General features: G+C 52.9%; 1 protein-coding gene across 10 annotated transcripts; it reads right to left on the bottom strand.

Annotated features, from left to right (window-relative positions):
• Positions 1–39,646: 39,646 nt before the first annotated feature.
• Positions 39,647–87,809, bottom strand: ZBTB40 (zinc finger and BTB domain containing 40). 10 transcript variants are annotated; one of them, XM_063353685.1, is made up of 19 exons: positions 87,689–87,744; positions 80,557–80,639; positions 79,584–80,374; positions 78,819–78,952; positions 71,665–71,860; positions 70,992–71,134; positions 65,320–65,512; positions 62,344–62,480; positions 61,351–61,540; positions 60,159–60,292; positions 59,011–59,179; positions 52,137–52,544; positions 51,438–51,644; positions 50,536–50,700; positions 49,867–50,081; positions 49,109–49,271; positions 48,269–48,355; positions 47,075–47,295; positions 39,647–46,337 (listed from the first exon to the last, which is right to left on the bottom strand). In XM_063353685.1, the coding sequence occupies exons 3-19, from the start codon at positions 80,311–80,313 to the stop codon at positions 46,140–46,142; spliced, it is 3,690 nt and encodes a 1,229-aa protein (XP_063209755.1). In that variant the 5' UTR covers positions 80,314–80,374; positions 80,557–80,639; positions 87,689–87,744; the 3' UTR covers positions 39,647–46,139. The 10 variants fall into 10 exon arrangements, 7 of the variants coding, with proteins under 7 accessions (XP_063209755.1, XP_063209754.1, XP_063209752.1 ...); XR_010073482.1 differs by lacking the exon at positions 87,689–87,744 and having other exon boundaries at positions 39,647–43,743; positions 44,087–46,337; positions 79,584–87,641; XR_010073481.1 differs by lacking the exon at positions 87,689–87,744 and having other exon boundaries at positions 39,647–44,560; positions 45,778–46,337; positions 79,584–87,641.
• Between the last annotated feature and the right edge of the window lie 26,076 nt (positions 87,810–113,885).

Genomic DNA, 113,885 nt, shown 5'->3' with positions numbered 1-113,885 from the left:
GGGGGGCTCCGTGCTCGGTCAGGGTCAGGTGTGAAGGGGATGGGGGTTGCCCTTCAGTCCCTGCGTGCACAGAGAGGAAAACCCCTTGCATGTGCTCCCCTTGCATGTGTGGGGCCGGGGAAAAGAGGCAGAATCCCCCCCACTCCCTGCCCCCCAATGCTTTCCCACATCGTCCTGGGACAGACACCCTCCGCTCGCCCTTGAGCTGGGGCAGCAGGAGCAAGGGACAGCACGGCCAGGGCTCACAACCCCCAGCCTGCTTACAGCCACGCTGGCTGAGGCAAGGCCAGCTCCTTCAAAAGCAGAGTTTGGGAAGACGCAGCCGTCGTCCCAGGGTGGGCAAGGCCAGGCGCTGGGCAAGGGAGCCCAGCGACAGGGGGCCCGGGCTGCCTCAGGAACACAGAGCATCCTCCCCACAGCACTGCTGAGGAAGCCTCTGCATCACTCTTGCTTGGCGCCGCCAGAATTGCCGAGCCGGGTGAGTACCTTGCTCAGCATTAAACACTCGGCATCTGTCAACAGGCCCCCTACAGCGGCCATGACTGTTTCCCCATCTAAATGCTGAACGATCACTAATACCCGCCCACGGTAACCACAGATGCTGACTCCCACCTCTGCCACACGCGGTGGGGTTATTCACTCTTCCATGCGCTCAGGGCCAGGGGACCAATGTGTGATTGCAGCCCTCCCCTGTCCCCAGCAACTCACCCCAGGAAAAGGCACGTGGAGAGAACGGACATTGATCTCCATCGGATAAAGCTCACCCCAGACTTGCTCGGTGGGCCCGGGGCAGGGGAGCAGAGTGTCGCATCCCACCCTGGGTCCCACTCTGTTCCCTGGAGATGCTGAACCACCCCACGGCACTGCTAGTAGCTTCCTACGTGCTGGGGTGAGGGGGGGCTCCCTGCCCGTCGCACAGCGCGTGGTGGCAACAATTCCCCATTCAGAGCGGATGAGGATTGTGCCTGCGGGGCCGTGTCTGCACCACTCATCACCAGGACCTGGGAACGGCCCAGAGCCTCGGGTCTCTCCGGGATTTTTGCTCTGCCTGCCTGGGAAGCCATCCATTCCGAGACAGCGCTGGAGAGATCCTGTCATCAGCAGTATCACGGGATGGGTTTGCAGAGGGGCTCAGGCAGGGACAGGGCTGTGGCTCCGGGAGGACTCCAGCTGGCAGCTGGCAGAGGCTGGGGGGAGCTGTCGGGCCATGGGTGCAGCCGAGCAGAGGTCTTCGCAATGGGCCTTGGAGCAAAGGGGTAAGGGCTGATGGGTTCCTGAATACCCCCAAGTGGGTGGGAGAGCTGCTCTTCTGCCAGCTATTGCATCGCTACTCCAACCCAGCAATCTCCTCGTGCCAAAAGGGCTTGTCACAGCCCAGTGCTGGACGCCTCAACTCCCTGTCACCCGGTGACCAAGCAGAGCCCGGCATGCCAGACAGACGCCATCCGCACCACCTCAGTCCCAAGCTCTGGAAATGAGCCTCTGGCCTTGCAGTGCTGAGTGGTGTGATGCTCCAGGTGTGACGCTCTAACGCAGGGGGTTCACCCTGCAGACTTCCAGCACAAACCAGACACCCACCTGGGCTCTCAAGTTCCCTGGTGCCATCCCAGCCCCAGATGTCCCAGGAACGTGGGTCCTCCAGGTCTTGCAGAGGTGCTCAGAGTTACCAGATATTGCGCCTCCCTGCAGGTTTTGGCTTTGCCATGGCCCAGGATCCTAGACAAGCTGCAGCGGTTGGGTACACAGAGTGTAAAGGGGCTCTGCAGGAGCCAAGACACAGTGACCCCAGAACAGTGTGCCCCAACTCCCCCCGAAGGAATGGGAAGCTTCTCAGACAGACTGCCAGCTTTGGGGAGGAGAGAGGGCGAACTGTACTTGGGTGCCTGTGTGCAGGGCTGGGGGAAGCGGGGTGCTGTGTCCTGGTGGAGGGCTGGGCTCAGTGTGAACTGCGTACCATAACGCAGCGCACGCACACAGAGCACTGGAGGGGTGTGGGAGTAGGGGCAGGCATCCTGGTTTCACTGGACACTCGGTTTTAGGTTCGGGATGTGCCGTGTGTGCGTCATTAGCATGTGTGCCTGGAGGCTGGGCACTGCCGGGAGTGTTCGGGGTGGTACAGAATGCAAATGCATGCTCCTGTCGGGAAACACCAGGACATGGTCCTGCAGCCCAGGAACGCCAAACAGCCCAGGAACCGGATGCATGGAAGGCATCACGCCAGGCTCCCCGTCCCTTCTCCCCACCCACATCCCTCCCCCAGGCCCCCAGTCACCCCTCCTGGATGGGGCACGACACGCGCCCGCCGGCTGCCTCCCCCGTCTCACTGCGTGCCGCTGCCTCCGCTCCTCGGCGAGTCTCCTGCCGTCGCCACGTCCCTCAGAAGTGGTCCCGCACCTGGCTGTCACGGAGATGGGGAGGATATTTATAGATGCTGGAGAGAGAGGGAAGCGCAGCTCAGACAGGGAGGATCAGTGAAGGAGGGGACCCAAGCCTGGCTATACCCTCTCTTAGCACCACCCAGGTTAATGAGCATTTACCAGGGAGCCCACAGTCTCCTCGCTAACTCAGCAGCTCAGGCCGGAGTGGCTGTTGCCCTTTTCGCCCAGCTTTGCACCCAGGGATTGTCCGTCGCAGCCCTGCAAGACTGAACCTGTGCCTGGGCTAGCGGAGGGGGCAGCGCTGCCTGTCCCCGGTGCCCCCTCTCCTCCTGGGTCAGGAAAGCAACATCCAGGCACTTCTGCTCTCCCGTAGCATTTGCAGGGCCGGGTGCCTGCAGGTCAGGGCTGGTGTAGGCAGCATGGGTGACAGTCATTAAGGGGGGTGGCAGTCATTAAGGGAACAGTACCGACTCCAGGACCCATGCCACTCCGTGTCAGGCCACCAGCAGACCCAGGAGCCCTCCTCTAACGCCCACAGAGAAGGGGCTGCTCAGGGCAGAGATCAGAGCCGTGCTGCAGGTCTCCGTAACCCCCTGACACCTGCCCATCCATCTGTCCCCTGCTGTACGTCCCTTTCCCAGGAGGAGGAGGAGGGCCAAGAGAGGACAGGGCGTGGGTGTCCTCTCCCAAGCCCAATGCGTATCCCTGTCCCACTCACAAGGTGTCTGTGGGAGGAGGAAGAGGACGAGCTGAGTGTTTTCCAAGCACAGGCAACGCTGCGCAGAGATGTGCCACCATGGGTGGTGGGGATAGGAGTCCTGGGCGGCTCTGCCCACACGAATGGCCATGCACAATGCCCTCTCCATCCCTTGCCCAGGCAACAGCCCCGAATCTGAAGACCTTTTAAAACTGGGATTGAGTAAACAAGTCAGGACCCTCCCTTTTTCCCCCCTGATTCCTCTGCCCTGGCCTCCCCAGCAAAGCCCTGGGGGTAGCAGGACAGGAGGGGGGTGCTGGACCCACGCGGGTGGTACATCCCCACTCTGCATTTTCACGTGGCTGTGGCGTCCACCAGCAAAACTTGTATTTGGTGCCCCAGCCTGAGCTGTTAGCAGTAATTCCCACTGAACTTCAGTGTACCACATCTAACCATGCACGTGGAAAGAGCTTTAAACTGGCACCTGCTATATAAACATGCTGACAAGTTATCTACATCGATATAACAATTCATCTGGAGCAATACCCACGCCACATCGGTGCCACTGTAAGTCCTCGTGCTGTGCCAGGGCTGGGACAGATCGCTTGGCAGCAAGGTCGAGCATCACAGGGACGGCGTCTCACCTCCTCCCTGCCTGCTGGGGCAGCCTGCACGGGGCTCTTTTCCCTCTCCAGTGCCCCGGGGTTTTCCCTTTCCTAATATGTTGGGCTTCTCTTTTGGCAAGGAGCCTGCCCTGTGGAGCAGGCAGAGCGCTGCCTTCCCTGCTTGCCCCAACACTGCCTGAGGCTCGCCAGTATCCCCATCACCACCTGGCTTTCGAGCCAGCACCTTTCACGAGGTGCCATGGCCGAGCATCCCACCCAGCCCCTCACCACCGCCAGGCAGAGGGTGCCGCTTCCCTCCCCGTCACCGCAGGCGGGCGACCGGTTTCTTCCATTAATGCCAGCAGAGAGGGTCAGCCCTTGGCATCAGTCACGATGAGGCACAACTGTGGGAGGCCCTTGGCCAGCTGAGCAGTCGGCACCCGATTAATTCAGGTCAAGGCTGGGGAGGCCTGGCATGCCTTTCTTCCTTGTCGTTATCAGAAATGCGGTGTATTAATATCCTTTATATTAAAAAAAATAATCTTATCATAATTTTTCCTCGTTGAAGGAGGTGGTTTGGAATTGGAATTGAGACAAACACAAGCCAGGAGCAACGGCTGCAGAAGGGGAGAGTTTAAAAAAGGCCTTTTGGTAATATCCATCGTTCCCTTATCAGTGAGGATATTAAACGTATTGAAATGCTAAGCAGCTCTTTAATGGCTGTCTCTGATTTTCATTAAACAAGCAGGGGATGAGCAGAAGGGAAGGGGATGCAGCACTGTTCTCTCTCTAAGAAATTCTGATTGCTGGATATTAACGGCATTAATGTTCTTTTATCCAAGAGCGCCAGGGTTGTGCTTGCCTTCTTGCCTATTTTCTGTCTTGCTGAAGTGGAACTAAGTCCCTGCTCCCTCAGGTGGGTGCACAGTTGCCATGAAGCTGTTAGGGACCAGGGTTGCACAGAGATGCAAAGCAGGGGCCTCCCAGGGAACATTTTTTTGGTACCCTCATCTCCAAGCCCCACCACATCTATGCTGCCCAAAAGGAGACATATACTCATGCCTTGACAGGACAGCCTGGTCCTGGAAAGAAGAGGAGATGGGCAGTCAGAAGTTTAGCCAAAGTGAAATCACCACAACACCCTCAGGCCCATATCGGAAGCATCGCCCGTAAGCCCGGCAATAGCACAGCCCTTATCCTGAGGGGTGGGGAGGGGTGTGCTGCCCCTTTGACATGGGCATGGCAGTGAGTTCTGGCGATCCACAGGCACCTCCAAGCGTGGAGAAAAGGGCATATGTGTCTGGAGGGAGGTCTGGGGAACATCTCTGCCTCCCTCTGCACCCAGTGCTGTAATGACCTCAGGGACCATTCCTCAGCTTCCCAAAGTGGACATTGCTGTGGGGAGCGTTGGAGGAAAGCCATCACAGCAGGTCATGCTGGAGCATGAGCACACAGCAAGGCTGGGCCCACACGGGGTCCACGGCAGGGGCTTTGGGGTGCTCTGCAGAGGGTCTCAAGCCTGGCCGCAGCGCAGTTGTGGCCAGATGAACACTTGCAGGAGTTCCAACCCACACTCAGCACTCTGACACCCAGACAAGGCTGTGGTACCCTCTGGATCTCTCTGCAGACAGCCCAAGCAATGATGTTTCACTGGCTGAAGAAGCAGAGATGCAACGCAGCCAAGCCCAAGCACTTCAAAGACACATCAGGAAACAAAACCCGTCAATCAGGCACTAAAATGGCACGAGAGCCACAAATACACCCCTCCACTCTTAATATCTCTCCTTTGCCTTCCAGTTTCTAACCTTGGCACGCACGCGGCTCTGTTCTGCACGGTCACAGAGGCCAAAGGCTTTGCTGTTACAATCATATGCCCCCAGGAGCCGGGGCTTGAAAGCATCCAAAAATAACACAAGGCGGCCCACGGTATTGTGAGAGCCAGCAGCCGTGGAGGAAAGCAGTGGACCAGCCGGCTGAAGTCCCCCTCGTCATCCAGAGCACATGCATTCTGTAAAGAAAGGGACACACGGGCAGCCCCGGCTCTCTTGGGAAAGTCTGGTACAAACAAACAAAAATTAGCCGGAGCTAATAAAACAGTGGCCACTAGCATAGGCAGCACTGCGTATATTTAATCCCAGTCCCCAAAGAGCAGCGGCTCTGATATCGCCGGGGGGAATAGCTTTGTGGGCTAAGCAGGTGGTTTGAAACACTTAGACTTCGGGACAACAGAGGGTCCCTGCAGGGCAGCTGAGAATGCGACCCAGTTCACTACCCCTCTGCCCCACGGGACCCCGGCATCACCCAGCTCTGGGGCATCCCTTGCATTTCTTGAGCCCACCTTGCGCTTCTTTCCTCCCAATTTATTCCACACCTTTTTCTTCTCTCCCCTCTGTCCTTGCTCTTTCCTTTCATGTGCATGGCTTGTTCCCTTCTGTCTCCGAGGCTTTATCCCGCACGGACAGATGAACCGCTTTGTGTCTGCCAGATGGCGGTGGCACCTCAGTCCCCATCCCCTGCCACCCACCGCCGCCTCCTCTGTTTGCACAGCCGGTCACCGCTTTGCTCCCTGATACTGGCTTTCTCTTTATCCCGTCCGCACCATCAGGCTTCTCCAGCAGCAATGAGCCAAGGCACCCAAAACCCCTGTTAGTTGTGTTATGGGACACAAAACCTCCGTAGGATGAAAGGGGGCACTTCCATGGTTGTTTCTTCTTGGGGTTCCTGGACCAAAACTCAAGCTTGTGTCTGGACACTGGTGGTGAGATGGAAAGTAAAGCAAAACAACCCACACCAGCCATCTCCAGAATCCTGCAGCCTGCCTTGGAATTAAATTACAGCCAGTGTTAACACCCTCCAGCATCCCTAGTCTCTCCCATCCCAAGCGAAAGATCCCTGCTTGGCGCCAACCCCCCGGTGCCAATGGCATAGCCACAAGACCGGCAGAAAAGACCTCCAGCCCCACTTCAGGCACCCTTTGCACTGCTGACAAAACGCACCGATAGCTGCCTAAACTGCCGGCTTTTTTTCAAGAGCTTTGTTTCTGCTGGAAGTGGAAATCTCAAAGAGACTTAATTATAGAGCTGGGCAGACACAGGCGTAATCCTTTTGAAAGCTTACAATGAGACGCTCTCCAAAATTAATTTTGACGCTGCAAAAATAACCAAACAAAGCTCTATTTTAAACGGGGTGAGCGATCGGGGGACAATAGTGAAGCGAATGGGAACACCCGCAGCCACTTCAGAACTCAGCCAGGGTCAGCCCTTTGCAGAGAGGGGCACCCCTCGGGCACGAGGCACCAGACCGGCAGCTCCCTGCCAGCGCGACCTGGGTCCCGCTTGCCTGGGCTGTGCTTTCACAGAGCTGGGCTCTACCTTTGTCTTTTATTTCCTCAAGAATTTGGGAACAGGCCACCAGCGTGCAAAGGTGGGGCTGGCAACAGCAAAGCACAGCCCCAAGCCAAGATCTTCTCCTCCCGTTTGCATATCCCAGGATCCCCATCTGCAGTTTCATGTTTAATATTTATTCTTTCTGGTGATGAAGTCCAGCTGTATCAGTGACCATGCCACCAGCTGGGACAATTTATTACCCAGCATAAGTCTCTGCATACATAGTTTGGAGCTCGTCTCCTGCCCAGGAGCTGTGTTCCTTCGTGTGGGATGTTGGATGTAGGACTATTTAGGAAGAAGTGGATCTACCCACCCAGCCCTGGCTATTATACAAAGTTATTTATAACTTGGTTACCTTGGATAACCTTGTAGAATTGCAGCCTAATTTCCTCAAACATCCACCTCTTCACTGAGATTTAACTCCCTGTGGGGTGTGAGGGGTCAGTGAAAAACCCTTCATCGGTTCAAGGGTCAGCAGAAGATGAGCAAACAAATTGAAATTTTGTAAAGGGGGTGTATTTAATTAACGCTGTCTCAGGAACTAATTAACAGATTCACTTGGAAATTGTCAGGGATATAATCTATGTTTCAAGGGTAGGTGGCGAAGGGTCAGGGAGGACAAGTATGTGTTTCACACGAAGCGAAGGACTCAGATCTGGGAATCAGACGTAGACAAAATCCAGTCTTTGGCTGGGAGCTGGGGCATCGCTGCAGGAAGGACCATGTGTGACCAGCCAAAGCCAAAGCCTCGCTGGCTCAGGGTCAGCAGGAGGCTGTTTGCTGCTCCCAAAGGTCAGTGCAAGCAAGACCCAGTTGCACAGAAGAGCAAAGAACCTTTTAGCACGGTCACTGTGCTTCAGAGAAGCCAAGGCTGGCAGCATACAGCATCACTGGGTGGGTCTGGCTGCCAACCCACAGCCTCCTCACAGCTAAACCAGCCACGATGCTGCTGTGTCATCTCACAGCGCTGGGTTTAGATCTCAGCTTCGCCCCTGGATAGTCTTCGAGGGCTTGCCCAAGATGTCTTAGGCTGCTGCCTGCTCACCTGAAGACCAGCAGGCAGGTCAGGAGCAAGAGGTCACGTTGTCAGATTCTGGCGTCACTCTTCCCCATGTCACATTTTCAAACATCATGAGATTTACCTAGCCCCCAGCATGGGTGACATTTTTTTGTCCTCTGGTTTGGAGAATTTGGGATAAATTGAAGTCAAGCAGCTTCAGAAGGGAGCTTCATCAAACCCCAGATATTACATGGACTGAGACAAGTGCACAGGAATTGGCAGGACAGCCACTCAATGGTGATCTTTCTCTTGCTTTGACTGATAGCAAGCTGTCTCTAATTTTTAAATATATACAGGTCTTTGGAAACAGTCTCTCCATAAGGCAAAGTAAAATGAGCCCCAGGAGGAGCTGTTTTAATGACCCCAGCATTCCCATGGATTGTTCTCCTTTCCAGTTCACCATCCTGAGGACATTAGCCACTGCTGGCAGCCCCTGCATGGGCTCTGCTGTGTTGTCTGAGGTCCCATGGGACACCTGGCATTCACAAGAGACCATCCAAGGCTTCGGTATGCCTGCAAGGCAGGACACTGCCTCCTACTTGGGCATCACAGCCCACCAAAGCACCACCCCTAGGATCACACCTTCTTTCCAACCTATCTTTAGAAATACTTCTCAACGTTAGTCATTCACCTTCTTAGCAGTGTGGCCGGGGTCTCAATGTGACGAGTGGTGTTCCCCAGGGGTCAGTGCTGGGTCCAGTCCTCGTCAATATATTCATCAATGACCTGGATGAAGGGACAGCAAGTTGCACCCTCAGCAAGTTTGGTGGTGGCACAAAGCCGGGGGGGGGGGGTGGCTGACACAGTAGAAGGCTGTGCCACCATCTAGAGAGACCTGGACAGGCTGGAGAGTTGGGCGGTGAGGAACCTCATGAAGTTCAACAAGGGCAAGTGCAGGGTGCTGCACCTGGGGAGGAATAACCCCCCGCGCCAGGACAGGTTGGGGGTGACCTGCTGGAGAGCAGCTCTGTGGGAAGAGACCTGGGAGTCCTGGGGGACAACGGGATGCCCATGAGCCAGCAATGGGCCCTTGTGGCCAAGAAGGCCAATGGCATCCTGGGGGGCATCAAGAGGAGCGTGGCCAGCAGGTGGAGGGAGGTCATCCTCCCCCTCTGCTCTGCCCTGGGGAGGCCACAGCTGGAGCGCTGGGTCCAGTTCTGGGCTCCCCAGTTCCAGAAGGACAGGGAACTGCTGGAGAGGGGACAGCAAAGGGCTACCAAGGTGCTGAGGGGACTGGAACCCCTCTCTGATGAAGAAAGGCTGAGGGATTTGGGTCTCTTCAGTCTGGAAAAAAGACGGCTGAGGGGGGACCTTATCAACGCTGATAAATACTGAAAGGGGGGGTGTCAGGAGGATGGGGCCAGGCTCTTCTCAGTGGTGCCCGGCGACAGGACAAGGGGTAACGGGCACAAACGTGACCATGGGAAGTTCCATCTCAACACGAGGAGGAACTTCTTTGCTGTGAGGGTGGCAGAGCCCTGGCACAGGCTGCCCAGAGAGGTGGGGGAGTCTCCGTCTCTGGAGACATTCCAACCCCGCCTGGAGGCGTTCCTGTGCCACCTGCTGTGGGTGACCCTGCTCTGGCAGGGGGTGGGACTGGGTGATCTCCAGAGGTCCCTGCCAACCCTGGCCAGTCTGGGATTCTGTGCCCTAAGAGAGGATTTAGGCCCTAGACTCCCTTTGAAGGCAGCTCCGCTGCCAGTTGCACTTGTGCTGACTGAGCCATGTACAATCTAGCCACTGAAGCTCTGCAGTAGGCTCCATGCCCCTTGTTCCTCTCATCTGGCCATGCAGGAGAACATGCCCTAACATCTTCCAGTCCTTTGGTCCTCCAGTCTGGGACACTTGACTGGGTGACGATGTTCGCAGAAATAAGTTCTTATCTGGTCAGCGGCACACTCAGGTGATGTCCACATGTAGCAGAGAGAAGTCTCTTCATCACTGTTAGAGGCAGCTCCTTTTGTAGAGATACTTTCAAAGTAAAGCAAGTTGCCTTGGTCTGGAGATTTAGAGTCCGTTTGCCTTCTGCTGCAGCACGGTCCTTCGCGCCTTTGAAGAAATCATCTCAGCTAATAGCATGGTCACCACCTTCTTTATCCTTCCTGTGCATCTGCTGGTGCTTGCAAACTCCTGCATTTGCTGCCTCTCCCCACAAGGCAGGGCGCTCTGCTTTCCCCGCTTATCACAGTACACGCAGCATCCAGGTGCTGTGCTGGCTTCATTCCTGCGTTCAGATCCACTCTCATCTCTGCCGCGGGTCGCTCTGGTGGTGTCAAGTGTTTTCAACCGTGTCTATGAAGGTTACGCGCTACTCACCCTTCAAAGTTGTCACCCTGGACAGGGTGACTTCTGCTGCCCGGCAAATTCTAATTGCACTGCCTGGAGTTAGCTCTGCGACCAGACTTCTCTCACGGCCGCTGTCTCTCTCTCAGTTGCCTGTTCTCCAGCCGCAGATCAGTCGCTAGCTCTTCTGAGATTTTGCTTCCTTTCAATCCTCTCTGATTAAACCATGTCTTTTATATGTTCCATTTTTTTCCATGGTGTTCCCGCGAGCCTCAGATTTCTGTGCCACACTTCCGTAATTATCTTCCTCGGCCTCAGTCAAATGAAAGAGAAATCAAATGCTTCAAAACCGGCCAGTGTCAAAAATAAGGCTACTGCCTTGACACGTTACTTTTTGCTGCAACATATGGCTTACAGTGGCTGTGAGAAAAGCTGCTTGAAGCTCCTTCACCGTGTGGGGGAAGTCCAGCTCCGGAGGAGCTCTAGCATCCTCCCATGGACCAGTCTGCACCTAAGCAGATGGAGGAGCGGGGCAAGAGGAGAAACACTCCTGGTGTACAGGAGCTGCACAAGCGACCAGCAAACTCACCCGTGGTATGGGACAGGAGCACCACACCTTCCTCTGCCCAAGGGGATTAAAAGCCCACCTTTTGCCTCTCCAGATTGTGCCCCAACCTTTGGCAGGAGATGTTTCTCCCAGGGTGCGTGGCTGGGCACCCCTTGGTCAGTGCTTGCACATACAGATGTGGCTCCTGAATACAGACCCTCTTGCAGCAGACCAGCCTCCTGCAGGGCTTGGAGACACAGATGTTGTCCCAGCGAGGTCCCTGAGAGGTCAGGCATGGAGACCAAACTGAGAAGATGGCTCTGCAGTTGGTATCATACCTGAGAAGTGTGCCCCAACCTTAGAGAGAGTGGAAATTTTGTCTCCTCAGTTTTTCCCAGCCTCCAGAAGACACGTTATATCAGGTGCCTTGAACTGTGAAAGTGGATTGCACCAACCAGGCTGGTTTTGTGGCGCCAAAATCCCACTAAAGATGTTGCCTACATGGCTGAGGCGCTTCAAAGTGAAGTGTAATAGGCTCTAACCAGCCAAGTAAAACTTATATCTCCCTGCTTATTTGGGAAGCTCAGTCTTTCACAGCAGAGCGTTCGTAACGTGACCGAGGCTGAGGATTTCCAGACCATTTTTCTCCTGTACCCAGAAGAAAATGCTGCTGCTCCAGAGGCTATTAAATAAAGTGATTGAAGATCTAAGTGCACCGAAAAGGAGGGAACAGGACAGAGGTCAGGGCTGCCTTTGCACAGCAGGCGGACACCTGGGTCCTGTTCTCTCCTTTGCTTGCAGGTTTACACCCCAAGTCTACCCTTGCCTCAAAGCCCAGGCAGGCAGATGTCTGGCCAGGCTACCTTGTCTCAAGTTCTTCCACATGCACATTCAATGAAATGCCCTTGTCCTGCCCTTTGGGCAAGGCCTGAACCACAGGGTGGGAAAATCATCTCATACGCTCCCAAAGACTTCGCAAGTACGCGCAGCAGGAGAGAGGAGCTAAGGACAACCCACACCCAGGGGTTGCAGATGTCCTAAAGCCTGAGCTCCAGCCTGGCGCAGGGGAACTACACCACAGTCTCCCATGCAGGGGACATCCTCCTGAATGGCCATGCTTGAGGAGACAGGTCCTAAACCTAAGCAGGAACGTTTCTCCTGTCTAACTCATTTAGGGAATGTGGATAAGATGTACGCATCGTCAAGGAAAAGACTCAGAAATCAATGGGTGAAGTCAAGGACTGGGCCAGGAATGAGCTGCATGGGCCTGATGGATCCGCTGGTCACATCTCCTTCCCTTCAGCAGAGTTGACGCCAGCATCCCTCCCCCATCATCATCCCGGGGCAGCAGGAAGGCACTGCAGTGGGTGTTAGCGTGCGTAGAAACAGCAACAGAAAGCAAACAGCTTTGGACTGAAGTCAGAATTGCGATTTGGAATCAGTATGAATATCCCTGTAGCTCTGGGATTATCTTCAGTCTGTCCCACTTTGGCACAAATCCGTTGACCTTCCCACAAAGGCATTCCCCGCTCCAACAGGCAGACGGGAACAAGGACAGGGGCTGCTGGGGCTCCTTGGAGACACCCCCACAGCATTTCTGAGCCCCCAGGAAAGCAGAGCAGCACCCCCACAGCTCAGAGCAAAGTGTTTCCAGAAACCTGATGTCCCTGGTGAGCAGAGGAGGTCACGTTGGGAGGAGAAAGCAGCACATCAGGTGGGCTGGCGTCACTGAGGGTTGGCTCAGGGTCCACCGAGTCGTGCCGTGGGTGCTGAGCTCAGCTCACAGCATCCCCACGGGTTCAGCGAGGTGGGGGGTCGGGGGTACAAGTGGGATGCGGACAAGTGCTTCAAGCACCGCGGTGAGATGCCGTGCCTCCCCCCCATGCCCCCTTCCCCTGAAACGGGCTGTCAGACCTCCACTGGAGAGACTTGTCAAAGGCAGCAGGCTCCGGTGGCAGGTCGGGGCAGCGAAGCCCCCCAGGGACAGCCTGACGGACAGGCGCTGGTGTGGATGCGGGGGACAGACCTCCCGGGGTGTGCGCCAGCATCGTGCCGGGGCTGCAAGCCTGCCCTTGCCGGCCCCATGGCCGGCGACTGCCCGCCCGGGGCTGTCAGCAGCACATCAAGCCATAGCACGGGCTGGGGGTGATGCTGGCTCTGGACGTGCCTACACTCACTGAAAGACTCACCAAGCTCCTCCTGGTCCCACAGAGGGGATGAGGTACCTCGCACAGGGGTGCCCAGGCACTGGGGATGCTCCCAACCCCATCTGTGGTGTGGTACCAGCTGCACCCACTTGCCCTCTCACTGTCCTTCGCCTCTTCACACACAGATGCTGAAGGTCCGGCTCGACATCGACCCACCGATGGGTTTGCCCCGGGGCGCTGCTGGTTGCCCACCCTGGGGCAGCCCAGGAGCTGGGAGGTCTTCGTGGGATGCTGCCTCGGAGATGACAGGCCTCCAGCTCAGGTTAGGGAATTATCCCTTCTGCTCTTTGTGGCTCCAGCCAGCAATGAAGAAGATAATTACAAGCGATAATTTATTCATTATTGGTTATCCCGTTTAGTCTGCCTAATTAGAAAACAAGGACCAGGCCGCCTCTCCTAGGTGGTCTCTTTCCCTAAAGAGGCTTTTCCACTAGCAATGCCCACTGCCGAGCGGAAGGGGAGCCGGCGGGACCCCTGCCCTCCCACAGCCCGGCGACGCGGCAGTGAGGAGCTGGGGAGGCGGGATCGAAGCCTGCCCGATTCAGGGAAGCCACCGGCAGGACCATGCCCTGCATCGGAGGGAGTCCCTGGAGGTACCGAACGTCATCGCAGAGGGATGTGCAGCTACTCTGGGATTTGCCAACAGGAGAGGCTGAGACAAGGCCTGTCCCCATCACCGACACGGTATGCCAGGGCGGTGCTGAGCCCCCGGGCCAGAGCGGCAAAGCTGGCATGGTGGCAGCTGGCTGCTGCAACCAGAGCAGAGCCTGGCATCCCATCCAAAACAGCGCCTACCTACCTCTCCAGGAAGAAGGAGCCGTCCCGGAGCAGTGATGCCCAGGGCAATGCCGAGACTCCCTTCCCTCGTCTGTCCACCCGCCCGCAGGACGGCGCTGCAGGGATGGCTGCGGCAGAGCGGCGAGGGGCAGGGGACGAGGGGTGAGGGCAAGCTTCGCGTGAGGCCACCGCAGTGCAGCCTGGCCAGGAGCGAGCTGCACGCAGCTGCTGCAGGACTGCCGGGCCTCCCACTGGGCACCAATCTTCATCTCTTTGAAATACACATTAAAATACATGAGCCACACTCTCTGGCCAGGGCTCCCAGCACTGGATAATTGCTTCTTAAGTGCTTTCTAAATGCAAACTGCATGTCATTCTTACCACCGCTGCCACCTCCCCTGCACCCAGCCTTTGATCTTCTACATGTCATGACAATATTGCAATTACCCCGTCAGTGTCGGGAAGTGGAGGCGCTCCCGGCTGGAAAGCACGGGGATGCGCTGGACCACAGAGTCCTGCCCTCCTGATCGATACGTATGAGGGGCCGGCAAGTGTCCTTCGAGCCGTGTGCTGGCCAAGCCCCAGCCTGTTGGTGGCTCCAGAAGAGCACTTGGGAGTCACCGGAGAGGTGCACCGGTGCAGATCTTGGTTAAAGAGGTGATGTGCAGCAGGCTGTGGCTGGCAAGCCAATGCAACGCACCCCCTTGCATCGCCTGCGGTGTGAAACATTCTGGGTGTGCGGTCCCCTTCCCTCTGGCAGGGCGTCTGCAAAGCCCACAGCCTTTAAAACTCAACCCCAGCTCCCTGCTCGTGTATCCTTTTTTTTTTCTTGTGGGCCTGAGCCTTAAATGATGCTGAAGCCCAAAAATCACTCACAATAGATCACCCCAAACCCAATTTCTTTCTGACTTTTTGATTGTGGGAAATGCAGGAGTGAAGAAAGAGAAAGAAAAAAGAAGAAGAAGAAAAAAAAGGCAAATATTATTCTGGATGGGTCCCAGGTGTTAATTTAAAAGCACTGTTTTCAGACTTGGCAGAAAAGCTGAACTCTGATCCGCCTGCCTCATGGTGGGGAGGTGCAGCTTTGAAGGCGGCAGCAGCCGGCGAGGCTTCCCCACAGCTCGCCCCGAGCTCTCCACGAGCATCGCTCCTCCGTGCTGCTGGCGGGGACCTGCCCCTGCCGCCGTCCACAGCCCAATGCCCGTGCGCTGGCCGGGCCACAGGGCAGGGAAGATGCGTCGCCGCGAGGTGAGAGAGCAAGGCAGTGTTGTTTAGCAGAGCGTGGCGAGGAAAACCTTAGGGAATGCTGTGGGGATGCAGTGAGGAGGAGCAGCCCTCAGGTCTTTCCCATCTCCACCTGCTCTGTCTGGCCCAAATGGGGATGACAAGGCTGGGATGCAAGCAGTCCCCAGCAGGGGACAGGAATTGGGATGGAAATGCTGTGAAAAGCACCTCCCTGTGGCGGCAGAGCCTTTTGGAGTGTCACGCCAGCAGCTCCAGGGAAAAAAAAACAACAAAACAACAAAAAAACAAATGCGAAATTATCTTAACGAAGCTCTGCGGGAGCAGCGCGCATCGCACACGCACCACGGCACTGTCCACAGCGTCACCATCACTGTCACCGAGCGGGTCCAGGGACACAGGGCTGTGGATTGGCTCCTCCAGCAGCCCGGGACCGGCTTCCAGTGTGCCCCGTGTGCCCCGTGTGCCCGGCAGAGCAGACCCCAGGGAGAAGGCGCAGAGACCTGACGGCTCCCATCCCCGCAGGGACAGGACAGAGCGACTCCCCCATCCCACCGTGAAGCCTCAGGAGCCACATTGCTTCCTGACACTGGGGAAAGGTGACAGAAGGGACATGCAAAAAGATTGTATTAGCACTGCTTTCCTTCCCCGTTCGCCCTGGGTGGGTAACTCCCTCCGACCACTCCGGAACCCTACAGGGATTCTCTGGGTATCAATGCCCACATCACGCCCTCCACTGAGCCTCCACACATGCAGCTCCCCATCACCCACCACCTTTAATCTGGAGTACCCATCAGCATCTCAGGCAGTATTTTCCAGTTTCCATAGCCCCCTGCCCAGTCACACATGCGCTGAGTGGCCAGGACTCAGCAGGGGACGGCCCTTGAACTCACCCGCATTCACTGCCTTGGGGTGGGAATGTGCAGCTGGGGTGGGGGACTCCAATGCCTGCGTCTGTGTCCACTGTTTCTCAGGCACTCAGTCATTTCTGAAGGCATTTGATGCTCCCCCCCGCGCTGCCCAAGAGCTGTTGTCAGAGGGAATCCGGGCATTTCATACCTGGCCAACTCATCTGCAAAGCCTCAGAGCCCTGCAGCCATCACCACGGCCTTTGTGCCCACGAGCAGCCGCAGCCACAACCTGCTTGGCGTGACACCAGAGGGAAACACCACGCTGACGAGCTGCTGGGGATCACTGCCGTTTCTGGGAGCAAACAGAGCGTATCAGAGAGATCCTGCCTTGCTGGATGCTGGTGGGAAGGTGGGGGAGATGGAGGCAGATGCAGGCAGCTCCAGCAGAAATGAGCTGCTGCTTTGCCCTCTGCTTCCTGCTGTCCTGGATCCCATGGACAGATCACTCGAACTCTGCCAGAAAGCATTTTCTTGCATCCATTTGCAAGAAGGGCCCTTTCAGTTCCCCAGACGCCTCTTGCTTTGTCGAGGGTGACTGGTGGATGTGTCTTCCCCGTCCCATTCATTATTATCTCCATCTCACCGTGTTCTCTCTCGTTCATCCCCTCTCAAACTAAATAGCTCCTTTCTTCTCTCTTCTCATGTGGAAATCGTTCTCCACCCATTATCGTTTTCATGATTTCACTTTCTGCTGTATCCTCTGTGATGAGACACCAGGACGCAGCAGTTCCCCATGCATTTCTGGGCACGTGGAACATCTTCCTTCACGCTGGCGTGTCTTGTCTTAATGCATGCGGAAAAACTCATTTCCTCCCTTTTAGTGGCAATACCATCCCCTGGTGAGAGCTCATTGCTGTGGTTCCCAGGCCCCATGTCGATGCAGGGGCACCAGAAACACATTGTAAGGGTCTTGTTCCCACCTTCAAATGATCCTCTCTTAGCTGTTGCATTGCCCTCTTTAATTTCCTTCTTTTCATCCTCTCATGTCAGTATGAGAAGATGCACCATGTGTCTCTCCATGGTTCCCCACCAATTTATTCCTGGAGTATCAGCAGGCCTCGTCAGCATGGGTTTATGAAAGGCAGGTCCTGCCTGACGAACCTGATCTCCTTCTATGACAAGATGACCCGACTATTGGACAAGGGAAAGGCTGTGGATATTGTCTACCTAGACTTTCGAAAAGCCTTTGACACTGTTCCCCATAGAATTCTCATGGAAAAACTGTCTGCTTGTGGCCTGTATGAGCAAACGATCTGCTGGATCAAGCACCGGCTGAATGGACGGTCCCAAAGAGTGGTGGTCAATGGAGTTAAATCCAGCTGGCGGGCGGTCACAAGTGGTGTTCCTCAGGGCTCAGTGTTTTCTCATTTCTGTTTAACATCTTTATTGATGACCTTGATAAGGACATAGAGTGTATCATCAGTAAGTTCACAGATGACACCAAGTTAAGTGGGAGTGTGGATCTGCACGAGGATAGGGAGGCTCTACAGAGAGACTTGGATGGATTGGATGGATGGGCCAACGCTAACGGTACAAGCTTCAACAGGGCCAAGTGCCAGGTCCTGCACTTGGGCCACAACAACCCCACGCATCACTACAGGCTTGGGGAAGTGTGGCTGGAAAGCTGCCTGGCAGAAAAGGACCTGGGGGTTCTAATTGAAAAGTGGCTGAACATGAGCCAGCAGTGTGCCCAGGTGGCCAAGAAAGCCAATGGCATCCTGGCTTGTATCAGAAATAGTGTGACCAGCAGAAGCAGGGAGGTGGTTGTCCCCCTGTACTCAGCACTGGTGAGGCCACACCTTGACTGTTGTGTCCAGTTTTGGGCACCTCAATACGAGAGAGATCTTGAGGTGCTGGAGCGAGCACAGAGGAGGGCAACGAAGCTGGTGAAGGGCCTGGAGAATAAATCTGATGAGGAGCGATTGAAGGAGCTGGGACTGTTTAGTTTGAGGAAGAGGAGGCTGAGGGGAGACCTCATCACTCTCTACAACTACTTGAAAGGACATTGTAGAGAGGTTGGTGCTGGTCTCTTCTCACAGGTAATTAGTGATAGAACAAGAGGGAATGGCTTCAAGCTGCAACAGGGGAGGTTTAGACTGGACATTAGGAAAAAAACCTTCCCAGAAAGAGTGGCCAGACACTGGAATAGGCTGCCCAGGGACGTGGTGGAGTCACCATCCCTGGATGTGTTTACGAGTCGTTTAGATGTGGTGTTGGGGGATGTGGTGTAGGGGAGAACTTTGTAGAGCGGGGTTGGTGGTTGGACTCGATGATCCCAAGGGTCTTTTCCAACCTGAATGATTCTATGATTGATTCTATGGATATCAAGGCTCAGCGCAGCAGCTCAGAGGCATTTCCACCTGTGGGTCATGCACAGTGTGGTCCTGCCTCACCCACCACAAAACTGCCAGCATTGTGCTAATGGCACTTCCTTCAGGCCAGGCTCACGCTGTGTGGATCCGCCTCTCCGTGACACTCAGCGGAGCAGTGCTGGGACTCGTCTCCACTGCAGGGCAGCATCTCTCCTGTCCGCGATGCAGCGGGCGGCCTTCCCCCGCCACCGCCAACCTGACCACTTGCACAGCCAGCTGCTCGCAGAGCTGAGCAAACACTCAGGCTGGCGCGTTCCTGATAAGGCTTTGTTTTATTCTACAAAACAGTGTCACGCTTCTTATCTGACACGAATCCTCAGTGTTAATCCAGTAGTTCTCCAAAGCGGTAATTTAACCCCGGACACGTTGGTGTGAACTTGGGTAATTATATCCAGAGCTGCCTCCAGCTCTGTGAGGTCTAGGTGTTACAGGTGCTCTGTCTCAGCGAGGTTAGTGGGATTAGGTACATCATCCTCCCATGAGATGGTAGCTCAGTCCTGGAATATAAATCAGCCTCTTCCCTCGGCTGGTATGTCACCTTTTTCACGTGACCCCCGGGGCACGGTGCAATACTTTGCACCACATTTCCCCTGTGACTAAGCAAAGCATTAGCAATTGTGGCCCGTCGGTGGGGTCTTCCAGTTCATGGCCAAACGATTATTGAGTGTAGTCTCCAGATCGTGGCCATGTGTCACAAGAAGCCTGAGCAGCACCACCAGCAGAGCCTGGAAATGGTGGGGCTTGCAGTGACTCCCCCCACTACCCTCCTACCTCTCAGCAAAACTGAAGAAGGAAAGCACAGGATCCACGCTTCCCCACAGAGCCAGGACAGGTAATGAAAGGGCCACCACTAGCTGACCAAGCAGAAGGAAAGTGTCGGCTTTGAGGACAGTCCAGGGAGATGCTGCTCTCCCCGAAGGCTTGCTGGGCTCAAGAAGCCTTTCTGAAGCACAGACCTTACAGTGGGGACCGTTATGGCACTTCACAGGTGACTAACGAGCCTAATGCTTGCCCCACTTCTCCACATGGTGGGAACAACCTAGATGGCCAGTGCTGTTTGTTCCCACCAGTCCCCCCACGCCTAAGCCTACACACACCATGGGCAAGTACCTAAGCTGGGCACAGAGAAGGTGACCAGCCTCACACCGCGGTCCTTGGGGTAAGCGTAAGGGGCAGTGACATCTGCAGTAGCGTTGCCCCACTTGGCCACCCAGCTCAGGGCCACGGGCAAGGGGAGCAGCGTGGGGTCACGCTGGCTCTGCCTGCAGACCCACAGTCACGCAGGCACTGGCTCCTGGCAGGGGCAGAGGGGGACGTGCCCAGGCTGGAGGAAAGGAAGAGATGACCACGGTGCCACAGTCAATGTTTGCAGACCAATCCCAGGACCCTTCTCAAATCCTGACGCATCCCGTAGCCACCATCTGGTGGCAGACCTTGCTGCTGGAGAGAAAACCCACTCATCCCCCAGGCTACAGTAGAGAAACGGGAATTTCCCAGGGCCGAGGACAAAAGGACGGATGAGGACCCCAAACATCAGCATTGTGCAGAGGGCTGGGGCAAATTTCAGGTTTGATCTCTGCATGTCTAATGGAAAGAGATGCCTCCCCGCACAGGCTGTTCCACTGCAGCGGGGACAAACTCAAATGCACACGGAGGGAGGCACACAGATGCCAGCATAATTAGCCACAAAATAGACTTTTCAGTATCACACAATGACAAAGAAAAATAAAAAAGGCCTGCGTGCTGATAATTCCTCAGCGCGCCTTAGTGACAAGGAACTGGGACAGACCTGAGCTTCCACTGAGCCAGAGGAAAATGTATTTTTAAAAAGCAGATTATCTGGTTAAACAGAGGGCAGGGGGCTGAGCCGAGAGATAATGGGGGTGTCTGTGACAGCTTTATTAGGAAGTGCCTAATGTCGGAGCGATTTCACGGCGGATCTCAGAGCGGCGGGCTGCGGTCCCAGCCGCAGAGCCTCAGTGGCACTGTCAGACGGGCTTAGACACCAACTGACCCCAGCTTTTTGCTGCAGGAGACAATAAAAGCGGCAGGGATGCTTTGCAGGGGGTCGCCAGCCCGCGCAAACTCCTGGGGTACCACCTGAGGGGTGGGATGGGCGAGCGCCGTATTCATTAGCCGTCATTAGTAGTGGGATTTGCCCTCCTAACCTGAGAAGAGGGACATGCTCGGAAGCATGGGGCAGCTCTACCTGTACCGGCCTTGGCCCCGATAGCTCCTGGGCTCAGCAGGCACAGGGTATCACCCTGCCTTTGCCTTGCAGCTGCCTTCCAGGACGCTCTCACCTGCCCAGTTCCCCTTGTCTTTTTTCCAGGGTTTCCTCACCTCTCCTGTCTCGTTCCTTGCTGTGTCATCTTCCCATACAGTACAAAGACTCCTGCAAAGCTGGCAGGGCATCTGTGCAGCCAAGGATGGTCCTCATCACTCCCCAGCACCGTCTGCATCCAGGTCGCACGGAGAGATGCCACCTCCATCCCTCGGCGTCCTGTTGCCTGCTCTGGCAGCACGCCACATCCCACACGAGCACCCGCTGGCACTGACCCCTGCGAGTGCTCCAGGATGGGTGCGTGTGCGTGGGGCACGTACTTTTCTTCTCTGGGCTCTTCTGCCAGAGCAGGAGCACAGCCTGGCATCAGCATGGGGTGAAGCACTAGCAGGATGCTCACCACTAAGAAACCCAAACTGGCAGCATCCCATTCCCAGGGACCAGCTAGCAATATAGGCTACCAGAGAGCACGCGTGAACCGAGGCTTTGCCAGCGTGACTCCTGGCCTAGGTCTCTGGGAGCAGCTGTAGTCGGGAACAGGGGGCACTTGAACCAGTCTCTAATCCCAGATTTTACATGAGCTGAACAGGTCCCGATCAGCTTGCCTGGGGCTTACGGTGGGATTGACAGCCTCTCCCATGCCCCGGCCAGCCAGAGCAGCCCCGAGTGGCTCCCGTCATCCGGGCCAGGGCTTCCCTGTGAGAGGAGGGCAAGCTCGGATGCTGGGACCAGAGCTTAAACGCTCTCGGCCGTGGCTCTGTCCATGGGCATCAGACGGAGGATGCAAATCCGGGTCTCCAGGAACAAAAGGCTGCGGCGCCTCTGCCCCCAGAGCTGCCAGCTCGGCGTGAGAGGACTCCCCAAGGCGCGGGGGAGCCAGCGATGAAGCTGTCTCTGACAAGGGAAACTAAAGATGTAAGAGGGAGCATGAAATCACGGGTGACAACCATAACAGGGGCAGCTCCAGACATGAGAGGGGGAGCAGGAGCTGTGCTGCATCCCCCCGGGAGGCTCTGCTGCCTTTGTAGAGAGCGGTGCCGCCGGTGGAGGACCAACGGGTGAGATGGAGACAGTCCCCACATCAGCCCCACTGCCTGCTGGTGCCCTGTCCCCTGTCTCTCACCAGCACCGGGACTGGGTGGCACGTCCCAGTCCTGGCCACGCTGCAGTTTGCAAACTCCAGCCGCTGGAGCCACCCGCCTGTTGCTGCGACCCCCACCGAAATGCGTTGAACCACGAAGGGCGTCGCAGCGCCCGGGTGCAGGTTTGCAGGGGGGCAGTTGTTGACAGACAAGCCCAAAACCTGCCTACCATTTTCCCCTGCTGCAAGAGCTCATCTCCCCCCGGCTGCTGGCCTGGGCAGCCGACTCGGACAGAAAAACCCTTCCTAATTTCCCCGTGAAAGCATTTTCTGTGTCATTATCAGTTTAACCCGGATTGCCTGAGCCACTACACCGTTTTGTCAGCACCCTTGGCGCTGCCTGTGCCGGCGGGGACGCTGCCCGGCCGCCCCCCATCATCTCCTCCCACCCCCCAGCGCCACATTTCCCCTTTGTCCGCCTCTGCACAAGGGCGCCAGAATTTACCCACCCTCTCTTTCAACTTTTCCCCTCTCTCCTTTCCCCCCCTCTGTAACAAATCAGTGAAAAGAGGGAAGAGAAGAGGCTCCAATGACAGATGGAGCTGGCGCTATCATCGCTCTTAACTGTCACCGAGAAAATCACACGGCAGCCACTGAAATTCAAATTAGAGTTTTGCTGAAGCTGCTAAAACTCATCAAAAGATATCTTTGAAGTCCACTGGCAGGCTGGTCATTTCTTTTAAATTAGTCCCTGTTGAAAATGAAATTGCAGGGAGTTGGTGTATTAGCATATTGGAGTGCGAGAGACAGCACAATACTGCCTTTCCAGGGAGCAGAGACAGTTTGCTCCTGCACAAAGACCGCGCTCAAACCGGGCTCTTATTGCATTAGGATAAATGAACAAGTCATTTCAAAGCTCCCCATTAAGGGGGACGGGCTGGCACTCGGAGAGAAGGCGGCAAAGACAGGTAGTGCTGTCCCCGCGTTCGTGCCCTCGGAGCCAACCTCCCGGCCGCGGCATCACCAGCCCGTGCAAATGAGGAGCTGCCTCGTTAGCAGAGCCAGCTTGGTGATGAGGGGAGAGGGGCCCTCTCCCATCCCGATCCAGGGACCGGTGTTCCCAGCGTTGATGTGATGTGCGGGACGTGCGGCTCATCACAGCCCTCTGGGGATGAGAGCCCTTCTCGGATCGAGCCAGGGATCGAGCCAGGATCGATCCCACGAAAGCATGTTCTGTCCCCTGAACGCCGTTTTTTTCCACCCTTTGCTTTCTTACAGCACATTCTAGACAGACCGGAGTCAGCATCCCGCTGCCCAAGAAGTAGCTGAGCCCCAAGGAAGGGCCCTGGAGACCCCCAGACCATCCCTGGGTAGCTGCAGTGGGAGCCCAGGACAGACCACCTCTGATCCGAACTGGTCTGAAAATGAGCGTCACTCCCAGTGCCGGCTCCTCTTAATCCGAACCCCACAGGCCTTGCATCTCAAAGGTGCCTGTCGGAGCTGAGCGCAGGCATTCATGGCCTCCAAGTTCCTCATGAGCCAAAGAGCGTGGTGGGACCAAGAGAAATGCACCGAGACACTGGAAACCAGTGACTGGCCACAGTGGGGTGGTGGCCAGTGGCCCCGAGAACAGCTGTAGCGTCTCCCATTAGTGAATATTTCTTAACATGGACAAAATCGGGTTGACATACAGCTCCAGTTCAGTCCAACCCAGGCATCTGCCCAGAAATAAGTCTTTAGGATGAATACCAACCCTCTTCTCCCAGGCTTTGCACCACACCGTCCTCCCCTCTCCCAAGGGGCCGGGCAGAGCGTTGCTGCCTACACGGGAGGCAGAGGGCTCTTCACCCAGCCCTGCCAGCCCAGGGCATCCAGTTCCCTCTGCCTGCCTTGAATCTCCACGCAGAGGTTTCCCCATCACCCTGAAACCTCGAGCTGTCAGCTGCTTTTGGATAGAGCTGTTTCCTTCGTTACGGAGCTGATGTGATGGGATTTTGAGTGGCACTAGTTACACTCCTGTGTCTTTACACATAATGTCTTCGAGCCAAGAGCTATCGGCTGCAGATTTCACATGGCTCTGAGAGGGGTTGGGAGCGGGTCAGAGGTGGGAAGCGTGGCCAGTTCCCCCCTGAACAGCCGGAGAAGATGGAGCAGAACTTGCCCCAGAGCACGTAACCTGTGACATTTTCCTGGGCTAATGCAAATCTCACCAACACAGACGGGGAGATGAGCTCCTGCCATCACAAGCACTTGCTGAGCAGAGGTTTTCGCTGCAGGTTTTCTTAGAAAGGTCACTACAGTCCAGGGTTGAATGTCTCTTCCAAATTTTTAGCTGTTTACCGTGGGTTTGCCCTGGATTTCTGACAAAGGGGCACAAGGAAGCTCACACCCAGTCGAACAACTGCATCGTCAAGGTTCAGAGTGAGGGTTTTTTTTCTCCACCGTCTTGGTTAATTCTTGGTGTTTGGCTGCATTTCCCAGCCTTGGTCGGGTCCAACGCCAGAGTGTCTGGATGGGATGGGTGACACTGGGGGTCATGCAGACTGTGCTGCATATAGCCCACCACCTCAATTTCCCAGGCCAGAGCAGCACGCAGGGAAGCTGGTGCCAGGGTTATGGGCATGTGTTTCTGCCATGCAACTTAAAATCCACTGGGCGGGAGGAAGGCTTGAAGCAGCGACGGCAGTCTGCCAAAGGTCATTAACCTCCCACTCGGAAGGAGAGGCAATGCCCAGGGATCACTGGGCACATCTCACCACTGTTTCTGTTGGCAAGAGGGCGGCCAGCTGGTCTGCAACTGGTGGTATCACACCCTGGTCACCTTGGGCAAGGCTTCTGATCCTAATTTTCAGTGTCTCACCTCATGCCCTTGCATCCCCCCCAGAACCCTGTCACTTTGACTGCCAGCAGCCTGGATGGGAAAGTAGTAGGACGGCCAGAAAGCCGTGCCAGAAACAAATTTCTTGCAGCTCTGGGCTGTTAATCACCCTCTCCCTAAGACGATGCCAGAGGCTGGGATGCCGTAGGTTCCAATTCCTTTGCTTTTCCCATGTCAGCTCAGCATCCCTCTGCAGGCACCAGCAGTGCCAGCGGGTGTGCACCTGGGGCAAGGGCAGCGCCATGCTATCCCCAATGGGACATTCCACTGCTCACCCTGAGTGCATCAAAACCACCGGGCATCAATACCAAGAGCTGCCATGCTCCTTATTACTGCCGTTGAAACGCTGGGCTCCTGAGACACCAGCTGCAACAGGAGAGGAGGAGGCAGCGCAGGGGCCTCTGTTCCCATATCAAACATTCGGAGGATTGCCCCTTTCATCTGCTTCATGCAAGAAGAGGAGCAGCTGGTGCCTCCTCTGATCCATCCCTACCCTGCTGCCTCCTGTCTTGACAAATGTGCCCTGGCCCGGCCATCTACCCGGGGCATTAATTGGGGAACGGAGAGGATGGCAGGGAAGGGGAGAGCCCAGACTCGGCAAGACACAGTCACCGTCATTAAGTTAGGGAGAAAAGTTTTAAACGTCATCATTTTCTGCCTCAATGACCGAAGAGGCACCTAGTCCTTGCATTGCAAGCCCAAGTCTCCCCAGGTTTCCAGCTCAGCCCTTGCCAGTGGAGACGGCAAGAACAGACAGGCTCCCACCAGCTGGGGTGTCAGCTCGCCACATATCCCCTTTCACAGAGCCCAGAGAGCCTCCCATGTCGCGGGAGTCTCTTTTCAGGACATTTGGCAAGCTCGTGAGAAAGATGGGATCATTCCCCTGTGGGTCACATGGGGTCAAGAAGTGGCTTGTAGGAGGGAGCAGGGACTGCGCGTCCCAGGCATGGACACATGTCAGTCCAGGGACCGGTACGATGGCAACAACATCCCACTCATCAGGAAGTGATCTTGAGACTTCTCCATTTAAACGTGCTTGTTCTTACCAGAGAAGACCCCCTTGACAAGCTCAAAATGCAGGAAATGGATTTAAAAACCTCAGTGGGAGACTGCATGGATGGGAAGGGGATTTTATTTAATGTCATTTCCAAGATGACCTCACCCACTCATCCCCAGCACGACACGAGTGTCCAAGTGGGCTGGCCAGGATGACTTGTTCATGGCAGCAGGGACATGGGACGTCAGTCAATGATCTTATCTCCAGCACTACTGATAACAAACTTGCTTTAACACCCTCTGGGAGGCAACGGTAATTACAGGGTGATGTCTCCCCTCAGGACCTAGCTTACTTCAGCCCTTGGAGATCATGCTCCAGGTTGCTGCCCATTTCTTCATTAGTGTTTCTTTGTGTCCTCATTCTGTGTGTCTATGGCCTTCCTTCTTGGGGTCTTTCCCAGAACTAGCTCAACTAACCTTGTCTGCTGCGGGCTCTTCCCCAGGGCAGGGCAGAAAGGCTGGTTTTGCAGGACGTGTATGGAGGGAGAAGCCCAGGTCATGAGGTGTTTGCGGGTCTGTGCCCTGTGGGGAAGGGAGAACTGCTCCGAATTTCTGCAGGCTGGTGAGGATTTACTATCTGCTGCTCCAAGGGGGCCTTCAAACCAACACATACTATCTGTAGAGAGCATGCCTTCAATATCATGCTCAAAAGCTTTATCATCCATTTAGGTTTGGCATCAGCCTTGGTGTCTGGTGGTGAATAACCCAGGGTGCACCGGGGCAGCTTGAGAGGCAGAAACTGGGTGACTGCACCATGAATGCAGATATGTAACTAGGAAACAAATATCTCTTTAGTGCTACCCAAGAAAGGAGGCACATTCTCCAGAAGGATTAATGGCACGAGTAGCTCAGTCTGTGCCGGGCAGAGGGAATCACGTGCTCGCCTCTCTCTGCTGGGGGTCTGGCATTTTCTCTGCGTAGGGACAGTTGGGTCTGGTCTGATGGATGGCCTTGCAGCAAGCTCCCAGGGCTACGTGTCTCTTTGGGCTGGATCCCTGTAATGAAGTCTGACAGCACTGCTCAGACCTGCTCTCCTGCTCGGCATTATGTTAATGAGGGGGCAGACGAAAAAGAAAACTACACATATCTTATTTGCCCATTCAAGAGATAAATAAACAAGCCACCAACTCGAGCAACCAGAGTTTGGGAAGGCTGGTGCAGAGCCTGATGCCATATAGATAGGCTGATGCAGCACATCATAGCTCTTCTCGCATCTACTGGGTCATTGTGTTCCTTCCAGAAGCAGAAATAACATCTGCAAACAGCACGGCCCCAGCAAACACGCCCCAGACCCCACAAGTGCATGAAAGACTGTGAATGAGTTTTTCATCTCCAACCAGAAGAAGAGGAATCACCATTTACCTGTCGAAGCACAGACCATCTCTGAACAAAGAGGTCCTGAGCTTCTCCAATCTGACAGCATCCAAAGGGGTCACTGTAGAAATTCAGAGACTCCTGAATCCCATTTTTTCCAAAGAGATATTTTTGCCCAAGCCAGCCATTTCATACTAATGGCTTTGTGATTAGCAAATCAACACTTTCTATGGAAAAAAAATAATCACTGTCCAGCCCCAGTGATCCTCCTGCATCCTTGATCTCAGTGAAGACGCTGAAGTCTATCAAATCCAGCAGGCACAAAGCATGAGCTGGAAGGGTCCACACTTCTACCATGTGCCCATGGTGAGCTCACCAGACGGGCTCACCAAACGCTTCCTCATGTCCTGAATCCGTGGACACAACACCATCTTGGTCTTCTCCTTCCCCCTTCTGCGCTGCTGAGGGTTACCTCAGCCATCCTCATGGTCTGGCTCTCTGGAGCGGGAGTTGCCAAGTGCGACCAGGAGCCCTGGCCCTGGCCCTGCTGCACCTGGGAGATGGAGACCTTCGTGGCCCTTGATGCAGCCAACATGCGAGCAGACTGCTAATGCCAGAGGCTGTTCACAAGAATACATCCCTCAAGCGGTGACAGGGACAATCAATACGGTGGCTGCTCTTTAGCAGTCCCTGGCAGGGAGCGGCAGCCCTCCCGGCGCTATCGGCCAGGCAGGCAGGCAGCCGCTCGTCTGCGGGATGGATTAGGGGACAGACTGACAACGGGTGGCTCTTCCCCTGCCGCTGCCACCCACCCACCCGCATTGCAGCCGCGCTGCACGGCTGCAGCCTGGAAACAGGTGGGGATGAGGCGCGGGGACCAGGTCACACATCCCGGGCACGCAGCTTCACACCCACACACATGACGCGTGGGGACGTGCTGGGCTTTCACAGGGCTCCCCTGATCCTGCAGCGGCCCCACATGCTCCCTGGATGCTGCACAGCGCCACGGGAGCCGTGCTGGGCCAGCAGAGCAGCCCTGGACACGTGGCAGAGGGCTCACGGCACGGTCCCACCAGCATCCATCCACGCACATCGTGCGCAATCCCACTGCCAGCGGAAGGGAGATGAACACCAGGAAGCAGGCATCATGGCCAGGAGCGAGAAAAGGTTTTAGCTCAGCACCCTGCGTTTAAATTGGCACAACCTGTCTTGCTGCAGGGCCCGAAACAATGAACTCCTTAGAACAAACTAAAGCTGCAGAGATGCAGACAGCTGGGCCAGGCGTTGTTCCCAGGAAGTCCCATGCCCGCCCTGCTGCGCAATGGATCTGGGAAACCCAGCACTCTGGCTGCACCCACGTTCCTCAAAAGGCCCTTTGGGCTGGTGCCACCTCTCCACAGCACTTACTCCTTGTCTGCATGGACCACTCCTGCCCCTGGCTGCACCAGTGCTTGGGACCCAGCTCTTCTCCACCCAAAACCCCTGCAGGCCACCGAGCTGTGCTGGTCCAGGGATGCGGCTCTTCCCTGGGGTGCGTGACCGGGGCCAGCAGCAGTGTCCTGAGAAACCACACATGGCCAAGGGAAGCCCAAGCAGCCCAGCAATCCTGCTGCTGCCCTGTCCCTGGGTCTCCTGTAGGAAAGATCCTTAGAGGGACCAGGGAAGAAAGGAGAGGAAAGATCTCCCACTGCCACCACAGGTCCCGCTGGACCAAAGGGCTTGACATGGTGTCTGCGGGGCTGACAGCGTACCCAGACAACTGCTCGTGAAGCGGAGACGAGCCAGGGAAGGCAGCCAAGCCTGTCCCAGGAGAGCCCATCCCTGCTCAAGAGCAGAAGCACGTCGGAGCCTCTTTGTTGTCTGCTGATGAGAGGGAGCGTGACAGCCCCTTGGAGGTGCCACTGCCACTGCAGAGCTTGCCGGGACACAGCAGGAACTCATCGCCACAGCGGCGCAGGGCCGAGACGACTGGCATGGTCAGGACAGTGGTGGGAGCTTGCGAGGATGCTGTTTTTCAGCCGTGCAGTGCTCCCAGGACAAAGATGGCAGCGCTGAGACAGAGCACCGCCAAGGTGCAGGCTCCGTCCAAGTGAAAGGCTCTTCCTCGGTGGGAGAGATGGGGACGAGATGGGAGAGAGGGTGAACCAAAGCAAAGGGACGGGCTCTGGAGACTGGGAGAAACAGCTGCAGATGCTAAAAATGTTGGAACACATCTCCCCATCCAAGCTGAATCCCAAACCAGCGCCGATTTGCAGCACTCCTGCCGTCCCTGCCGCTGGGAGCAGGCTGGGAGCAGCACGAGGAGGTGCCCAGAGCTGGCCCTGCCGAGGAGCAGCCTTCGAACTGATAAGAGGCTGCAAACAGTGTCTGAGAGCTCTTCAGGATATCAGCAATGATAAAATTGTTACTATTTAGGAAAGATCCCCAGCTTTTCCATGGGCTGCAGGATGGCACAGGCCATGCCGGCGTTCGTATGAGGGATCTGCTGCTGCAGACCTGCTTTGGTGGAGAGGTATCAGGTGAAAATACCGTGAGCTGGAACAGCTGAACTGCACCTACATGGGAAAGTCTGAAACAGGCTCCCCCCGGCACCCTTGAGAAGGCAGATGAAAAAATACGTTGATTCTGGTGAAACCGCTGAAAATAGTTTAAATGCAACAGAGGTCTCTTGCACAACCTGAGTCAGGAGACACAGTTTCAGACACCAGGCTTCCAGGGCACCATCCGCTAGAGAAGCAGAGGCATCTTCCAGATCCGGAGCAGCGCTTGGCTCCAGGGAAAGAGCCCCCGGGAGCCATGTCCCGTGGTGCTGGATCTCAGCCCCTCCGGGAAGAGGGAGAGCAACGTGTATTAAGCTTTGTGCCAGAGTAGGAAGGCCACTGGAGCGGCTGCTGGGCCACGGCTGGAGCAGAGAGCCTGCCCCCAGCAAGGCAGACCTTGCTACCAGGCAGCAGGTATCATTTGACCCTCACTAGCCGGGTACCGTGTCTGCCCCCGTCATTTCAGAGGGACAAAGAGAGGAGACTGTCTCTTCCTCCTGAAAGATAAATGCCTCCAGATTGTAGCCACTCGACAGGTCCACTGAAATTCATCAGTTCTGACTTGAAATGAAAGCTGTAATAAATCTCCCCGTTGAATAGGAGATCAAAGGCAGATCATTAGAGCTCTCGGATTACCCAGTGAGAGTGCACTTCCATCAGCTGCTGTGCTGCTGGTTCCCCCGTGTCCAGAACGACCCCTTCGACGGTGGAGTTTTGACTTTAAAGAAAAGGACAGTTTCCCTCAGAAAAGGTCTGGGCTGCGCCCCTCTCCTCTGCCCACCTCTTCCTTCACTGCTCTCAGACCGCTCCGCGTGGCTCGTGGCCACGTCCGTGGCAGCCACGCTGGTACGAGCTGCTACACAGCACAGAGGGGGACATTGCTCCCCTGCAGATGACTGAGCAGAAGAGCTCAGTGTTGGCCCAGCCCTCAGGGGAAGCTCTTCCCCACATTACAAACCTCCCGCATCTTCTTCCCAGGGGAGGAAAATCCTCCCCAAGCTCTGAGAACTATCCCAACTCAGATGCCCTCCTCAAGCCGCAAGCCCTGCAACACTTCAGTGGGACCAAGTGTCCGTATCACCCCTGGCTCTAGAAAGACGTGCAAGGACATTGTGATGATTTTCCGCTCCGCTCTGTGGTGAGTCTCAGTGAAGAGCTCATTGACCTGTGCCCACCAGGGATCAGGAGCAAGCCCTATCGGAGCCTCTTCAAACCCATTTGTTGGTAGCAGCCTACGATATGGCCATGGTCTTAGAATCATAGAATCATAGGATGTGTTGGGTTGGAAGGACCTTTAAAGGCCATCTGGTCCAACCCCCCTGCAGTCAGCAGGGACATCTTCAACTAGATCAGGTTGCTCAGAGCCTCATCCAGCCTGGCCTTGAGTGTCTCCAGGGATGGGGCCTCCATCACCTCTCTGGGCAACCTGGGCCAGTGTCTCACCACCCTCATTGTCTTCATGGGCTGCACAGGAAAAGTTGTCCCCCTTCCCTAAATCTGTGTGGACTAATATCTTCTCTCTGCTTTGACCATGAGATTCCAAACTCAGCCAGTCCCCTGGGCTTCCTCCTTCCCTCATTTCACCCTCAGTAGCCATCTTCTCAGTGACCCATCCAATTTGGTATCTGCTTGTGGGTGCAAGGTAAGGTTATGTAGGAGGAGCAGAAGGTAAAGGAGGCTTCAGACTGGAAGTGGTGACATCCTATCAGCCATACAGCTGCTTGTCCACCATTCCTGGTGCCTCAGGCCTGCCAGGGATGATCTTCTCCCAGCCTAAGGCTGATCTGCTGAGATAGTTGCACCTGAGCCAGCTGGAGGGATGCTGGAAAGCAGATACGTCGGGGTCAACCCTGATTCTCTAAATGGTTTTATTTCTCTAACAGTGTAAGGCACGTTGGTCATTCCCAATTGCCCTGGCCTGTGGACCGACCGATTTTCACCAGAACAAGCTGGCAAACATCATCTGACGTCCCTCGCTCCACAGAGGTGGGACCCACCACTTTGCTCCAAATCCGGGCGCAGCAGAGCCGGTACTTGGCTCATGGGCTGCCTGGAGGAGGAGGCACGAGGAGGACAGCTGGGGGACATGCGGAAGCCACACAGAGGAGTGAGGTTTATCTCTGCGCAAAAGGTGGCACTTGACAGAGTGAATTTCATTCCTGGAGAGATATTTTTCTTTTTCCACTGAGACCAGGTTTGCTGAGCTTAGCTCTGAAACGAGGGACCATAATAAGTCCATTAGCTTCAGAGGAGTTATCCTGAGCACACTGTCCGACCTGTGATCCCTCATTTTACAAAGGGCTAAACGCGGAGAGGACGTAGTGGTGGAAGTGAGAGATCCTCTCCCATTTTACGCACAGGAGGACTTGGCTGTGATGTGAAAATCGGTACCGGGGGTGAAAGCCGGGTTACGTGGGACTTGTTTCACTGTCTGAAACGTGCGTATGGTGCTGGCAATCGAGTTTCTCACGTTACAGCTGCCCTTCTGTACTGCAGGATGGGGTATGGGGTGTCTTACACTAAAGGATGTCTGGAGACACATGGTACGTGTGCTGGGGGTGTCCCCTGATGAGGGGAGTCCTGCAGTTGGGTGCCCCGTGATGTACCCGACAACACAAGGTGTCCTCAGATACAGGGTGCCCCCAGTGTGGGATGTCCTGAGGGTGTGCGTGTTGATACAGGACACTCAGTGCCCTGAAAAGAGACACTTTGGGCTTGATTTTTCCTAGGTACCGGCCTGGCCGGTTGCTTCCCAGTCTGCAGCTGGGAAGAAGGCAACAAAAAGAGTCCCGGCGTTGGGGTTCCGACAATGAAGAAGCAACCCTGCAATTTGCAGCTGAGCTCACAGTTTTGGAAACCCTTCTCATGGCTTTTGAAGCGCAAACCGGCACAACACCCCCCACCACCACCACCCCCCCTCCCCGCCATCGACCAGCTCACCGCCGAGAAAAGCCCACAGCTCTTTGTGTCACCTCCATCGCAGGAGGTTTCCCGGCCCCCTGAGCAAAGCCCCCGCCGGACACTCGTGCAGACGAAACTGCTGAGCAAGATCAAACGGGAACCATTCTCCAGGCTCCCCCCCCTGCCTCCTCCAGCTGCCCGGATAATCCCCCAGTCTGAAAGGGAACCTGAACCCTGAGTGGTTTCGGGCAATGGGAAATGGAGCTGAGCCCCCAAACCCTCTTTGTGCCGGGATAATGGTCACGGTGCCTTACATCCCTGTGCTGTCCCGCTCCCCGCCGGCACCGGCCGGGAAGATGAGCTCTTGGAGCTGTCACCGCTCGGAGCTTCAATCCGGCATAAACCAAACTTTTTGTTTAAGGTAGTAGTTTAAAAAAAAATAAGAAGAAAAAAAAAAAGCAGCGTATGTCTTTGATCTTGAATAAAGCTTTTATCACAGAGCCTTCAGTCCCGGTGAGCAAAGGGGATTATCTTTCTCTCGCACAAAAGTTCACCTCCTGGTGCAGGTCACGGGAGGAAGATTTCACCGGAGTGGGAGGCGTTTTCTCCGGGGCATTTGCCCCAAGTCCGGCAGGCAGCCGCTCGCAGGGAAAGCTTTTTATGAGCTAACCTACTGCCTCCAATCCTTTCAGATGCAAAGGGAAGGAAAAAACCCCCACCCGCGCAAGAAAGAAGCGGGTGCAAACTCCCTGACGATCACTGCCAGCCTCACTTAGGCAGGAGAGACCTCAGCCCGGCGTCCCGCCGGCTATCCTAACCCCTAGCAAACAGCCAGGGCTCAAAGAAGTCACCCCGGGCTGTGTCCTGACCCCGAGCCCAGCCTGCATGCCGCCAGAGCATGGGCTGGATTTAGTCTTGTGCAGGGTACGGTCTGGATCTGGCCACTGGCTTGTCCCCATGAAGCCACCCCCGTGCCGGGGAGGCTGGAGCCACGAGGGTCAGCTCTTTCCCCACGGACAGGTTAATGCAAAAGGTGCTGGCTGCCCACGCCACGGATAAGTGCTTTCATTACCGAGGTCCTGGGCAGCCTCCCTGCCTTCACCTCCCTGCCCGTACCTCAGGCCGGCAGCGCCGTGGAACGGGATTTACCACCAGTGCCTGGAAGCTGCTGCCTGCTCCCGGCGTCCGGCAAGAGGCAGCAGCACCGGGTCCTGCAGCCCAGCCGGGAGGGCACGCAGGCACGGCAGGGCTGCCCGAGGCGCAGCACCCACCTCCCCAGTCCTACCACAGGCGGGGAGGGAGGGTGCAAGGGGGGGAGTGCCAAGTTCCCCGCTCCCGGGACATTAATTGAAGTGACAAATACGCCTTGACATCAATTATGTTGCTTTCTTGTTCAGCCAAGAAGTAATTAACTTAAGTGAAGCAATTAGGTAAACTTATCAAGTGAGGTTTGCAGCACCCTCAGCAAACAGCTAATTGGGCTGTGAAGGGAGTGGGGATAAACGGGGATGGGGACCACACCCCCAAAGGGGACCTGGGGGTCCCCAGGGGCAGGGGGTGCCGCAGCCATCAGTTCAAGGGGCAGATCCTGCAAGACAGGAACACCCGGAGTGACGCATCCCTCCTCCCCTCCGTGCCCCTGAAACCCCCCGCATCCCGAGCAGGTCGCACCCCCCGCCTCACGGTCCCTCCTGCTTGTCTCGGGACACAGGCGAGAAGAAAAGACGCAGCCCCGGGGGTCTCCTGAGAGCAGGGGTAGGAAATAAAGCCATTGAAGGGGAACACCACCGTGTACAAGAGACTCAGACACACGGGTCTCAAAGCGTTTGCTGATAATCGCAGGTGAGGCAGAGGATGGAGAAGACGCCCGGCGATGCTGGACTCCCTGCAGGAAGAGCAAAGACACAGCCGCATCTCACTCCCAGCCTCCTACACCAGAGCAGCAAGAGAAAGGGTCAGGATGGTCTGCTGGGACGGATGGTCACAGGGCAACGTCCCATGGGGAGGTGGGACGGTGGCATGGAGAGAGGTGCCGGGCTAGGAGTCCCCATGGCCCAGAAACGCTCCTGACAGACCCCTGCTCCCAGGACCCGTCACATTAGAAGAGACTTAAAACTCTGCCAAAGCTGCCGGGAGAAGAACAACAGAGGGTCACGGCAGCCACGCCACGCGCCAGCCTCCTGTCACGTGTGGAGATGGATGCTGTCCCCCGCCGGGCAGCGGCTGCATCCACACGCCCATCTGGGTTACGGTCACTTTTCAAAGACTCTTTAAGTTTTTTTTTCTCCATGGTGCATCTCGCCCATTTCCCTGTCTTTCAAGCCAATGAACTACTAAATTTTCAGATTTAATTTGCAGATTTCAGCAGAATCCATGGCACAAGCTTTTAAAAGTTTGCTAAGGTGTCGAATCAAAAGGCAATACTATAAATCATTAATGCACCCCTGTGTCGCAACGAAGCTGGAATATTTTAATCACTGAATAATGAAGTCAATACTCACAAATCTCAGCTGTCATTAAACGACCTGCGTGCCTCCGTGCACCCGGCAGGAGAGGAAATCTCGCAAGCGGACTGGATTTGCCCACTGGAGGTGCAGCCAGGAGCGCCGCGGCGGCCCCGGGACACCAGGGGCTGGTTTTTGCAGCCCTGTTTTGTGACGGCCAGTGAGCCAGCGTCCTTCGTGGTACCTGCTCTTCAAGCGGTGTGACTGATAAAAGAAATGAAGTCAAGCTAACCCGCTGCGTGGCTCCTGGGTAGGAATAACGGTGACCCGAGCGGATTACAGTTTGGACAAGCGAGGGGTTTTCAAAGCGGACACTACCCGGCTGCCTGCCTTGGTACCACGAGCCCACACTGGGGCTAGTCCAGAGCAGGAATGTCCTGCATCCGAGGCCAGATGCCATCCTGGAGCTGGAAAGGCCCCGGAGACAGCAGCATGGAGAAAATCAGAAAGGGCAGATCTGGAAGATGGTGAACAGAAGGCTAAAGGGCAAAGTTAAACCAGCTCCGCAAACGCTGGGACGTGCCTGCAGGCAGCGAGAGACGCCGTGTCCCCAGCACAGATGGAGCATGTGGCGTGGAGCCGCAGCAACAGCACGGGGGGAGGATGGTTGGCCCTGCCAGGGGAAAGGGGGACAGGTGTCAAGCGTCACTGAGTAAGAGCAGCTTCCTCGAAGAAAGGAAACCCCTGGAAGGAGAGCACCAGGCTGGCAAACAGCCATGGCCAGCACACACGCTGGTATCTCCGCCTGCCCCCAGTTAGGGTGCTCACCGTGATGCTCAGGTGTGTGGTCCCACTGCTTGTAGGACCTACCTTGTGGTGTCTTGGACTGTGACAAGCAGCCTGAGGCTCCAAAACTGCAATAGTGTCAGGATGGGGCTGCCACCCAGGCAGACGTCTGGGTACCCGTGGAAACCGCAAGGTCAGGTTAACATCAGAGGGCCATGAGAGCGGTGTGGTCCAGGATGGAGGGGCCCAGCATTTTGGTACCTCCAAAGCTGGGTCAAAATACCATTCACAGTAAGATACAGTTGATGGGACCTGTGGGAAGTAGAAGAGGTCAGAAATTGGCCCTACAAAGGTAGGAGCAGTTGTAACAGTGCTGCCACAGGGCTATTGCAGTGGGCACAGAGCTGGCCCACCTGAACCATGGGAAACATCCATGGCTCTGGAAAGAGCAAATCAAACTACCACACAGCAGAGTTTCTGGATGTACGGCATAACTGGGAATCAGATATTCTTCCCCCAGGAACAAGGTGAGACAAATTTTCCACTCTGAGTTGTCCTGCTCCATCCCTTCTTGGCACTAGGACCACACTGAAGCCCACATCAAAGGTCTCAGGTTTGGTCCTTTTTTTTTTCTCTAGCGGGAAAATGGATGCAGTGCTCCTGAGATTAGGGTTTACTGCTCTATGCTGCAGTAGGGAAGCCCAGCCAAAGCCACGGACTCAATCCTTGGTAGAAAAATTAGAGAGATCTGCAAAAAAAAATAACGCAATGACAGATTCGCAGAAGAGTCACGGTTGGACAGGACCTTGGGAGATCATCTAGTTCAACCCCACCCCCCTCAAATCCTTGCTGTGCCTTTGTCCTCCCAACACGGCAAAGCACTTGGAGATGCCACACTGGTGTAGACCGTTCATGCTGCAGTGTTTAAAGGGGACAGAGGCACCCAGAGGCAGCCAGCATCCTTCTGTGGGTGACCATCAACAGTGGTCACTTCAATACGACTTCTGCTTCACCACGTTTGAAGCCATGACTTCACAGGTGGAGCATCCTGGAGAATACACGTCCAGAGCCATTCCCCTGGACACGGGGGGCCTGGCAAATGACCTTCAAATTAATTTCAACCCGGGCATCACTCATAGGCTTTGCAGCAGGGTAACAGTGTTTGGCACTCCAGCGCAGATGGCCAGAACATTTACTTAAAAGCTGAGGAGGCCGCAGTGCTCCGAAGGGATTTCTTTCCCCACCAGGCTGGTGCAGAAGGGTCTGTGTGGGTGGCAGAGGATTTTCACCCTTGGAGCATGAGACCGGTCGCCTCTGAAGAGAGGGCCCTGAGCGAGCTGGACCGGTGTGGCAAATCCCATTTACTCATTGATTTTCTTGAAGGATGCTCTGGAGGAAGCTGGGTGTATGTACTCGTGTGAGCAAGGGATATTAGAGACTCGTGCAGTGAGATTATTACCGACACCGAAGGTCGTTCTCTCCTAAACCCCTCTTTTCAGGCGTTAACAACTTTAAAAGAAAAAAAAAAAAGAAAAAAAAAATTCTTTGTGCTGGAGATGTCTCAGGCTTCATCACAGCCGAAAGGTTTTTCTGGGGAAAACTGAGATGAAGTCTCCGTGGATGTGTTCTGCATTATCTGAGCTTGGAAAAACAGGAAAAAAAAAAAAAAAAAAAAGCTGGGCGGGGGGGGGAAAGCACTCCCTGGTAATACCGTTTGTCATAATCCTCTTCTTCCATCCTCCTGCCCAGCAACAGCCGCTCCGCTCTGCCACTGCCCCTCCTACGAGGCCGGGCGCTGATGCAGCCTTGCACGAGAACCCCCTGCTCCCCCCCATCCCCGCTGAGCCTTCGAGAGCAGGTGGGTACCAGGGCACCCCCGCAAGATGCCCGTCTGGACCATCCCTTGGGCAGGCAGCTGGAAGACTCTGTCGTCCCCTCGCTCCACCCCTCCCCGTTGCCTCCAGGGGAGAGTTTCCAGCTGGTTCCCCCCCGCAGCCAGCAGCAGGAGAAGGCAGGAGGCACTCGGCCTCAGCAGACAATTCTCCTGGCCACGTTTGCACAGGGGTGGGAGGAGAAACCTGGCCCAGGTCTGCCCAGCCCACACAGCGCCGCATACACAGCATGGAGGAAGACCCACCAGAAGAGCACAGCGAAGGCAGGGAGGGACACGGCCCGGCAGGCAGGGCCAGAAGATAATGGAGCAACCCACCGATGAGCAGAGATCGGCCCCCAAACAAAGACGACCAGAGGATGGGGATGGCTCCCTGCAGTGCAGGGAGGGAGACCCCCTCGGCCCTCATCACAGGGACCCCAACCCAAGAAGCTTCTGCAAGTTAAACTGCCAGGCTCCAGCCCCCAAAGGCTTGTTTGGGGTCTCCAGAGCACTAGCAGTTTGGTTTCCCCCCAAGACATCCCCCCATCAGCCCCGCAGCACAGTGTGGTGGGCTCACGGAGTGAAGGGCCAAGCCAACAGAGGTGCTCTGGGAGATCAGGGAGCGCTGGAGACACCAATGTCGCAACCTTACGGACCCAACCGGCGTCCCCAAGGGTCAGCCAGGTCCTAGAACCCCTGTTGGAGCCCATCACCAGCCAGGGGCTGCAGCCCAACCTGCAGCCATTGATCCCAGCTGCTCTCAGACTCTTTCTGCCTCCCATCGCAGGAGACAGCTCAGCTGCTTTCACGTTTAAACCAACGCCAATTAGTCTCCCCTCAAATTACAGGTCTGAGTAATCCCCCCACCAGCCCAGGGGAAGCGATTGTTCCTGACAGACCTCTCCCTGCGAGCACCTGGCACGAGCACGGCCCCAGGAACGGGCTTGTGACACAGAAAAAGGAAATTGTGTTCGATGGCTCTGGCAAGGTGAGCTGCGTGCTCCCGGGAGGGGGAACTGGAGCTCAGGGTCCCTGCAGGGGCTGCAGAGCTTTGGAGGGGGGACGCAGCCAGGCAGGGACGCAGCAGTCGGCAGCGTGCCAGGCCGCCCCAGGGCTGCATCCCACGTCTGCTCAGGGACATGGATGACACACAGAGGAGCGCAGGGACCCTGATCACCCCATGGCTTCTCAGAGCCGCTCCAAGATGCTCAAAATAATCTCTCTGGCATTTGCAACTGTGTGCCAAGTGCTGAATCATCCTTCTGCAATGTTTGCATTAGGCATGCAGGAGTGGTAGAGCCTTTTGCAGTGAGAAAGGGGAAGGAGAGGACAGGTACCCACACGCAAGCACTGAGAAGTACCAGCCGTAAGGCACTCTGTGCTCCCGGCTCTGCTGGCCCTTCTAAGACTGAACAGAAGTGGGGACAGAGCCGGCCCAAGCTTGGCAGTCTGTCCCAGAGGGACACATGCAAAGAGAGTTTGGACACAAAGCAGGGCTGATGGCTTAGTTTCTTCAGCGTGAAAGTCACTGTGAACCCCTGAAGCAAGTGCTACCTGTCCTCATCCTCCAGTAGAGCTGTGGGCAGGCCCAACCCCAACTGCGCAAAGCTCCTGGGATCCCACATCCAATCACCTACCCCAGGGTCCCATCAGCCCCATCAACTCCTGGTTAGCTGTATCACCTACCCCAGGGTACCATCAACTCCTGGTCAGCTGTGTCACCTACCCCAGGGTCCATCAACTCCTGGTCAGCTGTGTCACCTACCCCAGGGTCCCATCAACTCCTGGTCAGTTGTGTCACCTACCCCAGGGTCCCATCAACTCCTGGTCAGCTGTGTCACCTACCCCAGGGTCCCATCAGCCCCATCAACTTCTGGTCAGCTGTATCACTGGTAATCTGAACGAGCCCATCAAGTGAAGAGCAATCCCTCACCTCTAAAAAAGAAAAGCCCTCTCGAACCACTGAGAAATGGATGAGTAAGAGTGGTTTATTTATTTAGACTTTCAATAAAACTTTGACAGTATCCTGCACTGGGGGATTTAAAATCTTGCAACCTACCCTGGTTACACACAAGGACATCAGAACTTTTGTGTGTTTAATAGATCTACTGAGATGTGGCAGATAGCAGAGGATTATCTGGGTTAGTCGATGAGAGAGGCTGTAGGGAGCTGCAGAGGGAATTCACTGCTAACAGAGACCAGTCTTGCTGCAAGGGAAACGTAGTGTTGATAAATGGAAGTTCACGCACACCGTAGGGACCATCTGACCTACTCCTGCGTATCGCCAAATTCACTATCATCTATAAGCACACTGGAAAAAGCCCTGTGTGTCACTGGACAGCTCAATAGCAACAGCTATTAAATGCTCAGAGACAAAAGAAACAACTTAAGGTTTGAAGTGCAATGGGCTAAACAAATGTAATATTATTAGGGCATTAAGCACCAACTGACAGGGCAGCGCTGCTCTAAATACTGTCTCAATTGTAGCCTCTGGGCTAGAAAAAGTGAAAGCAACACAAGCTGGATAAAGGGAACCACCCACACGTTTGTAATTGCCAAGCCACCCCACCCATCTTCCACCCAGCAGAGCCCTCCCTGAAACTCCTGCAGAAGACCGGAATGGGAGTTATTTACCAGCAAACGGAGACTTTCCAGCTACGCATCCATGTGTAGTCTCTACAGACAGCAAAGCCCTGCATGGGGCTCAGCTCATGGCAAGAGTATATCGAGATGCACCACCTCCATGAGATGAACACTTGGGAAGATGCTCTGGGTGACAATAAAGCTCGGGTGAAAGTGGGTGGAGGACTGGGGTGAACCTGCAGGGAAACCTTGTCCAGGTAATGCACAGCAGAGCAGAGGGATGAGGGTGAATGGCAAGGACTGAGCTCAGCCCTTCTCTACCAAAGTGCTGGCCAAGAAAGCCAACGCCATGGAGTAAGTGGCATATGGCCTTGGCCTCCTTGGGCAGAGAAAGCCAGATTCACGTCAGGGAAAGCCATCATCATGCCCGTTAACAGGTTCAGCACAGCTGGAGGGGCACGGATTATCTCCACAGGCAGTTTGAAACCTGAGGCAGGGCTCTGCTCACCTTGTTACAGCCAAGAGGAGGAGAGCAAACTCCATCTCTGTCAGGAAGCCTCCAATGGCTGGAAGACCTGTGGGCTGAGATCATTTTGCATGGCACCAAGCTAGATCTAATCTATCTGGACAGACACATTTGTTGGCAGCTACTTCATGCTCCAAGTGAGGACGTGTACAACAGACCCGTCCTCGCCAGCCCTCCCCATCTGCAAGGGGCTCTGGGGCAGTGGGAGAAGGTCTGGGAAGCACAGAGAAGAACGCAAGCAGACAGCTTGCCCAGACCAGACTTCCCATATGCTGCAGGGCTGTAAGTATCCCTGATCCAGGGGATGAAGGAAATATCAGTCTGCAAACTTGACCCTGAGCTCCCTGGGAACAAGACAGGCATCACCTGCTCCCGTCGAAGTTGAAAAGGTCGCTGTCTGGACTGCCCTCAATGCTGGGCATCTCCTGGGTGTCCAAAAGGGGAAGGGAAACAAGGCAAATCCAAGCATTTGTGTTCTGCACAGATGGACTCTTACTAGCGCTGATGCCCTTCAGCACTTTGCCTTTGCTAGAACACAGAGACGAGAGCAAACGCAGTCCCCTGGCATAGCGGGGTGAACGCTGCCACCAGGTCACTCCTTAACCACGCTGAGCAATTAGAGCTCCCGCGCTCTCGTGCAATAAGGCAGATTTTCCACTCCTTGACTTGTGCTGGTAGCTGTTGCCTGCGCAGCCTCCAGTTTGTCATTTACTTGTCACATGCTGCTGTGGGTGAGCAGCTGTATGGGAAAGACATCTAGCCGCAGCCACGCTCAGAGCAGGGGGCAGCAGCAAACGCCTCCCGACTCCTGCCAAAAGCAGCTCCTAAAGCCCTCAAACATCACTCATGGCTCCGCACGCCTCCGGTTACAACCAGCGGACCCCAGGATGCTTTCAGACATCCTGACCGCAGTCCTCTCCTCTCTCCGCGTGGCCGGCATCACCTCTTCCCAGATACGGAGCCTGACATTTAGCGATGTTAAGATGCACACAGCTCGGCTGCGCCTGCGTGCCAGGCAATTGGGATCCCCACTGCTCCTTATTGCTCCTCCACCCTCTGTCTTGCCCGCACGCTTTGCCAGCAAGGACTTTCTGTTTCCTCGCAGGTCACAGAAAACAGGTGCCATGATCGGACTCGTGAGCGCTGCCTGGCCCCACTCCTGTCGGTAGAGGAAAGCTATATATAGCGGGCGCTACACAGCATCCACGCGTCTCGTATTAAGTGGATTAAGAGCTAGCTCACTTTATCAGGTTTGCTTAAATGCGATTAGGAACCTGGGCAGATTTCCTGCTTTAAGTGATCATAAATGGTGCAGGGAAGGCAAACTGAGAGCTTCTGCTTGCGCTCTCGTCATGTGCGAAAGGCTGGCTGGAGACCCAATAAAAGGAATTACTGTTTTAACGCAGGAAATCAGGAATTGTGGTGACTTACTCCAACAAGGCACTGTACAGCTGACTGTGCGCGGGGATTAGACGCGTTAACTGATGCTGGAGAGGCGGCCGAGCCCCGTCCATTAGCCAGCCTCCTCCTCCCCATTACAAAAAGGTTACGGAGCCCATCTCCCCAGGAAGCGCCTCGGCTCTCACTGTCTGCAGCAAACCGCCCATATTCAGGAGAGGGAATTCCCTCTGGCTGCTGAAGCGTCTCGTCCCTGCCCTGCCAAACGCCGCTTGGCTTTTGCTGAGCTGGAGGCCGTTGGAAACGTCGCTTCCCTTTCCCAGTGCTTGAATTCGCTGGGGACGTGCTGGCAGCCTGCCAGACCGGTAACGAAATCTGTCAAGACATCAGCATCAGCCGGGGCACAGGGGCTTCCAGGGCTTGCCCAACTCACACGGAGGGTTTTCAGAGTGCTGGTACCCAACTCTCCTCCTCCTCTCCCCCAGGAGAGGCTTCAAGCAACATCCCAGCTCCCTCTGTGCTCCCGCCACCTCCATCCCTCACTCCTGGGCAAGGCAGCGGCATCTTTGCACCTAATCACAAATGGGTTGGATTTAAGAAAAAAAAAAAAAAAAACACCACAAAAAAAACCCCAACAACCAAACCTAAAACCAAAGCCCAGAATTCACTTATACTGTGTTAAAATAACACCTTGGGGCTGCAAAATTACACTTTGCCTTGGGAAATGCCAAGCAGGGGCCGCTCACAGCCGTTGCTGTACCCAGCAGCACCCTGCCTTTTTCCAAAGGAGCCTTCAGTGAACGGGACAGACACCGGGTCAGAATGAAAGTTGGTGCAGAAAACAGACGTTTCCTAACAGTCACAAGCTTAATCCTGCACCCTAAATGGCACCAGTTAACGCATGGAGATATAGAAATCATTAACTGACCTAACGTCCTCCATGGGACGTTGCTCCCCAGGCTTCTGTTACAGACAGCCTGCGCTTTTTCCAAAAGCATCTGGCACTTGCAACAGGAGGACACAGCGAAGGGCAGGACAGTCCCGTGCTCCAGCCTGACCTGACAATAGCTCCTTCACTCCCTTACAGAAGATGGCACCAAGGTCAAGCGGGGCACAGGACCCCACGTAACCCAATGGGTCACCCAGCACCTGGAAGACGACCTGCAAAAATCACATTTTCAGAAATAAGGATTCTTCCTTCCAATTAATTGCTTTACACTTGTCACTGTGCAGCCGCATCTTTCATTCTCCGTGTTTTATTTTTACAGAGGGAAAAAAAAAAAGAATAAGCAGCATAACAAAAAAATCGCTAGTGATGAGCATCTTCAGCATTGGGCTCGCCAGACCAGGATGTGCCCTGGGAAACACATCTTCCTTCCAGGCAGGATAGAGGTGTTGCTAACACTGCAATTTGCTCTCACGTGCGTACTTCATCCATCAAGAAGGAACTGGAACAGGGGGATCCGAGCTATTATCTCCTCATAATGATACAGGAGATGCTTGATAGTCCCTGTACAGCCGCAGAGCTCTCACTGGGCGTATACTGCTGGCAGGACTCTGCTGAGGATACATCTACGCAGGCTCTTGCTGGTCACAAAGGCAGGAGAGATGACCCTAAACAGCAGATGTGAGCCTGAACCTCACCTGATGTGTGATTTACACTGTCCCCCTTCAACTGTGACAAAACTCGGTCAATAGGGACCAAAGGGATCAAAGTCAAAATGCATCACTTGCATGCTTCTCCCAAGCTAAGCCTTATAAGGGGGCTATAAATGAGGCAACTTCTCCCCAAACCCTGCTAAACCTTTAGTCTTCCTCCAGAGTTTTTCAGGAAAAAAAGGGAGATCAGCTTCACCTAGCCTGTGCTACAGGCTGTGTTCCACAGCTCCCGTGGAGCCAGAAAAGGGGGAAACAGCTTCTACCTCCAGCAGCCTGTGGGAGAAAATCCACCGCTTACCTCCCGACACATCGGCTCTGTGACCATCAAGACGCACTTGCTTGTTCTGTCACCATCCCTGTGCTCATCCTAAGCACCACGCTCAGCTCTTCTGTTTCCAGGCAGGCATGAGATGGTCTCCAGCAGTACCCTCTGTGCTCTCCACAGCCTACCCACTCTTTCTCCACAGCCTAGTCTCAAGCTCTTCTTTAAGCAGCGACAACCAGGGATTGGAGGTGCCCTGTCCAGAGCTTGGAGTTGTCCTTCGGCTTGGTGGTGGCTCCAGGTCTCTCCACACCTGCCCAGAAGCTGGGTATGGCCTGGGAAGGCCAAGAGGAGCTTCAGCAAAGGTGCAAGGGCACCTGGCCGTTAGCACTAATCCTCAAGACCTTGAGCACCATCTCCTGGTCATTCCTGGATTCAGTGGCAACTTAACCTCACTCTTCCTCCATTTCATCATCACGGCACAGCCTGGAGGACAAGCTGCGCATGCAACTGAGGAAGAGAAAGGTGGAGGCACTTTCACGACATGTGCAACAAACACTTCAACAGCGTCATGTGCTTGCTGCCGCACACCCCAAAAAAATGCCAGAGAGAACATTAGCTCCACGAAGCCCCTCTCCTGGGGTCACCCCTTGTTGTTCACTTCTCCAAGCTCTAACAGGAACAACAAACTATCTCACTGGCATAACCACCCTGGCACTCTCCTGCGTCGCCATCTCTGCCTGGTGGCTGTGAGCAACCAGCGCAAGATGCTGCTGGAACACTCCAATCTGTTCATCCCCTGCACTGCCGTGGCTCTGGGCAGCGTGATGAAAGGAGCGCTGCTCGCCGCAGGGTCTCAGGCTGCGAGATGCGGCGGGGATCACCGCTCAGTATGTAAATATCGCAGTGGCGGAGTTCAACCTTTTGGCATGAGGGAAAGGAAGATAAATGCCACCAGTCCCCTTAGAGCCACAGGAAACCTGCATCTATCTAATTGCACTTCATAATGGATTCAGCAAACCATTAATTATCAGATTATATTTTAGGAAACGGCAGATAAAAAAGCCTTATGAAATTTAGCCTTAAAGGGGCCGCTGTGCTGCAATGAAGCTGTTGCATCGCGCTGGCACCAGACAAGCAAACTTTACGGCAGGTATCTGAATGCGTTTTACAAAGCAATGCCCTGTGTGCCACGGGGAACGTCTGTGTGCAGTCACAGCAGCACACTGAGACAGAAATGCCTTCATTAGTGCCAATCTGCTGATACCAGTCACGGGGGCCCTGCCATGCAGACACAGCCCTTTCTCAGATGCAGCAGCTTCAGCGCGTCCTCGGTGAATTAGAGGGGAGGTGGGAGAGGGCAGGGCTGCTTGCTCGCAAAGAGGATGTGGACGCCCGGACCTGCCCGTGACCCTTCTTTGTAAGGGACAGCCGCAGCAAAGACATGGATGGGATCAGACCGGTGCTACGCACGCGGCGGTGCCTGAGCAGCTCCCAAGCCATTTAGCACAACTCCCCAGTCTCTGCTTGAGGCCCAAACGTCAGCTGCACTGGAGGACTTTTCCAGCTGGCACAACGGGCGGCACAACGGTACAGGGAGAGCAACCGAGGAACAAAGCAGCCCTTATGCATCCTGCAGAGTAGCAGATACCTGCAAGCGCATCACTGATTCAGCTATAATCTCCACCCCGAATTCTCGGGGCAGCTTTTTCTTTGGTTTCACATACCCATACTGGCCCAGCTTTGTCCTGCATTGGTCTCCTCCTCTCCACTCTCTTCACATGTGAATACACACAATTCCCATTTTTTCCTCTGCTTCTTTATTTCTCTTGAGCCTGGAGGGTTGAGTGGTCCAGCTCACCTGAGCTGGCAGCTGCTGACTGCAGGGCGAGTTCCCAGGCCCTTGCGAACGTCTACAAACTCCTCCTGTCCTTGGCCATGCTGTGCTTGCTGCATGCCATTTCTTTTGCAGCGTAACATCCCCGGGGCTGCTTTCCCAAAGAAACCCCGAATCTCCCTGCTGGAGCGGCATGTACAGCTCCTGAACGAGTCTAGTGGATACTGGGCGCCATGCATGGGCACCCGCTGCTCACTCTCCCTTGGTTTCTTCACAAATCAGAGTGACTTTGTCATCAAACAAGTCCTCCATGGTCACTGCCACCAGCTCGGAGCCAGCTTGGCTCATCTGAGATTCAGGCAACGTCACAAAGACTTGGGAGCCAGCAAGTTGTGCCTCATCAAAAGAGATGATGTGTTCTGCTGCTCCTTGCTCCGATGTCTGAATTACCTGTGTGGAAGATGACCTGAGAGTCAGACACTTACAGCACCGCTTTCCCCAGGATCGCTTTGCTCCCCACATCTTTCTTGGCCCCAGCTCTGGTAATAACATTTAGCTTCACACCAGAGGTCTGCAATTACAATAGGTGTGAGACTAACGGGAAACACCAAATGCCACACACTGATGATGCAAAAGACAAGACAGGAGAGTAATTTAAATATTTCTCTCCACAAAATTGCTATAATTTAGCTCCACAAGCAGTCGTAGACAATAAACGCTCTGTGATTATCCACTGGAGGAATGCCAGCCCAGGGAATCTTGCACCCTCGGCTCCCTCATCCAAGGAGCTGGAGCTGTTCTCCACTGATGGATGAAGAGAAAGACTCTGGGTTCAAGCCTAGCATTTGGCTCCCGACAAAAGAGCTATAATCTCATGGGATGTGTCGTCTGGGCTTTAATAGCCTCCGAGTAACCAGACACCTCTGCACACGCTGTCAGTCTCTTCTCCTCAGCACCCAAAAACCAGGACTGAGCTGCCTCCCGTCCAGCGAGCCCACCTCACACCAGCACAGAAATCCCAGAGCACTGTGGGCTGGGGGGCTTGCATCCTGGACCCCTCTAAGAAGGGGGAATCAGGGAGCAGAAGGAATAACAGGAGTCACAGGGTGGATCTGGGAAGAACAAGAGGGTTGGAGGTGGAGGACGGATGAACAACCGCGGGTGCTGTGGCACAGAGCAGTCTTTACCTGCACAATCTGGGTCGTGGTGGCTTGGGAGAAGACCACCTTGGGATGCTCAGTGCTGTAGTGCCCCTCCAGCTCGTCCTGGGAGGGGAAGAGCTCCCCACAGAGCTCACAGGGGAAGGTGCTCTCCGTCTGCTTGAAGTGTTCGGTGGTGACGTGGTTCTGCAGGGCCCCTGGGAAGCGGAAGGATGCTGAGCAGTACAAGCAGCGAAACGGCTGGGAGCCTGCGGGGAGATGCACTGCCTTGAGCCTGGGCTGCGACAGCCAGGGCCAGCCCAAAGGCACAGGGAGCTGCAAATGGCCAGAACGCACAGGGCTGAAACCCACCAGGGACGTGTGCCAGTGTCCCTTCTCCTGGCTACACCACTGTCTGTCAAACAGTTCGTGGCTGTTCAGGTCCATTTTAGATCTAGCTCTCTGCAGCACTGGCATTCAGAATCAGGCTGGTGTATGACTGTAGCTGCGGCCGTCCCTTCCCAAAAACATCTCTTCTCCCTTTGCATCATCCAGCACTGCTCCTTGTTGACCTGGCTTGCACCTCCCGATTCAGCTATTGCAAACCCATCATCCAGCCCAGGGGCTCCCTCCTCTCAGCCAGGGCTATGTCTAGGTCTCCTGCGTCCTCACTCTCCAGGCTGCTGTGGACTGTCCCCTCCAGTGTCTCCTGATCCGTCTCCCCTGCTGCCGTCCCATGCACGGCCCTGGGGACTCACCTTCTGTAGTAGTCTGACCTGCCAGTTCACCCTGCCCCACAGCCTTGCTTCAGATCGCTCACTTGCCAAAGGGCCCTTGACGCGGTCTCCCCAAGTGCAGGTCCCTCTCTGATTTTTCTGGTGCTAAACTCCCTTTTTCTCCAGTCTCCCACTAGCTCTGTCCTCCACAGATTCCCATGGTTGGGGTTCTGTTCCTTGTTTCTCTGGGCTGATGTCTCCTCACCCGCACTGAGCTCTCTTATCTGCTGTAACAAGTAAATCCAGATCCCTCCTTGACACCAGTGGCCCCAGAAGCTTAACAAACATGTCCCAGCCCCACCAAAACCAGTGCTCTTCCAGTTCATCCATTCGTTTTGTGTTTCCTCTCCCTCTGCTTCCTTACCACACCCACCTTCACTCTCCCACTTACACCTTAGACATCACTCACTGAGAGGAACAGTCTTTGCTCCCAAGGTTAACACGAACAACAGCAAGTGTAACAGACCTGAGTGCCTGCACTTCACATGGACCTGCAGAAGAGCCAGCGTGGGAAAGAGTTCCTTGCACATCTCACACTCGTGGAACTTCACATCTGCAAACAAGGCCAAGAACAGAAAAGTGTGCACCCAAGTTCTTCCACAAGACCTTCTGGACCATAGCTTTGTTAATGTTTCAGCAACACCACACATGCATATAGACGTGAGGACCACCTTTGGAAATAAGGCAGGAAAAGGAGAGGCCAAGAGCAAGCGGCCTTCTATCCTCTGAGGATAGGCTGAGAGAGTTGGGGGGGGTCAGCCTGGAGAAGAGAAGGCTCCGGGGAGACCTTAGAGCCCCTTCCAGACCCTGAAGGGGCTCCAGGAAAGCTGGGGAAGGGCTGTTTGCAAGGGCATGGAGCCATAGGACGAGGGGCAATGGTTTAAACTAGAGCAGGGCAGGTTTAGATGAGACATTAGGAAGAAGTTCTTTACACTGAGGGTGGTGAGACACTGGCCCAGGTTGCCCAGAGAGAGGGTGGAGGCCCCATCCCTGGAGACATTCAAGGCCAGGCTTGATGAGGCTCTGAGCAACCTGGTCTAGTTGAAGATGTCCCTGCTGACTGCAGGGGGTGGGACTAGATGGCCTTTAGAGGTCCCTTCCAACCCAACACACTCTATGATTCTGTTCTATTAAGTGAGCTGCAAGACGCTGAGGTGAGACTTGCCAGAAAAGGCTGCTACAGCATACAAAGAATCTACTGTGATTTGCAGGTAAACGGGACATGAAATCTTCTCCTATCAGAGTTATTACTACATCTCTCCAGGAATCGCCACGCGTTTTTGTTTGCTAACGAATGGGCCATCACCTGCGTGCTCTGCCTTGACATGCTTTCGGTGAGCAGCAGTGCTGGAGAAGGTTTTGTCACAGGAGCTGCACTGCAGGGAGGAGAACTTGGAGGAGCGGTGATTCTGAGCTGCAAAGACATCAGGGTGGTGGGTCCGGTTGTGATACCATAACCCTGACAACTGCTGCAATGATAAGGATCAAATCATGGTTACAATACAAAGCTGTTCCATGGACATCATGACAGCAAGAAACTGCGCGGGATGCAACAGGAACAGTGGGGCTGTGCTCAGCAGGTACGGGACCTGCTCGTCCTCCCACAGGACAACAGCTAACACCTCGCTTCTGTTTCTCCATTGCCCCTGAAGAGCTGAACCCTGCTGAATCCCTCATGCTCATCTCACTCGCTGCAGGTCTCTTTTTGGTGTGAATTTTTGTTCCCTGGTAGGAATGTACTCCCACACACGCTCCCACTGAGGCATGCTGTTTGCAACACGAGTTATTTTTATCCCTATGCTTCCCGGCAGCGAGAAACTGGGGTGAAAGAGATTCCTGAGGGTTCAGATGGGCAGGTATGTAGTAGCCCTTTGCAGTCACGGCCCATCTCTCTCCATGGACTTGCCTTTTCTCTACAGACTCTGCCTCCTCTGTGCAATTTTTCCTTCTGCTGACCACAAACTGCTGCACTCAGTGCACGTGGCCAGGAGGGACGTCCTGGTGCAGGAGCAGGCAACGGCAACCCCCAGCCCATGAGACTAGATCCTTGCTGCACCAGCTCACCTGGTAAGCTTTGTCACAGATGTCACAGCTAAAGGGCTTTCCTCCGACGTGGGTCACCATGTGGCGCTCCAGGAGCGACGGGGCGCTGAAGACTTTAGCGCAGGTCGGGCAGGGGTGGTACTCCCGGGAGTGGGCTTCGTGGACGTGCTTGCGGTGCTCCTGCAGGGTGGCAAAGCTCATCCGGCACTTCTTGCAGTCGTAGGGATCTTCGATGTCTGCCGCCCAGAAACGCAACAAACAGGTGGCAAAGAAATCAAGGCAAAAAAAAGAATTAAGAGGAGAATTCACAGAGGGAGGAAAGAAAAGGGAAATAAAAGCTTGTTACTTCCCAGATGAAAACTAGCACTGGAGTTTTGGCTTTGCATACAGATGTTGCTGCTCCTGCTCATCTACAGCTTCCCGTGGCAGGTTCCCAGCAGCTTGCAGTTTGCTGGAAGCCAGCCCTGCCATTTTCTTTGGAATAATCCTACCCACAGCATCAAATCACTAAAGAGTCTTTCTTTTCTTGGGAGGAAAAAAACCTCCATGACGAGATGCCCAGGCAGCTTGCAGGCACCAGTAACACCTGCACAAGCTTCTGCTGGCACGGATGGGTCTCCCATGACCCCCCAGAAGCTGCGTCTTGCAGGTTGGGCTGCCCAAGCCAGGGAGGCAGGTGACCACACTCACTGTGGAAGGTCCGGAGATGGATGGAGAGCCCGTTGGCCTGGCGAAAGCCTTTCCCACACTCCCGGCAGACATACGGCTTGTCCCCCGTGTGAGTCCGGACGTGGCGCGACAGCTCGATGGACTGGGCGAACACAGCGTCACAGTACTGGCAGGCGTACATCTTCCCTGCAGTGACACCCAGGGTGAGAGCCTGCACCTAACGGGACAGGAGCTCTGCCCGGACTACGCCTAATTTCAGAGGGAGGGATGGTAAACTGGACAGGCTTCCCTGGGGTAGCCAGAGCATCTCAGTGCAGGGTCGAGAAGGCCCTAGAGGTGCTGGAGAAAACCACACCTGCGCAGGGAATATTAGATTACAGCAGATCTCAAGTATCTGGAGGTAATACATGCTCCTGGAGGTGCTACACACGGGCATGTCTCGTGTTCAAAATTAACTGCCCAGCTGCAACATGCTCATGCCCCGGTAGCAGAAGGGTCTGGGGTGCAGGGGCAGGAGAAGCACTGCCATGAAAACCTACGTGAAATTCAGCCAGAGGGAGGCACAGGAGAAAGCAGGTTAACCAGAGGGAGGAGGTCGCATCACAAGAGTTTAGATGTGAGGGGACAGAGAGAAGCTCAGGAACTCAGGAGCAAAACAAGAAAGGCAGAGAAAGACCAAGATCGCCTTAACAGAGAGCAAGCTGCTAACTGGGTGGATAAAGGGAGGAGCTGGAGAAGGGGATGGGGGAGAGACAGAGCTGGGAACAGCAGCCAAAACCAGGTGGGTGAAGAAGGTCTGGGAGCAGCCTCCCAAAGGATGGGAAGGCTGGAGAAGCGATCAGGAGGCAGATGGAAGAGTAGGGCAGGAAGGAGTGGACGGAGCAAGCCAAGCTCATGGCCGGGCTCCCGCAGGGAAGGCTCACCCTCAGCATGCTTCTTCTTGGTGTGGTAAGCAAGGGCGGAGGCCTGCATGAAGGTCATCAGGCAATGCTTGCACATGAAGGGCCGGTCCCCCGTGTGCAGCCGTAGGTGGTTCTTCAGCGTGGAGTTTGCTGCGAACTTGGCCCCACATTCCTCGCAGGAGAAGGGCTTCTCGTCAAAGTGCTCCGTCAGCTTGTGGTACTGCATCCCTGGGGAGGCAGGCAGGACACCAGGGTGGCACTGGTGGGACCCAGTGCCAGCCCTGCCCAATGCTGCTGCAGAGGTACCACTCCACCCAGCCCAGAGGTCCACCTGCCCACCCGCAACACCAGGGTCCACCTGTGTCCTCCTGGCTGGAGGTCCACCACGATACCAGGAGCTGACACAGGGAGGGCAAAGAGTCTCAACTCCTCTTACTCATCCTGCTAAACCAGCCGCAGAATTGGAACAGCCTGATTATTTTTGGAGGCTTTTAAGTTTGCCAGTAGCCCCACTTTTCCTTGATGAGCCATGTGGAAAACCAATTAGGGAAGAACTAATCAGAAAGCGGTTGTGCTCAGTGGGGCAGGAGAAATGAGCTGAGCTGCGTTTCTCACACACAGCGCTCAGAGAGCCGCAGGGAGGAGGAGGAGATTTCAGACTATCACTTTATTACATTGCCCAGACTTACGTCCAAACAACCCTGCTCCCACCAACCCTACCTGAGGCATGAGCAAACTCTCGGCCACAGATGTCACACGCCACAGGGAGCCGCTTCTTCTTCTTCTTGGCTGTTCCCACCATCCCATGGACCTCCAGCTGATGCTTCTCCAGTTCCTTCTTTGTTGATTTGACCTCGCTGCACTCCTTACACTGGATTTGCTTTCCTCTGGCCACCCGACAACGTTTCATGTGCACCTTCAGGCGGCAGTAGAAGTGAAAGGTTTTATCGCAGGCTTTGCAGACAAAACTCTTCTTGGAAGAAGCTTTTTCTTGGTGTTCCTTTGGTTCCTTGGCACCGGCACCTCCTGCCTTGTCCTCATCTTTGTCCAGAGCTTCAACTTGGGATTCACTGTTCACCTTCCACTTCCTGATCCCAGACTTCTCCCCAGTTCCCTCAGTCAAGAGACCTACAGAAATAATAATTCCTGTTTTGGTGGTGACCAGTCCTACTAGTCACCAGCCCCTCAGTCTCCCGTCTCCTGAATGCTCCTACACAGTTGTCCCTGCACAGCAAGAAAAGACACACATCAGACACGCTGTCCCACCACAACGGTGGCACATGGCTCTGCCAATAAGTGGCCGTGGCATGGTACGATGCATGAAGGAGTGGTCCTTGAGTTTCCCCACCCACACATACCAGGGGCTGGATTAGATTGGCAAGAGCCAGGGCCAGATTTTCCAAAGAGCCTGCTCCTCAAACAGGAACATCAGTTGCTTCCAAGCATCTGCCTCCTGCTCAGACACATGAAGTTATGGCCATGATTAAATGTTTGAAGATCTGAGCCTCAGGTATGATACTGTCTAAGTCTGCCATAGAGAGAGGATATCCAGCCATTAATTACAAGAAATCTCAGGAACACTTCCCAAACGCAATCTCTTTGAAAGAGAACAGATAATCTTGCTACGACCCTTTCGAGTCCTGTGGTTAGGGCCCTGAGGTATTTTAAATCGCTCATTACATTCACTTCTTACAAAGCATAATGCTTTTCTGAGGCCCCATAACACCATCATCTCAAAAAGCTCAAGCTGTAAAATTCACCTAGGAATCTCAGTCTACAGAAGAGACCCACAGGGAATGCGCGTATGGAAGAAATCAAAATACAAACAAATATGTTTGGCTTCTTTGCTATAATGACAACCATGCAACTGCGTGGCCATGGAAACCAGTGCAGACTTCTTTTGCCAATGCACATGAAATTCAGCCTGTGCTTGAAAAAACTTTCTGCATTCCTCGCTATGGGGAGAGCTCAGCAAATTGTCCTCCTTGCACGGCACTACTGCCCTGGATTTCCAACGAACTAGAAACCAGGTGACATATTCCAACAGACCTGGAAATCTTAAGACGTCAAGTGGTGACCCACTGACCTCTGAACACACCAAGGGAGAAAAACAGACTGGAAGACTGGTTTCCAGTTTGTCCTGCTCCGTCAAGATAGCAGTACATGCCTTTCACCTCTAAGGTCTCTTCCCACACCCCTACAACCAACAATATCAGTTTTTCTGACCCAAACGAAGAAGTATCTTTAAATCTCCCAGAAATGTTGAATGTCAAGAAGAGTCACCTTGCTGGGCAGGATGGATGTGGACAAAAGCCAACTGCATCCTGGGCTGCATCCCCAGCAGGACAAGGGAGGGGATTCTGCCCCTCTGCACCACTCTGGGGAGACCCCCCTGCAGTGCTGCCTCCAGCTCTGGGGCACCAACAGGGGAAGGACACGGAGCTGTTGGAGCGGGGCCAGAGGAGGCCCCAGAGATGATTCAAGGGCTGGAGGCCCTCTGCTGGGAGGACAGGCTGAGAGAGCTGTGGGGGTTCAGCCTGGAGAAGAGAAGGCTCTGGGGAGACCTTCCAGTACCTAAAGGGGCTCCAGGAAAGCTGGGGAGTGACTCTGGATCAGGGAGGGGAGCCATGGGATGATGGGTAATGGCTTCAAGCTGGAAGAGGGGAGATTGAGATGAGATGTGAGGCAGAAATTGTTTGCTGTGAGGGCGGTGAGCCCCTGGCCCAGGTTGCCCAGAGAAGCTGTGGCTGCCCCATCCCTGGAGGGGTTCAAGGTCAGGTTGGACGGGGCTTGGAGCAACCTGGGCTGGTGGGAGGTGTCCCTGCCCAGGGCAGGGGGGTGGAACTAGATGATCTTTAAGGTCCCTTCCAACCCAAACCATTCTGTGAAGATATGAGCACTAAGGAAACCAGGACTGGAAATGTCTAAAGTGCCATGGCAGCACAAGCGTAACCTGAGTCAGATGAAGTGAAGAGGAGTTTGCCCCAGACTCCAGTAGGCCAAGAGCTGGCTCGTGGTCCTCCTGCTCTTATGCCTGTGAAAAGGATTTCAAACCTTTAACCTAAACAACAGCACAAGACTATAATGGTATAAAAGCAGGGGGAGCTCTCAACTTCAGTCCACCTTCACAGGGAAATGCAAAAAGGGGCTCCGTGAACAGCTCCATTTTCAGGGGGATGCTACTACTCCCAGAGAAGAGTCTGAAAGAAAGCTGAAGCAGATCATGTGAAATCAATGGCTAAGTACCTGCACCCTGTAGTCCCATGCCAGTGCAATATATACATTCTGGAAGGCAGAAGGAACCTTGCCTGATGGTGGAATAGACCCTCAAAAGGCTTTCAAAGGCTACCACGAGATGAATGGGAGACATGCTAAACTGTATGACACAAAGTTGACGTGACAGTAAGGTCAGGTGTCAGGTTGCTGAACTTGCAGGTTTCTTTAATGGCATCAAGTACCACAGGCTGGCTGCTGCCTGAACAGAAGAGGGGACACACGGCATGGCTACGTCAGGGCAGCAATTCCTTTCCACTTGGCAGCCAGGATGTCTCCCAGAACCCCTCCTATGGCTGAAGACAACATTTCATACCTCGTTAGGGCAGTGTTGAGCAACAGACGTTACCCAGTCAGCTTCCATCCTCAGAGACGCAGGAAGCTTAGAGGTGAACCCGAGTGCTCTCGTGAGAAATAAGACCAGAGTGAAGAAACGATTGTGTATCAAGTTTGAGAGGCAAGAACTTAGCATGCAGCCCCTGGCTGAGCCTCCTGGGAGCAGACAGAGCCCGAGGGCAAACGTACACCATGAATTCCTGACTGTGGGGTCCTCTGGGACTCTGGACTTTGCATCACTTTCCATTCTCTGGTAGCAAAGACATTCAGCACTGGAAGAAAAACCCCGCTATTAATTATGGCATATTTCATACTGAGTTCTCTCTCTCTTTTGTAAGTGGTCTGCTGAGTCTGTAATCCTAGTGGCTGCTCTACGCTCCCTGCAATTCATGACTCCAGAAGCAGAAGATCCCTTGGTGTGTGACCATCCCGTCTCCCACTTCTTTAGCTTAAGCTGTAAGAAAATTCCACCTACCCCTTTGCATTTTGAAGGTCATTCCAATGGTTGCTGACACACATGATGGCTTCTAACGCAGAATCTTTACAGGGGAGAATGGCACTTTGCTCACAGACCCCAGCGTTTAACACTTCCAGGGGCCGACTCAGGCCTAAGTTAGATGCAAACTGTCTTTTTTTAAACACAAGACTATGCAGAAGCCGGAGTTCTTGACACATTTCTGAGATCTGAAAGTGAGGCATATCTTGACAAATATGATCTCCCAAGAAGTGACTATACGGAGACCCAGAAAGCAGCTGGCAAGAGAGGAGGTTATGGAGTTGGCTGGAAGAGACATCCTTGCAAGCACCAGCTGCCAACAGTGAACGCGCCCTGACTACAGAAGGGACTCAAGGAGAAGCCAACAGATTTCATATCGTATCACCACCAAAGGAAGCAACCCAGTTGATGATGCTGAGTGTGGTTGGGGATGGATGCAGACAGCTTGCTCCACAAGGGATGCCTGATGCTTTCCAAGTGCTTCAGCTCACCTAAATTAAGTATCAGAATTATTATTTTTTTTTTCAGTAGACATGTAAGAACTCTTGCTTTCAAGTGGAAACGCAAACTGTACGCATCTCCATGCAGCGCATATGTTCTTCAGAAATGTAAGATCTCCTCTGTTTCAAGTGGAAGCTCACATCCGTCAAACATGAGGCGCACCGTTATCATTCCTATCTCATGCCAAGAGCCACATGGCTATTGATCCATAAAGCCACCTGCAACATTTAGGGCTGGTAAGCACTGATATCGGAGCTGAGGAGACTGGCCTAGAAATTAAGATATGGACATTCAGTGCAAAGATCCGTAGGATGCCAAGAAGGGGCTGGTAACTGGCAATCCTCCTCTGGACGCTTCACACAGAATATATATTTTTGCCAAGGAAATACAGTTTTTCCAGGGTTCTTGTTTTTGATGTTGCTTCTTGCTTGATTTAGTCTCAACCTTGGCTTGAAGCCTTGCAAAGACACTTAGTAACAGCAGTCTGCTCTCTTTGATATTGGTGCCAGAGAAGCAGGCATCTGCCAGAGCAATCTAGCTGACTCCCCACGTCCCTCGCTGGCAAGCACTGCAAGGTGTCCAGAAGCTAAGGTGGGCTGCACGTTCACAGGCACGTGCAATTCTTGTTGGCTTACCTCCTCCAGAGTCACCAGGGCATCAGCCCTGGCACATCCCGTGGTCAGACAGGGTCAACGGGAGTGGGGCAGGTGCCTGCAGCATCAGCAGGAGACAGAAAGGGAATGGCAGATAAGAAGGAATCACCTTTTCTCTGGAAATCCTCATCAGAGCCATAACCAAGGGAAAGAGCCAACTGTATTGGTGGCAGCTCTTGGTAGAGTTAGAAGAGAGGACCTAGATCTGAACTGGGCATGAACACTGAATCTACAGTGTAGGATATCTCTCAAGGAGACCATTAAGGCCACTGAGTTAAAAAAGGGGAGCAGAACATGTGCTATCGCCCTCCGAGCCCTATGGCTAGAGCAGTAATCCAGGTCCTCAGTTTCTTCTACACGCCCACTGCTCCCAAGCACCACCTACCACCCCAACATTCCCCCATTGCTCAAGAACGCAGGCAAGTTAACGAACAGCAGCTCGCTCTCTGTCCCTTTACAGCACGCGGGGGACATTGGCTTGACCTGTCACTGTCAAACACGAAATGATGGTGAGCGTCAAAGACAGGAGGCTTGTGTTCATTCATAAAGACCGATCATGATCCTGACCTAAATTTTCAGACAAACCTCCTACCCCTAAAAAAAAAGACAAGACATTAGGGAGGTGATTTTCCCCCTCTACTCTGCTCTTGTGAGACCCCATCTGGAGTCCTGTGTCCAGCTCTGGAGCCCTCAGCACAAGAAGGACATGGACCTGTTGGAGCGGGACCAGAGGAGGCCACGAAGATGCTGGGAGGGCTGGAGCCCCTCTACTGTGAGGACAGGCTGAGAGAGTTGGGGGGGTTCAGCCTGGAGAAGAGAAGGCTCTGGGGAGACCTTAGAGCCCCTTCCAGTCCCTGAAGGGGGCCTACAGGAAAGATGGGGAGTGACTCTGGATCACGGAGTGTAATGATAGGACAAGGGGTAATGGCTTCAAACTGGAAGAGGGGAGTTTTAGATGAGATCTGAGGCAGAAATTCTTTGCTGTGAGGGTGGTGAGCCCCTGGCCCAGGTTGCCCAGAGAAGCTGTGGCTGCCCCATCCCTGGAGGGGTTCAAGGCCAGGTTGGATGGGGCTTGGAGCAACCTGGGCTGGTGGGAGGTGTCCCTGCCCAGGGCAGGGTGTTGGAACTAGATGATCTTTAAGGTCCCTTCCAATCCAAACCATTCTGTGATTCTGTGTAATAATAAGCTTTTTGCTCTAACTACCTAGCAATCTGCTAATATTTCCACACTGCACCATAAGCTACGCATCTCTGGCACCACTAGTAAATAGGGACGGATTGAGCTGAACGAGCACCTGTGCTTGGATAAAAAGCACACTGTGTACATCCCAGTGGAATCCACAGCCCAAGGAATCTGGATGAGCTGGGAAGCACGATGCTATAAAAAAAATGTTATGTGAGCAAACAGAATAAGCAAGTCACATTTGCATCCTTTTCCAGAGAATGCAAACCTGCAGTTAGCTTCCTGGCCCTCTGTTATCTTTTTCATTAAAGCATCAAATCCTGTTAAGCATTCTTCCTTCAAATGGCGAATGCAGAGACACAATTCCACTCAGCTGGAAAGCATCCCACAGCTCAGGGCAGGGTCTCACACATGGTTATTGCTATGCGTTTGTTTCCAGAGTTCACCAAATTGCTATCTGCATATGTTTCGTTCTACCTTTGCCAAACTAGTACAGTATGTAACATTCCCCTACTGCTGTGGGACCCTCCCAGGGGATCATTTGCTCTGTAAAGTGTATACATAGGAAGACCAAATTAAGGGACTATAAAATTAACTCGGAAAGTAGTCTGGGACTACAAACTGCACTGTCACGGTCATCTTTGCACAAGACAAGCGCGCTCCGATGTGACCTTTGCGTAATCAGCATGTGAAGCACCCACACGTACACAGATAAAGTCAGGGATTGTAATACAAGTCCAAATTCATACGGTACTGGAAGAGCAAAAGAAACCCCACAGGTTAAAGATAAAAAAGTATAGATACAAATGAGACAACTAAGTTGCCTAAATGCCTACTGAGCAAGGGCTGGGGTAGAGAAATGCAAACACCGTTAAGGAATGCCAGCATGGGGTCAGTTACAATCTCTGCAACCCTTGTAACACACAAAACTTTAATCTGGTGCATTTTACCAGCAGCAGAAAAAACACACTGCAGTGCTTGGATACAGAGGTCACCCCTGTGAATCCTCCTGCAAGTACAACGCTGACATCTGCCCGGGGGTGAAATGACCTCAGGCCACCACGACACGGAGGTTCACTACCAAACTGCCCAAAACTCCCATAACCATGTGTGAAAAAATCACTGAAGGATGAAAGCTTGTGCTTTTCTTACCCACATGCCCCAGCTCCTGCATCACCGGCTGCAGGTCCGGGAAGGACTCGTGGACACTGCACAGCAGCTGACAGATCTTGATGGCCAGGACAGACTTCTCTTGGGCTGTGCTCAGAGCTGCTTTCAAGGAGGCCTCTGAACTTTCTTTCTGAGCAGAAATACTCAGTAGCTGGAGAAGTAAGAAGAAGAAAGCACCACATGATAGAGATTTTGGGCTGTGAAAGGTCGGGATGGTCTGGGAGTGAGGGCACGTCTGCTTTATTTCATCTCTACTGCTGGGAACCTGCTTTGAGAAACCAGAAAAGAAATCCTTTTCCACACAGGTCTTTGCCCCCCCACTGACGTATGTGCATGAGCTGAGAGAATTTCAGGATTAAAAAAAAAAGTTACAAGAAATTAAATTCTCTGACTTTCTGGTTTGGTGTTAGCTCACTTAAAACCACCTTTCCACAGAAAGAGCGGTTCGTCAATGCCTTACGGCATCACAAGCTTACCTAACTCATAAACCTGTTTTTCATACACAACTCTCTCGGGGCTTTTCTCTCCCTTCCAAATCCAAACCTTCAGACAGCCGCTGCAAGGAGAATCGGGGTGAGGACCTGTGCGTGCCCGTACATACCTCACCCTTCCACATCTCCAACAGCAGCTAACCAGAGCAGGAATGAGCAACTGCAGACTGCTTGGTGGAAAAGGCGGGCCCGTTACTAACTAACACAGCCCATTTCCCTCGTCAAAGGGAAAACAGGGAAGGCACCCCAGGACGCTACACAATCATGGCATCCTCGGTGCATTTTCTAGGAGCGTTTCGTTCTCGTATGTCCTGGAACAGCCAGCTCAAATGGAAACCCACTCCCTGGCAGCTCTGCTTTCTCTAGGACATCGGCACTCTTGCAGAGCTGGAACAGTTTTGCCGTGTTTGACTATGCACATTTTCACCAACTGAGAATCTCCCTGGCAATTTCTTTTGCCTAAGAGCTCCTGCGGAATTTACATAACACACCCAACGCGCTCTCGCTTCAGCAGAGGGTCACCTCCAACTTTGGATGGCTTCCCCCACGTAAGTCACGTCCCTTGATTTCAGCGCGCTGTAGGCCCTGTCCACGCTTTGAGCCCCAAACCACGTCGGCTCTGAGAGCATCCCCTCATACCTCTTTTACTGCTTCTGTGAGTCCTGCCTCCCCTGGGGCCAAGCCCTCCAGGTCCGCTCGCCGCTGGATGGTCTCCGAGATCAGCTTGCTGTGCCGCAGGATGATCTCAATGGCTGCGCTCTCGCTGGTGGCCACTGAAGAGGAAAATAAAACGTAAAGGTATTTAAAAACACAAAACCCAAGGAGAACCTTGCCTTAGCTTCACGTAGCTTTGTCCAGCCCGCTCCTGAAGCTGAGCTGTTAACAGTAGGAGTGAATTCTTTAGGGCACAGGAAACAGCAATTACAGGCAAGCTTTGGCTATACTAATTGCAGCCCTGACATGCAGCGTAAATCCCCAGCAGACCTCACTTCTCACTGCTTGTCCAATGTCAGGTAAGAAGATCAGGTTTTCCAAAGCACATTGCTGAAAGAGACACTGACAACCTCAAAAGGCAGGCATGATTCTCCCAACACCCAGGATTTCTTCTCTCCCCCAATTACAGACACCCCATTCTGACTTTTGCAGAGAAACAGGCATTTCTAGGCACAATTTGCCTCATTCGAGGACAGCCACGTAAAAAGCAGCCAGATGCAACAGAAGTGCTGGTTTGTCCGGGCTGAGCGCGGAGGGGACGGAGGAGAGGAGTCTGGACGGAGACAACTACCCAAAGGCATCTCCCTGCAGGCAGGTGAACCCCAGCTTTGTGCCCACGGGGCCAGCACACGCAGCGGGCTCTGCACAGCCCCCCCTTCCTGCCCCACAAGACCACAAACCTCAGCACTCCTCACACTTGCATGAGGTTTTGACAGCAGTTTTGAGGGGAAAAAAAACAGTTTAGATTTTAAAGTAGGAAAACTCAAAGCCAGAGACTGAGGCTCGGAGGGGGTCAGCGTGGTGGCTGCACACAGATGAAACCCGTGCTTTCAGTCTGGTGGGCCTCCAGATGGTTGTTGGCACAGGATGGTGGCCAGCTCGGAAAAGGTTTGCTCATTACAAAACCTGAAGGCACAGACCCACAAGCAAAGCAGACACAGTTGCAGACAAAAGTGCTTTTCCAACCAGTCAACCGTTTCACCAAGGACATAGGTGTTGAGACCCACTGGAAGGAAAGAGGTTCCTGGCTGGGGGGAGGTCAAGGAGTTAGAAAGCAGCTCCTGCCAGCAGCAGGAGAAGCTCAGGGAGAGCCTGGGAGGGACACCAAGGCCATTACCTGCTTGGAAGAAAAACTCTGCGCCGGGTTGTTTCCGGATCTCCTCCATGAGCAGGTTCAGCGGTGCAGGTTCCCGCACAGCCAGCAGCAGCTGCCAAACGGCAGAGACCGACAGAGACCGCTCCTCCAACGCCGCCGACACAAGGGAGGCAAAACCGCCGTCCTCTCGCTTCACAACCTGCTCCATTGCCTTGGAAAGACCCACAGCGAGGCACTAACAGGGGACCCCATCCACCTGCCCTGCATCATGCTTAGCCACGACCATGGCTCACCCCAGACCCAGACTTCCCTTGCTCCCACCCTCCTCAAGACATGGCTCGTGGTGCAACTCAAGCAGTGATCACTTGGAAGCCCAGCTCTTGGAATCACAGAATGGTTAGAGTTAGAAGGGACCTTAAGGACCATCTAGTTCCAGCTCGCCTGCCCTGGGCAGGGACACCTCCCACCAGCCCAGGTTGCTCCAAGCCCCGTCCAACCTGGCCTTGAACCCCTCCAGGGATGGGGCAGCCACAGCTTCTCTGGGCAGCGTGTTCCACTGTCTCACCACCCTCAGAGTAAAGAATTTCTTCCTAATATCTCATCTAAATCTCCCCTCCTTCAGTTTAAAACTGTTACCTCTTGACCTATCACTACACTCCCTGATCAAGAGTCCTTCCCCATCTTTCCTGTACACCCCCTTTCGGTACTGGAAGGCCGTTATAAGGTCTCTCTTCAGCCAAACACATCAGTCATTTCCTCAACTCACTCCAAGGCTGAACCTCTCTCTTCAGTGCCCCAATCAGCCGCTCTTACTTGCCAGCCTTCAGCTTCATACACATTACCTGCTTCACTCCCGCTATAGCATACTAAAGAATCATTAAACAGGGTCCTGCTGGAGGCCTGCCCCAAACAAAGCCGTGACAGGTGGTAAATCAAGTCCTCAAGACTTGACAGGGATCCCAGATGGGGATTAAAGCTCTGTATCTCCTTGCAGATGGACAGGAGACCGCTTACCTCCCTCTCAGCAGGAGCCAGGCTCTGTGCAGCAGAGATGCCCTGCAGCAGCGTCTGGGTGTCCGTGAGGAGCTCCACTAAGTTTTCTCGGTATCGTCTCAACAGTTTGTCTCCATAATCCTCTGGGCTCCACTTGGCTGAGTGCAAGGGAATGAAAATGAGAACACTTCAGCTTACAGCATCTTCCCAAAGGGCTTCAGAGCTGCGGGGGGCTGAAAAAGCCAAGGCAGCCCACTCTCCCTGGGTGACTAACAGACAGCCTTACGGTCAGGACACCTGGATTTACCTTCAAGCAGGGGATCAACATGACAAATCAAAACTTCTCCAAATCAAAGACAACACAGTGCCTACAGAAATAGATCTCTGGCACCCAAATGCCTGGCGAGTTTCTGTCCTAGTCTGAGCCCAGAAGAAGAAAGTCTCAGTTTTCAGCCATGTTCAGCAGGTAAACATGTGGCCTTGTCTGTAAAGACAACACCTCGAGGTGTTCATCAGCCTCTTCTGATGCCCTGGAATCAAGGAGACCCCACTACTGACTCTTAATTGTAGTTTCACTGAAAGAGGTCTGTAAGTGAGAGTTTTTGATCCACTCCGTTGAGAAGGAGCTCTGCAACACACTCTGTCTCAGCGGTGTATGACTATCAAACATTTTACAAACACCCAGATGGTCCACAGTAATCAAGAACTTAGCGGGCTGAGTTGTCCTTGGTGAAAACGTTAAGGGAACACAAAGCAGACGTGCGACTGCAAAGCGGTGCTAACACCCTCTTCTCTCCCGTACACCACAAAACCGCAACTTTAACCTCATTCCTTCTTCCTCCCATATCTACTTCCAAGCTGGGTCTGCTGAGGTTTGCCCTGACGGATCTGAGAAACCATTACTCTAGAGTAACACCACAACCCTTTAAAGACACACCAGCATCAGGACACAAAGGACTAATTCAAGAAAGAGGAACAGTGTTTATTCAGGATAATGAAGAGGCTTGGGCAAAATACATTGTGTACCAAAAGTAATATATGATCGTACGTGTTGCCAGATTAGTTGATAAATAAAACTGTGAATTGCCAAATAGATGAATCTGAAAAGGATTTTTTTCACTGTTGGAGTTTCTAAATTGGAGAAGATGCATAGCTATACTTTTGTAGGAGAAACCAAAACAAAAAAAAACTGTAGTTCATCCAAGACATCTGTGCGTGTTTTTTGTTTGTGTGCTTAGGTCTTTTAATTATTTTGGTTCAGTACCAAACAGAAAAATCTATTATTCGCACAGCACTACTTGGGAGAAAAGCAGCTAAATACACACAGCCTGGGAAAAATACAGTCTCTGGGACCCCGAAGATACACAGTGCTGGGTAAGAAGAGAAAGCTCTCCGGGATGCTGAAGGAGGCAATGGCAGGCTGTGGGAATAATCAATGGAAGACTGAGAGCTAATATGAGAACTCCCTGGACAAAGACTTCTTGGAGACACGAGCCTACTCCCCAGCAAAGCTGAGGGAACTTCTTTAAGCGTTTCAGCTCCATAGGGTTTAGGTATGACTGGGACGTGCCCCACATGGATCAGGGGATGGTTCACAAATAATAAAAATATTTTTCCCCTTCTCCCATCGGAACGTTCCTGTTTCAAATTACACCAATTTGAGTTGTTATGAATGCACTCTCAGTTCTGCTGCCGTACCGAGGTGAGCTCCACAAGCAGAGCGTGCCCTGCGCCGCTGCACGAGACGTCCTCCTTTCTGCTGGTGGGACAGCAGGGACATCAAAGGCTGCCATCAATGGCTCAAATCATTCCCTCCCTCTTCATTTCCCCGATAAGAAATATTTGTGCTTCTGTTTGTTCAAGCTGCAATTTGAGGAGATTCAGCTCTATGTAATTAAGGAACGCTCCTCCTTGGAATGGGTATTACCACTAGATAATTAACCATGTTGGGAGTCTGGTGTTTCAAGAAAGCAATCGTGCTTAACAAATGACAAAGCAAACTGCCTGTCGGGAATGTTTGCTACAGAGGAAATTATCAGCATTATGAGCACAGTTTTGCTTTCTATTAAACACTCATTTACATTTCACTGCATGTTAATTTAGTTTTTAATTTTTAAGCGACTTCAGAGCTGGTGAAATTTGCCTCTCTCTCTGAACTGCTCAGGGGTGTGCCTAAACCCACCCACACTCGGAAGGCTGTCCCACCGGCCGAAAGGTGAGGACTCAGGAGCCCCAGAGCCACCCCTGGCAGGCCACGAACAATAAAACTCCACCAAAATAAAAAGAAGGGGACTAGCTGTCCAAGATAATGATGACACTAAGCATAGGACTCCCGTCAGCACACTCTGCTCCACACAGGACACCACAACTCAACGACCATGATGTGCAGAAACACTACCCAACCAAACACGCAGCCCACAATCTCCCTCAATCATGAAGGAATTCACGAAGACTGAAGCCAGGTAAGACACTGCCTGTATTTATTCCAAGACATCTACAGCTTTGGGGAAGTTTTAGGTACTTTCAAAGCCAGCAAGTACTATGAGTTAAAGTCACCAATGGACCAGAGTTTGGTAAAGATGCCTTCACCTATGAAGGGTTTATTAAGTGAAAATTGTTCTGTTTATTATGGAGACACATGCTGCTGCTTTTAAGTGACTGAAAACCCAAAAGTAATTTGACACTGGAGGGAACAGTTCTCCTGTTTGCCCAATAAGACATCCTAGTTTCTATCCTATCGGTGCCAAAGTCCAGGAAGGAGCCCAACAGGCTTCTGCCCAACACCGCTCATTGCATGGCAAATTGGGGGCTTTCTTGCTGGCACAGTCCTCCTACCCCGGTGCTCCCAGACCGTTTTTGTTTGTATAAAAAGGCCATCCCATTCCCTTACATGAAAATAAGATTCCAAGAGCACACTGAAGTCCAGACAAGCATCCAGACTTCCTGGCAATCCCCTGAACTGAGTCCCCAGGCATCTGGAGTTTAGCGTACCCATACCTTTGACATCAGAGACATTTGCTGTTGCCACCAAGTTGTCCAGCAGAAGGTGAAGGCCAGGGAATGATGCTTTCACAGCCCCCAGAAGTTTGACCAAACTTTCCGCTTTCAGGGTTTTCTCTTCATGCACCTTCCTGAGCAGGTTGTCCACGGCTTCCCTTTGAGAGCCGCCTTCGCAGCAATCCAAAACTACCTGCGACAAAGAAACAGCCAAGAACCTGTTTGTGAGAGCTTCCTACAAACTCTTGGATCTGTAGAGAGACCAGAGAAACAGGAACGGCATCACAGCAGGCAGTACTGCAACTAATCCATATTCACTGCTTCCAGTAATTTGATTAAGTGGGAGGTGTTACAGGGTGCTAGTTACAGGAACATCTAAACGCATCCCAGGTATATCTGACGTATGCCACCTTGAAAACTACGCTGGTGGGTTCTTCCACCACGTCTAGCTCTTGGAAGTGGCGGACAAGCAAAAAAGCATTTTTTCACAGGGAACAAAAAAATGACTTAAAGATGGGATTCAAAACAATATTTCACTTAATATTTGTAGAAAATACTTTTTATATTGGCAGTCTATTTTCCCTTGTCTCCGCAATTTTTCTGCTTGTCGGCGAAAGACAGGGATGGAGAGGAAAAAAAAAAAAAAAGGACTCATTATTTAAATAAGCATCCTATTAATTGAATGATTATTTTTACGATGAGGCCACATGAGACATCTCTTGTGTGAGATGCAATCACTGTAGCTTGGAAAAGCTCTGGTATGCCACTGTAGCACCTACAAGGTAGGTATTTCCCTCCTACAAGGGAAAGCCAGTTGACAAATGCAGGCTGACCTCCTCTCCGCAAACGCTGCGTTCCCAAGCGTTTGCAATGTCGGACTGTCAGAAACTCTGCAGGTCACCAGCCGCGTTCCCTGCTGCCGTAAGCACTACACTACACAGTCCCATTAATAAAATTACTCTGATCTGTCCTAAAACTAGTTACATTTTTGCTCCCTTTCCCCTGGTTGGAAAGCTCTTCTACAGTCTCATTCCCCTGTTGATTCTTCTAATTTTCAGCTTAAATTTATTCATGGCCAGCGTATACCCATTTGTTCCTGTGCCAACATTATCTTTTAGCTTAAAAAGCCTTCTAAACTCTCTGAGGCGTTTACCCTACCCTTCCTCTCCAATTTCTTTATAAGAGCACAATCATATTCCCTCTCAGACTTCATTTCACTTGTCTAAACAAGGCAGGTCCTCTCGCAAAACCGCTTCTCCCCTCCCCTGATCTTACGACTGCAGATCTGTCTCTGCTCCAATACAAATTCACCATTTTTGAACAAGACCGGAACGGCACGCAAAAATTTCAGATGAGGTCTTAATTCTTCATTCTCGTTACGGCATTGAAAAGCACACCCTTCACTTTGTACTACCACGCCATTGCATCCTCCCTATTTAGTTCTGCAGCCATGTAATTCTTCTCCCTCTTGCAGATCCTCCTCTGTGGGGACAGAAGATCACCGATTTGCTCATCAGCAAGTTTTGCTAAGCGTGCTTTGATACTTTTGTGTCAATAACATTAGCGTTAATATTAATTAACTGCCAAGAATTCCACCGGTAACCTTGTTCCAACCTGTCAGTCCTGCCTTCAGCACAGGCTGTGGTTACGTCCCGGTAAGATACAACCTTTTTTTAATATCGCCACTTCCTCTAGTTTAACAATTTCCTCACGTGAAATTCAACTGCTTGGCTCAATTCTAGATCAAGGCAGAAAAACCCATTTTTATCTCATCAAATAAAGATTCCAGGTCAGGCAGAAACAATTTACTTGAATACCCTTTGCTGCATTTTATCCCCCCCCCCCCCCCCCCCCCTTTTTTTTTTTTTTTGGCTTACACACGGTGCTTCAGCTACACGTGTCCTCCAGCCTGGCCCAACGCATATTCCTGTGCGCCCACAGAGCTGGCTGCCTGGATCGCTGCTTCCCTCTCCCATGGGTCCGTCCTGGTCAGCAACTGTAGAAACCACTCTCAACTTGGAAAATACAGTAATAAACCTCGCTGTCGCTCTCGTAGCCACATGCGGCAGCTCCTCCTGGGGGATGCCCTTTGAGCCGTGGTTTCACTACAGCTGAAGGAAATTTCCATGTCCCTCCTGGGTTTGTCCCTAGGCTCAGTTGTGACTTCGAGGGTCATCTCTTCCCATTATTCTTCTTCTTGATCAGACGTTTGCTCCTTGTCTCAATATAGGCCGTGCAGCCCAGTAGCCTGACACACCGCAAGACTCTCTTCGTACCTCTAAGGTCCATTTCTTTGCCTGTTGGACATTTCAGCCATCCCTTGCAGGTCCCAATCCTCTTCCTCAAGTTATTCATTCCTTTAGGTCTGTAACCTCTTATACAAATTCTCCTCTCTCATTGAGGGTGCAAACTTCAGGCAGTTCTCCTACCTTTAACATAAAAGAAACTAATCCAACAGCTCCTCCTGCGCTCTCACAGGCAGCTGATCTCATTAATTAGTTTCTCTCATTTCCAAAAATCTGTCCTTTTATAGCCAAAACTCTGTTAGTGAGCCTGTTGACATATCCTCCCATCTAATTCACACTGAGCTGACTCTGGGTTGCTCGGTCTGAAGTCATCTTTTAAGAGAACACAAAAAGGGGTACAAGAGCAGCATCTTTTCGGGGAGCTCACGCTGTCACCTACCACTGCTCCCCAGCAAGGGCTGGCCGGCGCTGGAGTGATGGCCCCGGCAGTGGGGGACGTGCTGCTGACATTTTGAGACTCATTTTGACAACAACCATCTTTTCGGGGAGCTCACGCTGTCACCTACCACTGCTCCCCAGCAAGGGCTGGCCGGCGCTGGAGTGATGGCCCCGGCAGTGGGGGACGTGCTGCTGACATTTTGAGACTCATTTTGACAACAACCAGGTGAGACAGTCAGAAAGCCTACTTGCAAGGGGAAAAACAGAAAGTTCTGCTTGCAACGGGACTTCTCCATCCCCCAGCGCGTCCAGTTAGGATTGCTCCTGCAACGGCCAGTAACCTTGCTCGTGTTATCATTCATACCTGTCCCAGCTCCGAAGCAGCTTGTTTGAACATCAAGCTGTGCAGCCCCTGGAGCCAAAGGGGAGGGAAAGCACACAGCTCAACGTGCCCAGGTCCCCTTCTGGAAGAGAGCCTGGACAGAAAGAAAGGACGGCTCTTTTTAACAGCTGCTCTGATGCTCCAGGGTCAGGGCTGTACTGCGGACGGGTCGCCGCGATGACCTAAGCCATGGGACACCACACACAAGAGGTCACCTGCTCTTCCTGCGTGAGAATCTGCACCCAAGCCATCCCCCAAATCCTCCACCCTACCTCCCCACATTACAGAAACTACTAAAGTTAAGCACTCAAAAAATAGAAATTCTAGGTAAATAGTTCCCCATGAAAACAGGGATTTACAAAGGGGCTTCGCAACACATCACGTACTGGTTTTCGAGTGAAGAAATCAAACTTGCTGCGTGCGTAGCTTGGACCGGGCACAGAAAGAACCCAGTTGCCTAGAAAAAAGGTTGTTACGTGTAAAACTCATGCTTGTCTTGCTGAATAAATGTGTAGCTAATGAGGCAGTGACTGTGAGAAGAAAAAGGAAAGCCTCATCTTTCTGAGCCCTTGGAGAACTAGATCCTATCTCTGCCAGCCCACAGCTCTAGTGCAATGCTGGATCAATCAGGTAAGACGAAACCTTCAGAGGTGGCTGCTAATTCCATGTTCGTTTTCCCAGTACTGCACCAGAGACACCAGAGATCTCAACTGCACAACTGCCGCAGGCCCACCATTTTAATCAATTTAACTTCTGATATAATTAGGCACTTTTCCATTTTTCCGGGGGGGAAAAAAAACCCAAACAAATAAACCAAGCCTGAAAGAAAAAGGAACCCCCCAAGGTCAGGCTACACTTGGCAATTTCTGCCTTATTTTCCTGTGCCACAGCAGGGAAAAAGCTCTGCACCCAGCCTGACTGCAGCGCTCCCCAAATACAGCTGTTAGTTGCTGGGAACCTGAGGGCTAAAACAAGAGCACGAAGGGATCCCGTAGAGAGAAGGATTTTGTATTCGGAGCAGGGTTTGGAGGCTCTGCAGCAAATGGAGCATATACAGTGACGGAAGCGGATAAAAAGAAATACCGAGTAACACTACCCCTCCACCAAACGAGGCAGGAGTCCCGAAGCATATGATGATGCAATTAAAGGCTCTACCCTGTGCCCACGGAGCACGATTATGATGGCAGAATGGTTTGGGTTTGTTGTTGGGTTTTTTTCCAACGGGAAGGGAGATATAAAATGGCTGCGCTTCAACCACCTAATTCCATGAACACACAAAAAAAACACGAGTGCAGGGAAAGGGTGCAGCCTTTAAAGAAAGGCCGTACTGCAACACGAACAGGCATATATGAAAAATCCTAATCTCCCCACTGCTGATGCAGCTTTCGTGGCTCGCAGCTTGGCCCCAGGCATCCCTGCACAGGTCTCTGCTGACAGCCGCGATGTCCCCAGCAGATGCCGAGTCCTTTGCTGCATTCACATGTTGCCTTCTCCTCTCACCTCCCCATTCCAGGCTCAGCCGTGCTGCTTTTGGAGGGGAAAATTCATCAGCCACCAGTCACGCCATAGCCTGTGATGACAAGGTGGATGCCTCTGTTGGCAGCACCTTCCCTGGCCCTCCCGCACCGAGCTGTGCCCATACCCAGGGACAGTCCAGGGCGGACACTTGGTCAGGATCACATGCAAGCGAGCAAGACATTATTAAGGGACTTACGAGACGGGCAGAGGTTCTCAGCCCATCTGTCGTGGCTCTGGTCAGGCTCACTCAGACAGAAAGCAGCCATCATTCACGCCACCGAGCACAACAGTACTTTCCACTCGCTATAATCCTGCGTCAGGGGAACTAACTCATGTGACAGACTAGGACAGGAGGGCGGCAAGCTGTGTACTGAACGCAGCGTGCTAGGGCACCCTGCAAGTTTCAGCTGCACAGGCACGGTATAGGCAGCTCCCCCCAGGTTACACGCACTATTTTGTCCTTTAGGGCTTCTACAAACCAGCACACACAATGCAATTGCTTACAGGAAAGCAACAGCCCTCCCCACCAACCGCTGCATTCAACACATCAAAAAAACCCCCAATTTAAAATAAACCAGTCAGTGGATGTGCTACTCTCGCGGGCAACTGTGTGATAAGAGTTAAAGAAAAGAGTTAAAGCCGGGAGAGTCAGCTGAAAGGTAAGCTGATGACCCGAGGACAGAACAGTTGACAGGCAGCACAGAGGTATTAGTGGTTCTGCTGAAACCACACTCCACTACAGAGCCTTCTCTGGGCCCACAAAAAGGCATTCTTGTGGCCTACGAGGGAGATCAGGCGCCTCCTCTGTCCCAGGCTCCGCTTGCAGGGGCGGTCTGACACTGTGTCAGGCAATGCTCATCCTGGTCTTGAGGTTGCCTTTGCAGATCAGCTTTCACTATTCCCATAGTTCGGCGCAGAAGAACCTGAGACAACACACATGCGTAGTCCGGGCTGTGCAAAGGGGAGGTGACACGGCCAGGTGAGGCCAGAACATCACTTGGCAAACCACACAGCGAGGCAGTGCCTCGCAGACACACGCACACACGCCCCCTCGCCCACAGAGTTTTCCTTATTTCAGATTTTTTTACCCGCTTCTCCGAGGCAGTCAGGAATCCCTCTTCTGCCACCTCCAGGAACTCTACAATGGGGCTCAGCTGTGTCACGCTCTGGATCAGCTCCTCCCTGTGTCCCAGCAAGCGAGCGGTCAGCGTCTCTCCCTCGTCTGTGCTCTCTGGGGAGAAAAAGATTTCAGAAACACAAGAGAAGAAACAACTCAGTCTGAAGGAACTGACAGGCTCCTGAAGCGAGTGAGACTCTGTGAAAGATCTAAGTGAATAGTAAAGCTCATCCCAAGCACAAGCAGCAGACGAAAACCACTTTACTATTCTCTTTAAACTCTATGAAAGGAAAACGTCTCATTTATCTAACAGAGCACAAAGCCATAAAGCAAGCTGGAGGTTAACACCAGGTTTGCAAGGCCACTGCTTTGTGTCGGCCTCAAGTAAGAAAGGAGCTTTCAGTCCTGAGGCTCAGCCATGCTCTGACCCACGCTGGCTGCGCAGCCATCGACCCACCCTCCAGGCAGCAACGGGGAGAGCCCTGCGCTGCCTGCACCCCGCTGCCGCGGGACGGAAACACTCCAGGATCTTGGCCAGCCTGCAAAAACCTCCTGCATTCGCGTAAGGATACAGGGTTTCTGGAGACCTGCTTTGCCTCTAAGGCTGCCCACTCACTTTGCAGAGGCTGCACCCACTTCCCTACCTGTTTGCTGCAGGGCTTCTCCACTGCCCCCTTCCCCCTCCAGCAAAGCCGCTCTCAGCTTGGGGTTTGCATCTTGAAACAGCCTCAGTAGAGACACGAGGGTCTGAGCAGCCAGGGTCTGCGCATCCTTCACTTTGCTCAGCAGCTTCTTGAACACTGACTGCTCCCCCGTCTCCGCCAGGCAGGTGGCCACAGCCTGCAACAGAACAGGCAAACACAAGGGTGGTTTTGATAAGAGAGTCAACTGCCCCGTACAAACCAACGCAAAAAAGCAGAATCCTGGAGGTTTTGTTCAGGGGCCAAAAAAAATTAAACAAACAAAAAAAACCCTCCACCACCACCCCCCCCCGCCCCCCCGACAGAAGCCGAGCTGGCTCTCAGAAAAGGCCCTGCACTGAGCTCCTGCAGCGAGCACTGCCTGCCAGCTCTCCTCTCTACAGCCCGTCCCACAAACCGGAGCTGGTTTTATCACCAAACACTTCTCTTCATCCCTTTCCCTAACAGCCGAATGTCAGTAAGTCAAAGGCACCTCATAAAACATGGTTTAAAGACCATCATTTCGGAAGCCCAAGGCCAGGGCAAGGCATACTAGATTTCACTGCAGGAGAAACCGCTTGCACAGAAAGCGGAGAGCGTTTTAAGTGGGACCTTCCGGAATCCCCGTCCCCAAGTCACAGTGGAGCTGCATCTCCTAAAGAAAGATTTGGAGAGGAGGCACGCAAGCACCGAGTGTCGTGGGCTCTCAGCACACCCGGCAATCGCGCCCAGGGCGCCAAAATCCACTCCGCTGACCCGAAACAGCAACCAGAGGCAAGCGTGCCTGTGCAGTTAGGGAAATAAGAGGAAAAGAAATAAGCTGTAACTCTTGCTCCCATTTCCCTGGAGCCCTTTAACGCTGTAAATATTGCCCCTGAAGACACACAATCCCCAGCTCTCCAGGAGAGATGCCAGCCTTTCAGAGCAGGCGTCCTTTATTAGAGGCTCCAGGGATGCTATAAAAGTACCTTTGAAGTGGAGAGCTTAGCCCAGCTCCAGAGAGAGCGGCCATTTTCTGCTGTCATTGTCATTTTTATTTCTATGATAAAAAGGCTGAATGCAACTGCTTGGGGCCGCACCAGGGGGATGGTGGACTTGCTTTTCCTAGCAGGTGTAAATGCTCATACATTAGGGGCAGCGTGACAGCGCAATGACCTATTGCAGAGAGTATCCACAGAGGCGAAGCTGCAGGAGTCCCAGCTCTTACCCGCTAACGGCATTTTTCCTGCCGAACAGAGAGACGTGGACATGAAGGGCTCTGTTATAAAGGAAGAAAGGAGATGCCACAGACGTGCCGAAGAACAAACTTAAAGGTATTTTTTTTTTTTTAAATGCAAACATTAATTTGTAATGAGACTTGATAACCAGATCATGTTTGTTCTCAAGGTTTGCGTGCCCGGCACCTTCCACATCAAAACGGTCGTGTAAAAGACAAAATATCTTGACTCTCACCATCCTAAAGGTGCTCAGCACCCTGCCAAACACATGTTTTCACCGACATGGATGAAAAGTATCTTGCATTGTCACAATACTTTTTCAATTATTTTTTTTTTTTAATTAAAATCAGAACAGCATTGCTAGCCAGAGCATCCCTTCCTCAGTGTGTGGCTTTGGCTAATGGAAATGAGTTTTCAGAAACCGAAAGGCTCTGCTATTTATAGTCTCTTTCTGGAAGACCTTTCCTTGGACACATTGCTCAGTGGGAACAACAGCCTTTTCGCATTGTTTTGAAAAGAGCACACAGTGCATTTTAGACTTCATTTGAAGCACTAACAATTCCCAAAGATCATGGGGAAAAAAAAAAAAAAGAGAAATACTGATATTAGCTGGAATCCCAGCTTCCACTTAGTCATAATGTGCCCAGGCATTACAGCCTGATCCATTAGGCTTCCACAGACTGGGACACTTGTAAAACCCTTCATGGCCAAATTGGCACAAATTAGCACACATCCGGCTTCCAGACTGGAGGAAGAGCTGGGATCTCTGAGCAGGGAATCCTGCTCTCCAAGATCTGGCTTCAGCTAGAGCTGCGCCACCAAATAGGTTCTATGTCCACTGAGAAGTTGGTTCCCGGTTGGAGGGTGTCAGTTCTGGTGGCCACAACACTAACAACTCAGTGGCTCAGTACCGCTATGGTCAAATACCACAAAACAGCCCTCCCAGTTCATCTCAAACCTCCCCATACCCATGGCAGCTCCAAGGCAAGCTCCGAACAGGAATCTCTGCAGGTAACACTGCAAGAGGTGGGTCACTTATCTGCATATCATCTCCACATCTTCCATATTTTTCCAGATCTCTTTCTTAACACAATAAATTTCTACACTGCGGTGTCCCTTTGGCCCACCGTCCTGCTCTACCCCGTTGCTCCTTATTATTTCCTGCTCCTTACAACATACCGTGCTGGAAGAGGTAGCTCGTGCAGAGCCACAACCTGCTTTTGAAAGGTGCAAGAGCTGAGTTAGTGCTGTGTCCTCCCAGCCAGACATTCATCTCCCTCCTCACACCAACCCACAACACTCCTGGTAAGCCAGTGCTTCCAAGGCCTCCACCTCCCTCTCCAACATGATCGTGAGACTGAGGTTGGGACAGGGATGCTGGAGGAGCATCTGGTGGCCAGCCCTGCAGGGAGCGACCCTGAGCCTGGGCTGGGCTGAACTCAAGTGGTGTGGCAACCTGAGCGATGTCCCGGCACCCAGAGAGGACCTCAACCAGATGGGCAAGTAACGCACATCCCACCTGAGCGTCTGATGACCCATAACTGAGACTAAAGAGGGATGTGGGGAGAGAGGGAGGGCAGGGCAGGGCAGCCACTAGCCCAGCTGGCCACTAGCCTCTTCCCTGCAGGTAGGCAAGCAGGGTTATAGATTTTCATGCCTTATCCACTCTCCCGTTCCCACATGAGAGCACATCTTAGCAAAAACCCACTTTAGTGACTATTACTGAAATATCTCTCAAGTGTTGGCTTTAGAGTGGATGGAAGCATCCAAAGGGTGGTGCGGAGGGATCTGCAAGAGACAGCCTGAAAGCCACGGGGTTCTGGGTGACAGAAGCAGCTAGCTCCCTTCAGATCCCTCCCTCGCAAGCCAAGGCACATTCAGTTACAAGACTCAGCCCTCAACATGGTCAATCCTGTGCCAGCACCTCAACGCCACTTCCATTCCCCAAGGAGAGCTGCACTGGCCATCCAGCGAGCTGCAAAGTCCCTGACCGCAGAAGGCTGGGCATCTCAGGGAAACTTCCAAAAACATAACCATCAGCTGTCTGTGAACGCAGGCTGCTTTGGGTTTTTTCACTGGTTAATTTTTAATGTCTATAAGGTGAAGAAAATAGAAAAAAACCAACAACTGGGAACCTGCCCAGACAGAGCCCCTGCCCACAGGGTCAGTGGCACAGACAGCACAGGGACTGGATGTACACGTCTGGACCACAGAGAAGCTCATAGGCTATGACTGCACCGTGAAGTCAATCAGCTATCACTGCGCAAACAATAATCAGTGAAAAAACAGGCTCCTGCATCTGGTTCAGAAATCAGAAAGTGCTTTTTATTCCAGCCTGCATTTGTACGGGAGTGATGAAGCAGCCCCCAGTACCAGCAAGGCTCCGTGAGAACCCTGACCCCTGCGTGCTCCACACAACAGGAACAAAAGCTCAGCCCAAACTTCCACACAAGTACACCAGAACGGGGGCAGAGGCGGGGGGGAAGTTCTCCAGCTCTGTCATCACGAAATAAAACCCTCACAACCCATCACTCCTAATCAGGATGCAGAAGATAACGGGAAATTTCTTTCTTCTGCCGCATCCAGAAATCCCTGCAGCTGGAAACGAAGGACGACAATAATTGGACAGGCCTATAGGCAATGGAAATGATCCACAAGCACAGTGACATTTATTCTACGTGGGAGAATCAACGCTCCCCCACTTCATGTGAACCCAGCAGTAGAGGGAACAAATGAGCTGTGCAATAATTTGAATTGAGTTTCTCTAAGAGAGCACAGGAAGATAAGACTTGACACCAGCAAAGCTTTTCTACGCTTCCCCAAATTACTGCAATTTCAGTCTTGTTCTCATTTCCAAGCAGGTTTCATCCAGGCCAGAACCAAATTAGATAGAAATAGTTTTTGTGAGATACACAGAGAGACTCTAAAACAAAAACAACCCCAAAAATCACATCTCCCTACACAGAAAAGCAACACATCTGCATTTTTCAGCCCAGGGAGCAGAACACATAACATCAAGCTTAGAGAGAAGCAACAACTCTCACAAAAGCAAGCCCTGCACCACAAACTTCCTTGGGGAAAAACCCCACGGACTAACGAACCTCCACTGGAGGCAGCAGGAAATAAGGCAGCAGCACCGGAGGGGAGCAGAAAGGAGCACGGCGGGGAACAAGGTACCCACGTGGGTACAAACTCATGAGCAAAGAACAGAAACACAGAGGCTACGTCCAAGGCAAAACACCACTGAAACCAGAGACGCCTAAACACCAGGACAGCCTCAGCGTCAACAGGCAGGTTTGCAAAAACCCCACGAACACCCACAAGCCCCCACGCTGCCCAGGCTTTGCTCTCCAAACCACATCGCTGCTTGCCTATGGAGATAAGCCACCTACAAAAGGCTCCGAGCAGAAGGACGTGCGCGAGGGCCAGGAGATCTCCCCTGCAGCAGGGCAAGCACACCCAGCAAGGCTGCTCAGTGCAAACAGCATCTCCGTGGCTTCCAGCCCCACTTTTACTTGCCCCAAGGCACGTAAGAGACTTCAAGCAAGTAACTAACAAAATAATAAAAAAAAAAGGGGGGGGGGGAGGGGGGAGGAAAAAAATAAAATCCATTGACGTCTACCACTGGCATAATCTGAGCCTTAATTACACATCCCGAGCTGGGCTCTTTGGAGCTGGACTTGCACTTGAAGCATGACATTAAAAACACATCCCTGTGTTTCCCCTGAAGAAAACACCAGGCCCTTGTGGGAAAAAGCTATTCTGTCTGCTGGAAACAGAGCCCAGGCTCGGTGCCGGTGCCCATAGGTCCTGCTTGTCTCAGAAGGGAGCTCAGAGAGGGACAGATCTGGCGGAGCCCCTGCTTACGCCAGGCTGCAGTCTGTCCGCCCCGCTGCCCTGGGGCTGACACTTTTCATGCTTGTCACAGCCGAGGAGTGATTTTTCGGGAAGGCTTAAAGAAAATCCATTTCTCATTTATTCAGCGTTTATTTATAGCTGCAGAAAAATTGTCCAGCCGCTGTTTTGCAGTCAGACACCCAAACTGTCTCCAAGCTCCACAACCTCTCACTCAGCTCCTGCTGCAACAGCTCATTTGGGAGCACAAAGGGCTGGGCACAGGTCTGCGAACCTCACCTGCTGGGTCTTGGAGGTGCTGAGGAAACATGAAACAAGAGTCACTGCAAAGTAATAGAAAATGGGGCTGTTATGCAGAGCAGAGGCAAGGCAGCATGCCTGCCTGGGCACTCTGCTGGTGCGGTTCTGCCCTGAGAGGCAGCACGGGCCGGCAAGGGAAAGGACACCGGCATGGGTGATGCCTGCTGGCACGGGTGCATGGAGCTGCCAAATCCCTTCTGGCAGTGCCCATCCACATCACACAACACCTTCCCCAGCTCTGCTCCAATTGACAAGGTGCAGAATAGGTAAAAACCTTAAACCGAGCATATTTTTTTCATCAGAGCAACAAACAAACATACAAAAACCTAACCCTTCTCAAGGTGCGCAGGCATGCTAAGAGCAACGTACGCACAGGTGCTTGTCAGCCTGACCAGGCTTGGGCTTGCTACTACAAACACAAATAGGACCCACATCTCCCTCCTAAAGCCCCAGAGATGTTAAGGTGAACACCATCAGGAGGGTCAGCAGCTGAGGGAACATGTGCTTCCCTCCGTGAACATTTAAAAGCTCATCAGAAAATGAACCTGCACTCCGTGACTCAAGGGAGCTCTCCTCCCTGCTGTCATATGTTTTTGGTTTGTGTTTTTTCTAATAAACATGTTGCCTTGGGTTTTTAAAAGCAGAATGCCATGACGGCCAAAACATCCTATGTCCCATGGCCATACTGGTACTGCAGGGACCAAGCCACTTGAACCCAGACAGCTTCCCAGCCAGCACGCACATGGGGACCTAGACAGCATCGCAGCCTCCCAACCTAGGGAATAGCATTTCTTGGCTTCAAAAGGTCAGCTCACCACGGAGCCACCGAAGAGCCGGCAATAAAACAGTCACATTCTCATTTTTCCACATACAGTAAAGGCATGGGCAGGGCAGTTCATGCAGCTTGGTATGAAAAACGTTCTATCAGAAACAGCCAGGGTGAGGAGAGCAAGCACAGTCCCATCCTCACTCCACAGTGGCCAGAGGTTTTTCCGCAGCCCCCACAATCACGCAGCAGCGTGCGGCCAGCATGAGTGCCCGCCCCAACCTGTCACAATCACTTGCAAGCTCCGTGTTCTCCTGCACCATTGCCACGCCGATATGGACGTACCCTGCTGTTTCTGTGGTGGCTTTCAGCCGGTACGACAGCTGGTATCTGGCTACCATTGTTCAGAGCCCAGAGTATCCTTCAGCATTAACCAAGCAGCAGACTCGAATATCCCCTCCAACAGTAACTCGAGCATCATTCATCAGCGACAACTGCTTTTAAAGCGGCACATCGCCAGGAGAAGTGCTTTGGAGTGGCACCCGTAACCCCCCCATAAGGCTCCCCACGAGCAGCCTGCCATACGCAGAGTGAAGCAGATGCTCCGCAGCAAGCCCTTGCCGAGGGCTCGGGAAGTCTATTTTGGGATCTCATATGTCAGTCATTCACAAGTCGATACAGTTCCCAAAGCAAATGCCATAACAGAAGGAGAGAAATCAGTGCTGGAGCTCTCCTACAACACAACAAAGATGTCTTCAGGGCAGGACATATATTTCTTTACCCACATGCACGAGCAGCTTGATCTTACAGATGCTTCTCTCCAGGGGGTTGCTCAGGTGGGCATGTGTTGCCCTTCAACCAGCCGGGTACCAGATCCCCAGTTGCCCATGAAACAATTTCCTAAACAGGGAACAAACTATTCTAGCCCTCAGCAGGGTGAAAAAAAAACTTGTATCATTTACCCAAGTAAACACACCTACCTCCTTTTGAGAGGCATCAATTTCTCTGCACTCTTCTAGTCTTTTCAGCACAGCTCGGGCATCAGAAAGGGCCTCAGAGAAAATACTTTCATATCGAAGAAAGAAATCCAGTTTACAGCTTTTGCTCTCTGCTGCTGTGTGAGAGAAACAAGATGAGTTATTTGCTAATTGAAGGGATTCACTGAAAGCATGATGTGATTGAAAGGCATCAGTTTGTAACCAGCACATTGGCTATAATAGGGAAACTGTGAATCACAAATCCCTTCTAAAGGTATCACGCAGCCTGGAGGGAAAACCAACAGTTTATTTAACACCAGTTATAAATGGAACATTTATTTTAAACCCAGTACAGCCTCTGTTTTCCTCCCATGCTGAACAGGAGTTTAAAGGATAAGGTAGCATTAGCAGGCAACTCTGTTCACTTACTGTCATACAGATTGCCTTTCCATCTCACGTCCTGCACTAACGCAGATCCCCCCGTATGCCAGGTGCAATCACATCCATGGGTAAGAAAAGTTTTGCTCACTGGGGTTCTGGTAAAGTGAGCATTCTGTTGAGAAGGAAGGAACTACAAAGGCCCAAGGGAGCATTGCACAGTGCCAAAGGAAGAAAGTGCCTGCAGAAAAGGGGTACATGTTGGTGCCGCTCCAGGGCAAACGAAAAAGAACACGACACAGAGGAAAAGATCCCCCGTATGAGGAACAAGGTGAGTCAATGCAGTTGCAAATAAGAGGCAACGCTGCACCCAGACCTGTAAAGTCTCACCTAAATCCCTCGGTCCTCCTTTCACCTGCGGCGGCTCAGCAAGCTCCTCTTCTGCACTGCCATCCCGCTCGGCACGGGCAGGCCGATGAGGACAAGAGCGTGAATCCTCCCGGAGGGATCTGGAGTCACTCGGCATCGCATCCTGGTGAACCCAGCTGTGATTCATGGTAAGTTCCTGGCCAGGAGGAGAAACATCTGCTTCCATTTCTGCTTCTACAGGGCCAGGAGAAGGGGAAACTGCCTGAGGGAGGAGGATATCTGGTTTTCCTTCAGCAGGTTTTTCAGACTGAGGCAGGTCATTAGCTTCAGCATGGTTTCCAGATGAGTCTGATGCCTGGTCGGAGACTTCTCTCACTACCGGGTCCTGAGTTGAACAGCTGATGAGGTCCCTGAGGAGGTTTTTGCAACAAACAGCCACATCAAACATCTGCAGACTATCTGCCACAGAGATTGCTTTGGTGAAATTGTGTTTCCCCAGTGGGAGTTTGCCACTATACATCATCTCCAGCAAGAGTGCAAACTCCTCTGGGGTCACCACGGAAGCATCAATGGAGATGGTGTCTGTGCTGTCCAACAAGGATTTAAAAAGCAGGCTGGCAGCAGCCAAAACCACCTTGTGTGCTCTGAAGTGAACATTCCCAATGAAGATGGTGCAATCACAGAACTGCTGCTCTTTGCAGAGAGCGTACAGCTGCTGCAGCAGCTGCTTGCTGTAACTGGGAAGCTCCATGGCACCAGAGTCTCCTGGCCTCCTCTCGCTGTGCTCTCCACACCGCTTTCACAAAGCCCAGCTAGTGAAAAAACAAAGGATCCCGTTAGCAATTTGCTCAGATGATGCCAAGAGAGAAAGAAAGAGCAAGCAAAAATTACTCTTCAGTTTACGCCTCCTAGTAGCTTCCTCTGCTGCAGTTCAGCAGTTACAGCAAGAAGAGGCCCCCTTCTGAACTCGCACTCCCCAAATTCAGCAACTTACCCCATTAGAGCTGAAGGGTCTAGATACTGTTGCAATAGAAGTACTTCAGAAGGAGCTTGAAGACGAGTACTGAGTCCCAGGAGCTATAAAAGGGAGAAGAAACTCCCTGACGTGCCCCTGGCAGAGCTGAAGGAGGTATGAATGCTCTTCAGGTCAGGCACCGATGCTGAATTCGGGAGCTGGTTTCTGAAAGGGCAGGTGGGGAAGCAGTGCAGGAGGACCTGTTCAAACCAGCTACCAAACACAGAGAATCCGAGGTGTTGGTTTAGACCTGCAAAGCACTAAGCGGTTTGGGACCAGTTAATTTTCTCCCCACATCAGTGCTAAGATCAGCAGGGGCAAGTGAGCATTGGAGATCGAGGTCTGCTGGCAGATGGGGGCTTCAGCACCTCCCTTCTCAGCACACCACGGCCCTAACTCGTTGATTTACAAGTCCTTCCCCCCCCAGCTATAATTTCTTGCAGAAGTCCACAGCCCTAATCCCGTTTACCAGAACCTCCTTTTTTCCCCCCGCACCGTTGCGGGAGGCAGTACAGATAGGACATCTGCCAACAGAATTTTTATCAGCAGGATATCTGGAGTTTTTATCTAAACTAGACAAGATAAAGATGTTACTGCCTTGTCTACACACTAGGACGTCCAACACCAGTGCTGGCAACGATGCTGAAACAAAACAGCATGAGCACCAGAGGAAGAGCACCTGGATGGACACAATTTGCATAACCTTCAGCTGCTTAACATCTTTGCACCCAGCTTATTACTCTCTTGTAGAGAGCAGGAGTAATATTGCCTATCAGCTGGGCAGGAGCTTTAACGAGCTGAGGCTCATACACCACCTTGAAGCGCCGCCTCGCACGGAAGCAGGCTCAGAGCAACTCCCAGCTTGCACCAAATTGCAAGTGGTGAGCAGACACTGGGCACAGGTTGAGCTGGCATCTCACTCCTGCAAGGTGCTGGCCCCTCTGGAGTTCAGACTTTGTGGGAAGCAGGACCTCCTGCCCATAGGGAGACAGGACCCCAGCTGTCCTTCTGTGTGACACTGCCTGCGGTGGCTGCGGGAAGACAGGAGGAGCCAAGAGCCATCACTTCATACCAAAGCTACAGCCAGCTGAGCAACTGGTTGGTGGATACCACCTGCGCATGGGAGCTCTCCTGCTCAGCCAAGAGCCCCTCCGTGCTTTAAAGACAAAGTACTATGTAACTTGCTTTTCAATCATCGGGATAAGATCACAGATGGTTTTGACATCATCTCAAAGCAGAGATGTCATGCTCTCCATCTGAATACCTTTGAAGCGAGAGCACAGGGTGAGTGGGTGGGTGGGTCCTTTTCTGGGAGGCAGGGAAACCTAAGCAGTTCCTGATAGCCCACCCTCCTGCTTCCCAGGAGCCAGAGCTTCTCTGGGCACATCGCTACCAAGGGCCGTCTGGTCTGCAGCTCATCTCTGCTACATTGCAAGTACCAGATCCACAGGGCCAGCCACCTGCACTTCCAGCCAATTAAACACGCGGGCTCTGCTATCCTCCCACGCCGCTGTAAATCACAAGTAACCAAGCTGCCATCAGCGGAGTTGCTGCTGGTCGTGGGAGAAGAAAGAGACCCGTTTCTTTTGCCAGACTCAATGTAATAGCGGTTTTAGTCCACCCACTCCTTCCCTAGAGCTGAAGGACTTCCAGTATCTGAGATGAAATTGGGTCTGCTGGTTAAATAATAATAGCTGTGGCTCTTCCTACGAAAGGACAAGCAGGAAACATCAATGTCCTGGAAGAGATGCCTGCTCACTTTGCCATGAATAGCCTTCTGCATAAAACCTATCGCTTCCACTGTGGCAAGTTGGAAGAAGCAGCAGCGCCGTCTGCTCCCTCTATTCCTGGCAAGATATAAAAGATATATTTGCCCATGACAGCTCAAAACAGTGAAACTCTAAGCAGCCTAGCAGCACCGCCCCGTCTTTATTACAGCAACTCAGAGCCCTGGAAAATGTGTCCTGAGCAATTAGATCAGACATATTTGTTTAAATACATTTTACCTCTTTAACTATAGATAGGTACCCAAAGATCCAGTACTGCCAAAGAGAACAGACTTTTTTATTTTTAAGGAGGGGTGATGGCCAAGACCATTCTCAAGGCAATTGCCCCCTACTTAGAACACAGGTCAGGCTTTTCTTCAAAGCCTATGGCAGAAGGGACCACCAGCAGCAATCTGATTTCTCATCCGTGACTGCCTCCTAGATTTCCAGACTCAGTAACTGGGGCTTGGCTCAAGCTTCTCTTCCAGCAGGGTGCCCAGTCATGATAAGAACTGATTTTTAGGGGGAGGACCCTCCACTGCCATAGTTATTCCAACTCTTAAATTACCTGCCTCATTTCTTACCTGAATTTCTCTAGCTTCACCTCCCAGCCTCAGCACTCATCTTCTACATGGCTTTTGGGATGTTTGGCAGGGGGACTGGGCTGAACTGGGAATCTCTCCGAGAGCAGGCAACACACCTCAGCAGTGATGAGTGCTTACAGGGCACGAGCCATCTGCCTCTGCCAGCACCACTGGTAAGAAAAAGCCATTCACAACTTTTTCAGCTTAAAGCTGCTTCTCTCATTCTCTTTGGAGGCAGGCTCACCGGGGACTTCTTGTGAATATCAAACTTAAGGCAAATATGGTTTACATGGGCTGCTTCTGCGACCTCTGACACCTGAGCCACACAGGCACTGCCCTCTTCCAAAATATCATCTCGAGTCAGAAGGAGGGACAGAGGAGACAGAAATACTTGCTCATCTTAGCTGCACAACAAACAGGCTTTGCAAAATGAAACTTTTGAGGAACGTCAGGGGACATCTTAAGCCTTGTCTTGCCAGCTTCCCAGGGAGAACACGAAGGTGGCTTAGGAGTTTTCATTCCACCGGCTTCCAGTGAGACTGCGAAGTCAATCAATTTGAGACAAATTTCCAAAAGTGCACAGAATTCATAATGCTTTACTTAACTACATGTCAATAGATGTCCTCCTGTTGGCCTTAGGCAGCAGTTATCACCTGTGACTGCTCTCAGGACACCCACTTCAGCAAAGAAGCCCCTTCTTCTGAACCTCACAAGTATGGGAGGTCCCGAAAGCGTCTGCAGCAAACACCACCCTCCACCATATAGTTCCAGCTCTTTCTTCCTTTTCCCAGGTACTCCTGTCCTCATACACTTCCACAGTTTGAGGGGATGGTGTATTTTTCTTTAAGCTACATTACAACATGAAAAGGATATGTTGATGGCAACAATGCCTCTTCAAAGAGGAGGAAAGAAGGAACACCCAATTCTATCTACAGAACTCAAAAGGAGTTTCCAAATTAAATTACTTCCCTTCATTATTCATGGAATTACTTTGATCTATATTCAACAGATTCAAAAGCCATCCACGTCACTAGGTTCATCAAAAGATAATTGAAATTTAGGACCGAGCACTTTAGCAATTAGACGCGACCAAGATAGGTGTTCCAACGATGCACAGATGAGACCAACCCTCCCTCACAGTTACGAGGCTGCTGCAGTATCTCACGTGATCAGAAAGCCCAGGACAAGGCACAGAAAGAATTTAAATGCCTCCGTGGCCTTAGCAAAAAGATTCTGTATGCCCCTCACTTCCATAATTAAGGCCTTTTACAAGGTGCTGGTCAACACACCTGCTGGCATTAATAAAATAATGCCAACAGCTCCTTCCTGCATTGATTAGTAGCATCTCAGTGGCCAGCATGAGACGTGTTCCATGCCTGAAATTATTCCTTGGGATGCACATGGAGCAGGCTTTTTAGCTTTCAAAAAAAAAAAAAAAAAAAAATATTGCTGCACCGCCAAGAAATTAAGCAATACCATCACAGCTTTTTAAAGGCACAAACCCACAGCCTTGCGCTCCCTCTGCTGCCAGCACAGTGCTGTGCACCGCAATGCACGGACGGATAATGACGCTTCCTAAAAGCAGCCTGTATACCTGCTGCAAAAGTAGAAAAAAACCAGTTCCTATTCAAGCTCTAAAAAAGCTAAAACAAAGCAGGCAGAAGCAAATAAAGTGGATAGAAAGAGATAAGCAAAATGGAAGAATCCAGCTTCTCTGTAATTCTGTCTGAAGTAAATGCCGCTTCTGTTAGAGCAGACCTGGGGGTCTCACAGGAACAGCCCAACCACCCTCCTGTTCCCAGCACTCTCAGCTTTCTGCTCAGGGGAGCTAAAACCCAAAGTGGTCACTGAAGCAAGAGCAGGTCCCAGCCCAGGAAGGCTCCCTGCCCCTGCGAGAGGAGCTCACCCCACCTCTACCCATTTTGCACTTTATTCAAAGGCTCATTTCAAAAGACTCATGTAAATCGGTAAACGCAGCAGGACAGAAAGCCGAGATGCGTTCTCTCGTGTTCCTTGGCCCTGCAGTCCCTCAGGTACGACAGCAGCCTCCAAACAATGGGCTTTTCAGCTCTGAGGAGTTAAGGACAGTGACAGCCTTAAATCAGAATCTGAATACTTTCTGTGTGTGTTTACCAGTTTCCTGTTTTCTTGTTACTAAGATGATGACCTTACAAAGAGGGTTACTGGAAAGCCAGAAAATCACGTACTGCAATTCAATTTTCTTACCTCTCCCACCAAAAGTAATTCAGTCTTTGTAGTGCTGAAAGAGGCTGAGGGGTCATTACCTTTCTCTGGGGTGTTCCAGAGGGCCAGAGCAGGCAGCTCTCCCAGAGGATAATGTAAAATCCAGTACGGGGAGCCAGGGCACACCAATTTGTTTTTCAATCTATTTTATTTCAGTTCAAAGCATCAGTGCAGACAGATAACAGGGGAAAATAAGCAACACTTTGACTAAATTCAACGCTCTGCGGTCTCTAAAGGCAGCAGAATATACCTCTCAAAAACACGCAACACTTTGGCTATCTGTCTGCACTGATGCTCTGAATGGAAATATAATAGATTGAAAAACAAACAGGTATGCTCCAACTCTTAACAGCAAGTTTTCCATTACTCTTCAAAGCGAGGGCTGCTGCCTATGCCTCCTGGAATAGGTCTGCCCCAAGGAGAGCACAAAATCACGCAGTGGGAAACCAGCACAAGCCCAAAGCGACAGCCAAAGTTTGCCCCAGTCTCTGCTCGTCCATGTCTCACCATGCCCAAGAACACTTAAAGCGTGAATGACGTTTTGCAGGTTGCCATAATGTCCTCAAAAAACAGAAGCTGGACATCTGAGCTCCTGTTTGCCAGGTAGGTTTACATCAGAGAAGACCGCATGTTGTCGTTTATTAGTGGCTTCTGTATTTAAAAAACAACAACAACAAAACACTACTTTGACCAGCTTTTGCAATCCATTTTGCTGACAGCAGAAGTGCAGAAGACATTTATTACACCCAAAAGCAGACAAGGTACAACACAGCCGTAAGGTGCCTTCATCCAAAGGCCTCTTCAAGCACAAAGGGGAAAAAAAAAGCTTTTAAATGACACTTCTCAAGTGTGGTCAGCCCAAAATGGGGACAGATTCCCACAGACTTGTTAGTAAAGTACACAAAATTACTCCAAGCTAAATCTATCAAGATAGCAAGCCAGGAAGCACCTGAACTTCCACCACTGTCACCTCCTCCTTCAGGCCTCCACAGCCTTGAAAATCCATTAAGGCAAAAGGACCCACAACAACTCTTCAAACACGAGTGCAGCTGCTTTACAACACAGAGAGAGGAGGATGCAGCAATGTAAAAGCCTTAACGGCACTTACCCAGGAAGCCAACTCGCTTCCCCCATCTCCTAGAAGATTTCTGTAACCGCTGAGCTGCGGTCTGGGTGACAACAGGCACATTCTCAGCACCTTGTTTAAGCAGCGTGTTGTGGCAGTTACCTCAAAATATACTGGAGAGATGAACCAAGAGCGAATGAGCAGGGCACAGGGGCTGGGGTGACAGCTGGGAGAGGACCGCCATTCCGGTCTGTACTCCAACAGCCTGCTCCTGCATCGCTCTGTCCTTGGACCCGGGTTTGAAACACAAGTTCCTCCTCAAACACAAGACACTTGGTACATCTGAATCAAACCCCTGCAGAATCATGCTGCCTTATGTCATCACTGGGCCAATAAATCAGGTGTGCCAGCCTTCCGGTCCCCCAGAGAAGAAATTACCCCCAAGACTCACCTACAAGCCTGTCTCTCCCTGGGGAGGAGATGGGTTTTATTGACTCAGACCCACCTCAGCACATTTCCATAATAAATCTAATACAACCTAGGAACAAGCTGCTACTGAACGGGGCAGCCCTGCTCCTCCTCCGCAGCTCTGTCGAGCTGGTGATCACACAAAAAACTGAATCAGACCACTGATTTCTTGGCAGAGCGCAAAAAAACCCCCTATTTATTTGTCTCTTGATGGGTCAGTCTTCCAACAATCATCTCGGTGAACAGACATATTAGCGTTCCGAAGAAAGGAGAGGAATCTGCTACGGCAAAACGCATGGAAGTGCAAGATAATTCCCTTCCATGCCTGCCTGGAGAGATTCACAGCTTCTGCCCAAGCAGGGGACACAGCTCAGGGGCCGTACAGTGCATCTAATGAAGAACATCTTTGGGGGGGCAGCGGTACCCAGGTGACCGGCTCACTGGCAGAGCGGAAATTCTAGCGGAAGAATCTTTTGTTTTAGGTGTAGGCTGCAAAAGAAATGAGCCGTGCCGTATTTTCCACGGCAGCGATGCAATCAGCCAGCTCCCTTCGGCAGGAGGGACACGGGCAGTGGTGTAAATGAGAGGCGCCACAATCCGCCGCGTTTTCGCCCGCCGCCCCCGCCGCGCAGCACCCGTCAAGCACACCCTGATTTAACACACCGCTCCCGGGGGGATCCACCTCCCGGCTACTCTGCAGGCCGGGGCAGCCCGCAGAGCTCCCTTCAGCCGCCCTCAAAGGCTTGGTGAGGGCCGGTGGCTCCCCGCGGGCAAGGACGGGCGCTCCTGGTCCCTGCCCCGGAGGAGACGCACCGCCCCGCGCGGGCCCCCGCGCCGGGTTTAGCGCTAAGGGAGGGAGGGTGGCCGGGCCAGGCCCCGGCAGGGCGGGCCAGGGACGGAACCTGGGCCCCCTCAGGGCCGTCCCGCAGCGGATGGGCCGAGCGAGGCGGGCCGGGCCCAGCCGCCCCCGTCGCCATGGTTACCTTTATTGGGAGCGGGGCGGCGGACACGGCGCGCGGCGGCGGCGGGAACAATAAAGCTTCAACAACAGCCGCCCCTCCCCTCCGCGGCGCGGGGCGGCCCCGCCGCCATCTTGAAGCCGTGACGGAGGGGCGAAGCGGGGCGGCTGGGCATGCGCAGGGCTCTGACACACGCAGCCCGGGCCTGTCCCCGTCCCCGCCCGGCTGCCTCAGGCGACCAGGGAGCCCCGCAGTTAATAAAACATCCTCCTCCCGGGGCACAGCCGGGGCCGCGTGCTGAGGAGGGCGGCGGCGGGGCACGGGCCGTGGGTGAGCCGCCCGGTGGTGGGGGGCGGCCGGCTGCGAGGCGCCGGCCGGGCTGAGGAGGGGGGTTCCCAGGCAGGAGCCGAGGCTGCTGCTGGGTCGCTCACCCGTGGGCCTGGGCCGCGCTGGGCTTCCAGAAAGAAGGTTGCGGAGGCGCCGGCGGTGGGAGGGGAGCGGGGCAGAGGGATGCAGTCCTGGTCCCGATGGCCTTCTGCTCCATCAGCCACGTGCCATCACTAGCCCTTGGCTTCACAGCACACCGCGGGCACGACTGCCTGCTCCTTACCAGTGGCCATCTCACCACTGCCATGGTCTTGTACACCTCCCCAGCTGCCCTGAGGGCAGCCTCGCCAGCTAGCTTGCAGCCCAGCTCATGGAGGCCCTGGGGAGCCCACCTGGGCCACCAGCATGAATCACTGGGGGTGCAGACAGTCCCAGCAGGGACCCCCGGGGTGGCTGGGTGTCCCTGGGCAATGCGAGGGGCGAAGGAGCTGCCGGATGCTGAAGGCCACTGTGCATTTCAAGGTGCTGTGCGTTAGTGCATAGGGCAGGACATGGGGTGGGAACATGCCGCCCTCGCTGAGCCTTTGTGTGGGCAACCTGCGCTCAGGGCAGAGGCCATGAGACCCCAATTTGTATTTCTGTACAGACGCACCTGGCAAAGATCCTCATTCCTCCCTGGGACCTCAGTGTGTTTATGTTCCCCCTCTCTGTCAGTAATCTGACGCAGCCTGTAGCTCACGCAGGGCCTCTGGGTGCATTTCATTTCAGCTCTGAGAGCTTCCAGATGGCCACAGAAAGCAGGACTTGCCCGGCCACCAAGTGTCCCTGCTCGCCATCGTACCCTGGCCGGCAAAGATGTGATCCCTTACCTGGGTTACATTCTGCTTTTCTTAACCGAACAGTTGTGCAGTGCCAACGTGCACACCTCAAAACTGCTGTTTCCTTTGCCCGCAGCTCTGGGAAAGTTTTCTGTGACTCACGTCATTGTGGAAGCAGAAAGATTTTGGCCATATTTTGCATGAAAAAAAATAATAAATCGCCGGACAGTGCAGGGGGCGGCAAATTCAGGCATTGCCGTTTGTATGCCCAGGCTTGGAAGGGGGCTATCTGCTGCCATCTACTGATGGACTGAGGGGGAAGCCTAATGAGCCGACTCATTTGCATAAACAAGTGCTAATTTCGGGATGAATGCATGGAGGTGGGGAGAATGATATCCTTGGCTATGAGGGTTTGACACCAGGCTGTGTGTGACCTGCTGGAGAGCAGCAGGCAGGCCTGGGATTGTGGGTCCTGGCGACTGTCAAACCCTCTCCACAGGGAGGTGGATGAAATTTTGGGGCGGGCGTGTGGCTGGGCAGATCAGCTTGCAAACAAATGGGTATTAATTAGAAACCCACAATGTCGTGATGAGACCTGCTCTGTCCTGGATCCTCTGCGCTCTGCCAGGGAAATGCCTTTTGGCTGGGATCCTCAGCCGTGAGTGGCACAGCCAGGTATTCTGGCCATTAGAATAGAAATGGCATCGCAGCAGCAGGTTTCAAGGTCATTTTTGGTGGATGCAAGAAAAGCAGGACAGGTCATTTTCTTGCGGAGGTGTGGAGAGAGGTTCCTGGGGGACCTGCACAGACTACGGTCCTTTGCCAGTCTCCTGCAACTAGTTGTCTCTGTTACAGCTGCCAGTTCCCCCTCCACCAGTTTTCTCATAAGTGCTCCTATTTATGTGCTGAAGAATTCCCTGTGAAAAAGCACTGGACCCAGATCTGGTTGTTTTTATCCCCAGGCTGGTGATGGTCAAAGCAGGTTGATGCTGAAGCCCTGAGGAGTCACTGGTGTCTGATGCGCTGTGGCTGCTGACAGCAGCTGACCTGAAGATGATGGCCAGGCTGTGTCAGATGAAAAACCTGCTCCCCATCTGCCACAAGGAGAAGCTGGCACTTGCCAAGGAGCATCGGTGAGACGAAGGGCAAGCGAGCTCTGCCCGCTACACTAGAATGACCATGCTCATCACTGTCAGACCTGCTCCGGCTGACAGGGTCATCTCATGGTTTCTGAGGCAGCGATGAGCCACAGCAGAGAAGCTCTGCATTGCAGTAGGTGCCTTCTCCAGAGCAGCAAAACCTTTCCTGCAAAGTCTAGGGTGGCACGGAAAAGCCCTGATGCCTCCAATACCTTGAGAATTGGTCCTTGGAGAAGGAACTTGCAACGCCGGCACTAAAATGGGTCTAGTGGGGCATGAGGATTTGGCTCCATGTTGGTGAGCCTGCCTGTATAGCGTCTGCTTTGGCTTTGTGTTGTGGTAGTTCCAGCAAACACCTCCAGCAGGCACCTGTTTTTCACCAGGATCAGAGAGAGGAGAAGGCTGAACAACCACCACTGCCCAGGTCAAGGCAGTGCAGCAAGAGGTGACAAAAAGGTGGCTCTGCTGAAACCTGCTCTGGAGCCAAAATTGCTGTTTGCTTGGCAGTGTCTGTGATTCAAGGTGGACTGGTGGGATGATGGCAGCCTGCTGAGAGAGCAGCTACGGTCTCCTGCTTTGGAGGTGATGGCTGGTGGTGTACGGAGACATCAGGACAGTAGCGTGATGAGAAGTGACGGAAGAGAACAACAAACATGCCTTCAGAGAAGCCAGGCAGGCTTTCCTCCAAGGGCTGAAAGTAATGTGGTCAGAGTGGGCGGTCCCATGATACTCTGGCAACAGGGACAAAAACTGATTCCCAAGTTTCCTTCCCCATCTGTTTCTGTCCCCTCTGCTGCTTAACTCAATGGGGTTTGGGGCCACATGGTGTAAATCAAACCAATGCCATGATCCAGGCTAAGAGTAGCCTGGAAGGGTGAGGAAGGAAAGGGTGAGGAAATGGGGGACAAAACCAGTGTCCCAATATACCTTTGTCAGTTCCCATCGCAGTAACATCCTGTTGTCATAGAATCATAGAATCATAGAATTGTTGAGGTTGGAAGGGACCTTTAAGATCATCGAGTCCAACCTTTAGCCTACCCTGACAAGAGCCACTTCTAAACCATGTCCCTCAGTGCCCCATCTACCCTTTTTTTAAACACCTCCAGAGATGGTGAATCCACCACCTCCCTGGGCAGCCTATTCCAATGTTTAATAACCCTTTCAGTGTAAAAATGTCTCCTAATATCTAATCTAAACCTCCCCTGACGTAACTTGAACCCGTTTCCCCTCGTCCTATCACTTGTCACCAGGGAGAAGAGGTCAGCCCCCATCTCTCTACAACCTCCTTTCAGGTAGTTGTAGAGGGTGATAAGGTCTCCCCTCAGCCTCCTCTTCTCCAGGCTAAACAACCCCAGCTCCCTCAGTCGTTCTTCATAAGGCTTGTCCTCCAGGCCCCTCACCAGCTTTGTAGCCCTTCTCTGGACACGCTCCAACACCTCAATGTCCCTCCTGTAGCGAGGGGCCCAAAACTGAACGCAGTACTCGAGGTGGGGCCTCACCAGTGCCGAGTACAGGGGGATGATCACTTCCCTAGTCCGGCTCACCACACTATTCCTGATACAGGCTAGGATGCTGTTGGCCTTCTTGGCCACCTGGGCACACTGCTGGCTCATATTCAGCCGGCTGTCAACCAACACTCCCAACGTTGTCCTTTGGAAACGTCTTAATTCTTGTACAGCAAGTACTGGTGGGTGGAGGTGTACCATTTGAATGTTTTCTCTCCCCAAAGTGTAGGACTGTGGCATAAAGCTCCACCAGGTCACCCTCCAGGGAACCAGCAGGTGAGCTGTTTTTGAGTTCACCATCGTGCCAGGGATCACTTGTGTGTTGCACAAAAGAGCTCAGATGAGCATGTACAGTGTCTTCAGCTCCTGTTGTCTCGCTGGGAGCAGGCAGAGGTCTCTTGTTCCCTGAAAGAGCCCCTCTCGCTGAGGCGCAGCCCACTGACGGAGCGAGGACTGCCCTGCCTTGCTGTGCCAAAACTGTCTCCACACAGCTTGGAAAGCTCACAGCAGGGAGTCAGATGGGGTGAAGCACAACCTCCCCTCCAAAGCTGGGACACTGAGACTCAGTCCTCTCCTCTCCAGAGGAGGTCACGTCTTCTGAAGGGACGGGTCCAGAGGTCTGGCTGGGTGGGATCATTCCAGGGGTCAAATCCAAACCACCCCGTTTTCACAAGCTTTTGACGCGTGCGTCTTTTCCAGGCGACACAGACCACGGGTCTGCTTTGGGTGCTCTTGGAGCATCTCGTGGTGACAGCTGGGCCGTCACATGTCGCAGGGGGACAGAAATAAGAAAGGGGGGTGCAGCCGTTTCGGCTTAGCACAGGCAGGGACAGCAGCGAGCCAAGCTCAAGGCCATGCAACCACACCTTTCCCCTCCTAGTTCGTAATTTCTCCTCTGCACGGCAGCCTGGGTGGTAGCAAGGCTCCATCACTGGCTTGCGGCTTCTCCTCTGAGCACTTGAGGGCACTGTTGGAGTTTGGAAAGAGGCAGATCTCTGGGGTGAAAGGTTTGTTTCATGTCACACCATGCGGAGGCACATCAGTTTGCAAGGACTCTGGCGTCCACTGGAAGCCTTGCTGTTCATAGGGGTTTATAACGCCCCGTCTCAGGCAAAACCTTTCGCAGAAAATATCGAGTGATGGAGGCTTCTTTTATCTTCCTTCTGTAAGCATTTTGCCCTTCCATGGTTTTAACCCCAAAGCTTCTCTCTTGAGGGTCTGATTTCAGGGAAAGGGGTGGGCTGCACAGTCAGTTCTTGAAGGGAAGCAGTGAGTTTGGTAACATGGGAATACACTTCACCTGCACAGACACTAGAAGTTTCCAAAGTGCTGTTGAGGCAAGGACTTGCAGCCTGACCATGTGCGAACACAAATCTCGTCACTCCCGGTATCGACCTCCAAGGGAGTCCGTGGAGCAGGCTGTGCTCCGGGGTCAATGCTGCAGCGGCTCAGCAGGACTGCACGCAGCACTCCGCTGGGAAGCTGTGCCAGAATAATTATTTACATGTGCTGGCATAAAGTAATTACTAATGGAGCGGAACACCATGCACAGCCCCTCCGAGCTGTCCCAGAGGAGGCACTGGGAGTTACCAAGCAAAGTGCACTCTCCGTGTACCAAACTTCAGATCTCCTCCCACCCCAGTCCTTCCCCCTCCTCCCAGGGGAGCAGCTGCTTCATGGCAGAGGAGTCTGTCCCCCTTTTGCCCCATCCTCTTGCCTCTGCCAGCACATTCCAGGGTTGTACTCCGAGACTGTAAGTTGCCCTGTTATTCAAGCTCTACTGCCCTCCAGACTCAGCCTGATGAGGTCTTTAGGGGAAGGGGACATTCACATTAAGAAGCAGGGACTGTAAATGGGTTTGGAGTATTTCACTGCTGTGTTTCTCCAGCCAAACTGAATTTTCACTGAATTTCAGGCCCACTGGCACCCCGACTGGCTTCCTAATGCCCTCTTGTAGTTTCTTGTTCACCAGCTTCCTTGGCTTTTGGCTTCATTGCTTTTGATTGCGATGATTCCCAAGGGGGACCATCTCCTTGATATTTGCCATTCCTGCTCCCTTCCATGTGGTATGTGGGGAAGGATGTCTTGTGTCCAGGTTCCACAGGATGCCAGACTGTGCCCACTTCGTTCCTGAGTGTGGTGGCCCAGTGTCTGAGCAGAACATGTTGAGAACATCAGGCTTTCCGAAGTGCATCTTCAGTGCTGCTTCACCTTCTCCATCAGATTTCTGATTTGAATGGCAGCTAGAAAGTCTGGTTCCTGGGCTCTGTGGTTGCTATTGCAGCAGTTGCGTATCTGTGATCCATTACTAAATATGATCAGGTTTCCAGTCTTTTCATGGACAGGTTGGAGTTTCAGGAGGCTGCAGAGATTCCTTTCAGGATGGGGCATAGCACTTGTCTTCAGCAGAGCATCAATATCCAGCCCTGGCACCACTCCAGGCATGCCTTCATCCTCAACTCAGCGTGCCTAGGCATCTGTCCATGATGTCAGCTCTTCAGTCCCCTGGTATTAGTGCCTGGCCTCTTTTAAGCAAACTCCCACCCTAAATGTGGCCCAGAACTCACCCCTCACCTGCTGGTAGGAGCTGCTGGTATCTGGCATGCTGATTTTCCATGATTTCATCAACTTTGCTGTACAAATTATTGTCCTGTCTCAGTACCCGCTTCTGTTGGGATCTTTGTAACATCCCTTGAGCTGTTCCTTCCAGCCGTGCCAGTGCTGTAACAAGCTGAAGGACTGCAGATCCTTCTGCGTGCGTGGTGCAAGGTAAGCCCAGCTCAACTCACTTGAACTCTTTTTTTTTCAGAGCTGATCTCCAAAGCTCCTCAATAGGGGCTTCTTCGTAGTGACCAGGGATCGCTCAGAGTATGCGCTGCAGTGAGCTGGTAGGCTCAGCAGCTCCTTTTCTGTTGGAGAACAACCTCCTTCCTCTCCGCAGATGCTCTGTTAGCAAAGCAGCACGCTTCTGGCGTGGCAGGATTCCTGCTCCCAGATCCGCAAGCTGCAGACTGCGCTGGACGCTGAGCGCAGAGCAGTTCCTCCACTGCCACCCAGAGCCACACATTTTTTTGTCCACTCTATTCCCTTGTGCCCATTGTACATCGCGCTCAGCCAGCGTGTCTCAAACACCAGCAGCTACCACCCATTATCGATCATTTCTCGTAACTGTTAGTCTTGTGACATTTCTTCTGTGTTAGGTCTGCTTCTCTCACCATCTCCCCCACATGTTCCGCTTTACTGCCTCTGCAGGCGCATGCTGATGCAGGGTTCCTCGCACCAGAATCAAGTATCTATTTCTTCTCCCGTGTCTTGGCTTTAGGTAAAAAACAGTATCTCCGTACTCTCATTTTTTCTGGTGACAGCACCCATCAACACCTCTCTCAGCTGTTGTAGTGCTTCAAACACCATTCCTGGGCTGAAGAGTCTGTTCTTCCAGAAATCATATCCCCATTTAGATAATAAAGGGTTTTCCTTTCATTTTCCTGTCTTTACTCCTGGTGGCCAGCTCTGCACACAGCCTGTTTTTCCTTCCATGCATGTGCACGGGTTTGTCTGCGATCCAGCATCCCCGGTGGTCTGGGTCCCTCCATGTTGTCCGTTTGCTCCGTTTCTAGGTGCTGATTTGTTTTCCTATTAATCTCACTCCCTCCCTTGCTGCAACTCTCCCTAGACTGACCGCTGCCAACATGTTTCATGTATCATGTGCTGCGTAATAACACAGGGGAAGGGGACTCCATGCCTGTAACCCGGTTCTCTGGAAGAGCTATTTCCAGAGGTGGCAGGTGCTGGCGGGGCTCCAGCCACACGCTACCCTGCTGACTTAGCTGCTCTCCCTCCAAACTGCCCCCTGTGGCACATGTGCCTCTGCACGTCCCAACCCAGTTGCTGCATGGACCATGTTCCTGCGGGGGCAGAGACTCCCGCCAGTCCCCTTTTTGGCCCTCAGCGCACACAGGCGGCTGCACCCCAGTGCCTGCTGCCGGCTGGGAGCAGAGAGCACGCTCGGCTTTCCCGCCGCCACGATTCACTGGAGGAGCAGGGGATGGAGACTCCTGCAGTCCCCTGATGGTGCCAAGGTAGTGCCACAGTCTGGCTCATGGGCTCCTTTCCAGCCAGCAGGGTTGAGCTGCAGAACAGAGAAAGGCTTGATGTTGTCCATCACTCAGCCACACAGGTAAATCTGTGCCCCGTGCACCTGCCTGGGAAGCATCCTGCTTCCAGGCCTCTGTCACAGAGGAGCAGTGCCCCAAACACTTCCAAAGGGTCCTTTCTCATGGACTGGGACCTGTCCTGTGGTGGGATCAATGAAGGCTGAGTAGGAGAGGTCCTGATGACTGGCATCTAGCAAGGTGGGACCTATCCCCAGCTCATGCAGGCAGCCCATATGCCATCTCTTGGGTATCCCAGTGCAAATGCCAGGCAGGACCTTTTGGGAAGCAGTGTTGCAGAAGAGGCTTTTTTATCAGGGAAGATCAGTTTATGGAGTTGCTGGTAATCGTCTCTCCATCCTCATGCCACAGCTTGTTGTCCCTGCCATCTGCTGACACATTTGTTTGTGCTAAAGACCGAGCCACGGAGATGACTTGGGGGTTAAATATAACCCCCATCTGCAGTCCACAGTCAGCTGGATGGGAACACTGGAGGGGTGGCAAGGCATGAGAGGAAGGATAGGAATTATTAAAATCATCTTTGTCACCCAAGAAAACGTGCTGCGTTACTCCGGCTGTGGTGAGAGGGGGCAGGGGGACTGCCAGCCAGTCTGGTAGGAAGGGACAGCCATCTTGATGAGGGCTGGGCAAGTACTGTGTTTGCTGGCTGAGTGGTGGCCTGGAAAACTGCAATCCAGAAAATGCAGTTCACGTTGACCCCAAATGGTTATTTCTTTGCAGTTTTCCTTATTGGCTCAAATGTTGGTTGTGTCCATCAAAGCTGATGCATTGACTTCCAGACTCTTCTCCGCATGGGCAGGACAGGCTCCTGGGAGGAGGAAAGCTGATCTGAATCCTGGGCACAGGAGGATGGAGACAATCTTCTGTGTCCAGGGGGTGCCCCACACTCCCTCTGCTATCACAGAGGAGGCCCCAGCCCATTCAGAAAGCAGCTTACCTCCAGCCAATGTTACTTGGCAACTTCAACCCAACTGGGTTGGCACCGGCGCCGAACTTCCTCACAAATTCATTACATTTTCATGTAAGAGGAAAATTCAGCCTCCGCGTGAGCTGCCCTTGCCCAGCAGCCTCCCTGCACAGCCCAGACCTCCTCCTCCAGCCACCCGAGCCTGTCCTGCTCCCCTGGGGAACAGCAGAAATGACTGACGCTATTAATGCCCACAGACCTGGCTGGGGCTGCAGCAACCTTGACCAACAGCCCGGGTCCCGTATAAATCACCGGGTCACGGGAGTCACGACATTTATAAATATTGATCCTGTCTTTGGGGAAGCTCACCATTTCGGAGAGGGAGGTTTTTCTAAATAGCATTAAATAGAGATGCTGGAGTTATTTTTGGCTCTGTCAACAGCGCGGATCTGTGTGGCTGCCCAGTGCGCGGGGCTGAGCGCACCAGCCTGCTCCTCTCTCCCCTGGGGCTCGGTGCCTCGGGCATGGATCTTTATTTTGGGGTCTCTCTAGGCATAGCGGACCTGGAAAAGGTCCGACTGTCACAGAGTTCTTTGCAAGGGAAGTGGTTTAGCCTTCTGACTGTTTTAGCTCTCTCTCCACACACCAGGGACAGGTTGTGCAGAGCCACCCACCCACCTGCCCCTCCAGAGCTGGCTCAGGGCAGCGGTAACACTGCACCGGCCGGAGGGTATGTGCTGTGCCGATGCGTGGTACCCAGCAACAGTCACCCTCTGGGAAAAACACCACCGGCACCTCCACTGTGCTTCCCAGGCATCTGCACCATCCGGAAAATAGAGAGGAGACTCAGAAATAGGGTGAAAAAAGGTTTCCAGGGCCTTGCAAAGCTCCAGAAAGTTTTTTGGGTGGGTTATGTGGCTGAGCATGTCTAATCCAGCCTGTGAACACTAAGGGCTGCCCTTGGGATGTGTTTTACTCCAGCTGCAAAGGATGGCACATGCTCTGGTGGCCTGGGACACTGTTCTGTTGTGCGGACACATCTGAGAGAAACCAGAGACCTTGATCTAGCCTGATCTCCTGGGATGGGGAACCTCGAGAAGAAGAAAGTGGTTCAATCATGGTAAGTGGTTTCAAATTCAACCATACCATTCAGAATCCCCATCCCTGAAGATGAGGGCTCTCATTTGGAGCTAGAGGCATATCCTACCATGGCCTAAGGGATGTGTGATCCCTCAGAAGGCTACATCTTCTCTGTAGCAAAAATGGCTTAAATGTTTGTGTGGATAACACTGCCCTGGCTGGAACACAGTACAGATAAGACAGAGGTAACAGTAGTGGGTCAGCAGAAGCAACTGAAACCTGAGGTTGTCGCTCTGAGCCACTTGGGGAGGAAGCTGTCAACCAGGAGTCTTCCTCTCTGTAGAGTTTCAGAGACCTTTTCCTGTTTGCCCTGACCTGGCAGCTGTGGACATTTCTTCCTGAGACTGACCTCCTACAGGGGAGGGCAGGCGTGGGGACAACAGACCAGGTGTATGGTGAGCATTTGGTCATCCTCCCAGAATGTCCCTGGCCAGGCCCCAGGGACAGCACAGAGCTACTCCATCTTAGTGGGATCTGGTGGGAACTTTGTGCAATAAACTGCAAGGAAGGAAGGAGCCAAGCCAGGCAGGCACAGGAGGGTCTGGGGACAACAAGTGTCCCAGAGATCCCCACCACTTAACTCAAACCAGCTAGGTATGAACCAGCCTTCTCTCCCTTCCCAATGCCATGGGTTTGCTGCTCCAGTAGCATGCGCTGGGAGCAAAGCTGGGCTGAGGAGACCCCATTCCTGGAACCACGAGGGAAAACTGAAGGGTCAGTCCTGCTCTCCCTGACCCAAGGTGGATCCTCTTCTTGCACTTAAAGGGAAGACCTGATTCTTGTACCTCTCAGCCAGCACAGGGACCTGTCAGAGGGACAGCCTCCTGGAGGACTGTGTGTCTTCTGAGGGTGAGAGACCTCTGGTGAGATGGGCTTTGAAGCATGGAGTGCGCTGGAAATCATAAGGCAAGATGAACTGCTCTTACCAGGCAGCCAGAGCAAGCTCTGAGCTGGCACACGCTTGTTCTGGTCTCTCCTTTCCTCCTGAGCTCTGCATTTCACAGCCCCTTTAACCACCTGGGCAAGGCTCTGCATCCCTTCCTGAGGAACGAGGCAAATTGCTCTGTGTGCGCCCATGTGCCCCATTCCGGAGGCGAAAGCAGAAAGGCTGGTCTGCAGCACTGGGCAGCACCAACCGGGTGGCCCACTGGTGCTGCACGTGGCCAGCTAGGAGCGGAGCACACATCGGGCAGGTCCTTGGGTGGCTGCAGGGCTGCAGCCCTGGGCTGAGGCCATGCAGCTGCAGATGGGTACAGTCAGACAGCTCTTGTCCCAGGCAGCCTCCCCCTGGAGGCTGACACTGGAGGCTGGAGTTGGCCTCCTGGCATCCCTGCCCTGCCCCAGTGAGCAGTAGCAATAGCTGTGTGCAAGGGCTCTGCTCGGCACGTGCTGCAGCCAAACCATGAACCCATTTGTCGTTTCTCAGCCACTTTGCTGACTCTCGGTAAAGCTGCTGCTCTCCTGCTGCAGCACTGAGAGCCTCCCTGCCACGGGGAGAGGATCCCCATGGGCGGGGAGGGGGGGGACTTAGGGCTTAGCAAAGCGGAGTAACGTGGGGCAATGGAAATTCAGCCTTGGAGTGAGTCAGCTGCGTGAGTCAGCAGATCCCAAAGCACAGGCTGCAGCGTCCAGCCTTGTGCAGGGAGAGGTCAGCGTCCCACTCGTGCGCAGGGTCTGCGTGGGGACAGCCGAGGGCAGCCTGCGTCTGCCCACGTGGGATGCAGAGGTCGCAGAGCCGTGGAGCAGGGCAGATGAGTATCTCCTTGCCCACCACCCTCTGCTCCCTGGGATCTATGGCCGTGGCAAAGGGACTCTGCATGAGTCGTGACCCTGGTCAGCAGGACACCTCCTTTTTTGGGAGGAGAGAGCCCCCACGTCCATGCTTGCCTGCCACGGTGGGTAGACGTGGTGCTTAGCGACATGAGTTAGTGATGGTTTTGTCAGTGTTAGGTTGGTGGTTGGACTCGATGATCTGAAAGGTCCCTTCCAACCTAGACAATTCTATGATTCCATGATGCTATGGTGCAGCGTGCAGCAGAGAGCAGCACCTGGTTGGGTGAGTCCCTTCACTGCAGTCCCTGTTCCAGGGTCCCTGCTCTCTGGAGTGCTTCCTCTCTGCTGCTTGCACACTTCATTTTCTGCAGAGAACAGTCACCCGAGGGCTGGTGCCGCCCCATCCTGCCCCGTAGCTTCCTGCACACACTGTCCTGGTTGCAATGGACAGGAGCTGTGTCCTGCCACCAGGATCCTCACTGGAGAACTGCCACTGTAGGCATCAGAGTCAAGAGCTAAGTGCAAGCTCTACCTGGTCTTTCCGAGGGTGGGGACATACAAGTGTGGGGCCAGGAAGGAGCAGGAGATGAGGGATGAACATAAAGTTGGGGAGAAGCTCAGCTTGATGCTGTGCTCAAGATGAACTTACCCCATTCAGCTGTGCGTGCGCCGTATGCTTTTACAGAAGATGAAGCAGATGAAGCATGGTGGAGAGTTGGGTTTTATTCATTTATTCATTTCATTCATTTATTCATCCATGAGCATTTCAGGAGACCAGAAAATTTACAAATAAATGTCCATTTTCCCTGTCCCAAAGCCCTTCTGATGGCCCGATGGACCGTCACAACCACACAAACTGCATGCTGATATACCAGAGCTCTGTCCTTCAACCCTGACTCTGGAAGAACAACTTCCTTTGATGTAGCTTAACCTTTGCAGTGAGCCTTGGGATGACACTCTTAAACACAGCTGTGCTTCTGCAGAGCAAACACTTGGGATCTCCAGACAGCTCTGGGAGCAGGGTGAAACACATCGACCATCCTCCTGCAAATGCTCCGGGACCACATGCAGCCCAGTGTTAAATAAATGCATGTTTATGGTAAGCCACCAGGGACATGGACCCGTGAGATTTTTTTACCTCAATCTGAGGTTGTCTTCAGAATTTTTCTGTTCCTCAGCCTGAGGTTAAACCACAACAGCCTTTTCATTTTGCAGAGCAGAAAATCCTGGGATTCTCTATAGCTGTAGGTCACTTATGTCTTCAACTACCAGTACAGGTTGCTGGAGCAAGAGCAATACGAAAACTATAAAGAAACTATAAATCCAGAAGGACTACAGCCAACATCGCAAACAAGGCATTTGATATTTTGAGGATATATTTTCAAGCATCTGAGTGCTCCCTTGCTACAATTACAGCCCCTAGAGAAGATCCGCCAGATCTTCTCCTCAACTAAACAGGGGATAGAAAAAAACCTGGAGGCTTTAACTTTCATATAGGAAGGGAAATTCAATTAAAAATTAAAATGAGCAAGGGGGCTGGAGCAATTGTCTTGTGAAGAGGCACTAAAAAGGTTGGGATTCATCATTTTGGAGAGGAGAAAGCTGGGAAGGATGTGACTGAAGTTTACAAAATTCCTAAGGTGGTGAATCGGGTGCACATGAAATCAAATCCCAAAGGACAAGAACCAGGGGCAGTCAGTGGGACCGGTAGGATGTCACTCTGGAACAGAGAAAAGGAAAGATTTCTTCACGCAGTGAGTAAAACCTCAGGAATTTGCTGCCACAAGAGGCTGTGGAGGGGGATGCTGTCGGCATGGTCAGAAAGGGATTAGACCAACTAACAGACAGCAGGTCCATGAGGGAATATCAGAAGAAACAGGCAGGGATGTACCTTCGACTGTCGCAAGCCCCGTGACTGTAGATGGTAAAGACTGGGGTGCTCAGGCTGCAAAGGCTCACCTGAAACATCGATGATCAGAGGGCTGTCCTCCTGTGAGGACAGACTGAGAGAGTTGGGGTTGTTCAGTCTGGAGAAAAGAAGGCTCCGAGGAGACCTTATAGTGGCCTACCAGTATCTTAAGGGGACCTACAAGAAAGCTGGGGCAGGACTTTTTAGGATGTCGGGTAATGGTAGGACTAGAGGGAATGGATTAAAACTGGAGATGGGACGATTCAGACTGGACGTTGGGAAGAAGCTTTTCACCATGAGGGTGGTGAGACACTGGCCCAGGTTGCCCAGGGAGGTGGTGGAAGCCCCATCCCTGGAGGGGTTCAAGGCCAGGCTGGACGGGGCTCTGAGCAACCTGATCTAGTGGGAGGTGTCCCTGCCCAGGGCAGGCGGGTTGGAACTAGGTGATCTTTAAGGTCCCTTCCAACCCTAAATTCTATGATCATCTCCTCTTGCCTCTGCTAGATGCAGGCTAGACAGGCTGTAGCTCTGACCCAATAAGTTCTCTTTTATATTCCTGTTCCCTCTCCTGTTCCGATTTTCTCCTGCAGGATTTTTCTGTCAGTTAGCCCTCGGGTAATGGGGCGTCTCAGCAATGGGACTGAGGGATGTGCCCATGCGGGTAAACCTCTGCTCTCACCATGGGGAGGGCAAGCTCTTATTGATGCAGAGGAAACACACAGGGAAGTGCATGCCATGTCCGTGTCCAGGCATTGAGACCGTCCACATTCAGCTACAAACATATAACACCCTTGGCTGCTAGATCTTTGCCTCACAGCCCTAAAGCGCCCGTGGCTCATACTGGAGCAGCCCCGGGGTGGGCCACAGCTCCAAGCACCTCCTCACAAAGAAAATGCAGGCAGTGGATAGAGCTGTCCTGGTGCAGGGGCAGGAAGACACATCCCGTCCCAGCATGGGTCCGACGGGGACTTGCCAGCGTTGCACAAATCCTGTACACCCGTCAGCAGCGGCTGTGTACCACGTACCGTACAGAGACCCACGCAGGCCATTCAGTTTTAGTTCTTTATCCTCAGGGTCTTTGCAGAAGCAAATAACCCATCTGCTTTTTCCAACATATTTCCCCTAAATTATTGAGACTCCTTCACAAATGAAGCCCATCTGAATAGGAGGCATGGTGTGAGGTTCAGGCAGACCTAGGACACCATCATAATGAACCATCTTCCCAGCCAGCTAATACAGATCTTACTGCAAGTGCCCCACTACAAGAAAGGGGTCATTAAAGATATGTAGGAAGCAACTAGACATGGGTAAAATGGGTTAGGAAGAAGCCTCCATCTCCATCTCTCAGTTCCCAACGTATTTCCAGTTTCACAGAGAAGTGATTTAGAAGAGCTTAGTCCTTCCCAGGGCCCAGAAACTGGTGCGTAGCCACGCAGCCATGTTTCTTCAGATCTGTGTCAGGATCCAGGACTCCTCACAGCCTTGGGAACATGCTTGGATAAACCTTGTCTGCGGCAATGAGCTGAGCAGCACAGTTTAAGCCCAGGACTTCAATGTGCTGAATAGTTTGGCCAAAGCATCCACTCTGGCTTCAAGCATGAGACGCGTTTTGAAATGCAACTGGTCAAGGATGAAAGCTGTGATTGTCCGGCGAGACAAAGGAGCTGATGAATTTCACTCTCATCTTCATCCTTCACAGGGTGATCTCAGTTCCTGCCTGTGACTTTCTCCTTCAGGAGTCTCGGTCAAGTAACTCGGACAAACAATATTTAGCCTCAAACTATTTTCAGAGTATTTTTTTGCTTATTTGTTGTTCATTTGCCATGATGCCTGACTGTGCTGCTTGGCCACATGCGACAGCTTCTGCCCGTGGGTTGGGTGGACCTGCAGCTTTACAAACAGAAGGAAGATGGGTGCTGAATAGCAACCGGCAAACAGCACAGATGCATGTTTGTGCTGTCCTCCAGCGAGTGCCAGTGTCCACAGTTGCTATTTGCATCAGCCTTCTCGCTGGGCAGTCAACCAGAGAGGTGGCCAGCTTGGCTGCCGTGTGGGGAGCCTGCGGTTTAAGTCACCTTAACGTTAGGGGCAACCTTCCTGCCGCGGCGCTTGTCTGGGCCCTTTCACATCAGAGAAAGGACATTTGAGGTGCAAAGACCTACCTAAACAAAGCTTCATCTGACTGACGAGAGGACATTTTACCCTGGCAGTGCTGTGACCTTCTTAGACTCGGGAGACATGGAGGAGGGCCCCATGCCCCCAGGGCAAAGCTAGGTTATTTGCATGCTATAATTGTTGTAATATAATCCAGCAATGTCCTGGGAGCCCCTGCAGCGTGTCCCAGGAGTGACAGTCTCCCTAATTCAGAACCTATGTGGTGTTGTGATGCCACAGAAGGTGCCTGGAGAAGGGGTGAGTCCGCTAACTCCTCCTAGGTGAAAGCAGCCCTATGTAAATAATAAAGGACGCTTCTGCTGCTCCAGCTGCAGCCCAGCGTAGTTTTCGTCACCACAGCCATGAAAGATATGAAATGACATTGATCCTTCCTAGAGGCAGGAGGGCGAACTCCCAGAATGAGCCTGGGCATATCTGCTAACCCTCCAGTATAACTGGGAAGAAGGAGGTCCTAAGCAAAGTGTGTCTGGGGAGGGCAGCAGACCTGAGCTGCCTCATCGGCACCTGCATCTACAGGACCCCAGATCCCCTCGCTGACCCTTGAGCAAACGTTGCCAGGAGAAGTTCAGGCATGTGTTTTCCTCATTTCGTGTTTTCCTCATTTCATGTTTTCTTTTAGCAAGTCTATTTCCAATTTTGTCCTGAAAAAATCTACCTTTTACTTCCCTAGAATAAAATTCATTTATTCTGTAGTTCTAGATCTGCCTGATAGGGGAGCTGCAAAAATTTCCAAATAGGGCAACCAAATTATTTTGGAAGTAATGAGACCCAAGGAATGCGTCCCAGCAATGTGCAAGAGGTAGGCTGGGGAAAGAACTTTTATTGCCTGCTGAGGAAAAGGAGATTCCTGTTCAATATATTCATCAATGACCGGGATGAAGGCACAGAGCGCACCCTCAGCAAGTTTGCTGGTGGCACAAAGCTGGCGGGGGTTGGGGGGTGGCTGACACAGCAGGAGGCCGTGCCGCCATCCAGAGAGACCTGGACAGGCTGGAGAGTTGGGCGGTGAGGAACCTCATGAAGTTCAACCAGGGCAAGTGCAGGGTGGTGCACCTGGGGAGGAATAACCCCCCACACCAGGACAGGTTGGGGGTGACCTGCTGGAGAGCAGCTCTGTGGGAAGAGACCTGGGAGTCCTGGGGGACAACGGGATGCCCATGAGCCAGCAATGGGCCCTTGTGGCCAAGAAGGCCAATGGCATCCTGGGGGGCATCAAGAGGAGCGTGGCCAGCAGGTGGAGGGAGGTCATCCTCCCCCTCTGCTCTGCCCTGGGGAGGCCACAGCTGGAGCGCTGGGTCCAGTTCTGGGCTCCCCGGTTCCAGAAGGACGGGGAACTGCTGGAGAGGGGACAGCAAAGGGCTACCAAGGTGCTGAGGGGACTGGAAGCCCTCTCTGATGAAGAAAGGCTGAGGGATTTGGGTCTCTTCAGTCTGGAAAAAAGACGGCTGAGGGGGGACCTTATCAACGCTGATAAATACTTCAAGGGTGGGTGTCAGGAGGATGGGGCCAGGCTCTTCTCAGTGGTGCCCAGGGACAGGACAAGGGGTAACGGGCACAAACGTGACCATGGGAAGTTCCACCTAAACATGAGGAGGAACTTCTTTGCTGTGAGGGTGGCAGAGCCCTGGCACAGGCTGCCCAGAGAGGTGGGGGAGTCTCCGTCTCTGGAGACATCCCAACCCCGCCTGGAGGCGTTCCTGTGCCACCTGCTGTGGGTGACCCTGCTCTGGCAGGGGGTGGGACTGGGTGATCTCCAGAGGTCCCTTCCAGCCCCTGCCAGTCCGTGATTCTGTGATTCCCCCTCCCAAGGGTCACCAGCCAGGATCCTCACCAGAAATGATAATCTGCATGTTCATGAAATTCTGCCCTTTTCAGGTCGGGCTGAGCAGTGCTGAGTTGTGAGCTGTGCTGCATGTGGGAAGGAGCAAATGAACTGCCACAAACCCAGCCACAGTGCTCCCGTTTCAGAAAGTTTTCTTCTAGGTAACGTCCCAAGAGCTTTCCCTTCCTGAAAATGCATTTTCAAAGTATGAGTCAGGTGCAGAAAGGTTTTCTTTCACGATTGTCGGATACTGAACGAGCTCCCAGGAATATCACATTGATACAAAAGAAGAAAAGATCAGCACAGGTGAATGAACCACGAAAGGGAGGTTCGAATAGTAGAGGTTTTGCGATCTCAGGTAGGACTTTACGCAGAGCAAGCGGCTTTGTGCTTGTCTGCCTTCGCAAGCGTCAGCAGGGGCTAAACCTGGCCCTGCCACCACGCCAGTGTGTGGTGAAGATGCAGTATCTCTCTCTTCAGGTTTTCTTAGCTGGAAATTCACATTTCTAACTTCACTGAGACCAACATCTTGTGTTTCGGTTCACATATTCATGGAAGAGTGACCAATATGTTTCAAGGCCACATGGGATGGAGAGTTTACCACGTCTCTGGGCTCCTTGTTCCCACTGTTAAAAATAGTTACTTTATCTCTAGCTCGACAACCACCAGCTTTGCTTTCCAATCCCTGGATCTTTTTCTGTCTTTGTCTGCCCTCTTAAAAAGCCCTTTGCACTCCAAATATTCCCCCACATCAGTTCTCACAGACCATGATTAAATCACCTCTTAAAAACTAGATAAACTAAACAGATCATGTTCCATTAGTCTCTCATTGAGAATGATTTCTAGCCCTGGGATAATTTTCTAGTTCTTTCCTGAGTCCTTTCCAAGTTTTCAGTGTCACTCTCAAGCATAAGCACCAGACCTGAATGTGCCATTTTGCTGATGATGTCACTAAAATCACATGCAGGGGTAATGCCACCTCCGTGATATTCCCTGCTTGTGCGTATCAAGACCATATTCAGCCTCACAGCAGCAGTGGGACTTTCTGTTCTCTGCGTTTCAGCTGAAGCCGAAACCCTCTCCAGAGTCCCTGCTTTCCCTCGTCCATCGTTGCAGCAGCGGCCTGCACATCTGATACCAAACCACCATTAAATGTTGACTGAAGTGTCCTCGTTTTTCTGTTTTCCAGTACCTATGAACCCCTCATGCCTCCAGCTTGATTTCTTCCTGTGCCACCAAGCATCCTTCTGTGTTTTTCTTTAGATAAGATTTTATCCCATCTCAGGCAACCACTCTGTGCTGTCATTAATCCCATAAACAAGCTTTTCCCATGAAGTTCTTGTGCTTGCAGCATACTGGTTGCTTCCAACAGGGAGAGAAAATCTTTGCCATCACTTTGCACAGGACAGACCATTCCAGTTGATTTCTGTAGCGTCACGTCAGGTATTTCTAAAATGGGAACGTTTTAGGAAGCGTCACAGGCAGTCCCAGGTTTGCTTTCTGGGAAAGGTATCACGGGGCTGACAGAGACAGTGCATCCCACTCTAAAGAGGCATCTGAAATGCTGCAAGGACATGCAGTTTTGAGGGATCCATCTTTCTTCTCCAGATGCAAAGAATCCCAGACAGCTCCTAGACTAGACAGCAAAGTGAGGCGAAGCCGAATGACAGTGAGAGTTAAAGTCACATTTTTCAAATAGCCAACAAAAGTCAATGAAATGCAGCATCCAAATCCCCAACAATTCTTGTTCCAGCATTCAGGCATGTGCTTCTCAGCAGAGCTCAGGATCCTGGCCCACCCCTGGGACAGATGGGAGCCAGGGCAGCAGCATCCCGGGATGCATCAAAAGATCCGTGGCCAGCAGATCCAGAGAGGGGATTCTGCCCTTCTGCTCTGCTCTGGTGAGACCCCACCTGGAGTACTGTGTCCAGCTCTGGAGCCCTCAGCACAAGAAGGACATGGACCTGTTGGAGCCGGGCCAGAGGAGGCCACGGAGATGATCAAAGGGCTGGAGCCTCTCTGCTGTGAGGACAGGCTGAGAGAGCTGGGGGGGTTCAGCCTGGAGAAGAAAAGGCTCCAGAGAGACCTTAGAGCCCCTTCCAGTCCCTGAAGGGGCTCCAGGAAAGCTGGGGAGGGGCTGTTTGCAAGGGCATGGAGCCATAGGACGAGGGGCAATGGTTTAAACTAGAGCAGGGCAGGTTTAGATGAGACATTAGGAAGAAGTTCTTTACACTGAGGGTGGTGAGACACTGGCCCAGGTTGCCCAGAGAGGTGGTGGAGACCCCATCCCTGGAGACACTCAAGGCCAGGCTGGATGAGGCTCTGAGCAACCTGATCTAGTTGAAGATGTCCCTGCTGACTGCAGGGGGTTGGACTAGATGGCCTTTAGAGGTCCCTTCCAACCCAACACATTCTGTGATTCCATGACTCTATCCCTGTGCATCCCACGCTCTGCACCACGAGCACAGCCGCCCTCCTTTCCCCACCGCAGATGGTGGGTTCGCACGCTCACCTCTGGATGCACTCGCTGCACATCTCAAGGGGATACTCCCCATCTAGCTGTCAAGGCTCTTAGTTAATAAAGTATTTAAGAGGTTGTGGTGCCCCTTAATAAAGCACTTAGAAATATCCTTAATGTTAAGAGGTGAACTTCAGTAAGGTGCTTTGCAGTGGGAGGAGCATGGAAAAGTCAGCTTGATCGCACCTCGTTGAGCTGTGTTGCTGAAGGGCCAGTGTCAAACCCAAGCCAGCGGCTGGGAGGTTTCAGCAGAGGAGCTGGATGGGCTCCAGAGCCACCAGTGTGAGCCCAGAGCCATTTACTGTCTACCTGCACATCCCCCTTGGCTCTGCACGTGGCAGGGCGATGGGTGAGCTGGGGCTGTGCAAACCATTTTGTCGCTCATCAGCTTGTTTCGTCTCAGCGTTGAACAACGTAGGGCAGTCTGTGCCCTGTGTTGTTTCCCTGTGTCCTCTGAGGGACAACCTGGGCAGGCAGGGAGGGCAGAGACTGGCGGAGTTCCGATGGAAGAGTTTAAAAAGGGGATTTGAAGGAGGAGGAGGGAGTGAAGTCAGCTGAGAAGAAGGAATATTGCTCCCAGGCGTTACGGGCAATGCCCAGGGAGCTACCACAGGCTTGGAGGTCCCCACTACAGGGTAAACCCTGACGTCTACCCAGGGGAGAGAGGAGGACCCCAGCATGTGTCCCACATGGGTTTCAGCCAAGCAGGTGGCAGTCTGCATGCCTCTGGCCAGCTCAGCCCACGAGCTGTAAAAAGCTTTGTTTTCAGAGAAGCAGCCTTGCCCAGAGGGTTCCCTTTGGGCGAGATGAATCCCTGGATGTCTCCTGGCCTCATCTCGGCAGAGCTGTGCTTTCCCTGAGCACCGGGAAGATGCACTCAGCCCCTTCTGCCCGTGCGGCTGCTCCCACCATCTCTCCAAGGGAAACCAGCAACCCTAAGAAAAGGCAGTAACCAACTGTGGAGCAGCCATGGCTCAGATGGCAAAAGCTGGTGAGCGGCTCTTCTAGATGGCTTTTGTATCTATTTCCTCCACTCCTTTGGTAAGCACCAATTCCTGAACCGAGACCTGGCCTTCGGGTCCCATGGCAGCCTGGCAGCCCCCGCGCCAACACACACAAGCCCTGCGAGAAGGAGGACCTGGCAAGAGGACTGGGAAATATTGTCACTTCAGCTGAGGTCACTCCACAGCCCATCTTTTACCCAGAGACCTCAAATGAAGAAACTGGAAAATAACACTGGAACAAGCTCACATGTTATTCTCCAGCCGTCATTACCCTGAGTCAGACGGAGACAAGCGAAGAGCCTCTACCCGGGCTAGATTGTAATCGGAGTGATGGAAAAGACCATTAGGTCATCTGGGCCATCTGCCCCCACCAACACACGCCTCTTCCCTGCTTCATGTTATCTGGTGCTTAGCTTGGAGTGCGTCAAGTGAAGCAGCTTCCAGTTTCCCACGGGAGACTTTTCCTAATAAAACTAATAGCCGAGATGGAAACGTTTCCTGATGCTCTGCCTAAATATGCTGTTGCTCACATACATCCCATTACTCCTGCTGATCCTCCCATGGGGCTCTCGGAAAGCATGTCTCTCCTTGGTGTTCATACCCATCACATTCCTGCTGACAGTTACTGTCATATTTTCCCTGGGTTGCCATCTAGACAGGCTGCATTTTACAGTACAGTGGTAATGACTCCAGACCCAAGGCTGCAAATAGCTTGCTTCGTCCTTGGAGCCTCTGGACTCCTCCTAAGAAGTCAGATTCCTCAGAAATTCTGCAAAAGAGAACATTCTGGAGAGATTTTCATGCAAAATCAAGCTTGGGGTTTAGAGAGGTGGGCCCTTGAGTAAAAAGCCTGTTTCCATACTTCTGAAGTTTCTCATGATGATTCTCTATCTTTTGTTCTGATCTAGTTTTCCTTCTTTAAAATTTGATCTCTGATTTCTCTAGGGATCTCCATCCCTTTTCCACACTTAATTAGAGCCTGAAGTCCCAGCAAGACGCGTGATGCCACTTAGAGGAATGAATCAGGAGCCAGGTGACTTAGAGGTTTGCAGTTTGTAAAAAGACTTCAGCATTTACTAGCAAGGTGAACGACAGACGGGGAGAAAGGGAGATGGGTAGATGTGGAGATTGATGCCTTTAGGAGCCAGACATGTAGCCATGACTCGGAAACTTCCTAAAGACTTCAGTACATACGGCCTGGCTCCTTTCCCTCACCGTGAATAAAAGGCTTTATTAAAATAAGCGATTTTCAGAGTTGCGCAAGCCCCCTGGTAGAGCAGCTCTCCAACATCGGATGCTGCAAGGGCGGGGAATCCCCTCAGTCCCCAGCGAGCGGGGTGTGGGATGTGCTCCCCGCTGAACCCGGCTGCCCTCAGCCCTTACGGCCCAGCCAAGTGCCCACCGCTCCTTGGCGCTTCCTCCAAGGACACAACTGAGGACCACGGTGGTGGCAGTGAGGTGTACAGAGGGGAAGGACCTGCTCCCTGAACGAGTTGGGGGGACACACGGGGTGTGCGAAATTGCAGGTTTTTTTCCTCAGAGATGAGACCTGGCTTTCAAAGCACTTCTTACCGTTAACTTTTCAGCCTCTGAGGTCTGCTTGCAACAACCCTGCCACGCTGACTCGATGCCACCAGCCTGGGGATGCTGCAGTCCCCGAGGGGAAGAGTGTCTCACACGGAGCAGAATGAGCTGCAATCCAAGATGGAGCCCTTCTGTAGGTCAGATAAACAGAGCCGTGCCTGAAACAGGAAATTAATTTAAATTTAGAAGAAATAATTTTTTTCCTTGGTCGAATGAGATGGGAGATCCTCCTTCTGTTCTTGATTAAGCAACAAAGGGTGAAACCAACAGCAAATTGTGTGCAAACCACCCAACTGCGGCCCTGAACTCCTGAAACATCTTTATTCACTTAATCTGGGATTCAGGAAATTCTCGTCCAAGCCAGTTTTATTGGGTGGTTTGAATTGAGCTCTCAGCCTCCCAATCAGTAACAGATGAACAATTTTGCATAACATTTTTCTCCTGGATTTTTGGCTCTGCTCTGTCCTTCCTAGCAGCTGAGCTGATGAAGCAGGCCTGTTGTTCATCCTTTCAGAGAAGCCAGCCTTGCTCCGATTCTGGGAACGGCCACAGGCTGCCCTGGGCCGTGATCAAGGCCAAGTTCCACCTTTCTCAGTTCATCTCCATCGGTGGCTTGTGTCCCCATCTCCTCTGTCACCAACTCCCTCTTGACTCCTTCCTCCAGCTGCTTCCAGAGCTGGCACCAAGTACCAAGCCCATAAAGATCAGCCAAAACCGGGTCCCATGTGCTGAAGGGCAGGCAGTAGATGCTGATAAACTGCAACGCAGCCTGCCTGAGATGTTTGGACATCTGTTGACAAAACACACGGGGGGACAGGTCCCAGCTGTGGCTGAAAGGAGGAGAAAGGATGCTCCATGGGCTGACCTGCCCTTCGGCACCTCTCCAGGCAGGTGCCTGCTGGGCAGGTCTACATCATTCACTCCTGAACGTGGCTTTTGTGGTTGGGAGCAGAGCACAGATGGATTTCCGTACTGTTGGCATACCTCTAGCATCAGCATCCGCATTGGCCCATCATCCAGTGCATGCGAGGGTGCGCCTGGCTGTGGGACGCGCTGTTCCTGCAGACCTGCCCTGCGCAACGTGTGGGCACGCGTGCCAGAACCACACGTGTGCGAGCCCGCCTGTGCTCGTGTGCATGGCCAGGAGGGTGCCAGTCTGCAGGGCCCCTCCGTCCCACTGAGAATGCGTGGCATCGGGACCACCGTCTGAAAGCAAAAGGAAGAGGGCAAGACCCTGGGGAAAAAGTGGGATGTAAAATGCTTGGAGAAACCCCAGCCCTCTGACAAGGGGCTGTTCACGTCTGCGCCCCTGTGTCCTTGCACGTGTGCGTTACTTGTCACCATCTATCTGCCTCCACCCTCGCTGCCTTGGCTGCCCGGAGCTGCCAGGACTCAGCTGAAGGCCAGTCAGGAAATGAAATAGGTGCTATGCACCCGCCTTGTCCCCCCTCGTGGGTGGGCTCCCTCACCTGCCCGGCGCCCCCCGCACCGCTGCCGACCCTCTGGCAGCAGATTTTGCCGGATGATGTTGCCTCCTTGATGTTTCAGCGCTGCCAGTTCCCAGAATAACCGGGTCCCGGGGCTGGGGAAAAACACTTGCTCAGCCCATGTGTTTGCTCAGACGCTTCAGCCCAGGCTTTTATTATTATAATGCCTCCGAGATCTGGGGCTTAGAGCGGGATTTGCTGCCATGTGCCTGACAAAGAGGAGTGACCTCAGCGACACCGGAGAGCGGAGAGTGTGTAAAACCTTTCTGGGCTCTGCGTAGGAGTGCTGCTTCCCTTCTTGGCTGCTTTCGGCTCCATCTGCTCTCTCCGCACACGGGTCTCCCTGTTAGTCCCTCTTGGGCGGAGAGAGGAGCGGGCAGGAGAATAGTGTTCACACCAACGGGCTTGACATTATTTACAGAGCTCCCACATCAGCATGCCCTGAATTTTAAGCATGATAGTGATTTCCCTCACTCCGGTGGGTCTGCAGCTTCTCCTCTCCATCCTTGGGGGAGCAGGGCAAAGAGCAACCAATGCATCACCCCACCTGCATGAACTGCTCACCCTACATGCTGGATCTCCAAGGGTGAAGGAGCTCCCTGCCCCACCTGTCAGCTTGCCTACAGGCACTTGGCCCTGGCTGCGTGCTTTTCTACCTAGGTGTCTCCCGTGCGGTTTGGTGGTCACCACCACTCGTTGCAGCGTTGGAGCGGAGTCAAATCAACATGTCAAAGATCATATTAGACATTCCTTCACTCACCCCCTGAAATATTGGCCATCTTTTCTGCCACATGGAGCAAAGTAAGTTGCAAACCCAATGGGAAAGGCAGGAAAAACAGTCATTAATAACTGTACTTAATTACAACCTAATTTCTTGAAAAATGTGTTTGAAAGCAGCTGGCAACAAGTTGAACTATGTGGAAAGTTTGAAGAATACCAGACCAGACATTAATTAGTCAACAGCCTCCAGAAAAGGTCAGGCTCTGGAAATATTTAAAGGTCCCATAATAAAATGAATTTTAATTCCAATGCTGAATGAAAACTTCATTGCAAATCTTCAGAAAATAGGCTCGTTCCCCACAGACTACACTGTACGTGTTTGACGGAGACTTGCTCTCCACACACCACGAACTCCCTATAGGGTTTCCCAAACTGTCTCTTCTAGTTACCTCCTTCTGGTTGGAAACTCCACTCAACCAACTGCCTTTCCATCAAGGATTGAATATCATTAGCATGAGACCTCGAATACTAACCTCTCTAAATTACCGGTTGGCTTCTGTAATGCAGCATGACCTGTCTAGAAGCCTAGTGCCACCAGTAAAATCTGATCTCAAACCCACACTTGTGCACAGAGAGACATTCTCTTGGGTAGTCCTGCAGAGGTGCTGTGGCCATGAGCAGTATGATGGATATGGTCAATGGCTTGAGTCCCTGCAGTTCTGGCAGGAGCAAGGAGCTTTACCTCTGCCACATCAGTGGTCGTGTCCTGGGGGTATGAGTCATTCAGCAAACACAAAAGTCCCAAGAAGGGAATCTGCTGATAAAGAAAACCATCTACCAGCAAAGAATGACACTCACCTAAGAGGCCTTTGACAGAAAGCCACTATCAGGAGACATTTTCCATGCCCCTGAGTTTGAAATATTTCCTTGCATCTTCCTAGCTTGTTGGTTCTCCAGCCCTGTCCTTATCCTGGCCTTCTTCAAGGGCATACCTTGGCAGATACCCTGGAGGAAAACCTGTACGGAGGAAGGTGTGAGACCACTGGAAATGTCGTGATATTTGTAGTCAGAAGGGGCACGTCTACCAATCAGTGGAAGAAGTGCTTGTGGGAAGAGAGCTGGTCCATGCCACAGACTGTCTAGTCTAACCATCCCATCACAGACACCATCACCTTCCTGTGTAAAGGTACCACTGTTCAGGTTGTGTGGCATTGCCCCGAA

The sequence above is a fragment of the Chroicocephalus ridibundus genome, chromosome 16 (genome assembly GCF_963924245.1).
Source record: "Chroicocephalus ridibundus chromosome 16, bChrRid1.1, whole genome shotgun sequence".
In the NCBI taxonomy this organism is placed as follows: domain Eukaryota; kingdom Metazoa; phylum Chordata; class Aves; order Charadriiformes; family Laridae; genus Chroicocephalus; species Chroicocephalus ridibundus.
Note: the sequence above shows the minus strand (reverse complement) of the source record. Positions and strands in the feature narration are given on the sequence as shown.

Coding starts and splice junctions, on each gene's coding strand:
- ZBTB40 (XM_063353684.1), bottom strand. CDS start 80,313: ATGGAGCTTCCCAGTTACAGCAAGCAGCTGCTGCAGCAGCTGTACGCT. Junction 60,293..61,350: donor AGAGTTTTTCTTCCAAGCAG/GTAATGGCCTTG, acceptor TTTCCTCTTCAG/TGGCCACCAGCGAGAGCGCA. Junction 47,296..48,268: donor TGTGAAGTGCAGGCACTCAG/GTCTGTTACACT, acceptor ATCTCCCCGCAG/GCTCCCAGCCGTTTCGCTGC.